The 142945-nt window shown below is 37.3% G+C and overlaps 2 protein-coding genes across 10 annotated transcripts in view; both read right to left on the bottom strand.

The window, feature by feature from the left end:
• Positions 1-39835: 39835 nt before the first annotated feature.
• KIF14 (kinesin family member 14) lies at positions 39836-104296 on the bottom strand. Of its 6 annotated transcripts, none has more exons than XM_072648272.1 (31): positions 104079-104296; positions 101153-101409; positions 99481-100672; positions 95773-96027; positions 95375-95462; positions 90349-90447; positions 89045-89097; positions 87909-87939; positions 87202-87309; positions 86669-86785; positions 86202-86317; positions 82481-82653; positions 81025-81172; positions 80699-80762; positions 78663-78847; positions 77135-77237; positions 76750-76910; positions 75723-75870; positions 74964-75116; positions 72793-72919; positions 72116-72233; positions 70632-70770; positions 69983-70083; positions 66170-66264; positions 64029-64253; positions 63671-63849; positions 61080-61238; positions 59662-59790; positions 46016-46090; positions 44294-44432; positions 39836-42374 (listed from the first exon to the last, which is right to left on the bottom strand). In XM_072648272.1, exons 3-31 carry the CDS (start codon positions 100566-100568, stop codon positions 41983-41985), a joined length of 4968 nt encoding a protein of 1655 aa, XP_072504373.1. In that variant the 5' UTR covers positions 100569-100672; positions 101153-101409; positions 104079-104296; the 3' UTR covers positions 39836-41982. The 6 variants fall into 6 exon arrangements, with proteins under 6 accessions (XP_072504373.1, XP_072504371.1, XP_072504372.1 ...); XM_072648270.1 differs by having other exon boundaries at positions 101305-101409; XM_072648271.1 differs by lacking the exon at positions 104079-104296 and adding an exon at positions 103722-104032.
• A 28081-nt stretch (positions 104297-132377) lies between these two features.
• Positions 132378-142945, bottom strand: part of DDX59 (DEAD-box helicase 59) — a 20217-nt gene continuing 9649 nt past the window's right edge. For all 4 annotated transcript variants that reach the window (XM_072648268.1, XM_072648266.1, XM_072648265.1 and 1 more), the window contains 4 exons: positions 140010-140261; positions 138407-138559; positions 135849-135977; positions 132378-132751 (listed from right to left, as the gene is read on the bottom strand). In XM_072648268.1, the coding sequence (XP_072504369.1) occupies positions 132488-132751; positions 135849-135977; positions 138407-138559; positions 140010-140261 (798 nt within the window). In that variant the 3' untranslated portion in view covers positions 132378-132487. The remainder of the gene's footprint in view (positions 132752-135848; positions 135978-138406; positions 138560-140009; positions 140262-142945) is intronic.

The following is a 142945-nucleotide window of genomic DNA, read 5'->3' as shown; positions in this document are numbered from 1 at the left end:
CCTTTTAACAAAAAAAAAGGAATTTAGAATCAGAAATCTTGAGGCAGAAAGAAAAAGGAAGGCAAATAAACAGCTTAAAATAAACCTTACTCAGTGGACTCCCTTAAAAATAGAATGGAGTAAATGGAAATCAGGGAGCACATGAGACAATACACTCATCAAGCAATTATAATTTTAGAAAAGTTACATATGCTAGATCTCTGGTGATTACTGAATGGAAATCAAAAGGAATATACCTACTCATAGCTTGACAGAATAGTTTTATAACTATTGACTATATTCTAGGACATAAAGCCTTGTAAACTAATGAAAAATATGAACACACAGAGGAAAAAATACCTTTCATAGAGTAGACTTTATTTTTTAATATATTGTTACATATTTTATTAAACATTTCCAAAATTTTAACATTCATTTTTTAAATTTAAAGTTTCAAATTCTGTCCCTCTCTCCTGTCCCTCCCCATACATTGAGGAGGGAAGTAATATGATATCAATCATACATGTGAAGTTATGCAAAACATATTTCCATATTAGCCATGTTGCAAAAGAAAATACATACACATAAACAAGAAACATAAAGTTTTTCAAAGTATGTTTTGATCTTCATTAGTTCACTCTCTCTGGAGGCGAATAGTGTTTTGTCAACAGTGGTGTATAAATGATAAAAGAATGAGTTCAATCATTGCATCTCAAAGGTCAAAGATGCTATACTATCCAAGAGATACGAACCTGGAACCTGTATGTTTTGGCTTATTCTTCAATTACTTCAATGGATCTAAGATTCCATAGACAAGAATACCCTCTCCATACATTCTTAGCCCCTGTAATTCTTGTCAATACCTTTCCAAAAATTCTCCATAAAGGACTTACCCAACATATCGTAGACCTTCTATATTTTTTTTTTTACTATATCATGGGTACCAGTGTCATAATGGGACTGTTCATCTCTTATCTGTCATTCAATACCTGAACAACCTATCTCCATTTCTAATCAAAAATATCCCTATTGATATCTTATATGCTATTTCTCTTGAGTAAGCAATCACTGATAATATGTTGCATAAATGTTGCACTTTTACTCACTAGGCATCTTTTCATTGCTCTTTGGATAGTCTGCAATTGTGAATCTTCTGAGATTGTGATATTCCTTGATTCCAGTCATGTAGCATCATTATAAAAATATCGGTGTCAAACAAGATAGACTTTGTGTCAGCAATCAGCTTGGATTTGTTAGAAACTTTGTGGAGTTTCTCAATGCAACCTAATCTATTCTCCTACCTTATTCAAGAAACACACACGTCTTGTGTATGTAAAATATATATACAGCATATATGTGTATAAATATGCATATGTGTACAGGAAACATACACATATGTGTGCATATATACACATACCAATGGACTAAATGATTTGTCTATCCAATCACATGTTATAAACTGAGCAAGATGTGTTATTCATCTATTTAGCTATTTGCTATGGATGGCTTGGTCCAATATTTTGAATGACTATGGATTTCATTGAGAGTGTCCTGTAGTGACCCAAAATGTCACTATGGAATAAAGATTAAGGTTATCTCTATAAAAGCAACCACACAAAAGTGGCTGAGTTATGTGATGGGGTTGTTTAAGAAAGAAAATTCCACTAAGCCCTCAAAGGAAATATTTTCTCTTTATGTCTTTTCACTTTTCTTTTACTTTATGGTTTCTTCTTGGACTTTTCCCAGTTTTTATTCCTTTGGTAGGAATAAATACTTGAAATTCAACAATAGAGAGGTAGTACCTCTATCACAGATGAAAGCTCATTGATTTTGTTGGAAAGGAGTAAGCAGGCATAATGTTGTTAATAAAGATTGTCACTTAAAAATAATGAGTTCCTCCCTTTTTCTTTTTTGATGGTCTGGAGTTAAGGAAAGAAGAAATGAAAACATAGACATTGGCTTATAATGAGACTATAACATGATAAACAGAAAAAAATGAGTAATGTCCGTCATCTCAATCTACACACATATATGCATACAGATAAATAGATGGTAGAAAGATCTGTATTATGGCCTACTCTAGGACAGGAGCATCTATCGTGGGATAAAATCTAGCAAAACTTTATTACAGACACGTTCACCACTAATAATGAATTCCTAAAACTTAAGGATCATAGATTTAGAACTAGAAGAGACCTTAGAGTGAAGGCACTTTGCATACACTATGAAGAGATGAATCTGTTTGTTTGTGTGTTTTTTAATTGTAGGCTGCCTTTTGCCCAGGCACTTATATTCTAAGATAGGAAAATACTGATGTGGATGGGTAAAGTTGGAAAAAAATAAATCCTAGATATCCCTTACAACATCTTTCAGTAATTCTGAAAATTAATGACTGTCCCTCTATATTTTACCAGGAAAAACCTTCAAGTACAGGCAGCCATTCCCATCAATAACCAAGCCCCTGCTAAGATGGCTCCCAAATGCTCAAAGAGAGTACATGACAAAAATCAGGTCCCCAGAGCAAGCAGAGAATTGCTCATAAAGACCCAAGAGACTTAAACTCCTGCAATCATGCATAAACTACCTGCATAATTTTGGTCAATATATATCTATAATATCACATGAGTTAGAGACTTTTGGAGAGTCTTTAAAATGGGAAGTTCTTTCTTTTCTATACAAATAATATACAAATTGGGAATTTTTTATGACATTTCCTTTTCATTAGGGTATTTAGGAGTGATAAATTTCATTTTCATGACTAAAATAGAGATGTCACTCAAAAGACTTACAATCTATAGCCTATATGGTATTCTTGTAAGACACTTCCATCTAGTGGCCAATGTGAGGACAAGGAAGCAAAGATGATTTTCTTTAATGTCATCACCTCATTAATTTAGTCTCATTTTTAAACAAAAGAGTGCTATTTAAAGAGTTTTTCTCCCACCAAACAGTATCAAATATAGTCTGATCAAACGCAGTTTGAAGACAGTTCTTTAAGGTTTTTTAATGGGGGAAAAACTAGACAGATTGTTCGGAAGCATGGAATCTGGCACAGTTTTGTATAGACCTGGAATTCCATTGGTATGAGAAACTTTAAGGAAGTAAATTCCCCCTACCAATACAGATCTGCCATTGTTCTGTATCACAGCTTCTTAGAGAGATGTTTGGAGCACTGGGGATAAGTGAATTTGATCAGAGTCACAGCCAGCATGTGTCAAAGGTAGGATCTGAACCTAGGTTTTCCTGTTTTTAAGGTTGGCTCTCAATTCACTATGCCTGGCTGCCTGACACATAATGGTTACTTAATAAATTATTGTTAAATTAATTGAACTGGAGTCTGAAAAGTAATTATATTAAAAGCTATGAAAATCCCCATGAGCCAACATACCAAAATTTCTAGGATACAGCTAAAGCAATACTCGGGAAAAATTATGGCACTGAAGAGATAATTAACAAAATAGAAGAAGAACATTCGTAACTTGAGTATACAATTTGAAAAACTATGAAATCAAGAAGTAAAACTTAAAATAAGTAAAAAGAGGAAATATTGAAAATTAGAAGAGAAATAAATAAAATGAAAAAACAAAAAGACTTTGGTCTGATGAGACCAAAAATTGGTTCTTTGAAAAGACTAATAAAATAAAGAAACCTTTAGATAGCCTAATAAAAAAGAAGAGAAAGGGAAATCAAAATTAAAAGGCAAAAGCAAAAAAGGAAAAAATGACCAGAATCTCCCATACGTAAACACTAGAAAAACTGAGTGACAAAAGAAATTGAGGATTATCTATCTAAATGTAAAACATTCAAATTAACAGAACAAGAAACAGAGGTGGGTTTTTTTAAGTTATATAAATGGAGATCTCCTTTGGGGAAGGGGTGGTGAATATCTTGCATTTATAAAATCGCTTCACATTGGACCTTGTAGCAAGGAGGTTGAATTCACCTAATTTCATGAGACCACACACAACTGACCAGAAGTTTGAAAGTTCCGTGGTCTTGTTATTTTTTGTAAGCAGTAAATACAAAAGAAAGTCCATTTTGATATTAGGAAGGTCCTTACTCTCATATGCTTGAGAAAGGAGACCTTCTAATGTGATTATTATTCAGGTGGCTCAAGGTGTGGGGAAAGAAACCTCAGTCAACTTAACTGAGAAATACTATGCATGAGGATGTAAACTCACTCTCTTGCATTTGGGGAAAATAGACTTTCTATGTCTAGCTCATCTAAGGCTGCACAGTCTCAGCCTTCCTGCTTTCATCACTGTCAGCAGAAGGTACAGCAGCACAGAATAAGTATCATCCCATTTTTATCTTCCTCTGAAGTTTTAGCCTAATGAATGAGTCATTATCAATTGTGCTTTCCACTCAGTTCACAATGGCACTTGAAAACCTTAGTAAAAAGGAGATAGGCTTTAATGAATTTATTCACTTTTAAATTTTTATTGATGCCTCTTGTTTTTTATATCATAGTTAATTTCTCCATCTGTACCATCATCACTACCACCACCACTCCCATTGAATCTCAGTTTGTAACAAAGAAAAAAAGTTAAGCAAAGCTAACAGAGAGTTTATGCAGCATTCCACACCCACCACCCCGTACTCTTTTCTGAAAAGACAGGATTATAGCAGTAGAAGGGAGCATCTAGTCCAACATCCTCTTTTTACAGATGATGAAACTGAGGCCCAGAGAATCTAAGCAACGTACCCAAGATCACAGAAATGAGAAGCTGCATCCATCATTTGTTCTCCTAGACCAAGATTATTCATTGTAATTGATTTTAGTTCAATTACCATTAAGTATTATTTTCATGTACGTTATTAAAGTCATTGTATACATTGTAAAAAAATCATTTTTTTAGGGCATAGGACTTTAGACCAACAACAATAAGATAGGGTCCTTTAATTCTTAGTAATACTGTGGAGACAATTAGGTCAAGGGCTTGTGAAGTTAGCAACATAAATATTATTTGTGTCTCAGTTGGTTAATGTTTAAAAAAAAAAATTTTCTTCTGTGGTCCATATTGTAAATGCTTCAAAAAGAAGTATCACCTGACCAAAAGTTTGAATTGTTTTATCTGTTATAAACTGTGTTAAAAATGAAAAATAAAATTTAAAAAAATCATTTTTAAAGCTAATTTATTAATCTTTTAGGTTTTAACTGGAATTTAGGTTAGCCCTGAAATATAATTTGTCTAAAGATGGCTGGTTTCTAAGACCTAAAGCTTCCATTCATGACCAGTATATTCTAAGTAGCAGGTTATTTGAGGGGGGAAAGCCTCCTACCTGACAGTAAATATATCCAAAAAGGAAACTGAGTTAACTGACCCTGATCTTGCTAAGTGAATGATATCTGACCATTCCAGTGGGTAATGCACAGACAAAACATAATAGGGCTCAACAATCTGAAACATACAAACTGAAATAGTTTAGTTTTTTTAATAATGAGGCCTATTTTCCAATACTTTCCACAGAGAGTGCTTTGCATTATCCCACAAACTTGTAAACATGCAGTTTAGTTCAAGTTGTCATTAGCGCAGATGATAAACTGCAGCTGAAGTTACACAGTAAATATTTTAAGACCTATGCATACAGCATCCATTTCTTAAACAGCCTGTTTAACTACCCCAGTGCTTTCCAAAGCAACTCTTACCTTCCTTCTAAGTGTTCTGACAAGGGAAGTTACTAGGTTCAATACTAGCCACCCAAGAGAGCTATTATCTTCTTGTAATTTTCTGTCTCTGTCTAGTGCCAGCAACTCTTAGAGGTGCTTCTCATGCTGTGTGAATTTGAATCAAGGAAATGCCACAATGAGGAGACATGTGAACCTCTGTAAGGGTATCTGGTGTCTGTGTGGAGATGGTTCCTTTGACAGTCCATTGACAGAAATGGCCAGCAGTTTATTAGAGGAGTGGGCATTAATCCTATAATTATGTCTTATTCTTTAGACAGAATTTATTTTTTTTTAAATTTGGCTATACTCCAGTTGCCCATGGAATGGCATCTACTATCAACACTATTTTACTGTAATGAGACATTATTTGAAGAATTTTTATAAAAAGATTTTTTTTGAGAAATTTAGTAAATGAAGGTACAAAGCAATTTCTATAAAAGTCGGTTTTCATCCTACCAGGGAACATTGCATTTACCTATAGCAGTCAAATATTTTCTGATAAACTACTATTCCATAAACAGGTTTCTCCTGTAGAGGAGATATCCTCAGAGTCCCCAGAGAAGGTTTTATCCTTTAAACTTGTGAAGGTACCCAGGCTTAGAAAATCAAGGTTCTAGTACAATTTCACCAAAAATATATCTGATGAGCTGGGGCAAATCACATATTGTAGTTTCTTTCCATCATAAGTTGTTGTGGGCGAAGCACTTAGACAAATGTGAACAAGTATTAATACATCATTAGTATCACCCCAGGGAGTGAGCTTGGTGTAGTGGATGGAGACGTGACCTCAGAGACAGGAAGCCCAGGGTTGAAATCCAGCCTCTGATACATATGGGCTATGTGAACCAAGACAAGTCACTCCATCTCCAAGTGCTTTGGGCAACTCTTTACAATTTTAGGTTGCAGAGAAGGTGCCCAGTTATGCTGGCAAGAGGGGGTTTTTCATCTGGAAATTCCCTGTACCAATGAAATCTCAGGTGCAGTACCAATCTCTATTGTTACCATTTTAATTATTAGTCAACAAAATATTTGTTAAGTGCTTTCTATGTGTCCGTTTCCAAAATCAGTCTATGTGTCCATGTGCAAAGCAAAGCCAAGTCAAAAGTAGTCCTTGTCCTCAAGGAGCTTTCAGTCTAATGAAGGAGATATGGAGAAATAACTGGGTCTATCAGTAAAAGCAGGGTGAGGTGGCCTACCCATCCCAGCATCTCAAGAATGTTAAGTATAAAATAAATCATGATGGGAAAGGAGAATGACTGTGGTATGAGGACTGATATTTGGAGGGAAAACCCATAAGTAAAAATTATAATATAGTAAGAGAGGGAGAAAGGGAGTGGGAAAGGGAGATGAAGATAGAGACAGTGAGAGACAGAGATAAAGAGAGAGGGAGAGAGAGAAGGGGAGGAGGAGGAAGAGGAGGGAAAGAGGGAGTGTGAGGGAGGGGGAGAGAGACAGAGACAGAGAGAGATAGAGATAGAGACAGACAGACAGAGACACAAAAAGAGACAGAAAGATATAGAGACAGATAAAGAGAGACAGAGAGAGAGAGAGATTGAGGATAATGACAGGAAACAAAGTGCTTTTTTTCTTCTCTGCAAACAATTCAATGTCATACATAACTAGAGATATCACTAAAAGAAATTTCATTTAATAAAATACAAATGCCCAAACCCAGTCTGTCCCAAACCCACTCCCACATCTTTTACTGCCTACCTAAAATCATCTCTAGATACCCCAGTGATCAAATCTAATAAGTTCCAAAGTGGTTAATTGTTTGTTCTTCATACTCAAAGAGGATCAGAATGACTCATATGTCAGAGTTCCAGTACAATGTGCCTGACTGTGACTAATCTGCCCAACAGAAACTCAGAAGGCTCTGGCACAGGTCAGGCACAATCCATGTGAACACGACGCTCTCACCATCACCCACAACAAAACTTCACCATGGCTCCTTTCCTGTCCTATGGAGTAACATGGAAAAAGACTGGACATAAGTATGTCTGACACATGCTTCTCTTGCTACCATTTAGTAATTGTCCAAGGTCAACTCTTCCTTGTTACAAGTGATCAAATGGCAGAAATTTCTGGCCATTCTAATAATGTCTCCAGATGCAGAAATAAACTCACTATAACTGCTTTATACTCACTACAACGTGGCTCCATTTTGCCTTTACACAAACTTCTAACTTTGGCTTTTCAGATCATCTTCACTGTTATCAAAAATATATATTAAGTTCTGTTTGCAAGTAGTTCTCTATTGTGATCTAAGAAGGTATAATTCCTGGCTTCTAGGAGTTTACAATCTGTCCCCATCTTAAAAATAATAGCTCACATTTATGTATTGTTTTAAGGTTTGCCAATCACTTTACACACATGATTTCATTTGAATTGCATAGCAGCCCTGTAAAGGAGATACTCAGGTATTTATTATTCCCATTTTACAGAAGAGGAAACTGAGACATTTACAGCTTGCCTATGACCACACAGCGCCCTCCTGACACTCATCTACTGCAACACACTGACTCCCGTAAATGTGAAGGGTTTTTTTTTAAATACAGATCCCAATCAGGCTAATCCACAACAGACCATCAATAATATAGTCAGTGCTATACCTACAAGGTAACAAATGGGTATTTGCCACACAGTATGATGAAGCTCTGAATTTCTCCACTGGTCCTTGTTCTCTTATTTGTATCATTATTCATTCAATATTGAATACAAATGAGGACGTACGTATCAGGATTGTGAAGACAAATGCAGCTGGAACACATCGTGAATAATGAAACCGTAGCACCCCTATGATGGAGATGAAGGTTTTGGAACTGCTCATATAATATGATCATTCATTCATTCATTCAACAGGTATTCATTAAGTGCATTCTAAGGGCAGAACACTGTGCTAGGTGCAGGGAAGGGGATCAATGGGAAGACAATACACTGTTACTATCCACCTGGAACTTAGACTCAAAAATACAGACAAGACAAAGGCAATGATAATTACAATCCAGGATACACGTATTAGATAGTTACACAACAAAGTACTTTGTGAAGTCTGAGGGGAAGAGAGTCATGGTGGTGAGGGAGAATCAGAGGTCGTCTCATGACACAAGGAAAGTTTTCAAGGATTTTGATGGGCAAACAAAAAAGAAGTAGGCTTTCCAAGTGCAGGGAACACTGTGAGCCAAGAAATTGAGGCAAAATGTTCACAGGGCAAAGAAGAGAGCAGAGGAGACCAGTCTGGCAAGAGTGGGGTATGCATGAAGGAGAGAGATAGGTGGGGCCACACTGAGGAAAGCCTTGAATGTCAGACAAAGGAAGTGAACTTTCCTCAGCAGGCAATAGAAGATACCTGTGTGGATGACACCTACAAGGTTTGCGTGTGAGAAAGATTATGGTAACTTTTTGTGGTAGCAAGCAATCTGGAAACAGAGTGGGAGCCTATCCTTTGGGAAAGGCTGAGCAAGTTGTTATATATGAATATAACAGTATTATTACACCATATATAATTATAAATATGAAAAATTCAAAGTTACATAGTAAACTGTGTACAAAGTGGTGCAGAATAAAGAGGAACCAAGAGTGAATAGTTATTCACAAAATGAAAACAATAATGTAAAGGAAAACACTAAAAGATAACAGATTTTATATCAATATGATGACCTGCCTTTACTATGATCAATCAATCAATCAATAGACACTTATTAAGTGCTTACTATGTGCCAGGCACTGTGCTTAAAAGTGCAATATTGTTCCATCCTTTGAGTAGAGAGGTGGTGGACTAGAGATGTGGAACGAGACATACAGAAGCTATCAGACATTCCATATTTACTACATACAGCTTGTTTGTAAATAGTTGTTTTTCATATTTTTGAGTCCCTTTGTCAAGCTGAATTGTAAAGCATTCAAACTCAACTACAGAGAGCAAAACTCTCATGGGCTGACCACTTTGTTCACATGTCAAATGAATGTTGTCTAAAACACTATTTTGTGGAGAACTCACACAAGGCAGGCACTCACATGGTAGTTAGAAGAAACAATACAAGGACACTCTCAAGGGCCCTCTGAAGAACTCTGGAATCAATTGTGAGAGACATGGGAGACATTGACAAAGGACCATCCAGTATCGTGTTCCTTCATCAGAGAAGGCTCTTTAAGTGAAGTAGAATTTCAGTAGCTCAAAAGAAACATGAGATGAGCAAATTTAGAGACACCTCCACTTCAGATGTTCATATGAACTATTTGTGCCTGACCTGAGGTGGAAGATTCCAAGCTTCTATTGTTCTGATCAACCACGGACACAGTGTACCTTGATTCCAACATACCAATGTCATTTTGGAGCTCTTTGAGGACAAAGGACAACAACCAACCAATCTTCCCCCATTATATTGTAAGTTCTTTGAGGGCAAGAATTGTCTTTCTTTTTTATATTTGGATCCCTGGTACTTAGCATGGTACCTGGCATGCACACACACACACACACACACACACACACACACACACACATATAAAATAGGTGCTGAATAACTGTTTATTGACTGACTTCCTGCTTAATTGATTTTTAGAGGCAATAAGAACTGTTCCATATTAGCTTCTATAAAGCTAAGCCACTTCCTAGGGGAAATTCTTATGACAATCATGGTAAGAAATGCAAATGAAGTCATAATAAATAATATTAACCTATGTTATGACCCTATTATGTGTAATATATTCCAGCTTCTCTTGCCTTCACTATCTCCACCAACCAATCAGTAAGCATTTATTCAGTTTTTACTCTCTGCCAGGCTCCAGGCTAAGCACTGGAGATTTAAAAAACAAAAGTGAAACAGTCTCTGACCTCAGGGAACTTACATTCTAATGGGTGATGTATACATATAAAAGTATATTCAGAACATATGCAAAATGAATACATGGTAGTTTTTGTGGGGGAGGGTACTATTAGTTGGGGGACTGAAAGCTTCATACAGAAAGTGGGAGAATCGAACCTTGAAGGAAATCACACGTTCCAGCTGGTGGAGGCCAGGAGTAAGTCCATTCCAGGCATGGTAAACAGAGCTTAAGCACTCCTATGCTTTTGAGGCTTCTGGAGTATGTGTATGAAATAGCAAATAAGCCAATATAGCTAGATTGTAGAGTGTGCAGGAGGGTAGTAATGTCTAAAAAAAATGAAAAAGATAAGAAAGATTGAAGAGAGGAAAAACTTTAAATATGAAATGGAGGAGTTGATATTTGATACTCATGGTAATAGGGAACCACCGGAGACAATTGAGTGGGAGAAGGTACATCTGACATGGTCAGATCTGTGCTTTAAGAAAATCACTTTGATAGTTGAATGGAGGATGTGCTGGAGTGAGAAGGCAATTGAGGGAAGGTGACCAATTTGAAGGTACCAGCAATGGTCCAGACCTGACTAAGGTCCAGATTGTGTTAGTGAAGAGAGGCCAACACATGGGAGAGATGTTGTGGAGGGAAAAAATGATAAGATTTGGAAACTGATTAGGTATGTGGGGTGAGGAAGATTGAAAAGTCAAAGATAATCATGTTTAACAAGACAATTCAACTTTCCAGAAAATTCCATTACCAAACATTGTTTTAATTGAGGTTCTAATATATTTTGGAAAAACATTATCCATATTTTTGATAGAAGATTTCATGTGCATTTCATTTAAGCCTTTTGCTCCCAAGTCTCTTTTGAAGTTCTACGTACTACTTTGTGGTAATAATAGTAAAATTGTTATTTAGTATTTTTAGTGTTTAGTATTTTAGTACAATTTTAATTAGCAATTCTGCTGATCAGCTGCTGTTGCCAAGCCCATTCACTCCAAGGAAGTCACATGGCACTTCTTACACCCAGTCCTCTTCTCAATTTACTCTGCATAGTCAGGAGGGACCATTAAGAGGATAAAGTTGATAAATAATAAATAACATATTTACTCAGCATCTGCCATCCCAAAGGATTCTAAAGTGATTTACAAACTGATATAAAAATATGCCTTGGGACTGCATTCTCTGCTTCTGTAATGGAGCTGGTCCCACAGTGGAAAGTGACAATCCTTTAATGGTGTACAATCCAAATGGACAGAAAGCTAAGCCTACTTCATTTAATCAAATGCTGCTAGAGAAATAGAAATGAGCATAAAATAACCACTAGAGATGGTATTTGGCCATGATGTTTAGGAAAAGTGGCATGGGACTCAACATTTCAGAGGTAGGGATGACTTAGATTGAAGGGAGAGAACTCTCATCATTCTCTTTCTTCTGCTCCTCCATGCCCTCTCCCTTCCCCAAACCTTATCAGTTTAACCTGCATCCATTTCTACCCATTAGAGTCTCATAATTTCTTGCTAGGAGGTGGTCAAGCAGAAATTGGTATTTTTAAATTCTATTACTCTAAAAAGGCCAGAAAACAAAAAGTGAGTCCCTATAAGCTGAGTGAGAAAGACTATCCATATTTGGGCTACATTTTAGTGTATATGGAGTTTCCTAGAAAAGTTGTGTCTTCTGGGTAGCCAGTGTTGGACTTGCCCAGTGGGAAAGAAGAGAAAGAGAAGGAAAATCAAAATATTTTCTATCCAATAGGATTCTACCATTTTGAGAATATGCCCATCAAGGGATTTCTAAGGACCTAGGCCCTTTTCAGCAGCTTTTAGGAAAGATTTTTAAAGACACAAACTATTTGGAGATGTTGGTTTATCAGTATGACATTCAGTTTAACACTTTGGAAGCTCTTAAGGAGAGAAGACTTAGGTCTTAGATTGGCTAGAAGCCTCTGGTTAAAGCAGTGATCTGACTCATGACAGTTCTGTAGAAACTCCTTGAATTATGTTGGTCACAGTATCTCTCAGCAGAGAGTGATTTCTGACCCTGAGAAGATAGATGGGCTCTTTCGCTCCCAAAGATGAAGAATTTTTGTGAACTGAAGAAGTTTCTGGAGTTTGATTACTATTAGACATTTCTAAGGACCAGGCCATTATTATTAAACCTCTAGAGGAGCTCACACTTTTACACAGGACTTAGAGGAGCCATCACTAGAGGGACAGAAACAGGCACTCTGGTTTGGAACCCCTGGAACTTTTAGAGATTGTTGGGCATAATAATGGAGTCAGACCTGTAAAAGGACCATATGTACACATCAGTGCTGACTTTCATAAATCCAAACAAGCTTTTTTTGTTACACATCAATATTAAATTAGTCTATGTGGCTTGGTACTCATTTTGTAGAAGACTGAAGGGTAATGACCACAAGAAATTTACTGAATTTAGAGGAAGCCTGGCTCAGTAGAAAGAGTACTTGAATTGGGGTTGGAGGACCTGCCTTCAAAGTCCAGATCTACCATATACTTCTTGTCACTTCAGGAAGTCAGTGAGCAGTAAGGTATTAGGATACAAGGGTCCCAGTTCTCACTCTACCGTTGATTAGTTGTATGACCACAAGCAAGTCACTTCCACTTTGGGCCTCAGTTCTAGAAAAGAAGGAAACTAGAGGGGCAGAGCCAAGATGGCGGAGTAGAAAGACGCACATACACATAGCTCCAAACCCACAGCCCATAGAACATCTGTAAAAAAGAACTCCCGGCGAATTCTAGAGCAGCAGAGGCCACAGAATGGTGGAGTGGAGGAGATTTCTGTTCCAGAGAGCCCTGCAAACCTCTCGCAAAAGGTCCGTCGCTGTGGACTGGCGCCCAGCCCAGCCCTGCCTTGGCCGTGAGGCACCGAGAGGAGCAGATCCAAGTGGGCTTCAGGGATGGAATCTCCAGCAGCTGCGCGTGTCCCTCCACCCACAAGCGCCAAAGGTCAGTGAGAGAGTCTTTTTGGCTTGCCGAGAGGGGAGTGGGGTGTCTCCATAACCCAGGCCCTCTAGGGAGGCAGCAGCAGAGGCAGCAGCTGACAAGGGCTCCCAAAGCAGGCAGGAGCTCAGATCCATTGTTGAAGGTCGCTGCATAAACCCCCTGAGGGAACTGAGCCTGAGAGGCGGCCCCGCCCCCACCTGAGCACCTGAACTTGATCTCACACTGAATAGCAGCCCTGCCCCCGCCCAAAGCCCTGAGGCTGGGAAGCAGCATTTGAATCTCAGACCCCAAGAGCTGGCTGAGAGGATCCAGAGGCGAAGTGGGTGTGAAGAGAATATTCAGAAGTCAAGTCACTGGCTGGGAAAATGCCCAGAAAAGGGAAAAGAAATAAGACTATAGAAGGTTACTTTCTTGGTGAACAGGCATTTCCTCCCTTCCTTTCTGATGAGGAAGAACAATGCTTACCATCAGGGAAAGACACAGAAGTCAAGGCTTCTGTATCCCAGCCCACTCAATGGGCTCAGGCCATGGAAGAGCTCAAAAAGAATTTTGAAAATCAAGTTAGAGAGGTGGAGGAAAAGCTGGGAAGAGAAATGAGAGACATGCAGGTAAAGCATGAACAGCAGGTCAGTACCCTGCTAAAGGAGACCCAAAAAAATGCTGAAGAAAATAACACCTTGAAAAATAGGCTAACTCAATTGTCAAAAGAGGTTCAAAAAGCCAATGAGGAGAAGAATGCTTTCAAAAGCAGAATTAGCCAAATGGAAAAGGAGGTTCAAAAGCTCACTGAAGAAAATAGTTCTTTCAAAATTAGAATGGAACAGATGGAGGCTAATGACTTTATGAGAAACCAAGAAATCACAAAACAAAACCAAAAGAATGAAAAAATGGAAGACAATGTGAAAAGGAGGAAACTAGAGAAGCTTTAAGACCTTTTTCCCAGCTCTAATCAGATTCTATGAACCTCTACTGAATATAAATAAGCCAATATCTAAACTAAACATGTTAGCTGTGTAGGTCTAGAGACCTATGCTTGGAAACATAAGCAACATGATCGAGTAGACAGAATACTAGATATGTATAAAAAGACCCAAGCTCAAAGAATCTCAGAGGTGGAAGGGACCTTCAAGTCCAACTAGTCTAAACCATACCTGAACATGAATACTTTCTACAACATTCACACCACATAGTTATCCTGCCTTTATTTGAAGAATACCACCCACTAATGAAGGAAGCCAAAAGCTTCCCCTCCGATTCCAATTTTGGTCAGAGATTTTAGGTAGTTTTCCCTATTACTCCTCAATTTGCTTCTTTTCCATACCAATTATTCCAAGTTCCATCCTCTGGGGCCTGGTAAAAAAGGTATAATCGGTTTCTGATGGATTTTCATATAGTCAAGTTCACTGCTGAGTGCTGTGGTCACAAAGGAATTCAAAAAAGCAACTCGGACTTGGACATATCAGGAGACCAGAGAGGTCATTTATTGGGTGTGTGACCTTTTACATGCCCTCTCTAATAAGGTAATTGAATATTACCCCTCTAACGCTCATTTCTAAAATGGAAATAATACAACAATTTATGCAACAATAGGAGTGTTATAGTCCTAAAGGAAGCACTTTGCTAACCTTAGAATGTCACCTTCATGTCAGCCTACATTCTTATTGACCACAACAACTCTGAACTTGAGAAGCTTGAGCCTTTCTTGAGGTACATATTTAGGGACAGAGAAGGGAATCTTGTCAAACAGTACATAACCCTGCAACAGGGAAGAAGATCCAACTTCTCTTCCCCTCCCTAGGAAGGGAACTCATGACCTCGAGTGAATGCCAAAATCAGATCAGCTGCCCTGCCTTTTCTCCATACAAATCGATTCTGAAGACAGCTTCAAGGCAAAGCAGAAAAGGAAAACCCTCTGACTTCTCCTATTTCTCTGGTGCTATTTCAAATAAAGTGCCCGGCCACACCAGGCTGCCAAAGACCCCATCCAGACGCTCTAGTGGGGCTTCTTTCTCAAATGCTTTTTTAATGCCCTGTACTTATTGCTCCAGAAACATCCAAGAGTCAGGTCTCTTTACATAAATCACTGGAAACTTTAAAGGAGACCCATTCCTGCCCCGTGGATTTAGCAAATACCAAGTGAGGCAAAACCATGACATCACCACGCTTGGATTTCCCAGCAATTATTTTGAGGATTATGTTTTTGTGGTGGTAGATTAAAGAGTGTCAACTTCAATATTTCAACATCTCCTAAAGAAAATGATCAGGGGCCCAAGTCACCGACTCGTCAGCATCCTATCTGCTGAGTCAAACTCATTTATGTCAGCCAGCACTAAGTCCTTCTGTGTCTCTTGGGGTGAGAATGGGGAAGGAGCAGGACACAATAGAATACTTTTTATTGTTTAAAAAACCATTGAACTTTCCAATAATTGTATGAATGGTTAAGAGGCAATAAGGGCGAACCAGAAAATTCTTAGCATATGGAAAATGGACTTTGCTAGGAGCCGCTTTTAACCCTGAAGATGTGCTCATGTGTTTCTCATTAGACCAATCTGTTGCCTATATGGCCATGATGGTGCAATAACTGATCCGGTGTAGCTTCTTATTCTCCTGAAAGCATTATAACTTTAGCCAATGATTATGGTCCCCTAGCATGCTATACCTTGGAAATATCAACATTAGCCATCACATAATTCTACAGTTTGTATTTTGTGTCTTCAAACATTTTCTGAAGATGTGTGTTATGGGTATAATCAGAAAAACATCAACAATTTCATTGCCAAAAGAATAGTGCATTTCCCAGTGTGTCAAAAGAGAGAGGAAGGTTTGATCCTGCCCCTTTTGGCTCTAACAGAACTCAGTCATCCCTTTGTGGATCTATTCATGAGTACAACGAAAGCTTAGAAAGGCAAATTCAGTCACTGAAGAATTCCTTTCAGGAAGTTATATCTCTCAACTGAGGCAGTTGCTTGGCTGGCTACTATCCAACTCTTCCATATAGGATGTAACCTGGAACATTTGCAGGGAGGGGTGATCAGCCCCAAATGTACTTTGTGACTCTACGTATCAGTTACATATGTTTTCCAAGCCAGGGCACATAACTGAGGTGGTATAACCGGTAAAGTTGCCCTGGAATATGGATCTGCTTAGGGGCATGTATTGGCATGGGGAGTTCCCATCAATCCAACTTCTTGCACCCTCATAAAATTTCACTGCAACCTAGAAGACCATACAGGATCTCTATTGCCTTTGTTTGTATTGTTACCCAATCCCCCCTGCTCCTTTCATCCTAGCTCTGGGAAGAAATGAAAGTCGTTACAGACAGTAAGAGGACTCTCTTCTCCATACCAGCTGGCATTTCTCTCACCTAGACAAGACACACATATAGCCCTTGTATTAGTTTCCCTTTCTCAGACTACTGACTCATCTGCAGACATTTTTAAAAAAATTAGAGCCGGGAGGAACTTTAGGAATCATGAGTCTAAGCTCTCTCCCTTTACAGATGAGGAAACTGAGACCCCGAAAAATGAAATGACTTGTCCAAGGGTCAAATAGCCACTTGATGGCAGATTTGATCATTAAATAGCAGTGCTCTCCTGTTTTGACTACATCTGTAGGATCTGACAAATAGCCAGTTCTAGCTGTTAGGATGTACAAGTACACAGACATAGTCCAGAAGGAAACCATCAATCTATCCATGTTGCTGCTCTTATTCAGTCCTGTCAGTCATATCCAACTCTTTGTGATCCCATTTGGGGCTTTCTTGGCAAGGATACCAGAACAGTTTGCTAGTTCCTTTTCCAGATCATTTTACAGATGAGAAACTGAGGCAAACAGGGTTAAGTGACTTGTCCAGGGTCACACAACTAGAAAGTGCCTGAGGCCAGATTTGAACTCAATAAAATGAGTTTTCAGGCTCAGTAATCTGTCCACTGTGCCATCGAGCTGCCTTCAAACTTCTCATTTCTCCTATCTAACATGTGGATTCCGTTCACTGGACTTGGATTTAGAAGGGTCTGGGTTCAAATACCACTTTGGATATTTACGTACTAGGTGATTCTAGGCAAGCACTTCCCTATCCGTTCCTCCTCTATAATATGAGATAGCTGGATTAGATGATTTCTGATGTTCTTCCAGCTTTAAAACTATGATCCCGTGAGCTATGACTGCACATCCCAGTTCCTGAATCAGTCATCATGAGTCAGCAAAGACAAATTCTTTATTTTTGGTATTTGACATTTTCTGATCTTATAAATGACTAGTGCTTTGCCTCTACATTCTTCTGGAAGAGAACTACCTGGTGGAATGTTTAGGAGAGCCTTATCCTTGTTTCCTCTAGATTGTGACCCTGGGAGATACAAAAGTAAACCACTGATGTGTACTGTCATAGCAGTTGGAGGCTCTCAGGAATTTTATAAGCACAAGACTCCCCAGGGATCATTGCTTCTTCTCGAGTTACCCACATATTTCCAACAAGTGAGCGACATAAACTCTTTTGAATCGAGCAGATGCCATTGCAAGAATCCTAATGCCTATACAAAAACCATCCATTATCTACCATTATCTTGTTATATCAAAATAATGAATTCTTTAATGGGAGAATTTTAAAGACAATTATTCTGGTACAAAAGGCCTTTTGAACTCACAATATCATACGACTGAGCTAAAAAAAAAATCAGCAAAAAAAACCAACCCAAAAATCCTCACTCACTTTGTGTCCAAATAGGTAAAGTCAACTTGGTCTATTTATGTGGCCACTACTGAGAGATAGACAAAGACAATAAATAGGGTGACCGGCAGTACATCTTTAGCTCAGAGAATGTGAAATACAGATGAGAGTCCTAAACTTGACAAACCGACTTCTCTTAGCTCTCCTGACACGCCATTATTGGGCTCTAAGAGAAATTAGTCTCTATAGAATCTCACACTTGCAGTTCCTTAGGAGCCAGTTATTTCTGTATTTCCGCACAGAAGACATCACAGGTATTGACCATTTACCTGATGGCAGCCATGCCTTATAGATGCTGATTGCATGAGGACGAGTCCATATAATGATAATAATTACTTACATTTGTATAGCACTTTTGAGTTTCCCAAAGTATTTTCACATCTGGGATCTCATTTTTATCATCCCCAGGAGACAAAACATGTCATAAAAAAAAAATCTCTATATGGGGCAATTTGTTTCTCATTAGTTCTGGGTATTAACGAGAGCACTAACATAGCAACCAACTCTACTATGGGAACATGGAGAAAACCACCACATAATTTGTATTTTAAAATGTTCTGTTCTCTTCAAAATATGCTTTTAAATGCTAAAGAAGAAAAAGAGGGTCTGGTCCCGTTTAGAAAGTTTCCAACAACAGAAAGGTGATAAAAGTTTTAGAATTTTAAGAATTTAAAGTGTTTCTATCCTACTAGCCCAGAGTCTCAAAGCAGATTAGAATGAGAGACTTTAGCAACTTGGTTGCTAAGTATTCTAACAATAACAAATAATTCCATGTGAGCTGATTACAGTTATTACTTAGCCTGGTTTTGGGAATGGGAGAGGAAGAGAAGAGAGGGTCAGGGTATGCATGCTAAGCAGAGATTAAGAGCAGTTGAAATTAGTCAAGGAATTTGTACTTGAAGTAGTATTTCTTTTAAATCTTATTACATATTTCATCTCTTGGATTATGCCTTGCAAACATGACAATTATATATACTGCTATTTTCCTTTTTAAATTATTTTGATAACTTTTGCTTTGATTTCACCTCCATTTCAAATATATTTCTCTCCTCTGATCATTGCAACAAAGAATAAAAAGGAAAAAGAGGAGGGGAAGAAGCTCATTAAAACCAACATATTGACAGAGCCTGAAAGAATATGTGGTATTTTGTCTCTGTACCAATCAATAAACATTTATTAAGTACCTACTATGTGCCAGGCACTGTGTTGGAAAGAAGAGAAATGCATTTACTCTTTCTTTCATGAATCCAAACTTGGATGTCTTGTTTTATTTGAGTTCATGTCTATAGAAAAAAAAGTATTGGGTGGACCACATGCTTTGGTTCACTTTTCTCAGTAATCTACAACTAGAGTGGTCCACAGAGGAATGAAAAGAACACTGGACACTGTGGAAAGGAGGCAGCGTGTGAGGATCTAGAGGAGCCTCAAATCCTCCCAAACAACCCAGAAAATCTCTGAAGATGGACCAGATATAGCAATGATAAAGAAAACCAAAGAGATTCCCTATAAAGTCCTTCGTAAAGACCAGGGCTACACACAAAGACTTCCAGAATTCAGAATGGACATGAGCCAGGCCAGGCAGAGGGGAAAACAGATTCACACCTGCCAACAGTGACAACAGAGAACAAGGCTCCAGTGTAGCACCTAGACAGCCTTACCAGGGGCTTAGGAAGAGACAAGCCAAGACCAATGCCCAGGCAGTCCCATGAGAGACACAACAGGAGAAGGGGCAGATCAGCACCCAGGCAGTCAGGACAGGAGGTAGAGGAGAAAAGTGGGGTAGGGTAACGCATAAGAAATCAATTTTCTGAGACCTTGGTCTTCCAGGCTCACAGAAAGGGATAGTGAATTCTGGGTTTAGGACTGTGGAGGAGACAGAGAAAGGAGCAAGGCCAAAACCTACATTAAGACACCAGGGGACTGAGTCAAAACCCAGAATTCCTACACAAATCAGGACCTAGTCTTTACCCACCAGCTTCAGGACCAAGCAGGGCTTGTCCATATTATACAAGAATATGGGAAAAAGCAGATTCTTACCCAACCATAAAGCCTCAATCTAGAAACCAAGAGTAGATTTATTTACAAAGAAGAAAATACCAAACACAATGAAGAAATACTATGGACTGAAAAAAGCATAAGAGGAAAGTCAAGACAGGTCAAGTTAACAAACTTGCATTAAATGCCTCCTCTGTACCAGGAACTGTACTAAGTACTAGGCATGTAAAGAAAGGTAAAAACAGTCCCTGACTTTAAGGAACTCACATGTTAATGGGGCCTACAATATGCAAACAACCATATATACAGGGCAGATGGGGAGTAATTTCCAAGGCAAGGCACTGCTAGCATTGAAAACGACCAAAAAAAAGCTTGAAGAAGGTCGGATTTGAGCTGAGATCTGAAGGAGCACAGGGAAAGCAGAAGGTAGAGATTCGAAGGGGTGGGAAAGGGGTACTTTAGGCCTGAGGAAGATGAAGTGTCCTGTACAAGGAACAGCAAGGCTAGCGTCACTGGGACAACATAGTACATGGAGGGGAATAAGGTATAAGACCAGAAAGGTGTGAAGGAGCCAGGTTCTGAAGGATTTTGAAAACCAACAGAAGATTTTATATTTGGTCCTGGAGGTAACAGGGAGACAAATTATTGGGTAAAGGAATGAGCCATGTCAAGCTCTGTACTTTAGAAAGATCAGTCTGTAGACTGAGCAGAGAATGAACTTGCGTAGGGACAGACTTGATTTAGAAGGCCAACCAGTCAGCTTCTGCAATAGCACAAGCATTAGGTGATGAAGGCCTGTACCTGTGTGGGGGCAGTGTTAGAGGAGAGTGGGCATTTACATGAGATATTTTAAAGGTAGAATTGATAGGACTTGGCAACAGATTGTATATGGGTGGGAGAGAAGAAGGAGTAGAGTGTGAAACCTAGGCTGCAAATCAGGGCAACCAGGAGGATGGTGGAACACTTGACAGTACAATAATAAGAAAGTTAGAAGAGGGAAGAGTTTAGGAGGAAAAAAAAATTCATTCAGCTTTGGACATGTTGAGTTTAAAATCCAGTCTGAGATGTCCAATAGTCACTTGGATACAGGAGATCAAGAGAGTAATATGGGTTGGTAAAAAAGATCTGAGAATCATTTTCACTGAGATGATCAGTGTATCCATGGGAGCTGATGAGATCACCAAGTGAAATAGTACAGAGAGAAAAAAGCCTTGGGGGACATCTCTGGTAAGTGGGCACAATCCGGATGAAGACCCTGCCAAGGAGACTGAGGAGTAGTCAGATGGGTAGGGAGAGGAGCAGAAGGTTGAGTTTCCCAAAAATCTAGAGAGAAGAGAGTAGTGTCAAGGAGAAAAGGGCATCTGACGGTGTCAAAGGCTGCAGAGAGGTCCAGAAGGATGAGGATGAATATTCAGTTTGGTGATAGAGAGACTACTGGTAACTTTGCAGAGAACAGTTTCCACTGAATTATGAGGCAGAAGCCAGACTGAAGAGAATTTAAAAAAGAGCGAGAAGAAAGGAAGTGGAGGCATCTCATCTTATTAACCAATGACAAATATTCTGGGAAAAAAAAACTTTCTATCTCCCCAGGATCTAGTACAACATTACATATGCATGAAGCCCCTAATAAGCATTGACTAATTAAATTAATATGACGGCAAGGGTTCTGGTCTTACTCTGATATTTATTAGAGTATGAACTTAAGCAAATCAAGCGAACTTGAGCCTTAATTTTCTCATCTGAAAAATAGTAGTAATAAGTGCGTGGCCTATTTCCTAAGATTACTTATTGACCTTGGACAAGTCACTTCATCTGTTTCAGTTTCCTCATGCATAAAATAGGGATAGTAATAGCATCTACTTCCCAGAAGCTGAGGATCAGATTAGATAATATGTATAAAGTGCATGGCAAAACTTAGGATGCTATTTACTGCCATTGTTATCTTTAGAAAACTCTGGTGTAAACCACAAGGAACTATATTAATAGGCACTCGTTTTTTGTTGAACATATACATGGATTAACAGGTATCTGGTGGTACCAGAGATGCAGGAATAGAGTTTCAAAAGGAAAAAAAAACAGTCTCTAGCCTTGAAAATCCAGCTTTATTAATCAGTGACAAATTCCATAGGGAAAAAACAAATTTCAGTGTTTATCTTGCTTGTGACTTGAAAGATCATCGCTCTGCTACCACCAGACCATGTTTTATTTAACTGAAGACTAAAACTGCTTTCTGAGACTTCTCCTATTTCCTCCTGGGACTCCCCTTCATTTATACATAAGCAACCCAGTTCTCCTGTAGCCCCTGATGTCTCCTCTCAGTCAGTCAGCCAGTCAGTCAGTCAGTTAACCTTCTGGGCACACAAACAGAGACAAGAATCAGTCCCTGCCCTCAAGGAGCTCACAAACAAATAGTGGACACCAAGGAAACAAATGTGTACAAATAAGTTGCATACAGGATAATTAGGGAATTATTGAGAGGGAAAGCACTGAAATTACAAGGAAAGACTTCCTGTAGAAGATGGGATTTTAGTTGAGACTTAAAGGCAGGGAAACAGGCAGAGATGAGGAGAGAGAGCATTCCAGGCAACAGGAAAATGTCTGAAACCTAGAGAAGAAATGTGTCTTGTTCATGGAAAAGTCAGGAGACCAGTATCACTGGATTGAAGAGTACCTGCCATCAGCAACAACCAGACATGGAGTAAAATTTAACAGCACTGGAAAGGTAGGAGGGGATTGGGTTATAAAGGGATTTGAACACCAGAAAAAGGATTTTGTACCAGATCCTGGAGGTGTTAGGAAGCCAATGACTTTACTGAGTAGAGGAGTAATTTGGTCAGATCTGAGCTTTAGGAAAATCACTTTGGTGGCTAAATGGAGGATGAACTGGAGGAAGGACTTAAGGTAGACCCACCATCAGGCTATTGCAATAGTCCAGGCATCGGGTGTGGAGGTCTTGCATTAGAGTGGTGGCAGTGTCCAAGGACAGAAAGGGGTGTATATGAGAGATGTTCCAAAGATGAAATCGATAGGCCTTGGCAATACATTGGATGAGAGTGGAAGTGATGAGAGATGCTGAGGAGTTGAGGATTACGCTGAAGCTGGGAACTCAGGACACTAGGAAGATGGTGTTGCCTTCTACAGTAATAGGGAAGGTTGGACATGGGGGAAAGATGAGTTTAGTTTTGGACATGAGTTTAAGATGTCCACTGGACAACCAGTCCTTGAAGTACTTTGTTAGTTCTTTAAAGGTTAAGCAAAAAATATGTAATGCCATGTTCCATGATCCCTTACAGGTAAATTAGAATGAAATCAACATGGGTAGCTCAGTGTTTGAGAAAAGGAAATCTGGCAATTGCCATGTTTTTAGATGCACCTCCCCAGGGGCACCCTTCATTACCAATCATCCCAGGAGATTGGGGGAAGGAGTGACCTAACAATTTTTAGGATTTGGGTCTAGAGGTCTCCTCAACATGTAGGCCACAATCAAGTTGTCACTTATTATACACTTTACACGGTGTCTGGAATATAGTAGATACTTAAGGCTAGCTGATTGCCTGATTCTCCATCACTGGATGATACCCACCACTACCATATGAGAAAAGAGCCATATTTAGCACATTATCATCAGCAAGACAGGTAGGAGCCAATATGTAGAGGACAAAATGTTTATTACTATCACAGCTGCCAACATCACTTCCCTAGGTTTTGGCTGTGGCCTGGCCTCTCACTAAAAGGGAATGGTGGAGTGATGTGTCCACATGCTACCTAGAGACAAAAGGCCTTGTTGACGATATACCCTCTTGAAACTTTTTATCTCTCATTAAACTTAACCTTTATCCCAGGTCTCTTCCTCTCACCTTCTTTCTACCTTCTTGCACTCAAGAAAACCTTTCTCTGGATGACACCTTATCACTGGTCACCCCCTCCAGGGAGTGTCATACCTTATCACCTACCTCCCACACCCACACACTGGGCCAAGATGAAGAATGCTCCTCACTATGACTTCCAGAGCCTCCCTCCACCACCAGAGCCCAGCTCCCCTCCTTTGACCTTCAATCCATTGCTGATATCACCTTGTCTACATCCCTTGTTGCTGTAATCTACTTGGCCTCCATATTTCTTTCCTTCACTTGTAGAAGAGTTCAGTCCCTTTACACCCTGATTCTTGTCCTTATGTGTGGGTAAATCAATATTTACTTTGATGTCCCCCTCCAACAGCCCAGTCTACCAGTTCATCAGCTTCCTCAAATCCTATGACCTCTATCTCCTCTCTACCTCAGTTATAATAGGAATAGTCATAGATTTAAATAGATATGAGTAGAAATATATATTTAGATTTAGAGCTGAAAGAGATTTTAAAGATCAGCCAGTCCAACCTCCTTATTTTACAACTGAAGTAATTGAGACCTGGAAAGGTTAAGTAATTTGCTTATTCTCATTTAGTGGGTAACATAGGTAAGTTCTGAACCTATGTCTTCTGACGAAGTGAATACTCCTCTGTTACACCACCTTATCCACCATACCCTTAACCTGTTCTACCTTCAAGATCTTGAACTTTGAATGTAAGCTCCTTGAGGATAGGGATTGTTTCATTTTTTTTCTATTTCCTCAGCCTGGACACATAATTGGTGCTTAATAAATGCTTACTGATTGATTGATTTTAATTTATCTACTGATTATATTCTCCTTTTCTTTTATTTCTTCCTTTGCCTCACTCCTAAACGTGTCCTCAATCCCAGGCTGAATCCGTAATTCTTATGTTTTAAGCCATGGTCCAGAAATCCAAATCCCCTTCCTAGCCAGGTATTTACTACCCAGATCTTCTCTCTTTGGAATCACCTTCCTTCTACTGGAAGTAGTGGTAAATACCTGATGGGCCCCTAAAGTCTTCAGTTTTTGGCCAACACTTCACAATCTTTAGTAATGCATTCCGGATTCCTTTGGGTGTTTATTATTTGTTCTCTCAGGAATAATCACTGATTGTCAGATTTAATATGTATCAGGAAACTCCTTGTTAAATCATTCATCTATATACCTACATATATGTAAGCATATGTATGTATGTATGCACAAATATGCATACATACGTATATACGTGTATGTACCTGTGTAGATATTTATATGGGCGCACGCACACATACTAGTAAAATGGCAGAATGAGGAAACTTCCTTTACTAAGTTGATGCTGTCCAGTAATTCATACTATTAGAGAGCTGCTCAAGACATTACAGGGTTGAGTGAGATGACTAAGGTCCCACAGCTAGTCTGCATCACAGGCTGGACTTGGACTCAAGTGGTTCTGACTTTGAAGCTATCTTCTCTAATCACTATGCCACGACACAAACACATTTATGTCATATAAATATTGTATCACTTTAATTACATAATGATAGTTACATATAGAAATATGAAAATTCCTCTCACAAGAAGAAAGATTTTACTATATTAAAGAACAGAAACTTGTGCCGGACAAAGCTTTGGATCAATCGATCAACAAACATTTATCAAGCAATGGCTACGTGCCAGGCTCTGTGCTAAAAGCGTGGGGTTACAAAAAAAGGCCAAAGAGAAAATCAGAAAGGAAAGGAAATAGCAAGGTATGGAACACTCAATTTAGAATTTAGGGTTTGGGTGCAAACTCTTGGCCTGCTACCTGGATGACATGCTAAAAATCAGTTAATTTTTTTTGAGCTTCTCTTCTCTTGTCTGTAAAATGAGGGGGTTGGATGAAATGACCTTGGAGCTTCCTTCCAGCTTTAGATCCTGCAAAACTAGAAAATTGGAATCCTGCAAAATGACTCAGTTCATAACCTCTGCATTGCTTTATATTGTGCAAGAAAAATTCAGAGGCACAAATCTGCCAGAAAGAAATTTACTAATTAAATTATTCTAAGTATTACTACTTGGAGAGAGAGGAACTCAAAGGGACAGAGATCCATTCTGCCTTTGAAAATCTCTCAAAAACAAACCATTTCTTCTCACAATTTATGGACTTCCCAAGCAAAATACAATATTACATAATTGAGATTAAACAAAAAAGACAAATTTTAGGTCACAATTTTGCTTGGTCAAGAAGAACAATAGCCACTTAACTTTCTCTGTATCCTGGAGAATGAATGGTTTTAGCCACACAATTCCTCTTTAAATACTTCCTCTAGGAATTCTCCTTTCAATTCGGTCAAAGGTGAACTCAAGAAAGACTTCTAATATTTGCTTGAATCAAATATTTTCTTCCCTCTTAATCTGATCATTACCCGAATCAATTTCAGGCAGTATCCTTGCTGAGCTGTTCAGGCCTTTCATTTTAGAAACTGGTTAGGCCAAGCAAAAATCAGTCAGGATTCCAAAATAGTGGTTCACAGCATGTTAGACCTGAAAAGGACCATAAGTGTCATCATCTAATCTCCTCCATTCTCTCTCTCTCCCTCTCTCTCTCTCTCTCTCTGTCCCCAGGTATATATGCATGCAGATATAGAAATACATATATGAGTTACATATCATACATTTGTACTATATTAGTCTATAAGTTATATAATTATGTAGTGTAGAAGAACACTTCATTTAGAGCTTAGGGCTTAGGTACAAATCCTCACTCTGCTACCTGTGTGACATTCTACAAAAATCAGTTAATTTCTTTGAGCCCCTGTTCTCTTGTCTGTAAAATGAGAGGGTTGGATAAAATGACCTTAAAGTTCCCTTCCAGCTTTAAAACCTGAAAAATTAAAACCATTCATCAACTCAATTCACAACTTTTGCATTGCTCTGCATTGTGCAAGAAAAATTAACTCCTCTTCATTTGAGGCACATATATGTATATATACATATATATGTGCGTGTATATATATACATAGGTGCGTTTATGTGTATATATACACATGTACATGTACACACATACATGTTCTTATATCTTCCTCAAGCTGTCATTTTAAGGAAGTAGCCTAGATCCTATATCCTAGATGAATAGGGGAGCTGGATGACCTGGGGATTCACTTTACCCCGGGTCTTAATTTCTTCATCTGTAAATATACATCTAGCATAGAGACTAGACTTAGATGAGCCCGGAAGGACAAGGGCACTGGCCTTTCTTTGTCCTGTACTTGGTGTCTGGAAGCCTGGTGAGAGGGATTTTCTGAGATTCATGGGTTCATTAGGTTCCTTGTCCTTACCAACCACGGAGGCAGTCCAAGGATTGCCAGATGGTTTTTTTCCATTGCCCAATGAAGACACAATGTTCCAACAAGCTCTCCCTTTCCCGAAATGTTCTCTCCCTTCTGGGGCCGGCTCAAGTGTAACTCCATGAACGTGCCTTGTGCTGCTGTCCTGGATGACGCTGATTCGCTCTCCTCTGACCTCTCTCAGGACTCATGCTCAGTGTTATACAGCTTGACCCTCACCCTCATGATGCTTTGCCATTCGTTTATTTTTTTCTTTTGCCCGAGTTTTGTCCTCCCAATTAAAAAGTAAGCAATTAGAAAGAAAGGACAACATCTTATGTTTCACTTGCATAACCACTAACGTGCTACTCACTCTGTGGGTACAAAATCACTTATTGCTTGGTGGCTGGGCTGATTCACAGTTTCTACTGCTAACAGCATTTACACTTTTATTCTTTAAGTATTGTTTGCTTTTATCTTCAGCTAAAAGAATCATTAACGTGGGAGGCAGTGTGGTACAATGGAAAGAGTGTGTGTCTTACTAGCTCCATGGCCTCTGGCAAAGGGAGAAGGGTAAGGAAGAATGTATACAGTGCCTAATATGGGTCAAGCTTTGTGCTAAGAGCTTTTTACAGATTAATTTGTTTAATTCTCACAACAACCTTGCAAGGTAGACAATATTTATCATCCCCATTTTCCAGCTGAGGAAACTGAGGGAAATAGATTAAGTGACTTACCCAAGGCCACATAGCTAGTAAGTATTTTAGACCACATTTGAACTCGAGTTTTCCCAACTCCAGGTGCAACAGTCTAATCACTGCATCACCTGGCAGCTGACAACTCATTTCACTTATTTGGGTCTTAGTTTCATCATCAGTAGAATAAAGGGGTGAGACTAGACAATTTCTGAGGTTTCCTCTAGTCTTAAATCTATGACAGAAATGTCAAATGAACATATCTGAATTTAGTAAATATATTCATATTTTAAATATTTGATATGTTAGAGAAGGAAAAGTTATTAGGCAGCATAGTAAGGGGCATCATGCAGCCTGTAGACTAGGCAACACTCCTGAGTGATAGTGGAACCAAATAAAAATATAATTGGGAAATATTTAGCAGAATAAATAAAAATATAACAGAATATAGACATTACATTCTAAAACTAAGTCACTATGCACCCACAAGGATCCTCATGTATTGATGAGAGGCTGCCATTTCTATTGAACTTGATTCCACTGGTAAGGTGACCAGAAGCCAGCACTGGAGTATGGAAAACCTAGTTTGAAGGTCTATTTTTTGATCCAGTATTGTGTGATCCTTGGGCAATTCACTTAACCCCTCAATGGTCTAGGCAATGCCTTAGAAATATAATTTGCAAAACAGTTGCTAATCTGCATTGGCAGAAATAGTTTTCATATTTGGTTTGTTACTGCAGTGAAATAAAATGAATGTGTCTGTTTTCATGCAGCTTGTTCAATTGAAAAATACAATTAAATAGAAATAATAAAAAGAAATTACAAGTCCAGGTTAAAGAAAAAAATAATCAAGTATTTTTGACATTCACCGCTTGGCTGCTGTGGGGTAAACTACGTAACCAGAAAAGGGGTTGTGGATCGAAGGGCAAGGAGGTTTTCAGGCTCTACTGGACATGGAGGTGCAAATAGGGCAGAAAAGGACGTCTCGACTTTGAAGGTCTTTCTATGGACATGCATATTTGCAAAGCATGAGGGTCACTATGTATATAGATTATTTACGAAACTATTGAATAGCTATGCTTTTTTTAGCAAGTCTGATTTTATACTATATGTATATGTATGTAAATAGATACACATATGTGTATATTCATATCTAAGTTTTCTTCTGTTTAAGGGAGGCAACTGTGATTTGCCCAAATATTTTAATCAATTAATCAATAAGTCATTCTCCAAGCACCTTCCATGGACTAGGCACCATGCTAGCCGCTGAGGATATAAAGGAGAGGCAAAAATAGTCTCTGTCCTCAAGAAGTTTCTATTCTAGGGGCAGCTAGGTGATGCAGTGAATAAAGCACTGGCCCTGAAGTCAGGAAGACCTGAGTTTCAATCTGGTCTGAGATTCTTGACATTTACTAGTTGCACGATCTTGGGCAAGTCACTTAACACCAATTGTCTTGCCCTCCCCTCTCCAAAAAACCCAAAACATTCCATACATTCTATATGGGAAGACAGCGGTGAGAAGAGTGGGAATTGCAGGCATGAGAGGTACATAGTTTGTATTAGCACAGACTTATTTCATAATTAAAGATCATCTAGATCAAATTTCTCATTTTATAGATAAGGAAACTGAGGTTCAGAGGTGTAATTTACTCAGAGTTGCAAGGTATATAGTAGATGCAAGATCTGACTCCAAAGTTAATGTTATACCACATGAAAAAAGAGATTAATGTTCTATCAAGGGGATTGCCAGTATTATGATATTAAGATATAGATTAGCTTTTAACTGTATGGCATTCTGCCCTCATTAAAGATCAAACCTTGAACAAAATGGTTGTATTTTTTTTAAAGAAGTTTGCTTGCTTTCATCCTCATGCTGCATGCATTGGTTTTGTGCCATGTTCCACTCTAGTATGGAATGCTGCCCTGAGAATGTGTCTAATGAGGAGAACAGAACAGTCCTTAAGACAGCTGGCACAAGGGCCGGGTTCATGGGGGACTCACGGCAGCCACTCTTGCACAATAGGGCCATAGTTCTCAACAGCCTGGAATGACAGAAATAGAACACAGGCCCTTTCTGTCCTATCTGGCCCCAACTGGGAAAGGCCTCTCTTTGGGAACAAAATATTCCTCTTCCTTTGGCGTTAGGAGCCCTTCCTGGGGATGTCTTTGACAAAGATGAATTGTCTCTTCTCCCTGTCGTTGTTTAAAGTTTAAAAGCAAGGGAGTCTTCTTGCTTCGAAAGAAGTCCAGGAACTCCAGACCATGACTAAGGCCTATGCTGCTATTTAGCAGATGTTAATGATGTAGAAGGTTTTCTGGTTCTCTTGGAGGTACCGTTAGTGAGCTAGTTGTCACTTTCTTTACTCTCGTGCAACACTCTGAATTTCCAAGTACTTTGCTTTTCTACGGCTGATTGAAAAGAATTCTTTGTCTTCAATTTGCTCCTCGCTGAATTTATAGCACAGAAAGATGCTGATAAATGTTTAATGACCCTTGAAAACAGGCCTTAAAAAGTAGCCCTTCAAAAGGAAATGAGCAATTATTAAGCACTTACTATGAGCCTGGTGCTTTGCAAATATATTTTCTTATTTGGTCCTCACAACAATTCTGGGAAGAAGCTGATGTTATCTTCATTTTACATTTAAGGAAACTGAGGAAGGCCCCTTAAAAGTGACTTAAGCCCAGTAGTTTTTTGAAGTCATATTTAAACTCAGGTCTTTTCTGACTTAAGGCCCAGTGCTCTATACCCCATGCTACCCAGCAGCCCAAAGTTACACAGATTCTTCTGAAACCTCCCAGGGCCCCAAAAGCAAAGTACCTGGGCCTGAGACTGAGTAGGAACCTCCAAGAGAATAGCACACCATAGGTTTAGAGTTGGAAAGGGCCTTAGAGATAGTTTAATCTAATTAACTCATGCATTTGAGTAATGCAGGTCCTCCTGCCTCCAAAACTAGCCCACATTCAGTCATCCAATGAATAACAGTACCAGGTACAAATCCATAGGTGGTAGGGTTTGTGGGAAGCAACACAAGAAGTCCCTGTTCTTGGATACTGTCCTTGCTACTCAATCAATCATTTATTAAGTACCTCCTCTAGGCCAGTACTGCTATCCTATGATAAGTTCTCCTCCTGTCATCCATGGAGTGGTAGGTAAGGATGGTAGGAGATGATCAAGCGCAAAGCCAGCACCTAAAACTCTATAATGATTCCTCATATTCATAGAATATTTTACAGTTTACAAAGCCCTTTATTACATGATCCCTACAAAGTTGTCCATCTGGACTTGTAGATAGGTAACTTTGGACAGCTAGATGTCTTCATGGAGAGAAAGCTGGGCCCACTGTCAAGAAGGTGTGAGTTCAGATCTAGGTTCAGATGCTCATTAGCTATGTGACCTTAGGCAAATCACTTAACCTACATTTGCCTCAGTTTTCTCAACTGTAAAATGGGGATAATTGCAGCATCTATTTCTCAAGGTTGTTGTGAGGATCAAATGAGATATTTGTAAAGCACTTAGTAAAATTCCTGGAGCATTTTTCTTGTTCAGTCATTCAGTCATGTCAGTTCAGTCATTTGTTGTTTTCTTGGCAAAGACACTGGAGTGGTTTGCCATTTCCTTCTCCAGCTCATTTTATAGATGAGGAAACTGAGGCAAATAGAGTGAAGTGACTTGCCCAAGGCCACAGAGCTAGTAAATATCTTAAGATGGATTTGACCTTGGTTCTTCCTGACTCTGGGCCCACTGCTCTATCCACTGCACCATGTAGGTGCCCTGCCTGGCATAGAGTAGATACTTATTCTCCCTTCTCCTGCTATGGAAAATACCTCCTCTGGAAATTGGCAGTTTGTCTGTAACTTATATCATAGAATTGAACTGGGCACTGTGAGGTGGTGATCTGGCCGCAGTCTCAAAGCCAGCAGGTACCACCTTGTCTACTCTAAAAGGTTTGACTCTGTGGGAGAGTGTGAGGCTGCCGACTCTGTGCAGATTCACACCCAAGTCAAGATATGACCCTCTAGAATGAAGGGCCAATAACAACAACCATGACATCTGCACAAATGAGGAAGTTGAAGATCAGAGAACTGATGTGTGACTTGCTGAAAATCACACGGTTATAACTAAATGTCAGAGATCAGGACTTGAACTCAATCTTCTGACTTCAAATTCTGCATTCTCTCCACCATATCCATCTCACAAGAAATATAAACTGTGCTATTGAGTATAAAAGTTAATTTAAAAAATTAGAATGATTATTTTCCAATTTGGCACCTAGGCTTGATTTTCTATGGTACTGGGCTCTCATGTGGAGGCTAATTAGCAAGCCTCGCTTGCCTGGTACTTTGTTGGATGTCGAACAAAGATTACACATGAGGAAGAGAATCACTTCCCATCTGGCCCAGAAAGAAGTGGACTAATTCTGAGCAGATTCACTGCTGCACATACAGCATGGATATGTTCAGAGCACATATTAACTCCATCTTCTCTATTACCCAGGGCCAGTTTTCTATGCCTTTGCATATATTTTGTCCAACTCCCTTATGCAACAGCCCTTCGGGAGGCAGTCAACAATACGTTCTCTTTGTCTGAACACTAGCACAAATAACATTTCCTTTGTCCTTCTGGCAAGAAGGGTAAGGGGAACAGTTTTGCTTTATGTGCAAAACTTTCATCTTCCCCCCTCCCCTTTATCCCCTGCCCATTTTCTGATATGCCCTCTGACACATCCAGAATGAAATAAAAGTATCCAGATTTGTAATTTATTCCTGAAATACATCTTTCAAGATCTACAGATATCTCACCATGTCAACCTCTCTTAACCTGAACCTGACCTGTCACCCACATTAAATTACTTTCTAAACCAGAGGCAAACTTTATATCATAAAACACCATTCATAGCCACATCAATCCAACCTGAAATCTGCATTACTCTCTTGACCTGAACTTTCTAGATATCCACAATTCATAGATCGACCAGCTTTCCTCTATCAATATGCCTCCCCCTGATAGTGTATTACACTAATATATTATGAGAGGCCCAGCTCGCTTTGTTGATGTATAAGGGCAATGCATTAGGAAAGCGGTAGCTCACTTCCATGATGTATAGCTGTAATACATCGTCAGAGGGAAGCACTTGGGTGATGAATAGCCACCACAAGGGCACCAACGGAGAGAGAACAAGTTCAAAGTGGATTCGGTTTTGCTTGTGGAGTCCAGATGAAGCACATCTAGGATCGACCAAGCCCACCTCCTCACCCACCACAAACAATGCCAGGGCTGTGTGTAAGGAACTACTGTCACACAAATTCAAAGACCTAATTTTTCAGCCCGTGTCTTCCCTGGTTTTCACAATGACAACTCATACAGAAGTGGAGCTGGAAACTGAAGGAAATTCGTAAAAACATTCTATTACATTGCACCAAGCTAAGAGCCCACATTTCAGATCAGGCAGATCTTCACTTCATCCCTTCCATCCTCTGTCATCATGTCACTTGCTCAAATCGAGAAAATTGTCTGATGCTAAGTCAACTGACAGAACAATGTCGTAGCTTCTTGCTGCATTGCTGTCCTGGACAGCCATTCCCCGCCCCCCCCAACAAAAATGCAAATCATCCAATGTTATTATTTGGGGCCAGTCTAGCTATATTTGGACTTAGGAGGTCAAAGTTGAAAAGGCAGTGCATTACACACCTTTAATTTGATGAGGTCTGGACCCATCATAAAGCAGTTCAGACTGTCAATGCAGAGTGCTACTGGGAAATCAAACCAGAGTTGAACCAATATTTCTTTGGAGTTTGAAATGAGATGGAGAAGTCATATTTCTTCTGATTGGAAATATGAAAAAGATTGTGATAAGCACATGCATTATCTTACAATGGCATTTTTGCAAACAATAGGATACATGTTTATTATGGGAAAAAGAGAGCCAGTTGTTTTACAGAAAGGCTTGTTATATTACTGTAGGACTTTACATGCCCCAAGAGCTTAAAAAATGTTTATTGAATGAAATCAAGCTGAAATATTTGCATTTGGGGGTGGCATCTATATTACCAGAGTGCCATGCTTTCTTTCATTCAACAAATCTTCATGTTGGCTCACAGATTACAGCAGTCTTTGGACAAACTCTTGCGTACTCTGAAGGATCAGTAACTTGTAATAGCAAGTTATGGATCTGAGGGTTAGTTAGTGTGAGCTCTTTTTCCATGGATAGAGATGGCAACCTATCATCCCTTATCTGGAGCAATTCTCCATTTTTCCCATAAATCTTACAGAAAATCTCAACTTAACAACAGGTAGAAGAAGCTTGCGGGAAGGGAAAATGCTCTCATTTAGACCTGAGACAACTTTGAATGGGCAGCCTTTGGTGGTAGCTGGTTTCTCCTCAATGGAGGTCTTCAAATAGTGGCTAGAGGGCCAGTTGTCAGGTCTTTTTTTTTTAAGTCAATTCATTTTCAAGAATGGGTTAGATTAGATAAACTCTGAGATCACTTTTTAACCCTAAAATTCTGCAAACCTGTGAACAAAGAGATTTTCCTCCATTTTTTAAAAGTCTCTTTGGAACAGTTCTTAGGCTGTTCATTTGTTCTCACTCTACACAGTTAGCCTGTCTCTTTTTTCTGTCATGTCTTAGCCATATATGCTAGGTCATCATTGGTTAACACATGGTTGCAATGTAACACAGTACCAGAAATGTTACCAATACCAATAAAACAAGAGAAAAAACTTAAAGGCATAAACATTGGCAAAGAGGTTATCCAGTTATCTCTATTTGCAGATGAAATAAAACTTACTTAGGAAACCTCAGAGAATCAGTAAAAAAAAAAAAAGAAAAAAGAAAAAGAAAAATTGAGATAATTAACTGAGGCAGCTAGGTGGGAGTTAGGAAAACCTGAATTCAAATCCAGCCCCCAACATTTACTAGCTGTGTGACACTGGGTTAATCATTTAATCTACCTGCCTCAGCTTTCTTAAATATAAAATGAGGATAATAATAGCATCCATTTCCCTGGAGTGTTGTGAGGATCAAATTTAGCACAGTGCTAAGTAGGCATTTATTTCTTCCCTTCCCTTCTCCTAATAGTTTCAATAAAGTATTGAGATACAAAATATATCTACAAAATCATCAGCATTTGTATATAGCAGTAAAAAAAAAGTCCAAGAGTAAATAATAGAAAAGTAAATTTTATTTTAAAAAAACACACAAAATATCTTGAGACTTAGTCTATTAAAACACACTCAAAGTTTTCACAAGTACAATTAAGAGAACATTTTTAAGAATTAAAGATTGATTTAATAATTAGATAAACTCACTTCTCCACTCTGAAATTCTGCAATCCTGTGAACTCAGAGATTTTGGTTGGGCTGTGCTAATATAATAAAAATACTATCTAAATTAATTTAGAGATTTAGTACTATACTAAAGTAGCAAGCAGAATATTTTATTAAATAGTTATCACATCCAAGATACATAGGTAACTAACAAAAAAGACAAAAAGCCAAAGATCCAATGAATACATGGTCAAAGGATATAAACCGTCCTTAGCTTTGCAAACTATTTTAAGTCATATGAAAAATTGTCCCAAATTACTAAAAATAAGAAAAATGAAAACCAAAACATCTGAGGTTTTATCTCATACCTGGCAAGCGGGAAAAGATGATAAAATATGGGAATAGTCAGTGTTGGAATGTTTCACACATAAACACTTGGTGGAACTGTGATATGGTCTAACAATTTTGGAAAACAACATGGTGCTGTTGTTACTGTTTTTAAGTACCTAAGTTCCTAGTTTACTGCTACACATATGCTTCAAACAGGTCAGAGAGAGAAATGAAGGTCCCCAAATTTTCAGAGCAACTTTTTTTATAGTAGCAAAGTATCAGAAACAAAGTAGGTTCAATGAACTGCTAAACAAATTGTTCCATAAGACTATGACAGGATATAACTGTTCCGTAAGAAATGGCAACTATAATGAATTTAGAGATAGAGGGGAAGACATTTATGAACAGATGCAATGTTAAATAAGCCAAGACAGGAAAACTAATGTACAGTGAGTACAACAATGTAAATGGAAAGAAAAACCAAAACTTAAATGTGATTATTAATGACCAGCTTTGGTCCAGAGAAAAGTTGAGAAAATATTACCTTCTTTCCTTCATTGCCAGATGTGAAGGGACTCTGGAGATCAACTCCTGAACAGACATTCAGACCAGGAATAGGTTGGTCAGTTTTGTTGAACTGCTTTTTCCCCCCTTATTCTTTTAACATCTTTGTTACTAGAAAGAGCTTGCTAAATTAAAGGAAGACATATTTGGAAGTGAATGTGTTGTAAAAATAAAGGGCATCAAGGAAATAAGATTTTAAGACAATTAAGAGAAGTAATATGAGTGTAGCCAAAAATATGCAGCAACCTGAGTTTGAATCCAACCTCCAAAAATTATTAGCTATGGAATCAAACAGAAGTGACTCTGGACCCCTCTCAGTTACTACAGTCATAGTAACTATATCACATGTGAAGATCAAAATGTATATAAAGCAGTCCTTGAAGTGCTGTATAACACCACCTATTCCCATTTTTATCATTCTTCTGTTCAAAACCCAGCATAACTGGCTCTCTGTTGAATCTAGAAGAAAATTCAGACTTCTTAGCCTGGCACTGAATACCCTCTACAATCTGGTTCCAAATTCCCTTTCCAGGGTTATTTCATATTTCCCTTCATACACTCTACAATCTAGCCAAACTGGCCCACAAGCTGTTCCCTTGATATACCATCTCCTGTCCTCAAGTATTTCCAAAGGTCTCTAGAATGGTCTACCATTGCCTTTCAGTATCTTTCTTTGAAGCTCAGCTCAGGCACTATCTCCTCCTCCATGAACCCTTCTCTGATTCCTCATCTCATCCCCAACTGAAATTTTCTCCTCCCTTCTGAACTTTACACTGGTTACTCTCCATTGGGACCTCACCGCAGCAAGACTCTTCTTCATTCTCCTCCCTAACTGATTTCCCAACCTAGCAATTCTCTGTTTGGTTCCCCATCATGTTCACAGCATCTGTTGCAAACTTCTCTTTTCTCCTCAGGTTTCTCACACTGTACCTTCTCTTAACCCTCTCAAGCTTAACCCTCAAGATTTGCCTCTTGTTTCATAGAAAAAATTGAGGTTCTTCACTGAGAGCTCTCTCCTCTCCCTTCCATACCATCTCACACTTTCTGACATCTTCCCCAATTGTCCTTATTCACTACAAGCTCTGAGGATGACATGGCTCTTCTGCTTTCCAAAGTCAACCTCACTATATGTTATTTTGATATCATCCTTTCCCAGTTTCTCCAGTAGATTGCTCCCATTATCAGTCTCCATTCTCTATTTACACATTACTTCCCTTCTACCTGCAAACATGACCAAGTCTCACTCATTCTTAAAACAAACAAAAAACGCTCACTAGATCCTACCGTGCCCACCAATTATATCCTTTATCTCTCCTCCCCTTCTTGGCTAAACTTGAAAAAGCCACATATACTCAGTATATCCTCTCACTTTCTCCCAAACCCTTCTGCAACCTGGCTTCCAACCTCATTCTTCAACCAAAATGGCTTTCTCCAAATTTATCATTAATCTTTAAATTATCGTTAATTTGCCAAACTGCCAACTCTAATGACATTTTCTTGATCTCAATCCTGTCTGACTTCAGCATTTGACATTAGTGACCCTTCCCCTGCCCACCATTCTTTCCTCCATACCACTTCACATCCTTCTTTTTCAAAATTTATTTTTAACATCCATTTCAAAAACTTTGAGTTCTGATTTTTTATGTTCCCATTCCTCTCCCACCCATTATCAAAGCAAGGAATATGATATCAGTTATACATGTGAAATCATGTAAAACCTATTTCTATATTAGCCATGTTGCAAAAAGGAAAAAAAACTAAACCAATACAAGAAAAAGAAGGTGAAAAAATTATTCTTCAATCTGCATTCAGATTCTACCAGTTCTTTCTCTGGAGGTGGATAGCATTTTTCATTATAAGTCTTTCAGAATTTTCTTGGATCATTGTATTGATCAGAATAGCTAAACCATTCACAGCTGATCATATAATACTGCCATTACTGTATACAGTGTTTTTCTAGTTCTGTTCACTTCACTTTGCATCAATTTATATACGTCCTCCCAGGTTTTTCTGAAGCCATCTTTCTAGTAGTTTCTTACTGCACTATAGTATTCCATTACAATCATATACTACTTCACATCGTTCTGATATCATCCTGATGTGGCCCTTTTAAAGTTCTTTTGCTACATTTTCTTTCATGCCCACTTCCACTTCTCTGGCTGCAGTCACTTTGGATTTCTTTGACTTCTTTTCCTTTCCCCCATAAACTCACCACTGGGAAACCTCACCATCTTATAAGATTACATCAGCCTTGGTACTCACACCTCATTGGTACCCTCTGCCTCTGATTGGAGGGTGGAATTATGAATTCCTGATTCTCCATTTAAGGAGGGGAGATAAATGTGATGTCTCATTTCCTACCCAGGTGCACTTATTTTGGACTTTGACTTCCAACTCCCAGGTACTTTTTCCATCCCATCTCCTACCTCCCCCCCTTTAAGTTTTCTTTGAGGTAATAGATTATAAACTCTTTGAGGTCAGGGACGTTTTTGTATTACCCCCAAAGCCTAGCACAATACATATTTGACACTTAATAAATGTTTATTGATATGATGCCACGGCCACTAAACGTGGGTGTGTCCCAAGGCTTTGTCCTAGGCCCTCTTCTCTTTTTGTCTCTATATTCTCATGGGAAGATATCAGCTCTCATAGGTTCAGTTATTATCTCTATGCAGATGATTCCAAGATTTATTGATTTAATTGTAGTCTCTTTCCTCAGCTCCTGACTCACCTTACCAACTAGATGATCTATAGGAATCTAAAACTAAGTATGTCTAAAAGAGATTTCATTATCTTTCCCTCCAAACCAACCCTTCTCTTGGACTTCCCTATCACTATCAAGGGCACTACCATCCTTCTAGTGACCCAAGTTTATAACCTCAATGTTATCTTAGATTCCCCTCTCTCACTCCACCTATTCAATCAATTACCAAATCTTATCATTTTTTCTCAATATTTCTCACAAATATTCTACTGTCTTCGTTCACACACTAGTTCAGACCTTCATCTCTTCTCATATGGACAACTGCAATAGATTTCTAACTGGATTCCCTGCCTCAAGGCTCTTCCCCATTCCAATGTATTTTTCACACAACTGCCCAACTGATTTTCCTACAGCTCAGGGCTATGCCATGCTGTCCTCAAATCTCCAAATCAGCTTTAATGGCTTCATTTTACATCTGGGATCAAATATAAACTCCTTTGTTTGGCACTTAAAGCTCTTCAAAAGCTGGTTCCCCTTCAAATTTTTCCCCTCTACACAATCAATGGTCTAGCCTTACTTGGTCACCTTCCTGCCTCATTCCTAGCCTACAATGCTCCATCTCGTTGCACCGGCCACCTCCCATGCCTAGATTGTTCTTCCTTCTAACTTTTACCTTGTGGATCCCTGGCTTCTGTTGAGACTCAGCTCAAGTGTCACCTCCTCCAGGAGGTCTTTCTCATCCCTCCAGCTAATAGTGCCTTCCCCTTTAAGGTTTCCTTCTGTCTGCTCTCTATATTGTATATACCCATTTATGCATATGTTGTCTCTCCCATTAGAGTTTATATGCATAATTAAGAGAGTCAATTGTTATTACGGTGAAGTAATGAAAATGATTTTCAATCATGAATTGGGGAAATGGCTAAATGGACATTAATAAAATAGAAAAATTGAGTATTGTGACACTTCTGATCCAGAAAAAATTTATTAATAGAATTTTTGTTACTGTATTTTACAGTTACACACATGATTCTGAATAACAAAATATACGCTTCAAAGCACATTCAAATATAAGGACAATTACTTGAGAATATAAATACATACAAAAGATTTACAAAGTCTTTAAAAAGTTTTGACTGACATAGTCCCAGGTTTAGATAGGATGAGGTAAAGACTAAAATAATGAACATGAAGACAAAACCTGCCTTAGAGAGGTTATATGAAATAGTAAATTTCTATGCTAATATTGTAAAGGGCACACTAAATGCTTGCTACTTCTAAGCAAAAAAATAAAGCATGCATAAATATCCAAACTTCTGAAAAACTTGGGAGGTGAAATTACAATACAAAGCACATAAAAAATATCATGTGGAGGTTTAGAAAAAAAATACAGCTCAAATACAACAAAAGCCAATCCAATTTGGCACATACTGAAAATAACATTCAGATCATATGACTAAGGTATGACGGCAGAAGCTCATTGGAAGTTTCCTATTAATAAAGCAATCATCAGATAGATGCATTATACCAAACAACCAGTTTCTTCAAGACAAGTAATGTGCTATACCATTACTTAAAGGGAAAAAAAGGCAAAGTGCTTGTGTTGTTTAAAAGAATTACTTTCCAGGAACTGTTCAAGGTTATGAAAATGGTATTTTTCAGTCCAACCACACAGAAACACAAATTGTCCACATTTCTCAAGTTCAAAGACACTTAATTTCATCTTTTACATAAGATCCTACAAGTTAAATGACCTTCTTGCTCCCATGACCAAGTGTCTCAAGGGTTTCAGTTTCCATCCAACTACAAATTCTTCTTTTAATCTATAATGAAACAACTGTGCCAACAGTGAAAAGTTCTACCTCTGATTCCTTAGGTTCTTTCAGTAGCAGGTTTTTTTTTTCAGTTAACTAAAGCACTGCTTAAGGAAACTAAGATTCATTTGTCATCATTTTCTATGACAAAATGAGACCCAATACTAATTGTAAACACTGATGATATAAAGAACTGGACATAACCTCTCAGTTTTTCAGAAAATGGTATCTAAAGTTTTACTTCTGACCCTATAGCTACTTTAAAGTCATCAAGAGAAAATGTAAGATAATGATTAACCAAGATAAGGGGTCCTACAAATGTAGGCACAAACACATTCTATCTTTTCTTACTTGGATTGAAAGTCAGACATTACCTTCATTCATAAATATCATTCATCCTATAAACACTGTATAGGCATGCACACCTTTTAAAAAGCAAATATGACAGAAAATTTGTTCCTACTGCTTGCCTAAACACTGACACTTAGTAAGGGCTAGGAGGAAATCATTAGAGTCTAATGAAGTGAGAACATTAAGTACATATATTTTGATAATTGTCTTTACAGCTAGGGAGAATTAGGAAAACCCCTGAGTATTCTATTTAAAAAATTATGCAAGCCCTTAAGAAGAAGAATAACTACAAGGCAATTTAAATTACCAGAGCTAAGTTCCCATTAGCAACCCCCTTAAAAGGCATATTCCCGTTATTTTCAGGTTTTCACAAACCCTTCTTAGCTGAAAAGATATACATACGCATTTCACCAGTTGTTCAGATTTTCCCACGTTGAGGGAACCAGTAAATATTGCTAATGAATCAGTGACTGGGTATTCCAGTTAATAGCTAGTATCAAAACCTCAAACTCCTAGCACCTCAAAGCAATATAATTCCATCAAAGGCTAAAGACACGACCACACAGTTGGTCTTGGATTCCTTATTTCATTTTGTCATAAATATTTGGGGATTTTGTTTATGATATTGCAAGAACCCACAATTAACTAAGTGCTTGTTAAATAGGTCATTTTTGATGTACCTGATGATTTATCAGGGGGAAAATTGTCAAGTGGCTTTGTGGGTATCACAAACATACATTTATTTCTTTTAAAATAAGTATTCCATAATACTTTAATATGATAAAGGTGTTCTGCAGGCCCAATATAATGTTAACTGATATGTTATAAACTTCTATGAGGTACTAAGCTTTTTTTCTTAATGCAAAACTTCCTCCTATATTAACAAAGTGGTTTATCAAGTTCTTTTTCATTCTTGTGTAGTTGCAAAATATATACACATATATGAGTTTATACCCACTGAATATTACTGGGTGAAAGTTCCCCTGTGCAAAGAGTAGAAGATGGAGCCTGGAGTTTATAGACACGTTTTGGTACACCTTTACTTGTAGTAGATTCAGTTCCTGTTAGTTTATGTTTTTCTTCATCTTTACTATTCTGTTCAGATACTTCCTCAGGTTTTAACAAGTCAAATATTTCTCCAGATTCAAAATCCAAAAGGAGTGATTTGGCCAGAGACTGTAATTCCCTGGAGGCAGCATCAGATATTCTATCATCATAAGTGTTTGTTAAATCAGAAAGTGTTGCAAACAGACTGAAGTTACCAATAAAATGCCTGGACAAATTGCAAATGTCTTTAACACAATTCTTGAGCAGAATAACATCACTGGAGGATCCTAATCCTATACAGGGGGGAAAAAAAGCAAACTAATCAATCCTTAATTTTTCTAGGTATTTCTAAACTTTTATGATAGCAATTTTCTTTTAGGTCAAATATAAGGTGAGTATATCAAAAGCATTTCAAACTGAGGGAGAGAATATTCCTTGTTATTAGTTTTATTGGTTAACCAGGATTTATTAAATATTATTTATTTGTTAGCAAGGACTATTCCTTCCTAACTAGTAATTTCTGTCTTTGAAGTACAAGTCATTCCATAGCCACCTTTAACTATGTGAACTTTTACAATCTGAGTAGAAATCATTAAGTGTCCTAATTAATACCCAGACTTAGTTCACATCATCCCTATACTTCAAAGTGTAGGTAATACTTAAGCTGAACACCTAAGGAAGAAAAAGATTCTGAAAGGCAGAAAAGAGGACTGAGTATACTCTAGACATTGAAGGACAGCCTGGATGAATGCACTGAGGTGAGAGGTGTCAGGTGGAGGCTAGACTAGCAGTCTAGTTTTACTGGAATGCTGATATGTGAAGGGGCATAATGGCAAATAAAGCTGAGAATGTAGACCAAAGTCATGTCATGGAGGGTTTTAACTACCAGGAAGAGGAGTTTGTATTTTATCCTATAGGCCAGTGGTGTCAAACTCAAACAAAAATGAGGCCACTAAACTACATATGGAACACTGCAGGTGCATATTGACTTAGAAAGCTATATATTAAACATTATCTACAGTTTACTGTATTTTTATTTATTTTGCTAAATATTTCTTGATTGTAATCTGGTTTTAGTGGCATTTGGCAATATTATGGGCTGCATAAGGCCCGGCACTGTGTGTATGGGGAACACCTCTGCTCCAGATTAGTAAACCACTGAAGATTTCTAAGCAGGGGAGTGCATTAGGGAAGATTACCAAACAAAATGGAGGCAGGAAGACCAATGAGAACATGATGATAGACCAAGTGAGAGGTGAAAGTCTAACCTAGTACTGACAACATGAGTGAAAACACGGAGGCACAACTGAGAAATGTTACAGTGGAACTGGCAACTGAACGGAAAGAGAAGATGAGGGGAAAGAAGAACCAAAGAGAATACTGAGGTCAGGAGCTTGGGTGACTGGAAGGATGTCAGTGCCACCAACAGAAACAGGGAAGTGAAGAGGAGGGACAGGTTCAAGAGGAGAGAAACTTAGTAGTTTTGGACATTTGGAATTTGAGGCATTGGTAGGACACCCAGGGAGATATGCCTGGTTAGTAGCTGTACGACTACATGCATACATTTGGGATTCATCCGCAAGGACTGAGCTCTGGGGGAAGTCCACGACTTATAAACCAGAAGAGGCAAAAAGGAAACAGTCAGATAGGCAGGAGAAAACCAAGAGAGCACTATCACAGATGTCAATTGATGAGAAAAGATGCAGGAAAATGAGTTGTCAACAGCATTAAATGCTGCCAAAGTCAAGCAGGATGAAGGTTGGAAAAAAAAAAACACCCAAAACTAACATATTTAACATTTTAAGAATTTACTAGTGACTTTTAGAAATAATTTTAGTAAAACGGTAGAATAAAAAGCCAAAGTACAGTAAATTGAAGAAAACATGCATAGTAAGGAAGCAGAGGCCACAATTTCCCCTATTTTTTCAGGAGTGAAGTGTAGAGCAAAAGCTTGAAGATGTTGCAGAGTTAAAGCCAGGGTTTTTGAAGATAAGAGAGATAAGTAGCAGGTGATAAATAAATTAAATGTTGAAGTGGAAATGGCTATCAATTACTATTATGTCAATTATGTCAGTTACTACAGTTGAACTTAAGTTGATGAAGATGATAAGCCAGAGTCAGCTACAACTGAAAGTGCTAATGAAAGTGGAAGACCTGTGTGCCTACAATAAGTGGTTTTGATAAAACAATGAATCTCACTTGGGGTAAATACCTTTCATTGCAGAAATAACAATCTGACTCATTTGCTCTAGGCAATGCTTCAACTTCAAGAATTCTGTAGCAAGATTAATTAGTGTCTCCGCATCTTGACATACTGACTCCTCTTCTTTAACTTGAACTCTAAAATCCTTCTGTATTTATAAAGCAAAGTTTATTTAAAATATGCAGTAGAATCACAAAGCAGTAAAACTTTATCAGAATGACTTTCAATGGCTGTAATCTTATCACTATGTTAAGAGGTTTTGAAATCAAATTTTGCAACAATACTTTTAATGTTATGAAATATCAAGATATAATTATAAAGCTATGCTTCAAATGAAATGAGAAGTCCCTCTTAAAATTTAAACTAAGCTCTTTTATGTTATTATGTAACAAAAAAGTTGTCTTGAACGAAAAAATGGAGAAGGATTAGTGGCAGAATGCAGAGATAATGAAAAGATAACTTTGCTACTGACCTGGCAAGGAAGTCTTTATTATTACAAGATGACACTTGTTAGACACCTACTAAACCAATCTGAATCAACTGAGGTCTTATGATCTTTATAAAAATTTAATATGAGACAGATCAATTTAACATAAACTTCCCATGTGCATTTACAGAGAAACACAATATTGGAGCTGGTAGAGACCTTAAAGATGGACTAATCCAATCCCATCATTTGACAGAGAAGAAGTAGAGGCCCAGAGAAGATTAAGTATTGAGAGGTAGGTGCTATTATTATCTCTATTTTATAGACAAGGAAATTGAGGCAGACTGAAATGAAGTGACTTGCCCAGGGCCATACAGCTAGTAGGTATCTGAGTTTATATGTGAAGTCAGGTCTTCCTGACATTAGGGCCACTGCTCAGGCACTGGGTCACCTGCTGTCTGGCAGGAAGTGAAATCACAAATTCCTGAAGAACCATTATAGGGGTAGCTACTTATTCTTATCCTCAGGGATAGTTCCAAGAAATGAGTCCAAATGTTCAATAAGTTTAGCTAACTACATGACTGGAGTCAGATTTACATTTTCTAGGTCATATAGTGAGGGCTCTTGGTTCCAGATCAAGAAGGACTTTCATCTGTGTCCATGCTCAAGCCCTGAACTCTTAGTACCCAAGGTAGATAACGTTTCCATCCTAACTGCTAAGAATCCTATTTTTACCACTGCTTTTCTGTTCTATGGCTTTATAGAATAGTCATTTCTATTAAATCTTTTATTTTCCCAGAGTACTTTCAACAGATTAAATAGCATATATAACAATACATATATGTGTTTAGTATCGAGTTTTTTCTTAAACACATATTTTGATGGAATCTGTAAGTCCTATTGCTAACATGTATGTGTTCTTTAAAAAAACCAAGTGTCAATCTATAATCTCCTTATTAATACATCATTCCACAATCAATTTATGCTTTTCCATCTTTGTTTATGACGTGGGAAAGAATTTAATGCTTTTCCTAACTCACTTATGCTCTCTTTAGACACATATATTATTCACAATTCCCTTTTTTATCCAATTATTTCTTTGCAGAAAAAAGCTGACTGAAATACTATACATAGGTAGGAAATTATTATCCTTGACTGATATTCCTTCTAGATTCATGCTATGTATTTAAAACTGTTGAGCAGAAGCAATTCAGGAAGGTTAAAAAAATTATGCTTCAATTAAATAAAAAAGAAAATCAATTGAAATAAATTATTTGATGAGAGAAATGTAAAGTTTCTCTTACCTTTTTCCAGTCAGCAATGGTATTTCCAAAAGATCTGATCAATGCCACAGCATTACTTTTCATCTTTTCTATAACCTATAAAAGAACTGTAGTATTTAGATATAGAAATCATAAGAACTACATGATCATGGATTCTTTACCTGGAAGGAGATGATGTTGGTGGAATAAAACTAAAACAAAACCCATCAGCCAGGAAATCAGGCCCTATCAGGTCTAGTCTAGGTTTTCAAATGTTGCGTGACTTTGCATAAAGCACCTTACTTTTCCTAGGCTCAGTTACCTCAATCCGTAATAATAGAGGGTTAGGCTAAACCAGAGGTGTCTAGCTCCAACATATTGCATACTGACTTAGAAAACCACAAAATAACATCATTTGTTTTGTATTATATTTTTTATTTATTTTGGTAAACATTTGTCAATTTTATTTTATCATTCTATGCTAGATCATCTAGTTCAGACATGACACTTAAACTAGGAAAGAAAAAATAGATGATTGAACAGGACCAATACTGTTACAACTATTGCTGCAACCCAAATCACTACATAATGAAGACTTCCAATTCCCAATACACGGACCACTCATTCTGAATCATATTCAATGTGATGTTGATACTTTGATGATTTAATAGATCTACAATCTCAGTATGGGACGCTTGCTCCTTTAACGCAGACCACAACTCCTCCATCCATCCTTTCTCTCCATCCATGCAATTCCTTTCTATATTCTTCACTAAATCTTCTATAAAGAATTCACTAAAAAAAACCCAAAAACTGGAGACCGTCTTCTGGTTCTTTAATATCTTGGGAGAATCAATATAAGTAGTAGTTTTAAATATCTACTCAACTTTTAATCTAGTACATGAATTTGTGTCCTTTATTAATTGCCCTAATTAATTTGACCATGTCTTGGTCAAAACTAGAAATCCTAATGCAAAGAGGCAAATTTGAACTCCCAGCCGTCAGTGGGAGTTGATGAAATGGTACCCATGCCTCGACCATGGCTCGTGAAGGGTATCCCCTATTCAAAAGGAAAAAAGAGATAAAGAAGAAGAAGGCTGAAGAAATAATATACAGTAAGCAATTATATTCTTATGAGAAAACTCACTACAAGGAGAAGAAAATATGCTAAAAATAGGTAGAAATTAATAGAGGGAGAAATGAAAGTGATATAATTGTGGGAGTATACTACAGAATACGTGAAGAACTGGGTGTTCCAAAAGTTTTAGTTCAGTCCATGACTATGACTTTTAGGACACCCTACGGAACAGTAAGTGAAGATTTCAGTTAAACAAAGATTTGTTGAAGTCCTTTCTCTGCAAAAGCTGAGTAGTTAATTAATTCTTAGTTATCCTTAAGAAGGTAGTGGAAGTGACAAAGTAAATGGCTATTTTGAAGCTGATTCTGACCATCAAGGAAGAGTGTTAGGTGTTGAAAGTGACTACACCATCTTAGAATTCGTGATACAGAAGGAGAGAGAAGCCATTATCTTCTTCCCTAAATGCTCCCCTTTTCCAAATATCCCTGTTGAGAGTACCACCATTCTTCTATCACCCAAGCTCACAACCAAGATGTCCTCCCCAGCTCCTCACTCTCTCACTTCCCATATTCCATCTGTTGCCAATGCCTATCAATTCTACCTTCGGAATATCTCTCATATATGCTCACTTCCCTTCTCTGACTCTGTCACCACAATGCCTGGCACATAGTAAGCATTAAATGCTTCTTGACCTGACTACCTATATGAAAGACAGAGTCTAGATGTTTTGGGGAGACTCCAGAAAATTCAGGAAAACAGATCAGTCTGACTTTATGGTAAAAAATCTGCAGGGGAAATCAACCCAAGAGAGATGACAAATTCTTAAGAATGAAATCTGGAAAATAAAACAAAAAGCAATCTTAGTGAGGAAAAAACGGGAATCTGTTTAAAGAAAATGAAGTATGTGCACAGGAAATTCACTGACCAACTTGAATTCTAAAAAGAAATGAATAGATGAGAAGAAGGGCAGGTAAAAAAGATGAAAGATGGCACAATCCTGCCAGGACAGGGCCAGAAGCCCTAAAGCTCAGAAATAGCTTGGGCTGGTCATCACAAAAAAAACAATCAAAAAGAGCTTCACAGAGAAAGAGGAAAATCAAACCTATGTGAGGTGACTAAGATGGTGACATTGACTGATGGAGAGAATGCAGAACCTTATTTCCTCTTTTCCCTTCCAAGAAGAAAGATCTTTAAACTGGAAAGGACAAAATTTAAAAAGTTAATAGGAGATGAAGCCCAAAGCAGGTAAGGAACGGTCAGCTGCCCTTGAGGAGTTTTAGTAACCTAACTCAGATGAATTATGTCCCAGGGCACTGAAAGAATCTGCAGCTGTGATTGCTGAGTCACTGTCAGCAATATCTGAAAGCACAGAAGAACAGAAGGGAGAGAGGTCACCTGACTGGAGAAAAACAAGTTATGACCCGATGCTCAAAAAGGGAAAAAGAGTAAAATCTGCAAACTATAAATAAATCCAGGAGCTTAATTTTGAGCCTAGGCAAAATTTTGGAAGATACATTGTTATTAGTTCATACCTATGATAGCACCAATACATGCAGAGGCAGTTAGTGGCACGGTAGAAAAAGTTCTGGGCTTGGAGAGTCAGGTAGACCTGAGTTCAAATCTGACCTCAGACACATACCAGCTGTGTGACCTTTAGCAAGTCACTTAACTTCTGTCTGCCTTAGTTTCCTTATTTGTAAAATGAAGTTAATAATAGCACCTACCTCTCAGGGTCACTGTGAAGACGGAATAAGATAATAATTGCAAAGGGCTTAGTATAGTGCTTGATACTAGATGAATGTTAGCTATTGTTTATTATTAGCAATTCCTAGAGGGAAGCTTCATATACTAATACAAATCAACAACTGTTCTGCAACTTACAGTGTTAAATCATTGTCCTGGGCACTGAGAAGTTAGATAACTTGCCTCGGGTCATGTAGCCAATTAAACTGGGGGCTAAGGGGGAAGCAGGGACTCAGGGAAAGAAGGAATGACTTGAATCCAGGTCTTTCTCATTCTGAATCTGACAAGACACTACTTCTCTAGAACATATTATTAAAAGGATAGTTTGTTACCTAGAAAGGAGAATGATGATTAAGAATTTACATGTTTTCATCTAGAATAGGGCACATCAGACTAATCTTACCTCTCCTTTCAATGGGGTTACTGGAGTGATAGATGAGGGAAATGCTAGACATTACCTCAGCCTCAAAGAAAAGTGAATAGATTTAAAAAATGTGTAAACAGAATTGTCTATATGCTGTCTGTCATCTATTTATCAGGTACAAATTTCCCTTTAATTGAGTCAAGGTAACAGAGCGACTAACCAAACAAGCAAACCACACCCCTGGGGGCTTAAATAATGGGAGAAATATCAACAGTTGTTCAGGCCAGGTCAGCAGTGTAGGACTCCAGGCTCAGGCAGACCCTTAAACTATACTAGAGAGAAGAAAAAGTAAAGGTGAAACGAACCCAGAGGATGTGCTACACACCCCTCCCTCCACACTCAAGTCACTAGAAAGCTGAGACTAATGGGAAAAAAAGGTATTTAGCTAAGAGGAGAGAGTCCAAGAAGCTATACATATGAAAAGAGAGACACACTAAAGAAAGATACCTGAGAAACAGTCTTCAAGCAGCATGACATGACCTCTTGTACAGGAAAATATGCTTGCTAGAGACTAAGTAAGGCTTTCCAGTAATCAAAAATCAAGAATTTATCCTTAGGTCATACATTTTCAACATGTGTGCTTCTCTACCTTTATATTAGTAGCATACGTAGCTTAAGGGGAAGGCAGACTCTAGTACAAAAATTTAAGGCTGGGGAAACCTAGGCATGTTTGTAGGCAATAGGTAAGGTGCCATTAGATAAGGAAAAAGAAGACAAGAAACAGGGATGATCCAAAGGACTGGCTCCTCCAGGAACCAGAAAAGATGTTACCAAGCACTCAAGGAGAGGAACTAACCTTGATAAGGAGAAGGGTTAGTTCCTCACAGGTGACTATAATAAAGGAGGAGAGAATGGAGAATGATGTAGAAGGGTTTGGAGGTATAAAATTGGGAGGTAAGAGACTTGTCCTGCTTGGGCCCACGCGAAAGAACTAGGAGCGTACAAGCTAGAGAAGCAGAGTTGGGGCTAATTCAAGGAAACATTTCCTAACAATTATACTCATCCAAAAGTGAAACAGGCTGCCTTGAGAGGGAATGGATTTTCTGTCAGTACATTGAAGCACAGGGTGTTTGACCACTTGGTTTGAAGAAAACTAGGAAAGAAATGGAGGTGAAGAGGGAGCATAGAGCATAGCCCACACAAAAGCAAGACAAAGTGTCAGGTGTGAGGAACACACTGGACCAAATTGTCAAGAGTGTGTAAAGCATAAAAAGGCTAAAAAGTTGGACTAGAAACAGTTTGTAAAGGGCCTTAAATGGCAAAAATAGAATTTGTATAGGATTCTAGAATTAGAGGGAGACATTAAAGGAGCGTTATGTTCAGGCCCAAGCTTTAGGAATCACTTTGGCAGTTCTGCGGAAGATAGACTGGAGAGAGAGATTTAAGGCAAAAAAACTCCTTAAGACACTATTGCAATAACATAGGCAAGAGATGAGAGCCTGAACTAGGGTGGTGGCTATGAGAATGGAAAGAAGGGAACATGCAAGAGATGTGGAAACAGAATCAAAAAGACTTGGCAACTGACTGGCTATGTGGGGTCAAGGAGAAAGAAGACACTAAGACACTGAGATAGAAAGCCTGAATAACTGGGACAATGGGAGTGTTTTTGACCATGACAGGCAAGGTCAGAAGAGGATTGGGGGAGGGGAGAGAGAAATAGCACTTTGGGGAGTGGAAGCCTGAAATGCCTACAGGACATTCAGTTACAAATATCCAATAGGGAGTTGATTTAGTTCTGGACTAAGACTAAGAAAACCCCAAACAGAGCCACAAAGAACTAGACACAACTGAAAAATGTCTGAACGACAAAACGACTATAGAGAGGACTGGGGATCATATGCATAGAGATGGGAGTAGATAAGGTGAGGAGAGGGAGGGAATAGGAGAGAGAAGTGGATTGAGAGGGGGAAAGCAAAGCTGATAAAAAAAAATACACTAAAATTAGAGTGTGTGATATACATGATGATACAGCAGAGAGAAAGAGGAGTTATTAGACAAGTAGGAAAAGAACCCAAGGGACAACAGTGTCATAGAAATTCAAAAAGGAAGACAGCACTCAGAAGGAAAAGGTAATCCAATGATATCAAATGATACAGAAAAATCAAGAAGGATGAGAATTGAGAAAAGGCTAACTGATGTGGCAATTAAGAGATCACTGGTAACATTTGGAGAGAAGATTCAGCTCACTGGTAAGGTGAGAGGACAGAATTCAAAGTGACTGAAAGGAAAGTGAAGACAATGGAAGACAATGGTCTTTTCTAAGAATTTAGATATGAAATGGAGATTTGTAGGCTATCAGTTTGAATATTTTGTAGGGGAGAGTTAAGGGTTTTTTTTAAGGATGAGGGTATGATGCAAGCAAAGTAGGATCTTTTGCTATTTTTATGTTAGTATAATCAAGTACTTCTGATTGAATTAATCAAGTCTTTAAATAGAAACAGTATATGTATTTGTATTGTTAATTATTTTAATATGATTAAAGATCTTCCCCACCCATTAATGGGCCTGCCTATTAAGGGGAGTTTGATTTAGGAAGATTTGTAGGAAGGCCCATGCATTTTGTTAATGAGGCAATAGTTCTCAAGGGCTGTGATGCCCTCAGGCTCTGAAAAGTGTATAAAGACTAGGAGGCGTGTTTGTCACTCGGAGGCTTAGTTTTTGGAACGTTTGTGTGGCACATGACACTCCCAGGAAGCCGCTAAGCAGACCCCAGCTTTGAAAACCCAGATGTTGAGATACAGTCCTAGAAGTGATATGGCTGGGTCAAAGGGTGTGCACATTTTTGTAGCTCTTTGGCCATAGTTTCAAATTGCTCTCCAGAATGGCTGGATCAGCCCACAGCTCCACCAACAAGGAATTAGTGTTCCAACTCTCCCACATCTTCTCCAACATTTATCATCTTCCTTTTTGTCATCTTCCTGTTTTGTCATGTTAGCCAATCTGATAGGTGTGGTGTGGTACCTCAGAGTTGTTTTGATTTGCATCTCTCTAATCAATAGTGATTTAGAGCATTTTTTATGTGACTTTAGATAGCTTTAATTTCTAACTCTGAAAACTCCCTTTTCATATCCTTTGACCATTTAACCAATTAGGGAATGACTTGTATTCTTGTACATTTGACTCAGTTCTCTATGTTTTAGAAATGAGGCCTTTATCACAGACACTAGCTGCCAAAATTCTTTCCCAGTTTTCTGCTTCTCTCCTAATCTTGGCTGCATTGGGTTTGTTTGTGCAAAACCTTTTCAATTTCATTACCCATTTTGCACTTCATAATGTTCTCTATCTCTTGTTTGGTCAAAAATTTCCCCATTCTCCATAAATCTGACAAATACACTATTTCTTGCTCCCCTAATTTGTTTATTGTGTCAGCCTTTATACCTAGATCATGTATCCATTTGGACTTTATTTTTGTGTACAGTGTCAGGCATTGGTCTATTCCCACTTTCTGCCACACATCCAGTCTTCCCAGCAGTTTTTGTCAAACAGTGAGTTCTCATCCCAGAAGCTGGGGTCCTTGGGTTTATCAAACAGTAGAGTGCTGTATTCATTGACTACTGTGTCTAATTTATTCCATTGATCTACCTCTCTATTTCTTAGCCAGTACCAAGTGGTTTTGATGACTGCTGCTTTATAATACAATTTGAGATCTGGTAGGGCTAGGCCACCTTCCCTAGCATTTCTTTTCATTAATTCCCTTGATATTCTGGATCTTTTGCTCTTTCAGATGAATTTTGATATTTTTCTAGCTTTATAAAATAATTTTCTGGTAGTTTGATTGGTATGGTACTGAATAAGTAAATTAATTTAGGTAGAATTGTCATTTTTATTATATTAGCTTGGCCTACCCACAAGCAACTGATGTTTTTCCAATTACTTAGATCTGACTTTATTTGTGCAAAAAGTATTTTATAATTGTGTTCATACAGTTCCTGGGTTTGTTTTGGCAAGTAGACTCCCAAATATTTTGTAGTGTCGACTGTAGCTTTAAATGGGATTTCTATCTCATGCTCTTGGGTTTTGTTAGTAATATAAAGAAATACTGATGATTTATGTGGGTTTATTTTGTAACCTGCAACTCTGCCAAAGTTGTTTATTATTTCAAGTAGTTTTTAACTTGATTCTCTAAGTATATCATCATGTCATCTGCAAGGTCCCACATGTACAAAAATATTTACAGCAGCTCTCTTTGTGGTGGCCAAGAACTGGAAATCAAGGGGATGTTGAACAAGTTATGGTATATGAATGTAATGGAATACTATTATGCTATAAGAAAGGATCAACAGGAGGACTTCAGAGAGGCCTAGAAGGCCTTATATGAACTGATGCTGAGTGAAATGGGCAGAACCAAGAGAACATTGTACACAGTAACAACCACAGTGTGTGAGGACTGTTTCTGACAGACTTAGCCATTCCACAGTAATGCAAGGGCCTAAAACATTCCTAAAGGATTCTTGAGGCAAAATACCATCCACATCCAGTAAAAGAACTATGGAACTGGAACGCAGAATGAAGCAGACTCTTTTCTCTTGTGTTATGTTTTGTTTTTTCTCATAGTTTCTCCCATTCATTTTAATTCTTCTATGCAACATGACTAATGTGAAAATGTGTTTAATAAGAATGTATGTGTAGAACCCATATAAGATTGTAAGCCATCTCGAGGAGGGAGGAGGAAGAGAGAGAAAGAAAATTTAAGACTTATGGAAGTGATTGTTGAAAACTGAAAACAAACTAATTAATTTTAAAAAATAAAACTAAAAAAATTTAAAAAAAAAGAAAACTCAGATGTTAGTTTTTCTCCCTCTGCTAACTGTATGTATGGTCAGACAATTATTTGTCTGTTGATTTGCAATGTATGTATTGCTTACTGTCAGGCAGTTGGAAGCACTGTCTGTTGAGCTTCATTTCTCTATATTTTCTCTGAAGTTCAGGGTGCTGACTTTTTCCCCTGAACTAAATGAATGATCCATGTGTTTGATTAAAGTAATTGTTGACCCCTCAAAAGCTGCCCTTCCATTTAGAAAAGGAGATCAAAGAACCTGTGTTAGCAGGCCCTCCTGTGTATGTTGGGGTGCTTGTGTTTACAGAGGGACACCTGGACACATTTAAGGCAGCAGGGAATGAACCAATACAAAGAGAGAGATGGAAGATCAGAAAGAGAAGAGAAGACAGATAACTGTCCTTCTGTACAAGACAGGATGAAAATGGAGTCAAAGCTCAGGTAGAAGGGCTGGCTTTGTTGAAGAGAAGGGCTATGTCTTTATCAAAGACTACAATCTTTCCCCTACTCAATAAACTCTAGGGGCTTCCAGTTGCTTCTAGGATTATATACAAAATGCTCTGCTTGGTATTCAAAACTTCATTCCCTAGCTCCTTCCTATCTTTCCTATCTTCTTACCTTACTCCCCGACATATAGTTTTCAATCTAATGAGCTGATCTTCTGGCTATTCCAAAAACAAGACACTACATCTCTTAGCTCCAGGTATTTCTCTGGCTATTCCCCCTGCCTGGAACACTCTCTCTCCTCTACTCCAACTACTGATCTCAATGGCTTCCTTTAAGTGTCAGCTAAAATCTCACTTTCTACAAGATTCTGCTTCACCCATTCTTAATTCTACTGCCTTCCTTACATTAACTATTTCCTATTTATTCTGCATAAAGCTTGCTTTCCACATTTTATATACTTATTTGCATGTTGACTAGATCAGTAGACTGTAAGCCCCTTGAGGGCAGAGACTATCCTTTGCTTCTTTTTGTATCCCTGGAGCTTAGTACAGTGCCTGACACATAGTAGGCACTTAATAAATACTAATTGATTAAGCAATGAAGAAGAGAATGGGGGATAATGTCAACAGGTTTTGAAAGATGAAGAAAGGAAAAAGAGAGAGCCTGAAATATAGAGGAAGGTCTCCAACCTGTCAGGCAGATCCTCTATGGAGATCTATGGAAACATAAAGATAATAATCACACAGGATAAAGTGTAGACTGGTTGTGATCTCTATCGATGGAAGGAGTACAAACACTGATGAGCACACATATCTGATGAAGTATAAGTAGCTTGTTATAGTTATCACAGAACATAATCAAGTAACAACTAAATGAATTTACCAATACTGCTGGGTAACATTTAAAATACAGAAAGGTCATTTTTGCTAAAAATGTGAAAATAAAACATTTATGTCATTTAATTAATTTGAATATATTTTGTCTGTACCTAATATATGAAAGGCACCTTCTACTAAAGTCCTATTCTAATATTTCCTCACAGTGTAAATATGACCTTGTGTTCTCAAAGACTATACAGCAGAAGAATACAAGTTCTGAAAGGTATTTACCAAGCTAGACAGATTTTCAGTATGGCCATGGCCCATGTGACTTTGTCTAAGGTCTAACTTAGTTTAAAGATAACTTTTGTCTTATCTAAGAAAGTTTCAGGATAGGACTTTATTTGGAGAATCTATTGTGACATAAAAAAAATGCCAGAGGGGGGGCGGAGCCAAGATGGCGAAGTAGAAAGACGCACATACACATAGCTCCGAACCCACAAACCACAGAACGGCAGAGGGGACTAACCCAGGGCGAATTCTGCACCCAGAGACCACGGAATATTGGAGCGAGGGAGATTTCTGTTCCGGAGAGACCTGCAAACCTCTCGCGGGGGGTCCGTCTCGCTGCAGACACGGTGCCCAGCCCGGACCTGCGGCGGCGACAGCGGCCGCGGCTCCGACAGACACAGTTCTGAGAGGGCTCCGGAGGCGGGATCTTCAGCAGCTGCATGGGCCCCCCACCAACAGGTGACTGACGGGGGTAGGTGAGAGAGTCTCTTTGGCGGGTTGAGAGAGGAGTGAGGTGCCCCCATGGCTCGGGCCCCCCCCGGGAGGTGGGGGCTGAGAGGCGGCTGCAGACGGGGGCTCCCTAAGCAAGCGGGAGCCTGGATCCATTGTGGAAGGTCTGTGCATAAACCCCCTAAGGGAATTGAGCCAGAGAGGCGGCCCTGCCCCTGACCTCAGCACCTGAACTTAATTCTCACACTGAATAGCAGCCCTGCCCCCGCCAAAAATCCTAAGGCGGGAAGCAGCATTGTGAATCTCAGTCCCCAAACGCTGGCTGGGAGGACCAGGAGGCGAGGTGGGTGTGAGGAGAACATTCAGAGGTCAGGCCACTAGGTGGAGAAAATGCCAAGAAAAGGGAAAAGAAATAAAACTATTGAAGGGTACTTTATCGGAGACAAAACACTTCCTCCCTTCCTTTCTGATGGGGAGGAACAATGCTTGCCATCAGGCAAAGACACAGAAATCGAGGATTCTGTGTCCCAGACCACCCAATGGGCTCAGGCCATGGAAGAGCTCAAGAGGAATTTTGAAAATCAAGTTAGAGAGGTGGAGGAAAGACTGGGAAGGGAAATGAGAGGGATAAGGGAGAAGCATGAAAAACAGATCAGCTCCCTGCTAAAGGAGACCCAAAAAAATCCTGAAGAAATTGGCACCTTGAGAACTAGCCTAACTCAGCTGGCAAGGGAAGTGCAAGGGGCCAATGAGGAGAAGAATGCTTTCAAAAGCAGAATTAACCAAATGGAAAAGGAGATTCAAAAGCTTACTGAAGAAAATAGATCTCTCAAATCTGGAATGGTACAGATGGACGCTTTGGACTTTTCGAGAAAGACAGATATCTCAGAACATACCGCGCAGATTCGAAAAATGGAAGATAATGTGAAATATCTTATTGGAAAAACAACTGACCTGGAAAATAGAATCAGGAGAGACAATGTAAAAATTCTGGGACTATCTGAAAACCATGATCAAAAGAAGAGCCTAGACATCATCCTCCACGAAATTATCAAGGAAAACTGCCCTGAGATTCTAGAACCAGAAGGCAAAATAAATATTCAAGGAATCCGCAGAACACCGCATGAAAGAGATCCAAAAAGAGAAACTCCTAGGAGCATTGTGGCCAAATTCCAGAATTCCCAGGTGAAAGAGAAAATATTGCAAGCAGCTAGAAAGAAACAATTCAAGTATTGTGGAAATACAATCAGGATAGTACAAGATTTGGCACCTTCTACATTGAGGGATAGAAGGGAATGGAATAGGATATTCCAGAAGTCAAAGGAACTAGGACTGAAGCCAAGAATCACCTACCCAGCAAAACTGAGTATAATACTTCAGGAGAAAAAATGGTCTTTCAATGAAATAGAAGACTTTCAAATTTTCCTGATGAAAAGACCAGAGCTGGAAAGAAAATTTGACTTTCTAACACAAGAATGAAGAGAACCATGAAAAGGTGAACAGCAAAGAGAAATCATAAGGGACTTACTAAAGTTGAACTGTTTACATTCCTACATGGAAAGACAATATTTATAACTCTTGAAACATTTCAGTATCTGAGCACTGGATGGGAGTACACACACACACACACACACACACACATGCACACACGCACACATACATAGAGACAGAGTGCACAGAGTGAATTGAAGAGGATGGGATCATATACTAAAAAAAAAAAATGAAATCAAGCAGTGAGAGAGAAATATTGGGAGGAGAAAGGGAGAAGTTATATGGGGCAAATTATCTCTCATAAAAGAGGCAAGCAAAAGACTTATTAGTGGTGGGATAAAGAGGGGAGGCAAGAGAAAAACATGAGATCTACTCTCATCACATTCCACTGAAGGAAAGAATATAATGCACACTCATTCTGATAGGAAAACCTATCTCATAATACAGGAGAGTGGGGGACAGGGGCACAAGCAGGATGGGGGGGAGGATAGAGGGGAGGGCATGGGGAGGAGAATGCAATATGAGGTCGACACTCATGGGGAGGGAAAGGACCATAAGAAAATAGAAGTAATGGGGGACAGGACAGGATGGAGGGAAATATAGTTAGTCCTATACAACACAACTAGTATGGAAATCATTTGCAAAACTAAACAGATATGGCCTATATTGAACTGCCTGTCTTCCAAGGGGAAGGGGTAGAGAGGGAGGGAGCTAAAGAAGTTGGAACTCAAAGTGTTAGGACCAAATGTAATGTTCTTACCACTGGGTAACAAGAAATACAGGTTAAGGGGTCAAGAAAGCTATCCGGCCCTACAGGACAAAAGAGAAGACGGAGACAAGGGCAGGGAGGGAGGATAGAGGAGAGAGCAGATAGGTCACAGGGGCAATTAGAAAACTTGGGTCTGGGGGGGGGGGAGGGGGAAAAAAGGGGAGAAAATTTGTAACCCAAAATTGTGTGAAAATGAATGTTAAAAGTTTAAAAAAAAAAAATGCCAATTGAAGGCACTCATTAAATACCTGTTGATTAATTCCTTTATTAGTTGAAATACTATAGCCAATTTTTAAAAATGGAGTTTCCAGAAAAATGGAAATGTTATTTTACTAATGACATTTATTTATATTCTCAGAGTTCAATCAATTATCCATATTAAAAAGTATTCATATAAACTTGTCACCAAGACCGAAGGCCCAGTAAATGCATGTCCCCACTGTGTCAGGTGAAGAGTTAACAATGTAGGATATATCTGAATACCATGAGTTTTAACAGGTCTGAGAAGGGATGCTTTTAAATAGATTCACTCATTACAAGAAAAATGAAAGCAATAGGATGCTGCACCGAAATTTGTCATCACCACATCTGACCTATATTTTCCTAACTCTGCTACTGCCTACACTATCAGTCCATAACTTATTGCTAGGATATTATTACTATTATGTTACAGTATTAACATAAAAGCCTTTCATTTTCATCCATTTGACATTAGTAACTTGTGGTAGATTTTAGATCAAAGTAAAAAAACAAACAAACAAACAAAGAGCAGTCACAAAATGGGCACTAGGTGGCACTGCTACATTTCAATTCCAGAGGTTGTTTCCACATTACTAAGAAAAGATATAACAAAATCCAGCAGAATAGATGAATGGAAGGAAGAGAGAGAGCTACAACTGAAGTTGTAGGACAAAATGCTACTGTGACAGCAGTAATATCGGTCTTCTAAAATCACATCATAAAATCACAAATTTGTAGCAAACCATTCATTGTAGCAACCATTAATCAGTCTCTTCTTCAAGAAAATAATTCAACTATCCACATTTCTAAAGGACTAAAATCATTCTCAAAGTCAACTATCCAATTTGTGACTATAGCTAGTTCTTGCTTAACCTTTCTGCAGACTTCCCACCGCCCTTGCCTCTGCTGTCCTTCTTGGGGCTCTGCTGAGGCAGCCAAAGTGGCTTCAGAGCTTGGAGCAGAGGACTCCTGGTAAGGGGCTGCATCAGCACAAGGCCTGCTGCCACCAACAGAGCCTCTGCTGGTCTGCAGCCTGCCAGGAAGTTGAATTTTCCTAATGCAAATTTACATAAATCAAGAACTGTGTATACAGGATACTCACTCTATTTGGATTTTTTTTTTTCAATTTTATAATCAGTAAAGATTTTCTTTCATCTTACCTTATTTTGTGGGCATTGTCCTAAGAATTCAAAGTCGTGCTGAAGCTGCCTCATTTTTTCTAGTCCAGAATCCAAAAGAATGTTCACACCAAACCTCATTCCATCAGAAATGGCATTTATGAAATCCTCCTGAAGTTTTGTGCATTAAAAATCAGATACTACTTTATTTTATATTTTTAAAGAAATTATCAAGGAATGGTTTCACTGGAATTTACAGATGCTTTGCAGGACCATAATATATTTTATAAGCATTAGAGAAGTAAAGCTAAAGGAATAAGGCAGTCATTAAGCTAAAGAAAGACAAGTGACCAATGTCCTACAATATTTGTAATTAGCAAATACTTGATTTTGAGTTTAAACGTACTTCTACTGAGAATTGTTAGTTTAAATAGTTTTATGTTTTGGTGACAAATAGAAAAAAAGCCCATTAAATCCACATTCCAGCTCACAGATAGCCTATATGAATTCAAATATAATTGCAAAAATTCAAACTTAGTCTATTTTTAACAAGGGAAAGGGGGAAGAACCTGTGATTCAATTGATATGGGGCAATCCAAATATAGAAATTCCTCCCACCGATGCTGATCACCAACTCATCAGAAATTTAGAGTTGGATGAAAATTGCCTGTTGCCCTAAGAGGTTAAGTGACTTGACTATGATCACACATGTATCAGAGAAACTCTTTCTGACTACAAAGTTCACTACGACACAATGACTCTTACTATTATTTACTAAAGTCTAATGATTTTAATTAAAATAGAAGGTAGATTATCTTCTTCAAAACAAATGACTAATTTTTATGAGAGTAAAAAGGGCCTAATTTATTATCAGTCTTCTAGTTGTTTCTAATACGAAACCTACTAATTAAGTCCTCAAAAAGGCAACAGTATCTGCATGCCTAAAAAAGAGATAAAATCACACTAAAACCCAAAAATAATAAACAACAGGTTTATAGGTTACAAAAAGAAAAAAATAGGACTACTCAAAACAGTTTAGATTTCAATTGTTTTGAATTTACATAATATTAACAAGGTCAATCTTCCAATATAATGCTACATTTTGAATAAAATGAGTAACTAAAATAAATGAATACTATACAAATACTGACACCTCAATACTGTAAATGATTTTTCATTCATTAATTGGCTATTCTTGACTACATTCCTGATGGTAGATCATTAAAGCTAACCCATGAATCATTCAGAGAATTAATAGGGCTAACATCCTAAAGAGCAAATTACACATAAAGATTTCAAAATATTTTAAAGTCTTACAGCTAAATTTTGAAAATTTATGCACCGTATCTTTTCTAGAAAGATAAAAAGAACTTGTTATCAACTAACAAAACTCATTACAGTAGTTACCCTCTTACACTCCCCCACATATATGTCTTAAAAAATAGTGTAATCTACTTTACCTGAAGATTCACCACTTCATCCCAATTGTTTTTTGAAAAATGCAATTTGGCTCCTTTAAGAACTGCTAATTGCCCCACATATTTTAATGCCTGTAGTATGGTTTCAATAATTTTCTTTTGAATCTCATTCACCATTGAGGAAATATCTGAACAGCACCCCTAAAACATGAAAACAGGTCAGCTTTTTAGATTCTGAATACTAGAAATGAGAAAGCAGTGACAAGAAAATCTCAGAAAATTGATTTGACAGAAAATGGTAAAATGACCATTTGTTGTTGTTCCGTTGTTTCAGTCATGTCTAACTCTCTGTGACCGCATTTGGGGTTTTCTTAACAAAGATACTGGAGTGCTGCTTTGTTATTTCTTTCTCCAGCTCATTTTACAAGTGAGGAAACAGAGGGTTAAGTGACTTGCCCAGGGTCACACAGCTAGTAAGGATCTGAGGTCACATCTGAAATCAGGTCTCCCTGAAATCAGGCCTGATATTCTAGTCACTGTGCCACCTAGCTACCCCTATGGTTCACAGAACTTAGAACAACTTTCAGATCTAAAAACCTACAAGTATGCATAGAATTTTACAAATGTTTATTCTATTACATTCATTCAACCTATCAAGACTCCAGACAACTCTCTAAAATTATAATTTGCAAAAGACTTGCCAATCTGCATCACAGCATGAAGGTGAGATTGGGTTCTTGAAGCTACATTCTCAAAGGAAACACCAGTAAAAAAGAAGTTCTGAAAAGTCTTACCAGATTGCACAGGATTCAGTGAAGAGTCTAGTAACTAACTATATCATTAATACTTAAGGATAAACCTAGTTGAGTTTAGAGAGGCTCATCAATAGGTAGACAGAAGGAACCTAAAATTTTCAACCACTGCGATTCTCAGTCTGTCCATTTCATAGAATGGTGACTGCTAGTATCCAAACTAAAAATTTTTTTTTGTTTTGCTTTAGACCTGATTTCATTAGTATAGGCAATTGCCCAACCACCCCATCCAGACCTGCTTTGCAACCTATAACGTCATCTAGTTGATGGTGGCTTGTCCAGTCTCATAGACAGTATGGGTCAAAGTGAGACCAGCTCCCTATCCACAACATCAAGATGCTTCTCTCCATATACACTAGTAAAGTTACAGCTTCCCTAAATATGAATAAATGCATAGAGATTTATATATACATAAACAAATATACAAACGTATTCACATACGTGTTCTGTTGACGCTGTCAGGGCATTCTAAAAACAATAACAAGAAAAGCTCTTCATATTTGCCACTGATTTCATCTGCTCACACTCCCCAGGGGTTTAATGCAAACTCTTACTTTAGAATGCTGCTTCGGAATGCCAGCCATGACCTCTTTTGTGGCAAATCAGCAGAATACGAACCATAAGGCAGCGAGGTGGAGTATACTAACTACTTTACCATTGTGAGCATCCTAAAGGATAAAAACTGTCTTGCACAATGTAGTAGCTGAAAGGCATTTGTATTTGAGGGCACTGGAATGCTTTCTGGAAGCTCCTCAACTCTGTGCCCATTCCACATGGGAAGGGTGAGGCTGCAAAGGAGTTGCTCCTGCACACAGGCAAGACAGAGTGGTCAGAGCACAGGTTTGTTCAGCTTGTCCCCTGTCCTTTTTCCTTCCTGTGCCACATGTCTCCTCATCCTACTTCATGTTCCTTCCTTTACCCATACTGTATCTCATACACACGTCACAAGTAAAATTGTTGGTTATGTAACTTGTCTTCTTACTACCAAATGCTTTAACTAGTCAAAGCACAAATACATAACACTTGTACTACATCTGAAGAGAGCCTAAGGACATATATGCTAATTATGGTAATTACCTTATTATGTAGAATTTAACTCAATATTAGACTTCAGAGAAAGCCTCTTCCAATAAAGCAAGGCTATATGTAGTAATTTTTCATAAAATTTTAAGGACTATGAAATCTTAGTTGTAAGTAAATAAATCACAAAAACAAAAATACAAATAAATATTAAGTATAACTATTTGAACTTTTTACATGGCACATATATCAAACAAGGTAAAATATACAAATTAAATTCTAATCTATATCTAACATAATGATTTCCAAGCTATAGGTAGTGGTCCACTTATTTCAAGAAATCTTCACTACAACAAAATTTAAGTATAATAAGAATTTGAATCATCCCACAGAGTTGGATACAATGGAATCTGACCAGTAATAAATGTTTGTTCAATGCTGAAGAAGGAATCTAGGATTTGTCCTGCTGTTTTAGAACTTCTTATCATGAAGTTTACCTATCACCGTCTATAAATCTGCACCAAGTTACTCTTTCCATAATCCCCATCACTACTTCTTTAAGGGAATTCTGCAGAGTGCTAGAAGGGAACAGAACAAAGCAATCTTCTTTGATGCCACTTTAACCATTTCAAATACTAACACAGAGAAAAATCCACCGATTAGAACAAGTTTGCCTTTTCACTTTAAAGTCTTTTTTGAGATCAAATAGTTTTGGTTCCTCAAGAAGAGAATTTCTAAAGTACCTATAAGTCAAAATTTCAAAGATAGTTTGATGTCAGGGAGCAAATTAGATGAACTTACCTGCAAAAACAATTGTAAGTACCCTCCCAGTTTTTTAACCTCCTGTGTCAAGTCGTCATCAGGTCCTGAAGTAGATTGTGGAAAATCATCAAGACAATGTTTGGTTAGAATAACAAGGTGTTCAAAAGCAGATGTCATCTGAATACAAAATGACTGGATTGCTCGATCAGTAGAAAAAACTGCAAAAAAGTAGAACATTGATCAGAAACAATCTTCCAATAAAAGAAAATTTAATTCTGAACAACATAAGTACATTTTAATATAGTCAAAAAGAATTCATAATCAATATGACAAACAATCATTCGAATCAGTGCAAAAAATGTACAGAGTAATTGTTAAAACGCTGAGTGGCACTCACAGTTATCCTGACTTTCTTCATCCTGCTGTTCATAAGCTTTGGAAATGGCAGTCATGCAAGAATGAATTTTAAGAAAACTGGCAATTAAGCTATCTGCCATAGTCTTTTCTTCATCATCACTTTGACTAAGGAAATCTAATGCTGAACCAATCAACTCCTTGCAAATTCCAGGCAAGAAAGATTCTGCTGAGTTTGAATAAATGTTGTCTGATTTCTCCATTAAACCTGTATAAATAGAAAATAATGAACAAAAAAGACAGCTATTATACCCAGTACTCAATCTTTGAAACAAATCTATCCTTTGAAGGAATAATTGAAGTATATTACAAAACCAACCCAACATATATATTTTTTATCATTACTATCTAACTTCCTTATGTTCTTTTTCTACAAGCTGAAGCTAGAATGACTAATATTATACATTGGAACAAAAACTACAATACAATTATATTTACTTGTAATGATAGATTAAATTCTTCTCAAGCAATAAGAATAATTCCCAATAAATGAAATCCATAAATGAACAGCAAACCTCATTTTAACCAAATTGAATTAGCTTCATCTCCTTCCTATTCAGAAATTTTAACATAATCTACCATTCCCTACATGCCTAATAATGTACTAATACACAAGAAAGAAAGCAGAAAACAAGGCAAGAATAAAATACAGACCATAAAATCAGCTATTAATGGAGCTGACTATAATATGACTAGACATATTTTATACTGGTTCCTTCCATAGTTATGACAAGAACAGAGTGATAATAACTAAGCCTATATAGTACCAGCCCATTTATCAAGAGGTCAGATTTTTAGCAACCTCAATGCTGTACTATGGTAATTGAAAGTAAAATAAAAACACCTTGAAGTAGCAGCTATATAACACATTAACTAATACTACTGAACTTTTCTTCTAATCTCTCTTACTGAGCCTTATTTCACATAAAATTCTTAATAACAACTTGAAGTTATCTGATGTCCCAATTTACAGGACTAGAAGTTACAAATCAGAAAGGCAGGCAGAGGGGGAACTAACTACAAGAGTTAAACACAATGACAGCAAAAGTGACACGTGCCTAATGCAAAGGGAGAAGAAAGAAAAGCTGAGAAGCACAGAACTGTATTATTGCAAAGCATAATAATAGACGTTCCTAGTGATGAAAACAGGTCATCAAGAAAAGGTTAAATTATGCTCATTATCCTGCCTAAGGTCCTACTTCAATGCTTCATTCCAGTGTGGAAGTGACAATGTATTCTCAAAGATCATACAAGTGAGCTCAGGGGAAGATGATAAAAAATATTTGATAACATGGCTTAAGTTTTTCAGATGCCTCATGTCATACCCTCAAGAGGCAGCTAAGGGGCACAGTGGGTAGAACATTGGTCCTAGAGTCAGTCAGAAAGACTTGAGTTCAAACCCAGCCTCAGACTCTTACTAGCTGAGTAACCCTGGACAAGTCACTTAAATTCTGCCTGTTTTCTCAATTGAAAAATGGGGATAACAGCACTTACCTCACAGGGTAGTTGTGAGGATAAAATTAGGTAATATTTGTAAAGCACTTAGTACAGTGCCTGGAACATAGTAGGCACTAAATGAAAGCATGTTCTCTTCCCCATTGCATATTTATTATAGCATTTTGTGTCAAGCTAAAAAAGCTTTGGGTACAATCTCAGGAATAGACTAAATGTATTATCTGGATGCCAGCTTAGCTGAGTTCATCACCAAGAGGCTACAAAAATCAGTGAATCAAGGAAAAATTTAAAACAGCCCTCAGTTTCAGTGGCCTTCTGCTCCCACAGTGATGGAGGTAGAAAAGGCATGGATGGTGCTAAGACTCAAACAGTTTTTAGATCAACTATAAACATTAACTGTAGATAGTGTAAATGTGAACTCTTTGTTCAATGACCAAAAAAAACCCATATTATTAGAAGAATTAAACCATATAATAATTTCAGAACAAATGAAATCAGAAGATAAAAGGAAATTGTAAAGGATCATTCATGGATTCTCCTTACAGAAGCAAACTAAGGAGTTGATTTCATTACACAATGCACAGCATTTACAAATTTTTCCCCACATAATTTAACCATCTTACTAAAATGCTCTGGAATGCACACTAATAAATCTGGTAGGAAAAATACCTGATGAATGTGAAGAATTCAGATTCGGAACTGGATGGACTTTTATATCTTGTAAACATCCAGAAATTCTCCTATTCTTCATCAAACTCCTGCTCCTGCAAAAAAGAAAGGTACCAAGGGGAGGAGCTATATTACATCTTATATTCTTATAAAGCACCACTTCTTCCAAATGAATTTGCACAAATATTTCATCAAAGGAAAGAAGAGGAAGAAGAAAATTTCAACAGTTAATTCTAGATTTTATATGTACTAATGATGGGTGAGAAATAGGTTAAAATATCAAGTAATCCCCTAAATCATTTATGTTGGCTCTGCAAGAGATGATTTGTTAAATTCTTGAAAGAAGTATTTTAAAGTGAGTACACCTCCACTTCCACACTACCTGTCTCTTGTAATCTGGCTTCTGACCCCTTCAGTCTAAAATTACTATGAAAAGTAATGAATGAACTCTTAGATGATCTGGAACCATTTTCCCTTAGGCTGCCCTGCTCTTGATAAGAGACAATGATATAAGGTCATATGACCTTGAGCAATGGGCCTGGTCCTTGCCCTTTTCAGTTTTCTTCTATTTTAGGTGAAGAGTTTAGAGCCTCTAATCTTAAGCCTGTATCAGTAGAGACAGTAACTTGTAACTGATGTCTATGTCTTATTTTATATGTTTATGAATCAGAAAACAAGCTTAAAGTCTTATTAGAAGAATCAAATATATTGTTGTCCTAGGACTTCCAAGTTGGGTGTTTTTGTTTGGTAGAACACCTTTGAACACTTGAATAATTTAAAAGTATCGCATTTGTAAAATAGTAATAACAAATTGACTTGACACCCTAGCCTTACCTATGAAAAGAAACCTCATCTATGAAGGTATAGCCTTGTGCCAATGTTTATAACTGAACTGCAAACTTGAGGAATGCTGGCATATAACGGAAACACTGACAGACTCTTAATGATGACATTGCTACCTGGGGGTGAGATACAGTTGTTTTGCAATAAAGCAGTCTGGTTCAGCTGACTGTAAATTTGATATATATTGTTGACAGTTAAATGTAAATTCTATCTTGTCGTTAGGCAAAAAAAAAAAAAATTGAAAGCAACTTGACATGGAGCTTCTTTATTTTCAGTGTAAATATAATTTTAATAGATTGCCATTGGAATAAAAATCATTTTCCTGTTTTAAAGGTATAATATTGTTATACTACATGTTAAAACTAGCCCTTAATGAATTTGATTTTTCCTATTTCTCCTAATACAGGATATGGTAAGATGTGGAAAGAACTGGAAAGATAACGTTTTTAGACCTCTATGTTCTTTAACACTTGATAAGAAAGATTTAAATTTAGCTACCTTACATTTGGGCAAGTCAGTTTTTCTCTTTGGGTCTCTGTTTCCATATTTGTCAAATATATGGGTTAGGCTCTTTGATTTCTAAAATTCCATTTGTGACTTTGAGTTTTTATTTAGATAGGAAGTGAACAATGGTCCTATCAACTCACTGAAGGAGAAAGGAACAGAGACATGGATAGTCCAAAGCAACAGGCAAAGGAAAATAGTCTTTTCCCTTTCTTCCAATATATTGCTTAGAATATAATAATTAATTTTAACATTGAATGCGCTCTAACTGCTAACAAGTAATTACAAAACAGTAAAAACAATATTAAAAAAACTCAACTAACAGTAAGAGAAATGTAAATCAAATCATAGCAGATTGGCAAAAATAACAAAAGATGAGAATCATCAACTTTGGAGGGGTTGTGGAAAGACAGGGACACCAACACATTCACACACAATTTAGAACTATGCTAAGAAAGAATCTTAAATGTCCATTAGCTTTCACTCAGAGATTTCACTGCTGGTCATCTGATCCAAAAGTCAAAGATATGATTCTAATACGATGCAAAATAGGAGCATGTTTTTGACATAGTGAAGAATTGGAAATAAAGCAGATGTCTATCAACTGAGGACTGAATACACAAACAGTGATACACGAATGGAATGGAATGTTATTGCCCCCTAAGATATAATGAGATCGAGTAAGCCTTAATACTCAAACCTCATCAGTGCCCTCTGTCCCTTTAACTGGAGGGTGGAGCCCTGAGCCCCAAAGCCTCTGGTTAAAGAGGGGATCCAGCCATAACTCCCACTCCTTTCTAGCATCTGTTTGTATGTTGTCTTCTCTCATTAAACTGTAAACTCCCTAAGGTCAGGGACTGTCTTTTTTTTCTCTATTTGTATCACCAAAGTTTAGCCCAGTGCCTGGAACACAGCAGGCACTTAATAAATGCTTGTTGATTGACTGATTGAACTGACAAAAAATAAAATCAGCAGAATCAGACAAACAACAGACATAATGACGACAATATGAACAGAAAGAACAATAACAAAACTGAAACAAAAGGGGGTGTGATGAGGACAAAATCCGGCGGGCCTCTGCTCTGCTTCACAGAGGCGGGGGACTATGGATGCAGAACTCCATATACACTGAGGACCTGAGTGCTGTACTGACTAACTCTGCTGAATTGCTTCCCCCTCTTTCCTTTTTATTCATTCTTATAAGAAATTGCTCTCTGGATAGAGGAGGGATATCATAAGAAATGAAACCAATGTGCAAACAAAAGATCAATGAAAATGAAAATAAAAATAAATATTTTCTTAAAAAATAGCTGAGGCTGCAAAGTGTTTAGAGACACCAAAAAGAACTGTCAAGTTAGAATTTCAGATGATGCCAGAAAAAAAATTAACTTGAATAAACCTACCTGTTTGTATCAAAGCAGAGACTGTTATCCTCTCTTCTGTGAGAGGCCCTTTTCCAGGGGCCATGAGGGGTCCCCAAACTTCCTTTCATGATCATTCTTATGATAACAACATTTGTTTAGAAGGTAATTAGCTCATTTCACAGGTGTAGTCTGTAGTCATGAAATAGAAGCTGATGCTGGATAACTGACCAGTGCAGGGTTTGCATTTACTGAATCTCAGAATTCAAAAGGCCCTCAGAGATAAGACCTCATCTAAGAGTATCGCGGGCATTTGGTCATCCAGCCTCTGCCTCAAGACCTCTAGCAATGGGAAATCTACTACCTCCAGAGGCAGACTTGGATTTTTTTAGAGAGTTCTAATTGTTAAGATGCCTTCCCTACCAAATCTGATAGGGAACCAAATCTGCATATCTGCAACTCCCACTGAATGTTTCTAGCTCTATCCTCTTGGGTCCAGAGGAATAAATTTAATCTCTCTTCCACATGACAGATTGAATTATACCAGAACTTATTAGATTTTTTTCTGTATAATCTCAGCAGAGAATTGTATTTTATAAAATGGTACCCAGTTGATAGAAATAATTTTTCTTTGAAATCTTTCACATTGCTTTTAAATTCTCCTATGGTTTAGTTACCAAGAACCATTTATATTTATTTGGAACCCTTTTCCTTGTTTTAGGATGTGTCTATTTGTCACCCAGATTTATAGTTTTGAGGGTATTCGTATTATAATTGGTAATATTTAAGATTCTACAACTTAATAATGCAGTATCAAAGACATGCCAAGTTCTGGGGGAAACTGGACTTAAAATAATAAGCATGGTTAATCTTTTATACTAACACTAGATTTATGCTAGACCATAAAACTTCATAAAAGCAATGAAATGCTATATTTTTGTGTTCCCCTTCAACCTAAATGGCAACCAATTTAATACTTAAAATTAACTACTGCAATTTGATTAGTTTTATAAATCTTCATGAAATATAACCAAATAGCACACAAAAAAAGTTCCTTTGAAACAAAGGAATGATCTGTGTATAGCGGGAAAAATACAGTATTTACCTCCTTCTAGAAAATGAAGAGACTGTTGTATTTGCTAAATCAGGTTCCCATTCATCTTCTGGATCATAAAAGATATCTTCACCTTTAATACTACTATTACTCTAAGAAAAAAAAGAATTTATTCTGGTTAGTTTTCCTCCCGGTCTTTTCCATAGCACATTCCCTGTTTTCTGGTCATCATCTTCATTCTCCTACCATTGGAACCCTAGATTCTGCCCCTGAGACACTAAGTTTTTGCCTTCTCTCATCTGGACCAGACCTCCACATAACTTCCTGACCATCTCCACATGGTGACACTACTCCTCCTCACCTCCCTTTTTGGCTCCCCTTTATCTGTCATCTTCCCTCATTAGAATGCGAGCTCCTTGAAGGCAAGGCCTTAATTGCTTGTATTCCCAATGATTAGCACAGTGCCTGACACACAGTAAATGCTTAATAAATGTTTTTTATATCTAATTCCATCCATCCCTTAACCAAAATCCTAATACTAGAAAATATGCTACTAGCAGCTTTGGCATTTTTACGAGTTATAAAAGGTTTTAGAATAAGAAAAATTGGACTATTTTCTTCCCTTTCCAAGTAAATTAATTTATTAACTAAATTGATATTAAACTTTTCTCAAAAACAATTTTTTATTAAAATTTCATACCTCATAGAGTTCTTTCATTGCTGCAAGTTTAGATTCAAACTTTTCTAGGCTCCAGAAAGTTGAGATTCCCAGTTGAACATTACGAACCTGGACTTGAACAAAAGGCTCAGGACTATTTCCTTGGCTTGATATATCATGCCTGAATGGGGAAAAATAGTAATAAAATACCCTTAAAAAACACAATATTTTAGGGAACATTTTCTTAACTAGGACAATAAAAATTCTGACAAAAATTCTTCTGTAATTAAACATTTGTATAACAGCAAAAAAAAAATACTTAACATGAAATTATGTAAAGAAAAATCTGCAATACTGCATGAACTGCTGATTGAAAAAACATCTCAATAAAAACAACATTGTATTTCAATTATGAGAAGATATGAATTAACCTTTTAGATTCATACTTGATTACTCTAATGGATCTATAATCCTGCCAATTTGGAAGTTTCCTCCAACACTGGAGAGTGCAACCCACCAATGCACCTCTTGTCCACGTGCAACCCATAATTTCCCCTAAAAGATCCCCTTTCTTCACTTTCATTCAACATCATGATGGAACCAGTGGAACCCTGTCTACCTGTCCACACTGATCTTCATCCCTGTCCACACTGATCTTCATCCTTGTGACCTGCCTGTCTTTTCTTCCTATTGTACTTTTCCTTGTGGATGTCCTTTCCTCCTGTTCCATCTCAGAGCCCCTCATGGCTTATATTTTGCAGTTTGTTGATACCCCCACAGGACTTCACTTCTTTTATGAATGAATGAAATAATATGCTATTTCTAGGTCTTCCTATGAATAATTAAAAAGTGAAATAAAAATAATTGTTTTTAGAGATATTTTTATCAATGCCTAATATTTTTATATTACATTGATTTCTGGATATATCCCTCCTTTCTCCTCTCTCTAGTAAACCATTGTCTATAATAGAAATTTAAAAAGCAGTTCAGCAAAATTAATACACACGTCAACAGTGCCTCACAGTATATGCAGTATTCGACACCTGAAGTCCCCACACCAGCCCTTGTAATGAAGATAAGGAAAAACACTTTTTCAATTCTTTTCTAGGGCCAAAATTGCTTATTATAATTACACAGTAATCAGTTGTATTTAGAACAATTATTCTTAACACAAACCTTGGGAACAAAATGCCTGCAAAGATATTTCAGGGATTTCAGGAACTTGGTACTGGTACCTTCTCTTGCCTGACCAACAGTACAAAGCTAGTTCACCAACCAAATCTCCTCTAGATCACCAGGGATGGCTTCTCTGCTGTTCCTCATTAAACACGAAAATACTTTGACAACTATCAATGCATAGTAGCATTTGGGGTCATAGTCTTCACAAATTTCTGGTGTAGTTCCTATACATTAAAATGTTCGGAATCTCCAGATAATTGTAGAAAACATGATTAAAGTTGAAAGTTGGAAGGAGGAGGGATGACAAGGATAGAAGGTATTTTGTAGTCAAAAAATATATCACTCACCTACAAAAAACATAACACTTTCTTAATTTGTTGCTAATGGTGTTGGCTTCTTGGATCATCACTGAGAGCTTCATGAAATTCCAATTAGGCTGAACTAATGCAAAACATAAATAATAAACTAAGAAAGAATAAGTAAATATGTTTCTCTAAAAACAGCTGAATTTCCAAAAAGTTACTAGAATTTTGAGATACTTACTAGTAATAACTGACATTTATATAACATTGCACATTAAAGTGCTTTATATGCATTATTTCATTTGAGTCTCACAACCCACTGAGTACAAGTATTATTATCCCCATTTTAAAGATGAGGAAACTGAGGCTAAGAGCAGTTGAGCAATCTGCTTATAATCACACAGCTAGTATGTTTCAGAAGCTGGACTAAATTCCAAATCTTCCCTCTTCTGAGTTCAGTACTCTATTCACTATGCACACTGCTTCTCTTTTTAACTTTATAGTGTAGAAGATGAGATGAATGGGTGAAGGACAGATGTATTTAGATCCCAAACATTACTTATCTATGTAAAGGGCACAGTTTCCCCAGCAGAACATGAGCAGCTTGTAGGCAAGAAGTCTGTCCCAGGTATTTACACACTGCCTTACACATATACTGATTTTTATGAGGTAATACATGTAGTTTTACATTAAAATGTATACCAACATTCTCCATCACTCACTTGTTAACATTTTATCCTTGTTATTCAGATTCTGTTGTAGAATCTGTACTTCTTTAACAATTTTCTGCTTCTCAGCCTCCAAAGCTTCAAGAATCTTTGCATGCCGAATAGTGTGATCTTCTAAGGCCTAAATAATATCCATTTGTATAGATCCATCCAAGAGATAAAGCAAAAAACAAAACACAATATACAAACATACTGTAACACTTACATTTATGACTAAATTTTGCTTTGTAGCATATTAATTTAACTTATAAAATTGTGCCAAGTTGCCTGTATTTTTGTTTTATAACAAATGCATTAAAATTGTTTTTATGTCACAAGTTTAACTTTTTCCATCTAAAAATTTTGATGGAAAGCAAAAAGTCTGCTCATGAACACATATGATCAAGAAAAAGGTATCATTTCAGAGATTATTTTAAGATTGTTATACTCATCCTTCATTGCTGAAGAAGACCATGCCATCAGAGAAATAATGACATGACTTGCACTTGACTTTGTTTTGAGTGAGGGAGGGGTGTGCAAGGTCATCAGCCTCAATTTCTCCTCCTGAGCCATCTGAATCCAGTGACCAGATATTCATCAGGATGACTGCAGATGGCCCAGGATGCAATGGGAGACCTTGACCCCTTTAGGCCAAGGCCTGTTTAGATACTTACTTAGGGTGAGGTAATACCCATTCAGTGAATAGACCTGTTTAAGAAGTCGTCAGGGGATAGCCCCTTTAATGAGTCAAAGAAAAATAACTAAATCAAGCTGGGAGGGAAATAGTAACAATTTTAAGAACACCTCCTGCATATGTCCATTTCTCTTCACTCACATTGCCACCACTCTAGTTCTGACCAGGCCCTAATCACCTGTCACATGGATTATGAATTAGACTCCCAGGCTCAAGTCTATCCCATTCAATCCATCCTCCTCCTAGCCACCAAAGTGATCTTCCTAAGGCAAATGTCTAATCATGTCACCTCCCTCCTTCCCTGATACAAATTCCAATGGCTCCTTATTTCCTCTGAAATAAAACATAAACTTTTCTATTTGGCATTTAAAGCTCTTTACAACCTGGTCCCTTCCTATTTTCCAAGTTTTAAATATATGACTTTACTCCCCTCCACACATTATCAGGTCCATTCATACAGGCCTCTGTTGTTCTTTACACACAAAACTTCCTTCTCTGCTTTAACACTTTTATAATGGCTCTGGAAAGCTCTCCCTTCAAAACTCTATCTCATGGAATCCTCAGCTTCCTTTAAGACTCATCTCAAGCACTATCTCCACCAGAAGGCCTTTCCCAGTCCACCCAGCTGTTACTTTACAGCTCTATTCCATCTACTCTGAATATATTTTGTGGATGTATATGGTATCTTCACATAAGAATACAAGCTCTTTGAGGGCAAGAACTGTTTTTACTTTTTCTTTGTTTCTCCGATGCTTAGCACCATGCTTTGTATATAGTAACTACTTAAATGCTTGTTGATTGACAGATACGAAAAAATTCTAATCTGTCACAAAATAAATTTTGAAGACAGATAAATATGATTCCATCCTTCTCCATTAGAAGGTATTCTAGTATTATTAAGGTTTTCACCAAATGATTAGTATTTTAGAGACTGGTAGCAAAGGAAGGCACTATCTGTGAAAGACACACTATTCCTTAGTTATTTAGATTATCTGGAATCTTTGTCAAGTAGTTCAACTATGCTTAGTATTAGGAAGCAACCTTTGCTGCTTTCTACTTTGATGAGGGGAAGAACAAAAAAAAGAAAAAAAGGGATGAATTGCACAGTATGTCTGGCTATCCAGCTAAACCTTACCTACTGATCTATACCTTAAACATTCCAACGAGAAATGAAGGGGAGAGGGAAAGGGAAGGAAGAGACCTACTGAAGCTAGATGAGAAATGAGAAATGGTATGAGGAAGTATGAAATCATGTAGGTGTAGAGCTATCCCTAATGGCTCTATCCTTCTGGTTCTGAAATTTATGAGAGAAAGAAGGTACCTACCAGAAAAACTTTGGCCTGACAAGAAGGCACTTTCTCACTTGCATGCCTGTATTTTTAATACCTCTTTACAAACTGTTCAAAAACCACGTTCTTTCAAGAACCCAAAAGCAGGAAGAAAAGGGGCTAGTGTTTTCCTTATGACTGATCAATTACGGATGGAAGATTACCTGTTTTGTAGCCAAAGTTTCCATTTCTAATCGCTTCTTATTAACATGGACTTTCTGTTCAAGATGCTGTTTTGCTTTTTCTAATTCCTGTATTTTGTCATTAGCCTTCTGGTTATTTATTTCCTGCATTTTCTTCCTTTCAGATTCTTCTTTCTTATAAACAACAACACAACCAGAACATACAATAAATACCATCTTCAAAGCAAGGATCCAGGTCCAGCAAAGGGATTTAGATGAGGAAGGTGGATGACATGAGTCCAAATCCTTGCTCAGAGACTTTAGGAAAAGCATTTAACCTCAGTGGCTTCAGTTTCAAACTAGATCAAAGCTTCCAACTAAAATCAAAACTTGAGTCAATGTATAAAAGATTAATGTTTACTAATGGGAAAGTTACCATACCAATACAACTTAGAATAAAAATTGAATAAATGACTAGAAATACATATCAGTGCTTGTAGTTTTTAGGACCTTCCCCTACAAAATGGGTCTTTGGGAATTTCAGAGAATTGCAGTGTCAGATTATGTCTACTAACATAATTCTAGCTACAAATCTCAGAGTACACGTATTTTCTTTGCATTTTTTCTTCCGCCTATAGTAATGACCTTCTCTACTGCCATTCTTCAGGCACAGGGAATATAGGTGTAAAATCCCTTCCCCCACAGACCCATCATTTGCCCAGGGTGCCCTGCACCCACATTCACACCTTCAGCATGAGGTTCTGGTAAACACTAAAAGTAAACTAATGCTGCTTTTTTTACCAGTTCTGTTTCCAAGGCTTTTATTTTACTTTCATAGGCAGCTCTTTGAGAAGACAGCTCTTGCTGAGCCATTTCTTTTGCAATCTGGATTCCTCGCATCATTTCTTCCTTAGCTTTTAACCGTGCTTCTTCTATTTCTGCTTCAAGTCTATGAAGTAGCCAAAAATTTATAATATTAATTTTCTAACGTTTCTGTTTACAATGAAATAGTTCCAAACCAATGTTGAATATTTCCTATTGAAGAATGATTTTTATCTAAAAATTTTAATTATGACAACCTTGTATTTATTATATAAAAATGCAATTTTATGCCATGAGGAAATTTGCTTACATTCTCTAATAAGGATATTTTACAAAAACAAAAACAAAAACTGATGATGGATGTAAAAAATTTCCACATGAAAATCCATAACATCAAAGTCAAATTTTGGTTATAACTTAAGAAAATTAAAACTCTAAAATGAAATGAAAGTTAAATGATGATGGGGCTATTATAACCCTCTAATTCATTATATTTCAAGTTACCTATTATAATTTGGCTTCATAGATGAAACTGTAATACAAAACAATTTTAAAGAATTTAGAATTTGCTTTCCTGGCTCTGTGTGAAAAAATAGGCTTTCTTCTTTCTTCTTCAGGTTTTAGGCAGAGCAAAGAAATTAAAGAATAAGGAGGCCAATGGACAGAGCCAAAAACAGTGTCAGACTTTCTTAAAGAGATGCAACAGAGTGTATAGATAGTCACTATAGTATCTTATTTATCTATCTGAAATATCCTAATCAAATCAAAGGACTAATTCTTTTTGATAGCTGCTATTTCTACTACTATAAGAAGGGACAAGCAAGAAACCTGAGTAACGTACATGCAGAGGTAAAGCTGTTTTTACGTCTAGGGAAAAACTATGCCCTTACCAACTAGCAGAAAAAAACTGAAGACTAGATGGTTGCAGGATGCATCACCATATAGCTAATGTTTACTTGTGTACATAAAGAATTTGACACCTAATACTATCAACAGTAATACTTACTGTGATCTCTGAGCCATAAGCAATTCATTTTTTGCAAACTCAAAGTCTTTGGGACCATCATTTGTAAGAACAGACCCACAAAATGATATTTTTCCTTTCTGTACTTCTACTGGATGATTAAATCTAAAATAATGATCTCCACCAAGAATGACACGATCACCCTTTGAAAAAGAAAGGCACATATTTACTAAATGAGATTACTCGAATGTTGGGGTAATGAAGACGAGGGAAAGTATCAACTTGGAAAATGAGGGAGGGAAATCATGTTCAACAATTTTAAAGTTTCTTAAAAATTTAACAGCAATGTTAACTTTTTCAGACACAACATTGATTTCAAACATTTTTTTAAATATACAGAAACTAATTTTTATATCAGCTAACTTACATGATGAAGAATTGTGGATTCTGAAATAAGTTTTCCATTTACATATGTTTTTGCATCTCCCAATGGAATAATACCAACTGTTCCACCACAATTTTCAATAATACTATTAAAATAAAAAACAAAATTAATCCAAGTTTAAGACACACAAAAGAGAAAATAAAATTGACTATTGTAATTAGCCTTCTCCTTGTGGAATTGAAGTTTATGTTTAAAACTTTAAACTTTCAAGTAACGTCATAATATACATTTGCATGAAGAAACTCTTTAAACATCATCTTTTCATATTAGAAATATTTTTAATCATGATAAGCAAGAAAAAATTAGATTCAGTTAAGAAGACTACACATAAGAAACAATTCTGTCATCAGCAAATTAGAAAACTGTAGGGCTTATGGCAGGACTCATTACTGATATTCCAAAACATTTTCACTAGGACCAAAATCTAGATCATTTTCAACATAAACATAAAAATTCAACAGAGAACTATACTTTCTTTTAGTTAATGCCTCTGCTATATATATTTTCAAAATAAACTAAGCTGCACAGTGCTGGCATGGAAGAGGAAAGGGTTGTGGTGATGGGAGAAGTTGAGATCGGTCAGGCCTAGAGACCCCTACCCTCACATGCACTGAGGAGATATGTACAAAAAGCAGATGAGGATGAAAATGACCCTGATGAAGATCAAAGAGAGATGAATGAGCAGGAAGATGAACTTGAAGATGACCCAAATGTGGTAAAAGACTATAAGAATCTGGAGAAAGTCATTCCATCTTTTCAGCATGACATTATCTTAAAAACAGGTCTGGATATTGCAAGAAATAAGTTTATTTTATTTAAAGGATATCTTTTCCTAGAATATCAAAGCAATATCCTTTGCAAAATATGCATGTATTAGCACTATTCATGTGTGTATGTTCGTCCTTCGTTGCCAAAGAAGACCATGCCATCAGAGAAATAATGACATGACTTGCACTTGACTTTGTCTGGAGTGAGGGAGGGCTGTGCAGGTCACCAGCCTCACTTCTCCTCCAGAGCCATTTGAATCCAGTGACCAGATATTCATCAGGATGACTACAGATGACTCAGGATGAGGCAACTGGGGTTAAGTGACTTGCCCAAGGTCACACAGCTAGTGAGTGTCAGGTGTCTGAGGTGAGATTTGAACTCAGGTCCTGACTCTTGCACTGGTACTCTATCCACTGCACTACCTAGCTGCCCCTACTATCCATGTATATGGAATAGTACTCTATAGCATGCGTAATAATACTGGGTAAAAAAAGAACAGTTGAAAACTGTCTCTGATGGAATAGCTCTCCTATCATATATCCTCAAAAGTCAGGTAGGCATTCCCAAGATAATAAAAGATGAAAAACAGGATAGCACGTATGTGTGCGTGTGTATGTATGCATGTGTGTGCGTGTGCAAACATATTAAACTATAACCATTTCACAGATTTTTAAAATTAAAACGAAAGTCTCAACAGTTAAAATAATTTTTTTAAAGATATTGTTTTTGTGAAATAACATACCAGTGATCATCAGCAATTAGCACCCCTGATAACTGAATATCATGACCTGAATTTGGTTTGTACTTCCCAACCGTAGTTTTTCCTTCTTTTAGCATATAGAGTAGCATCTCTGATAGCTGTGGATCTTCATTGAGATTGACAAGGTTTGGTAAACGGTTATCCATTTTGAATGTAATTCCTGCTTTCTAGGTAAATTCATTAAAAATGAATTTAATTAGATGAACAATGTTTCCACTTTTTTAAAATGAAAATTTTATCTTTTGAGCTGCAATCACATGTCCCCAACTGCCTATAAGACATCTCAAACTCCACAAGTTCAAGGTGGAACTCATCATCTTTCCCCCAAAACCCACCTTTACCCCAAACTTCTCTATTTGTATCAGAGGCACCATTACATTTCCCTGACCAATAGCCAATCACTTGCCATTTTATTTTTCATTCCTTCCTCCATAGCATCTCTCAAATACATGCCCTTTTCTTCATCACACAACCACCATCTTAGTTCAGGCCTTCATAATCCCTTGCCTGTACTATTTCACTGATCTCCGAACTGGCCTTTCTGCTTCTAGTCTCTCTGCACTCTAGTCCACCCTCCACACAGCTGCCAAAATGATTTCCTAAAGTAATGCCTGGTCCATGTCACTACTCTACTCAATATTCTCCATTAGCTCCCCGTTGCCACTCCTATTTTGTTTTTAAAGCCCTAATCTTGGCATATATTACTCCCCTTTCCATACTCTATGGCTTAACCAGACTGACCTTCTTGCTGTTCCTCATACATGATTCTCTGTCTCCAATCTCAGCACCTCTGCACCCATACCTGCAATATACTCCCATTTTGTCTTTGCCTTTCAGAATCTCATTTCCTTCAAAAGTCTATTCAAGAATCTACCTCTACAGGAAGCAGCTGCTGGTGCCCCGGCCCCTATGTTTACTTTGTGTATACTTATTTATATACATGTTATCTCTCCTGATAGTCCTTGCCCTCAAAGCAAGGGTCATTTCATTTTTAAACTTTGCATTCCATGCACAGTTTCTGGTATACTGTATGCACTTTAAAATGTTTGTTAATTAAGAAACATGAGTACTAACATTCTGCATGAAACTTCAAAATAGAATAAAAGCACAATCTATACACTTCTCCCCTTTACTTCTCCATTACACTCTCCCCCATTACTCTTAAAGGCATCGTCATTACCCTAGTTACCCATTTTAAAGAACCTTAAGTGATTTTTGACTCCTTTTTCTCCTACCACTACACTAACCCCTAACTCCTATGCTCGACACACCAAGACTTGTCAGTTCTTCCTTTCTAACATCTCTTACATACATTCCTCCTCTCTTATTCCCACTGCCACTACCCTAGTTCACATGGTCATTTCATGCCTAGACAATACTAATAGCCACCTGACTGGCTGGCCTTCCAGCTTTCAATCTCTCACCCCTCTAAAACCATCTTGTAAACTTCTGACTGGTTAATTTTCCTAATCCACAGCTCTCAGATAGTCTTGATCCCCTTGCAACTCACAAACCTTCAATGTCTACAGAGTAAGTCCAAAATCTTTAGCTCACTATTTAAAGTGGGATTTAATGTTTAAGTGTTTAAATAGTTTGGCTCCCATCTCTACCTTTCCAATTTTATCTCCTACTACTGCCCAACATGAACCCCCAGCCAAAGTATCTACCAACCAAAAGGCTATATACCTTTTTCCCCTTTTCAAGTATTCTCAGTCTCTTACCAAAATTTGGTTAGGATTTTAAGGCCCAGCTCAAATCCCACTTCCTCCATGATTCTTTCTGGGGGCAAGGGGGAGATAACATTAAATAGAATTGATCTCTCCCTCCTCAAAACTCATGAAGTATTTGTTTGAGCTACTTATTTTATAGCTAGATTTGTTACCTTTTATTAGTTATTTTTATGTGACTGTGCCTTGTTCTGACAACTAATTTATATACTCTTGGAGAGCACTGGCTAGAGGCTTATCATCCTTTCTATCTCCATAGCAACTATTTCTTGTCTTAGAATAAAGTAATACCTGCAGTTCCTTCGTTTCTTGAAGCTTTCTTTTTTCTGCTTGTTCAAGTTTTTCTCTCCATGCCCTTTTCAGAAAGAAACTAATTAACTGAGTTCCATATTACAACACATAACAAAGAACATCCTGACAATAAGGGGTGCTAAACACTTGAATAAACTACCAGGAAACTTGGGGCATTTTTTATTCTGTAAGTATTTCAAAGTAGAACAGATTAAGCCCAATTTTTTTTGAAAACAGGGGAAGGTACTTGGTGCCAGGGAAAACTCTCTACTAGTCCTAAGATTCCTAACAGTAAATAGGCTTAAAGTTTAAGATGATTACTCCACCTTTGCATTTCTGCTATTTCCTTTTCTTGCTGATGAAGTTTCATTCTTAAGGAAGTTATTTCTTGCTGACAGCGTCTGTATCGTTCAGGATCAATATTCCGAGTGTTTCGCTGAGTGGCTTTCAGCTTTTCAATTTCTGCTTTTAGTTCTAAATATTTTTCCCAAAAGAAACATGCAAACATGATTAATATATGGCATACATGAAGGTGTAATTCTTCATTTGTACTTTTAAATCATTTTTATACTTAGAGCACTCTTGACTTAGAAAAAAAATTTCATCTTATTTTATCTTAATTTTTAATGACATAAATATATATATAGAATGAACTTTTAAGTGTTTCAATATTAACAAAAAGAAGTCTGTCCCTTCCCTAGGTGACAAATCAAAGAAACAAGATAGTATACGATGGCTGTAAAAAAGAAAGTGAATTACAAATATTTTAAACATCTATGTACAAAGAATGTATTTTACAAAATACCTCCAGGCAAGTATCTCACTTACTCCACAGAAATGTTTTCTTAAACATTTGCTGAGAAATCCAAATAATTATGAATATTCAAGTTCTTAACTCATCTCTGATAATTGTTTCTAAAATGGCAATTCAAGAAAATAATTTATGATAATTACCTTTTTGTCTAGAAATATTTCTCTAGAGATTTTCAAGATCTAAAAGATTTATTTTAATGAGGACAAACATTTGTCCTCATTTCATAAAGCACAGAGGTACTTAGGTAGGGAAGGTCTGTGTTGTGGAATAAGAAGTCTATGATTCTTTGCTTTTCCCTAGACCAACTTGGGCATGAAACTGCAGGCAGTGAGAGCAGGAGACTGGGACATGGGGAAGATGATGGATCTATGTACAACATAAATAATGATCCCATTTCCAAAAAGGATTATTCAACAAGTAAAGGCTTTGTTATTTGTAGAATACATGGCAATAAATGAACAAGAATTAGTAAGTTATTAGAAGAAACTAGTCAATTAGTCAATGATAAAAATGCAAATCTAAGTTGTCTCTAAACCATTTACCTAAGCAAGGTAAAGTTGAAACGAAGAACCCAGGGATAGCAATAGTGAAAAGGAGTCCAAGAAGGACTGCCAAGGTGTGGCAGTGGGCAAGAATGGGAATTTTTGTAGTCTGGAACACAGAAGAAAGTTGGGAGTTCCTTGAAAATGACAGGTAAATGGATTAAAAGTCCCAGTATTTTCTTACTGGACAACTCTTGAACTCCTTTTCACTACTGCCATCCTTGGATTTTTCATTCCTACATTGCCTTGCTTAGATTCCTTATTCTTTCTCTGTCTCCCTACCTTCACCATTCTCCCTCTATCCCAATGGAATAATATTAAACCAGGAACTAATAAAAAAGTCATGGACATTTTGATAATATACCAACTCTAGTTTTTAAGTCATAAACAACTAGGTAAATACGTTGATAGAAAAATGTTATTCACCTCTAATTAACTTGGCATTCACATCTTCATTTACTTTGGCAATGTTGATTATCAGACCAGCTTGCTTAGCATACCGAAGTGTGCTTAATGTTTCTTCTATATTACTATCAGCAGGGCTAATTGTAGCAATCATTGCAGTTTTTGAATTTCCACCTAAGCTTTCTTTTAAAAGCCTTTAAGAAAAAAAATCATCATCTTTACTCTAACAAGAACTTAGTAGAAGCTAATTTTCTAATATCACAAAATTAAACTAATACAGCATATACTTTATCACAGATTAAATGCCATTTTAAGGGATTTGAGAATACGTAATTTATGTAAGTTATTTTCTCAGCCAATTTTTAATTTTTGCCACAAAGAAGTATTTTAAGGAAAATTTTTAAAAGAAGATTAATTAGCATCTACTTGATTATTATATGTCCTGGTGAGAGGAAGACTAAAGCCATGTAATAAGCAAGTCATCCTGATTCATTCCAGCTCTTACTTATCAGTTTATAAATGATATCCCCATTAGCTAAAAGTGCCTGACTTCTGCTGGGCAAGAATTTATGTATTGCCTCCTATTTTTTGACCCCTTACATAGATGAAAGGTTTTTTCCTTTTTTGAATTGTACTTTTAAGAAATATAAGGAAAAGACAGTTTCCTATAGATTTAAACATTGTACATGTTTAAATTTCACATTATTAATTCCTTTTAAGATATCAATCATATGACAGATGTAAAATAATCACTCATATGATCTGATTGAATAAAATGATATTACAATGCATTAAATTATATATTCTTAGATTAAACATGTTAACTAACCTAATTAGCAATGTGAAGCTGACTCCCACTTGAGGGACTCTGTAAGGTTAAAAAATGTGAATTTCTTATACAACAGCTGATAAAAAACAAATTTTTGAAAAAATTATATTAAATGAACTAACCAATTGAAACTTCATTTACATTCCAGGAAAGAAGTCAGCTTTGCAAGAAAAAATTGTTAGAATTAACAATGAAAGGGCCTGAGATTCCCTAGCAGTATAGATGACATTAAATTTGCTTTTACTGAAAATTTTCTAAGCCAAAAAATTTCAACATATCTAACAAATGAAACATCTTACAAATCAGAGACTTTCAGAGTGGAAAGGGATCTCAGAGGCCACCTAGTATCCAACATGTACCTACCAAGAATTCCCTCTACAATATAATCAACAAATAGTCATCTAGCCTTTGCTGAGAGACTTCCAGTGAGAGGGAACCTGTTACTCTGGAAGTAGGTCTTTTCCCCTTTGTGTAGATCTTATCAGAAAGATTTTCTTTACATCAATTCTAGAATGGCCTCTACCTAAAATTTCCTTTCAACGATCTTAATTTTGCCCTCTGGCACCAAACTCAACACATTTACTCTCCTCCCTGTGAAAGCCCTTCAAACACTTAAAGGCAGCTTTCATGAGCTACCTAAGTTATCTCTTCTCCAGGAAAATAGTCCCACTTTCTCCAGTTTCCTATGGCACAATCTTTCAGCTCTACACCATGCTCTATCGTTTATCTAAAATGTAGTACCTAGAACCAAACGTAAAACTCTACATATGGTCTGAACATAACAATATAAAAGTATTATCATATCTCTAATACAGGATTCAAAATACTCAAATGGATCAATGATCATAATGACTCAGACATTCCCTCCTATGATAAACATCACAACCTACCCATTCCTGACCATCCTGTATAACTCTTGTCCACCGGTTCCTATAAAGTCATCATTAAAAAAACAACCACCTAACATGCTGAAGGCCCTTCCCCATTTTTCTAGACATTGCAGGGGCACTAACAGAATACTCCAGCTGTACCAGTCAGCCCTCACTTTCACCATGGCCCTCTTCTCTTCCTATAAAAAAATTCCTTGATAACATATTTTACTTCTATTCTTTTTTCAAAATTCCTCATTAGTTAACATATTACAGCCTGCTCATGCCCACCATGTATTTTCCCGTTGCCCTTGGGGAGACATTTATTTTTAATTCTTCAAAGACTGTTGAATTCCACCATCTTCCTTCTATATAACAAGAATGATTGAACTTTTAATAGAAATCTTAAAAGATGGGCCTTTGTTTTCATGAAAAGCATGGCATTGGAAGTCCTAGTCACTATGCTTGGTTTTTTTTTAAATGCATTCTAAGACTGCCTGAGCTGTCATACTACAACAGAACACATATTAAAATTACAGTCCACCAAAAGCCCCAGATAATTTTCAAATGGACTTATTCCTCACTATACTTCCTCCATCCTAAATCAGTGAAGTTGATTTATCAAATCCAAGCACTTATCCCTATTATTCAATTGAATCCATTGATCTAGACCAGTTATGTTGTGCACGTCTGATCTGGATGGTCAGGATCTTTTAAAAATAAATTCTAACTCTGTTATCTAATGTTATATCCTCCCAGCTTTGCGTGATCTTTGAGCAAGCCATCTATTCAGGTGTCTGATAAAAGTGCTAAAAGGCAGAGACCAAGGTCAAACACAGATCCCTAGGGTTCTCCACTAGAGACTTCTTAACATGATGACACCTAACCATTAACAATTACTTTCTGGTTCCAGGCAACCAGTTGAAATTATGTACCTACACTATTATCTAGCCAACATTACTCCATCTTTTCATCATTTTGCTCTATTCTTTTCCAGTCTAAAGTTCATTTCTCTTGTTTGAGAAAACAAAAGGAAAATGAGATCTCAGGGGCTCTGCCTTCTATCTATAAGTTACCATCCCACTCACCCTGAATATGAATGTCATCCTTTCTTTGAGTCTCCTTTTACCATAATACAGTAAAAACCACATCAATGAAATCCCACATTTTTGTGGTTATAGCTTTCATCCCCAGCTTCATCTCATTCTAGCATTCCTGATGCTATTCTAATAGGAACCGGCCACATTTATGTATTCATCCTTGTTACTTGTCTTTGCTTCTAGATTCCACACATGTCTTTCTAAAAATTAAGTTAGTTGATAAATTCTCTGTATATCTACCCAGTATCTTTAGATATTTCTCCCTTATTCTCCCTACTAGGATTGCTTATCTTTGTATATGTAGAATATCATCTCATTCCTCCTGGACCAATTTCCCCATAAAGTTTTAGCCCATGGGACACTGTGCTTTGTCTGAACACTTTGAAATCTGTTCTCCTAAAAGCTAGAATCCATTTCAGACTATACACCTTGCTTTTTCTCTCTCACTATCACAAATTCTAAGGTGGACTAATCCCCCTCTCACTTCCCCCAAGGTTCTCATCATTTCTATCCTGGCAACAAGTTGATGAGAATCAGACCTGGGATAGCAGAACATTTTTTTCTTTCATTGATGTGTAATGAATATTATCTCTTTCAGTATGCTTCAAAATCCATGAAAGTCAGGTTATTCCCCATAGGCTTCCAGGCTCCACTATAAAGCATCAATTGCAAAGCCACATCTCTGTAAAGCAGATAAACAGCCCTGCTTCCAAGTGCTTAGGGAATAGTCTAAATACTGTATATCTGAACTAAGAGATAGACATATATTAATAATCACTGTGACAGCACATGTACTGCATAAAATCTTACAGGTGAAGAAAATAAGATTTTAAAAGGTAATTTACAGAATATGAAGAGCTATCATGAGAATATACACATTATTTCCCCCCTCAGTCAATGAGTTATTTTATATAATAAGAATTTGTACTTCAAAATATACTCACCAAGTAAGAACAGATTCACGATAAGGAATAAAAACTCTTTTTCGGTTTGTTTGCTCAGAGAGAGCAGAAATAACTTTTCCCAAAGTCAAGAGTGACTTGTTAATACTCACACCTTCCTGAATTAAAAAAGAGCAGAAAAAAGTAACTGACATGTCACCTCATCTGGGTCCTTAAAATAAAAATAAATTTTCTAAATTGGTTAACTAAATAAAAAAAATAAAATAAAATTCTCTTCTACTATATAACTATCACCTCAGCTATGCTTCAAAAGTTTACAAGGACATTACTTTGAAAAAGCAATTATTTAATTAAAAACAACTTAAGACCACAGCCCACATCATACCATAGGAGTATATTCCCATAAACTGCAAATTAAAATGATTGCCATTTGAAAATCTTGTGGTCTCCTCCAAATGCAACATTCTTTAACATAAGTTTCATCAAAATGTAACATGGAGAACACTTACCTTTAGCCGCTCCCCACTAGTCTGAGTTGCCGAGCAGCGCTCACTGCCCGCCAGATCAATTAGATTTATGCGACTAATGATCCTGTGATCGTGTTCTTCCTCTTCCACAAATTCTGTCTGTAGTAAAAAGATAGTAAAAAGCAGTGCTCTAAAATCAGATTCAGTTATCCTAAGGCATAAAAATCTTCAAAAGGAAAACAATTATACAACATTGCTAAATTTTTATTTTCAAAATTATTCATTCCTATTTTTTGTGATGTGGCACTTTTATCATGTAATAAAACATTCACACTCTCTTCATAAAACAAAATATAGAATTGAGTTTTATAGGTGAAAGAAAAAACAATGGAAGAAGAAGAATGCATTCATTGTTTTCAAAAGTATTACAAACTGTTAGCTATATTGACAGAATGACCCTCTTGATCATATCCTACTAACTCTACCTTCTTTATGTTATTCACTGTGTTATATGGAGAAAAACATAAGCTTCAATTTCACCGTAGATACATATGCAAACCAACACCAAAAAGTACCTTTGTTTGGGTCATCACCAATGTAAAAACTGAATGTGAACGGGAACTTTTGTCATTCATACCAGTCGCAGCAGTTGCTCTTTGCTTATTTCCCAATTCAAGCCAGCTCTAATTAAAAAATTAAATTTAAATTACATTTATAAAGGAAGAAGGAAAGCAAAATGACAGACTAAAGGTAAGGTCAGTCTCATGGCACAGTGGAGAGACTACAACTTTCAAAATTAGAAGACCTAGGTTTGAATCCCTCTACTACCCAGATATGTGACCATAGGCCAGTCTCATAATCTCTCAGAGCCTGTTTCCTTCTCTTTAAGTGGAAATAATACTTGTACTACCTTTCTCTGAGAGCTGTTGTAAAGACAGTCTTTTACAACCTTTAAAGAGCTTTCAAGTAAGTGAGTTATTAGCAGAATTAAGATATTTTAATCAGTTTTTAATCTCTTTTTCCTCTCAAATTTCAACTGGATAATATGCCTTAAAAAAATTCTAGTTTTCTAGTTTGATATAAAAGTTGTATTTTTTAATATGAGGAGTAAGATAATTCTATCTACAAAACAAAGATAATCTACCAAAAAATAATCACAAAATTGGCCTGTTCTACATGCCAGTTGTAGTTAAGGAAAAAAAGTACATAGCAACAACATTTTTATAAGCAATAATCATCTTTGCAAATGAAAGTTTTTAATAAAACAGACATTAGATCTTACCTGGACATCAGAGTAAGAACTCACAACATTCCTATTTTTTTTAAAAAACATAAAGGAAAAACAGATCTCACTAAAGATTAATTCAAATTATTCTTTTCATAAAACATGAAAACATATTTCAAATATATTATAGCTATCTTCAAACATATGACTACAATAATTCAGATTCTTTATTTGATGTCATTTCCTATTTGGCAGGAACACATCATTTGTATATGACAGGAAATAAAGTGATAATGCAATGTGAGAGAAAATGAATATTCACTTAGTATAATGAAGAAACAACACTATACTATCCAATTCTATAACTGTAAAGCTAAAATTCTGTGTATATGCTTATCTTATTTCAGAACAATTCTAAATTTGTCAGTTGTTCTAATTTCTTAAAAGGTAATTTTGCTTTCCTCAAAGAAGCACAGGGTCAAAGGGTCAAAGATCATTTAATTTAGCTCAGACCCTTTTCCCCACATCTCCTGGCCATAGTGACACAAGATCCTCAGAAGAAGTAATAAGAGTTTGGAAGGGGGAAAAGAAGCTAGGAAAATTGATTAATCAGAAGAAATTTAATGAGTGCTAACTGTAAGAATCTCTATGCTAGGTACTATGAAGGATACAAAAAGACAGAATTACATGGTCATTACCCTTGAGAATTTTTATGATATAGCTTACAAGGGAAGGAAGTACTATAAGGATAAGCATAGGTGGTGTGCAAAAGGAATGGTGGGCCAGGGTTTCTGAGCTGGGTAAGTAGTTAGGAACTTAGAGCTTAGTGTCCTTAGGATAAGCATTTCAAATTCCACATGAGTAAAACCCGCTTCTTCTGTACCATTTCTGCCAAAAGTGCACATTTACCCAATCTTTCATGTTAGGAACCTTGGTGTTATCTTTAATTCTTCCTTCCTATATTAATCCTACATTAAATTGTATGTTTCATGACAGCAGAGACTCCCATCATCTAATTTTCTGAATATATTCTTCCAGCACAAAGTTCAATGCTATTCACAGTGAAGATGTTAAACAAATATCTACTGAATTAAGGTGGACAACATTTTCTCCAAAAAACTGCATCTACAGACATAGGACACTATTAAAAATATATTCAGTCCCATTTTTCCCTAATCCCATTCAAAACTTACACTGACAGAGCTTCTACGAAGGGTCCAGAAATTGGGTGCTCTCTTACTCTGAGCTGGTAAAAATTGTTAGCATTAGTTAAGTCACATAAATTATGTAAAACACAACTTAAAAGCATCATTTTTCACCTACTGAATTTAGAGCAAAAAAAAAAATCAGCCTTTTTTTTACTCAGGAATAAATAATAAAATGTTCTCAAAATTAACAATTTGCAAAGCAGAAGGACGACTGTCGAAATTCTAACAGATTTTTTTAGAATATGTGAAATTCAGTAAATATGTAAGACTTAATTTTTATTTTAAGCAAAAGTATTTGTGCATTTCCAAAAAACAGTAAATTGATAAGTTTAGAAGTAGCTACTACACAACTTTGCACAGGAACATAAAAACTAGTAAGAACTCTGGAATAAAAGAATTTAGGCAATTTCACTATACTACTACATATTATGCCCCCCTAACTCCAGAGTTTGAATGTGATGCATTCTAAAGTCGGTCCACAATCAATATAAGAAAACAGAAAAGTAAAACCATATTAATGATGTTTAGAAATGAAATACTGAAGAGAAAAAGGAGTATGCATTTTGCATTCATTGTCAGAAACAGCATATCAGTTGGTTTTGCTAAATTTTGTTTTCTTTTCTTTATCTTTATTAGAGGGTAAAAGGAAATGAATTTGGAAATACTGTGATAGGTCAACAAAAAGTATCAATTAAAAGACAAAGAAAACAGAAAATTAACTGCTTAACGAAAAACTATTACATATGTGTACACACACACACAAACACATTTATTTATATACCCACATACATTCAATGTGTTTTTATGCCACAGCATAAGTGGACAAATATATTAACTTCTGAGGAATTCAATTTCTTCATCTGTGAAATAAGGATCTTCTGTGGTCCCTTCCAGCTTTTAGATTATATCATTTTTATGTAAGAGAGAATATGCACTTATATTAAAAGAGAATTTTAAATGAAAAGCATATCCACAAGACAAATAGTGGACCACCTTAAAAATATACCAGCAATATTTTTAGTGTTTTTTAAGTTGTGCATTAGTTATATATCAGTTAAAAGCTCAGCAGTTTTTTTTTAACCTAGCACTGGATTAAAGTTAAAATGAACAAGTGATTTAATTTTTATTGTTAATCAATGCCATTATTGCTTAATAACTGTTCAAAGAACAAGATAGTAACTGTAGCTCACATACATTGCTCCACTGATAGCATCTTCAAAAACTGAAACTATGTATTCACATATCATAAATTTAAAACAAGCAAGCAAAATAGAATTTTGAAATCTTACAGGTTGCTTCTTCTGTCCATTTTCAGCTTTACAAACAAGGAGATCATGAATTTTTTCATTGTAGATTTCAAAGAAACTCATTTCAAGGTGATAGGAGACCTAGTACAAATAGAAACAAGTAAAACGCAAATACAACCTTAAAGATAGATCCTTAAATTCCATTTATGGGCTAGCATGTATTAATATGTATCTATTGCATCCAGAGTACTATAGAGAATACAAAGTATAATATATAGCCCTTTTCCTGGAGAAGCACCAGCAATGTGCAGGGCATTATGCAAGATGCTAGAAGAGTCAACTGGAAAGCGGAGATAAGAGACGTAAAGCACTGGTAACAAGAAAAAGCAGTATATGATTAAGGGGAAAAATAAGTTGTCGAGTCAACAAGGGAAATAGGATAGTCACAAAAGGAAAAGATCATTGTAGTCCAGAGTATTCTGAGAAAGCCTTGGAGGAGGAACCTGAGCCCTGGGTCAGTGAGTAGCAAGAAAGGTAGTTCAAGGGACCGGTGGCAGCAGCACAAAGGAAATCCCAGGGACAATAGTAAGCATGATATGCTTGTGAGATACCAAGATGATCAGCCTTGTCAAGGGAGAGGGAACAATGGAAGAGAAGGGCATTTGATAAAGAAGATATAGGGCTACAGCAGGGATGACTGTGAATTCCAGGCAAAGGACTTCAAGCAGAGCTTTGTTAGTATAGCACAGGAGTTAGTATAGTCTCAAGGCCACATGTAGCCCTCTAGGTCCTCAAGTGTGGCTCTTTGATGAAATCCAAACCACAGAACAAATCTGGAATAGGATTAGTCCTCCCAGGTGTACAAGGGGTTAATATTAAGAAAGCTTTAGGATAAGATAGGTGGGAAGAAGTATGGTTAGTGGGAAGCACATCAGACCAAGATAATAAGTAGTCACAGCATACATTAAATGAATGAAGACAAACCTTTGCAGAGAAAATTAAATTCTAAAACAATCCAAAAGGTTTTCATGTCAGTTAAGCAATGTTCACTAATTTATCAAAAGTCCAACTTTTGAAAAGAAGCTGGAACTTGAAGTCATAATACTAGGAATTTGGTTTGAACAAATACTGACTGAGATAAAGGAGAAAAGTGGAAGAGAAGACAAAATGCCCTGTAAATAAAGTATGGGGTGAGGGATGGAGGGGTGGTAAAGGAAGGTGTGTAAGAAAGGGTTCGAGGGCTTCCCTGAAGGAGTGATTTCCATGTCCAAAGATGGATAGTTATTAATGGTTAATAATGCAAACACAGAAGAAAAAAGATCATTAAAAACAACTGGAAGGCAAGACATAAGAAGAATGGGAGATAGAGCTTATTGGTGTTTGTGGTGAATATCTAATAGTATATGAAATTCCTAGCAATATTCATCCACCAAGTGGGATTGTATTTTAGAAAGATTAACTGGCTGTGAAATGCAGGATGGCTTAGAAAAAAAATGGTGGCAGAGAGACAGGAGGCTACTACAGCAATAAAGATAAGAGATAGTGAAGGCTTTGTCTTCGTTGGCAGCAACAGAACTGGATGGGAAGGAAATAACTCAAAAGACATTTCAAGGGAAAACTACCAGAGGATGGTAACTCTTAAAATTAAAAAGTCAAAGATGAATTTGACTACCTGGAAGAACTTTGAGATCAATGATAGTAAGAGAGAAGTTAGGACAGGGAATTGTTTATTTGGTTTTTTTGGAGAGGGGATGGGAATACCAAATTTAGGATCTTCTGGTGATGATAGGACATTCAAGTAGAACAGAAATGGCCAATCAACAGGTGACAATATGGTTTAGGGGGGAGGTTATAAGTAAAGGCACAGATTTGTCCGCTATCCACATACATGTGATGGTTAAAATTTTAAGAATACATTAGTTAGTTTTTTTTTTTTAACACAGTAATTATAATAGTGTAAATGTAAAGAATGATGACATATCAAAAAATCAGAAGTAAATGTAACAAAATTATAAAGCTCAAGTAAGACTTGAATAGAGAAATATGAAAAGACCACCCCTGTTGGATGGCAGTGGGAGGTTCACAGGTTTTGCACATTACATGTTTTTGGACTTTTTAAAATATATAAATCTGTTGCACTGACTTTTTTCCTCTCCTAAAAATACTATTTGTCATATAAGATGACTTTGGGGCAGGGAGGCGAGGGGGAGGAGGGAAAGGCCAGGAGGAATACATGGAATACTATGGTGATGTAAGAAACAGGAGACATTAGTGAAACTTATTTTTAAAAATAATATATTAGTTTTTCAAGGGAGAGGCTATAATGTGAAAAGAGTCAAAGACTGAGCCTTGGAAAATCACTAGAGCTAGGAGCAGGAGAAAGAATGTGTACCAAGTCAGGAAAAATTTGGAAAACATCATAAGATACTAGAAAGTGACCAAAGTGGTAAGAGAAGAATCAGAATAGTTTAGAACACTCGGGGAAGAAAAGGAGAATAGGCAAGTGAAATTAAAATTGAGAAAAGACAACTGGATTTGGTTATTAGGCTAAAGATAGAAATAGACCTGAAGCATAATATATCTATATGGAACCTGGGAAGAAAACAACCCTACTGTAATTGTTTAAAAACTAATTGGATTATTTTTTATCTACTTATCAGTCTAGTTAAATCAGCCTTCTTCCTGTCTTCATACATGATACTTCCTGTCCCATTTTTTTTTATCATTGCACAGGCCCTTCAATGCCTCTAGAATATGCTACCCTTCTCATTCTTGCCTCGTAGAATTCCTAGTTTCCATCAAAACTCAGCTCCAAATCCCCCTCCTACAGGAGGCCTTCTGTGATCCTCTACCTCAGCGGCTAGTGACTCCCCAGCAAATGACACTGTATTCATTTTGTATACACTTATGTGTGTGCTGTTTCTTCCTGGCATTTTTCATTGTCATCTTTTTATCTTCAGGAGTCAGCACAATGCCTGCCACGTGGAAGCAGCTGAGAAATGCTTCACCTTGCTTTTGTTGTTCAGTCTTTTCAGTTATATCCTACTCTTCATGACCCTATTTGTGATTTCCTTGGCAAAGATACTAGAGTAGTTTGCCATTTCCTTCTCCAGCTCATTTATACATGAGGCAAACAGGGTTAAGTGACTTGCCCAGGGTCACACGGCTAGTAAGTGTCTAAGGCCATAATCTGAACTCCAGTTCTCCTGATTCCAGGTCCTGTGCTCTATCCACTATACCATCTAGCTGCCCAAATGTTTCACTCATCTGGTCCAATATGTTATACACTATATGTACCTCTCTGTGTGCGTGTATGCATGGATATGTGTACGTACATATATACATATATATACACATATAATATAAAAGAGACATATGTGTGCATGCATCTATATCCCTATTTGAAAAACAGATGAATAGATACATTTCAGTAAGAAGTTAATTTGATTTCTAAGCAGCAAACTTCCTAACAGTTTTTTAGTAAAAAAAAAAAAAAATGACACTAACACCACACATATAGGCAGCAAAAGGAAAGCTGGAGTTCTCAGGTAAATATTTCTGAGTTACAAAAAACTAGGTCATACAAAATATAAGTGATCCTTGAACAAAATCATACTTCTATTTAGTGGTTACTTTCTTTTGACCAGAAAAAAAAGCAATCACTTGCTGATAAGTAAGGTCTATATAAATGCCATTTCCTCCCTGTTTGATTCGAGTTAAGTTCCCTGAATGTACAGGCAAACGAGTTCTACCCTATCATCATATTTATGGGGTAACGTATATTAACAGCTGAGGCAATTAAGCTGAGTCCCATCACTAAAGAGATGACTCTTGCCTCGAAAATTAGAAGACAGGCAACAAGTGACTATCATGAGCAGTCCTGCATGGATAAATGCTGCTGGAAGATATATAAATTTCCAGACATCTTGGTAGTTTATGTGGAAGATCCTAATTTAATTATGGTATAGGAGGTACTGGGAGATCGTATATTTTTTCTGCTTTTGTACTTTCCCTACAAAATAGGATTTTCCTTATAAAGTTAAGATTAATTGTGCATTATATAGTTATATATTGAAAATAAAGAATACTCATATGTAATACCATTGGCTAAGAATTAATTTTAATTCTCAAGACATTATATTTGAAAGGTCATACATGTAAGTCAAAAGTATCGAACTCAGCCTCAAAAATCTTGAGTGTAGTCCAAGCCTGATCAAAATGCAAGTGGAAAATGTTTCACAAATTAAATACAATAAAAATAGGTGTTAATTTGCGACTTTCTTAGCCAGTATGCAGCACACAGGGATTCCATTTCTATTTGAGTTTGACACCACTGATCTAGGTAACTACCAAAATGAACACTAATATCATTTTTTAGTAGCTTATTCAAATTGCAGACATGGTCCTAGGGGCTTAGAGAGCATGCAGGGTAATGTATCTTACTTTATGTAGGTTTAGCTAAAAATAGATGTCACAAAAATATTTTTATTTTTTCATACAGAAGAAAGAGAATATGATCTTTAGTCACTTCTCTAGGTCTCTACTTGTCTATGAGGCAGTAGGTGGTTCAGTGGATACACCCCTAGGCCTGCAGTAAGGAAGACATCAATACCAGTCTGACAGACATATTTAGTAGCTATGTGACCCTGAGCAAGTTTTGTTTACTCAACTGTAAAATAGGGCTAATAACAGCACCTACTTCACAGAATTGTTGTGAAAATTAGATAATATTTGTAAAAGGCGCTTAGAACACTGTCTGGTACATAGGAGGCATTTATATAAATACTTATTCCCTTTTCCCTTTTCTTTCTCTTCCCAGCTATGGAGACCAAACACAGTGGCTCAGAGTAACTACAGGTCTTAATCATCATATATGTCCACAAATACCAGAAAAGCTGGAAAGAGAAGATAGATAAAAGATGACTTTATCATGTAAGTTAAGATTTTGAAATAAAATCTGTCTCCTTATAACATTTTAATTTACTACCTCAATTTCTTTTAATTGATAAACTTTCTAGTCCACTTTTCCAGAATAAGCATACAGTACACAAATACTCCAAGGTCATACCTCTTGTGTTTCTTTTTTGGCTACTTGAGAAAAGAGATCTTCACAAAATCTGGGAATTATCCCCTGTTCTTCACCAAATCCCATCATACTAGAAAGAAAACATTATAATAAGGAAAGACTATAACTTAAAAAGAAAACACTTTCTAGTTTCTTTGGCCATGGTAAATTAAAGTCACACATTATATTATCCTGACTATATCCTTAAAACGTTAAAAGCCATTAAAGGAAAAATGATGTCCAACAGGAATTTATTCTAGTATGAGTGTTAAGAATTCTATAGTAAGATATAGAGTACTCCCCATCCCCAACATGTGCCCTAACTCTGTGGCAATTCTGCCACAAGTTCTCTTACTTGCTTGCAATTTAAAGTTTAATAAATATATGACAATAAAACTCACGTATATGATTTCCCAGAGCCAGTCTGTCCATATGCAAAGAGACAAGTGTTGTATCCTTCGAAGGCACTTTCCAGGAGTGGAACTGCTAATGTCTCATAGACTGTCATCTGGCTTGCATAGTTAGAATGACATTTGTCAAAAGACCAGAATGAAAAGTCATAAACAAAATTATAAATTTGTTTCATGTCAGGATGTTGCACAGTTGTCTCCTGGCCATTCATGAAGACTACCTGGGACGCTTTTTCAGTTTTCTCTCTTTAAAAAAAAAAAAAAAAAAAGAGGCAAAAATGACAATTAATTAATTAATTAATGACAATTAATTCTTTTTGTCTGGTATAAAATCAAAACCTTATAATTATATGAAATATGACTTTCATAGGATAGCTTCTACTTTTGAAAATATAACTAAAAAAAGAATATAACTGAGTTTTACATGGGGAAAAAGACATGAAAATGTTTACCTATTATTTCCTTATGAGCCTAACATATACTGAATTCCTATCTATGGCAACTATTATATAGCAAAATGACAGTATTCTGTGTATATCTGTAAATCTCAATTTTTTCCAAAAAAATTCATGGATAATCTAGCAAACATAGTCTATTTAAATATGTATTGTCTTCTACTTTCAACGACGAACACTTAAATATTATCAAGAATATTATCAATTATCTATTATCAATATCTACTCCAAGGCCTTAAATTCCTTCACTGCTTTGTCAGCAATTTTTTCTACTGTCCTAATAAAATGCATTTTAATCAATATTTTAATTTGAAAAATGACCTTGTATAAATTATTGATCTATTCTATCTATTTGAGTTTATAAGTTTGTTGTTCTTGGTTTAATTAGTTTGCACCTTGAGCGTAACAGTTATCTGTTTCTTGGAAACAAAGAATAAAGGCAAAACTTGCTGTGATCTTTTTTTTTTTTTTAAAATAGATTTGTGATATCGTTAGCATAGGGAGTTGTCAATGAAGAGCCTTCCTTTACCAACGCAAATCAACACCTGAGCAATTTATAGTCTCAGTCCAGGGCACTGAGATTTGAGTGAATTGTCCAGCATTACACAGCTAGTAAGTGTTTGAAGTCAAATTTGAACTCCAATCTTCCTGACTACAGGCCTGGCACTCTAGTTACTATGCTACTTAGTTTTCCCTTTATAGTAATAGCGAAGTTTAAAAGAGGGGAGAGTTTGGGGAGAAAGTTAATGAGTTATTACAGGGATGGGGAACAAGGCCATGTGTGGCCTTCTAGGTTCTCAAGTGTAGTCCTTTGACTGAATCCAAACTATGTGAAATATTGGATTTGGATTCAGTGAAGGAGGCTGTAGGCTCCCCACCCCTAGTTTAAGACATGCTGGGCTTTGAGATGTCTACAGGACAGCCAGTTCAAGATGTTCAATAGGCAACTGGAGATTTAAGGACTCGAGTTCTTATCTGTAAAATGAGATGGGAGTGGCGCTAGATGGCATCTAAGATATCTTCTAAATATATGTTTATACTTACACATAGTAAACCTGAATTTAGCATTAGACTAGGTTCTACACTAGGTTAGTCTAGGTTCTAGACTCCCTTCCAAATCTGATAATCTATGATTCTAAGATATCAAACTTTAATTATCCTATTTCCAGCGTAATAAAGAGATAATCAGCAAGTTAGCCAATACTGCTGCAACAATTTTGAAAATTTTCTGGTACTTTCATTGCTGATGTTAACTTCATTAAATTACAAATATATATAATTTAAATCATTTGAATAAATTTTTTTACAAATGTTAAAAGTCTGATACATATCTGGGTATATTAAACTGAGAGTTCAAAAATATTAAATATATTGAATTCCAGGTAACTTCTGACCTTATTAACAAGCTCCTATAGACAAAGAATTTAAAGCAGGGGTAGAGAACCAGTGGCCTTTTAGGTCCTTAAGTATGGCCTTTTGACTGAACCTAAATCTAACACAACAAATCCTTTTATTTTTATTAATACATCTTTGTTCTTTGATATTTAAAATGCCAAAGAATAAAATAAGTTTCAACAAAATAATCCTCCCAGATTGTCCAGCACAATTAGAATATCAGTAAGCTATAAAGGCTAAATTGACAGCTGCTCTCATTTTACATATATATACATATAATTATTTTATTAGTATTATATATTATATATCATATATAATATTATATGTGTATATATATAAACGCTCATTACTTAGTTCTAACTTCCCCTGCCTGGCTAGTGCCACTATTGTATGAGGCTGGTTGACAAGTTCATGAGGGCTGAGCATGCCAGTCTGTTATCAGCTTTTGACAATGATGCACTGTGTTTCTGTTTCAAGTTAAATTTGTGAATAGTTGTACAACAGTATTTTTTAATTCTGTCTTCTTACCAGCCCATCATATCAAAGAAGACCAAGAGAAGACTGAAGGAAGAAAACAAGACTTTTTAATGAGGATTGGGAGTTGCAATATTACCTTGTTTCTGTTAAAGATAAAATGATTTGCTTGCTTTGTGATACTGCAATATCAACATTAAAGAACCTTAATACTCATCAGCATTATAACACTCATAATGATCAAATATTCTAAATTATCAGGAGAGACATGAAAGGTTGTACTGCAGAAATTAAAAAATGAAAACAAAAGCAAAGACAATTCTTTCAAGCAGCAATAAGACCTAGAAATAATGTCACTGAAGCAACTTATAAAGTAGCTTATATACTCAGGAAAAAAGGAAAGCCATTCAGTGATGTGGACGTTGTGAAAGAATGCAATGTCAAAGTTGTAGGAATTCAGTAGACAAAGAGGAGTCCTATAGTCATAGGGTACTATATAAACACAAGCATGGAGGTTGAAAAGAGAAGGGAATAACAGTCATGTAACAATTTGATTCCTTATTTGCCTGCCAAGTAAATTTCATTCCTGGCTTTCAAGGCCTCTAGAGTCTAGTTATATCCTGGGTTTGAATCCTGCCTCACACATTTACTAGCTGAACGACCCTGAGCAAGTCAATCTCAGTTTTCTTGTACGTAAAATGAGGTATATCTGAGGTCCCTTCCTCCAGCTCTAGATCTAAGATCTTGTGGTTCTACTCTCCTCCAAGAATGCTACATTGCAGTCGAATTGGATTATAAATACACCCTACCCTTTTCTACTTCTATGTCTTTGTTCATACAGTCCTGTCTATGCATGAAAGAGCCCTTAGTCCAAGGGAGAGGAACCTATAGCCTCAAGTCCACATGTAGCCCTCTAAGTCTTCAAGTGCAGTTCTTTGACTAAAGATTTGTTCTGTGATGTTTACATTCAGTCAAAGGGCTGCACTTGAGGATCTAGAGGGCCCCATGTGGTCTCAAGGTCACAGGTTCCCCACACCTGCCTTAGTCCCTTTCTTTGCCTGCCAGAAATACTTTAGTATCCAAGACAAACTTAAATTGGTCTTAGAACCAGAAGGATCTTGAGTTGCAGTGTCTGCTACAACACTAACTAGTTGGGTAAGCCAGAGGCAAGTCACTCAGTCAAGTGCCTCAATTTCCATATATGTAAAATAGGCACAATCCGTTCATTTCCACCCCAAAAACCTGTTGTAAAAGTACTTTGTTAAACTTAAAATGCTTTTAAAATGGGATTTATTTTTACTTATTAAAAGTAAATGAACTATAAACGCATTTGTTATAATTATTTTGGATTTTGATGTCAAGAGTATGTACATACCTGCTGCTGAAGGGTCTTACTCGTACAGCCACTGTCACTTGACTATTCTCTACCTTCAAAAGATTTGATTGTCTATATGTGTTCTGAATTATAGTTTCTTCTCTCAATAAGGTATTTTCTTGTGATCTTTCCCTTTTATTCTCAAGAAACGAACTAGGTGTACTTTTTTGTTTTTGCATAATTTGAAGGCACGTCCTATTTTTTGGAATCGACAAAGCTGTGATTTTCTCCTGAGGAGTATTACTTTTTGGTGTAAATTTGTTTTCTTCCATAACCCATTGTCTGGGTGTTTTTGGCTTTTCCACACTTCCAAACTTATTATTTAAATTTTTCATTGTTTCCTTTCCAACACTTTTATTACTTAAATTTCCTGTTGTAATTATCTTTATATCTGAAATGTTCCTAATAGGCTTTGTTACTGCTGAGTGTCCTAATCTACTAACTTCATTTTGACTTTGTGACTCAACTGATTGAAAAACAGAACACCTATCACGTAAAAGGTTTCCATCTTCTGCACTGAGAGCTGAACATTTTTCTTTGTTCTTTTCATCAATAGTTATTTTTCTTTGTTTTATATCTTCAACTACAGGTGAAACAGATTTAGCAAGAGAATGTTTATCAGTGTTTGCTGTCTTTACATTTTTATTACTCTGTTCCAAAGCAGACTTCTTACTGTAGACTCCATCTGGCACATTTTTATTTGTCTTACACTTTTCCAGAGAGTCCATTGTTATACGACACTGCAACGTATGTTGTCTAGTTGTTTCTTCCTGTAGCTGACTACTAAGCAAAGGGGGCTCTTGAATTTTTCTAGTTCTTCTTTGAAGCGTCAACTTGCCTTCCGAGTTAGGTGCGAAGGGTGCATCTTGTACTTTTTTACAGGCTGAAATAACATATGTTCTATTTACTTCTTTGATTTTACTTAGAGATTTTAATAATGGATCATTTTCACACTCTGGCATCTCTAATTTCATAGGTTGCTTAAGTCTGCTGCTTTGGGTAAGGGCAATAAGTGATGAGTTATTTTGTGAAGATAAACCAAGGGTATCATTGCGATTTTGAATAAAAGTTGTATTGTACATTGACATTTTAATAACAAGAAGTCTTTAAAAAAGGACTCAAGCTGTAGAATTTAAACTCTTTGAGTATGCATTTAATTTCTGATCTTTTCTTTATGACATCTTTTTAAAATCTGTCAAAAACAAAGAAAAAAAATTAGATTTCAGACAAACTTAAAAGAAACATTTATAACTTAGAAAACATGTTAGGGTATTAAGAATCCCACCACTTATGGAAATCATACTACATACATTAGTAGGATGCTACTTATATGAGAAAGTAATAGGTGGGCTTTAGCAAATAATATCCGACAGAAGATCACATCTTTACAGTAACACAAATGACTGAAAGTATTAAAAAATACAAGCTCCCATTGTGGCTATTGTTTGTTGATTTTGAACAAGCTCCTGATTTGGCAGGACAAAATACAAACTTAAAGATTCCTCTCAACAAGGCATCACTCTTGAATATTTAAAACACACAAGATATCTTAAAAGACACAACAGAGAAAACTTTGACAATCCTTTTATCGTATCAATAGAGGCATAAACAAAGACATCTACTTGCTAAAGGTAGAATGTTCAGAGAAAAGTCCAAAGGGAACAGGGTTTACCTATAGATTGTGATGTACTACAGATGTTCCTATTTGTAAATAACATTATGCTGATATTATTGAGCCCAAGAACACTGCAGAGCCTTCTAAATGAGATTCATAATCACTTTCAGTCTATTTACACAGAAAAAAACCAAGTGAATGAAGGACACCTGTTGATCAGATGATGACATACAGATGGATGGACAGCCCATATAACCATTCCATTAATCTATACATCTTCAATAAGCAGAACATATAGACAACGAACTCCGAGTCTGAAATTAAACAGATGAAGAAAACAAAAGAGATCATTTTGGGAAAGTTGTGCAGTGATTATAATGACACCAAGCTTCTCCCTAAAACAAAAGCTTATCTTTTAACACCATAATTCTTTCAGTGCTGCTATATAGCTATGAATCATGGAATAACACAATCTTCAAAGAATCAGAATCCAAAAGGCAATAGAGATATGCATAATGGAAATAAACTGCAATATATTACCAAAGATGAATTACATACAAGAAATAGCATAAAAGAGCATCAGAGGAATGTTTGACTAGAAAAGGTGAGCTGGTAAGTAGCACCATCAAGGGAAAACAGATTGAAAGTCTATGAAAGACAGTCGTACTTAAGTAATATTACAAGACTTAGAGAAAAGCCCTCAGCACATTGAAAAGATCTTCTATACAAAATTTATGGTTAGATATGTAATGAGAATCACACAGAATGAAGTATAGAGAGTTACAGTACAAAAATAATAAACTCACAGATCCAATGAAGTATTTTATTTAAGATGTAGCATCAAGATAACTAAATTAAATGTCTTTGTGTCCCTAAGCACATATATAATGCTTAAAATCTTTATCCAATTGAGAATCAATTGAGTTCTCTTTGTGACCAGTTCCTGTCATTAAAGGGTAATAGGTTAATATATGTGGATGTTAGAGACTTCTGTCCTTCACCTTCTTTTCTCCCCCAAGTTCTGAAAAGCAATGAGAAGGGTAAGCTTTGTGAAAGAAGTTTTAGGGAAAGTGAAGGAAGGAAGTACAAATGGGACATTTAAAAACAACTGTATTCTATATTCTTATGAGATCACAAAGGAATAGAGTTGAACTAAAGGCAGGAGGGGCAGCTTTATTGAAAAAAATTAAAGAATTAGTCCAATGTTCATGTGGTTTATGTTTACTTATTAGAAAATTTTATGGATTTATCATCTTCACTAAACATTTCCATTAAATACAGGTCTACAAAGATTATGCTCGAAACTGCTACTATATTAATGTGGTTTTTTCCTATTTTTTGTTGGATTTTTGGTATAATTAAGGGGAGAAAATAATGTATTTAAGCATTAGAAATTATATATTAGTTTGGTCACCAGGTAAACTGGTTCTTTGGAAGAAAAACAGACTTCTAACTTGGTCTTCCTTAAAAGTTACTTCTTTATCAATGCCATTTATATCACAAGTATTGAACATTTTCAATAGGCACTGTACTTTGGAAGACACAAAGAGCATAATAAACCTTGCATCACTTCAAAGAATTTATAACCTAAATGAGATAAGATATAAATAGAAGAAAATTAAACGTGATGTCACATTATAGCAAAAGACACATGACAAATGGCACAGTCAAAAAGTATGTAGAGTTCACTGCCTGCAGTTTTTGCAATGCTAAATAAATGAAAAATAGCAATCTTCCCTCTAGGAATTTACAGTTTAAATTACACAAAAGGAAGATCATCTAGACAAACAACCAACAAAGTCAAAGTAAGAAAACCTTTATGGCAACCAGGTGTTGTGAAAAATGCCATTATGCTGGGAGGTGAAGAAACCTGCATTCAGCTCCAGCTCTGCTATAAGGTCATTAGGTTGACCTAAAAAGTTATTTTAACATCTCCTCGCTTTAGTTTTCTGATCTCTAAAATGCTGACACCTGTCCCACTTACTTCATGGGACGGTTGTTGAGGATAAAATGAAAGATATAAAAGTTCTATGAAAGAGTTAAGCACTATATGAACGCGCTTTTACAAGCTCTTGTATGTATAAACATTATAAAAATGGGTTTATCCTGTAATCAAATCAACCTATGAAATAGACTACAAGTTACAGGAAAAACTGCAGAAATTTTTAAAAAATAATCTTTTAAAAAAATATGTGGAATAATTCAAGAAATCCTCCTAACTCTAAAGACTCAGACTAAATGATCTTCTAGGTCCCTTTCGGCTCCAACTATAACCCTATTTTCCAATAATTCTTTTGAGGGACGTGAACACTGATGAGGACTCCCCATAAGAAAACTTCCTCTACCAATGCAAATCCCCACCTGCTCTGCAACTCGGTCTTAAAAGAGGCGTGAGCCGACCTTTACCTAATGCATTAAGGTTTTCAAAGCATTTGTAAGCATCCTTTTAATCCTGACAGCTCTGCGAAGTAAGGGCTACAAGAGTTATTATTCCCATTTTACAGATGGGGAAACTGAGGCGAGGCCTGACTCCCCAAGGCTTCTGTAGTGACTCGCGGTTTCTGTGGCAGGTCAGTAAGGTAAAGGCCGCAAAGAAGATTCTTGGTGAATGGAGGGCAAACCCTACCTCGCGGAGCAGGAAGACAGAAACCACACCCCGGCCCTGCTCCATCCCTCCTCTATTCCCCACAGGAGACCAGGCGCCGCAGGGCCTCATGGGTAAATTATCAACGCCCACCCGGTCTGACAGCTGGCACTTTCCTCCCCTCCCCCCCCCCGCCTTTTTCTCGCGCTCGCGCAAGCGTCGCAGGCCGCGGAGGGGGGGCGGTGGCTGAAGTAAGCGATGAAGCTGGAAGGCCTCCACCCTCCGGCCCTTGCCCGGCTGGTCTCATCAGTGCCTCCCGCCTCTCTCTTCCACCCGCCTGTCCCAGTCCCCTCATCCCGAACCCGGACCGCCGAACTCATCACGGCCACAAGCACTCACCTCCACCCCCAATCTGCTCCCGGCGCCGGGACAGATTTGAATGAGCGCCCAGCCTGCTGATTGGCTGCCAGAAGCGCGAGTCAGATGCTGCGCCTCGCTTCGTCCCGCCCCCTGCCGGAAGAAACCGTAGTTTGTTTGGGTTTGTTGTTGTGCTGTCGGTGCGTCCGCTCCATCCACCCGCGCTTCCGGAATAGAGGCTTCTGGACGCGAGAGGGCAGGCTAGAGCGCAGAATGGAAGTTTCCCCTCCGGGTTTCCTGGCAACTCTGGGTTCCGCCCACCTCTTCCCTCCGGGGCAGCCTGAGGCCTTCTACGTCAGCCTCCCTCCCTGGGGAGGAAGGAGGGAGACGGGGAGTTACTACCCAGCTCCGAGGATCTCTTCTTGGACGTTCGCTGAGCTGGGCGCCCCGTAGCCGCGGGGTCATCCTGTGGGGGACTTTGTTGAGAATAAGAGCTTGCTCAAAAGTAAATAAATAAATAAGAAAACAAATGAATGAAGCCCGAATCCCGCAGCGCAGGAAGGCTGCCCCATGGCCATGCCCACCCCTAGCCCTATCCCCCCACCCCCAAAGTAACAATACCCTGGAAAAGCTCCGTTTCAGGAGATCAGGCTATACCTGGTCATTGTTATTGCTGGCACACAGCAAGAGCTTAATAAATGCGTGTTAACTGACAGTCGTATTTATACCCAAAATAAACCGAATCTCTCAACCGGTGAGTTCCTTGCCTTTCCACAGGTCTGAGTCTTTACTTAGCCCACCTCACCAGAATGCCCTTTCTCCATCACTTACTTATTTTACACTAAATCTTCTAACCTGAGAGTACAGAGATTCCTAAAATAGTTCCTTTGACTTTGAGACAACCTGTTTATGTAATCGGAATTTGAGAACGGACTGGTGTTATACATAAATATCAAAAAGTACCATAAAAACCCTGTGGAACAATGATAATGCTTTTATTGGGCTCTCTGTGAGACTAGCCTATTATGGTATTAAACAAGCCCTTGGGATAAAGAGTCACTTCTCATGATTATAGCAAACTTTTATTCCCCTTGCCTTCTATGCTTCCAGCAGGGAAGAATTCCCCTACTACCTCTTAAATCGGTTGTAGTATACAGCAGCCCAGCCAGTTAACTGACCGCGATACTGGAGACAATAAAGGAAAAATTGTGGTACTTGTCAAAGTCCTGGACTTGAGGGGAGTACAGGAAATAGACATCCCTGTGCTGATGGAGAAGAGGATATTAGGCTTTTCAGCAACCATGTTTGAACCTGGTATAGGTGACTTATTAGGAGATGAAAAGAACAATGTATTCCTGATTCCTGGGAAAATTTCTGTGAGGTCAGAGCTCAAGAGGAAACATATAGCAGGAAGGAGTAACTTCAGAGTGAAGATCCCTTGGGTATAGAAGTGCTGGGATAGGCACAATTTATGTTTCCTGTCAAGATCAGGATATCCTGGTGTGTGTCCTCTAGTCCAACTCTAGACCTCAACAGGGTCCACAGAAGAACTAGGATACTAAGTATCTTTGAGCCTTTTGCTAAATGCTACTAAGTATCACAAGAGGAGTCACCCACCAAATGAGGAAATGCAGAAGGCAAACCTTACTGGGAGTCTAATAATGGAAGAGACTGAGGTTCTGTATAGGTCTCTGGGGGAGATGGTTGCTCATTCTGCTCTAAGTTTCATTTTTTTTAAAACTGTCAATAAGATTTATTTGAGGGTTTATGGTTTTTTTTAAGTTGTGTGTTTACAAGAGGAGTTGGTAACAGCACACTGGGTGGTGTTCTACAATGAATTTCCCAGATTTTCTGAGTGGGGCAAAGGAAACAGAAAAATGGGAAATCCCCCTAAATAGAACAGGCTCTGGAGGTTGTAAGAAAGATTTTGACACGAGCATTAATTTAAAAAGTTGTGTTTTTTTTTTTACTGTGCTTTATGAGGAGGTAACATGACATAGAGGAAAGAATACCAGAATTGGAATCAGAAGAATGGGGTTTCACTGAAGCTCAGAACTGGAAGGTGCATCAAATACCTTTACCTACTCGCCACTACAATGCTTCCAACAGGTAGTCATCTGGTCTTCGATGAAGCCCTGTAAAATTGAAAATCGATATTAATTCCATTTATAAGACATAGTCAAGCTGGCACAGGTTTAAGACTCTTTTCAATAGTCACTAGCTTAAGAAATATATGTGTGTATGCATATATATTATATGTGTGTGTTTATGTACACACACACACACATATATATGACTCCATGTGTCAGTTCTTGGTATTTTTCATGTTTACCCTCATTTTCCTTTGCATTTTGGTGAGAATGACCCCATTTCATAGTGGGCTTGAAGGATCTTGAAATGCTTTATTCCCTTGTTGTCATGCTGCAAATGTTACTTCCACAATTGTCTCCATTTTATGGATAAGGTAACTGAGGCTCAGAAGAGAAAAATAACTAGGGTCTTCAACCAATAACTAGGTTTCACACCAACAGTCTCTCAAATATCTCTAATAGTCATTGGAATGTGTTCCTTAAGAGCTGTAACTTTTGTACCTTTCCTTAGAGTAATAACCATAGGATTAAAAACATCACAGAGATTAGGGTCACATGTCTGTGGCATGAAATCCAGCACTCAACTATAGAGATCTAAATAAAGGCAGGGAAACCAGTTCAGTCCCTTTGTCTATTTACAGTCGGATGTTATGAGTCAACCTAGTGTCGGTAGCATCACACACACATGATCACTGCTGTCACAAACTGAAACTATGAAAATTATTGCTGGTCCCACGCCATTTCCATGTCACTATGTGCTATGCCCATGAAATTTTTTGCTATGATTGTAGCTTCCATTGAATCATCCATATTCTCTTTCCCTCTTAGTGTAACTAGCAGAATAAAAAGCCTTCATTTAAGGTGAGAATGAGTTGAAGATATTTCCCAGTCACTATTGTTTCCCTGGAGATACATTTTTTAGGCAGTTGGGTGGCTCAGTGGATAGAGACTGGCCTGGAGTCAAAAAGATCTGAATTTAAATCTAGCTTCAAGTATCTGTGTGACACTGGCAATCACTTAACTTCTGTCTGTCTCAGTTTCCTCAATTGTAAAAAAGGGTATAATAACAGCACCTACCTTGCAGGGTTATGAAGATCAAACGAGATAATATTTGTAGTGTGCTAAGCCCAGTACCAGGTACATATTTGGTCAAAGCTTGATAAGTGTTTGGTTTTTTCCTTCCTAAAGCTACGCTACCAATTTATAGAAAATGAATACTTTTTTAAACCACTTGGCTCCCCCTCTTCTTTATCTTTTTCTATCTTCTTCTTTCACTCCCTCACTTTAACTTCTGAAATAGAGCTCATGGGGCTTTCCTGAAAAGGCAACTATGAGGACCATGGGGCAGCAGCAGCAAAATCAAATTCATTTGGTGCAGAGATGCTGCCCAGGGAATCACAGTATGATGGACACAGGATTGATTTGGAGGTAGATGGTCCTAGGTTCAAACTGAGGCTCTGCTTCTGACTAGCTAGATGATAACCATGGGTAAATCACATTGCCTCTATGGGCTTCATTAAAAGGCTGTTGGACTAAATGCCGTGTACTTTTAAATATAAACTATTTAAACATAAACCATGAACTAGCAACATCACCCCCACTCCTTTCAGCTGGTGCATTTATGCTGTTTTGTATGGCATGAGGGTTTACCCACCTCCTATTATCTGAACTGGCTGCTAGGACATCTTCCCCCAATTCCTAGAGGCAGTTAAGTCAGCTAGGTTGCATAGTAGATAACCTATCAAACTTAAGAGTCAAGAAGGTCCAAGTTCAAAACCTGACTCAGACACTTATTATATCTCTGACTCTGAGCAAATCACCTAACATCTCCCAGCATCAGTTTCCTCATCTATAAAATGGGAATAATAATACCTACCTCACCGAATTATTGTAAGCAACAAGGCTTATATGTTGGAGAGTATTGTCTAAACAAGTATGCCATGCAACTTTCAACATATTGCTAAGCAGTGAACACACTGACTTCAAATCTCAGGGCTCTGTACCACCTGACTAGCTGAGTGACCCTGGATAAATCACCTAACATCACTCAGCTTCAGTTTCTTAATCTGTAAAATGGGGGTAATAATAGCATCAGTTTCACTAGGTTGTTGCAAGGATCAAGTTACATAACAAACAAAAGGCACTGTGTAAACCTTAAAGTGCCACATTAATGTTGGCTATTACCTATTATTATTGATAGCTGTGTAACATGGGGATAGCAGCTTGTTACTCAAGTACTCAGTTACCCTGCTGTCAAGGCTTGTATCTGAAAAGAGCATCACAACTGGTATGCCTTGGGCAACATGTCTGCTAAACACTGAACACATGGAGTTCCCCTCTTGGGGCTCTACCGCTTAATAGCTGGGTGACCTTGGAGAATTCATCTCAACCTTTATGGGCCTCAGTTTCCTCCTCTGTAACATGAGGGACTGAACTAATCTCTGAAATACAACTTAAATATCTAAGATTCTAAAACATGCCCCAAATGCATGACTATAATTCAAGCTATAAAACAAGTGTTAAAAAAATATCCAGTAGAGGGAGACAAATTGAAAGAAAATAAAGTGAAAGCTCACATGTAAAAAGCCTCTTAGAACTTGCTGTTTATTTCATCATTTTTTTGATAGCAAAATAATGGATCCTGAAAACTTTAAATACAGCATTGTCAAGAAGTAGTCTATTCCTCATTTTAAAAATCTATTGTCATTTACTTCCTCTTCGTAGAAAAAATCTATGATGGGCTTAATGCTTTTTTTTCTTAGGAAAATCAACATCACAAGATTATTTTAATAACTCATGAATACTTCACATTTTTGAGAAGTAATAAATAAAAGAGTTAAACAAAATGTATAGTTGTCCCGCAAAGATTGTTTGGCGGTAGATTGTCTGTCTAAGTGTAGGAGGTATAGGATGGATTACCTATCCATATACATGTTGTTTGAAATGGAAAGAGGCACAGATTCAGAGGAAGCAAGAAAGAGGGTTGTATCCCAGATCTACTACCTACTATAGGAAGACTTCTTAAGACTAGTACCTTCCCTCTGTTGATTGTTTCCTATTTATCCTGTATCTAGTTTGCTTATGCATAGTTGTTTACATGCTGTCTCCCTTTTTAAACTGGGAGCTAGGCACAGGGACTGTCTTTTGTCCTTCTTTGTATCTTTACCTCTTAGCCTAGTGCCTGGCACATAGTAGCCACTTAATAAATGCTCATTGACTAACTGGGTGACCTTGGGGAAGTGACAATCTCTTCAGGTCCAAGTTTCCTCATCTATTAGGTAAGGAGGATGTTCTAGTGACTTCTGAGGTTTCTTCACTAAATCTTTCGCTCTAAATCTATGTTCCCAATAGGTTAGAGAGTGTTTTTAAACCCACACCCACACTTATTAGTCACTCTTTTTCACCACTATGGTAGCAACTGCTGACCAACTGTCACGAATGGGCAGATAGGCACTAGAACCCTGGGAGTGGCAGCACCTCCTGGGCCTTTGGTCCTGTTTCCAGTCTGGCTATCACCACCATCATCAAGGGAAGTAACTCCTGTGGAGAAGGGGCCAGCAATCATACCAAATTCCACCCAGCGGGTGGCAAGCAAGCTGGCCTAGCAGAAGCAGTAATTTACTCTCTTGAGGGAGAGACAGGAGGCAGAATGCTCCAGACAAATTGAGCTACCACCACCATGCATCTCTTCCCAGACCTGGTGGAAACAGCTTACAATTGTGAGTCCAAGAACCTTAAGAATATAGAACAATTACTTCCAGCCCACAGCCTGTAGCCATCCTACTGGGGAAGTATGCATCCTGACAACTAACTCAGAGTTAACGAAGACCCTAAAAGGAAAATTCTTGGCACTAAAGTTCTTGAGGCTGTCAAATAGTTCAGCATCAGAAACTGATGTGATTTTATCAGGTGAAATTTCATTAAAGAAGAAATATTATCATCTGCTTTGCTGGTACATCTCAGGGACCTTGGGACCCTTCCATCTGACTTGTAGCTGAAACCTTCTGTGTGTATTGTTTCCCTCATTAGAATGTAAGCTCCTTCTTTGAGTGCAGGAACTATCTCTTTCTATATGCATAACTATATTCTTCCTGGGACTGTCTATCTATTTATCTCTCTATCTATCTACCTTGAAGACTAATCTGAGCCTTTCTGAAGATTGTCAGACTCTATCTCTCCTCTCATAGTTCTTTATGTGACCCACTGCCACAACATTCTCCTAACACTTTGCCAACAGCTAGAGACATTTCTGACCATTAGAAGAAGTCAACTATGTATGACCCCCTTCTCAGTGCTATTCTGAATTCTTGTTCAGTCATTTCAGTCATGTCCAATTCTTTGTGACACCATTTAATGTTTTCTTGGCAAAGATACTGGAGTGGTTTGCCATTTCCTTTTCTAATTCATTTTACAGATGAGGAATTGAGACAAAGAAGATTAAGTGACTGACCCAGAGTCTCACAGCTAGTGCCTGAGGCCAGATTTGATGCATTCCTGACTTCCAGACCAACTCTCTATCCACTGCACCATCTGCCTCCCTTGCTATTCTGACTACCCTACACCAAAGGCCTCTTGTGACCCAGTGGATTGGTGTTGGAGAGATTTAAGGTAGGAAGAGCATTTAGGAGGTTTTTGCAAGAGTCTAGGCAAGAGGTGATAACAATACAAACTAAGGAGGTGGCTGTATGAGTAATGAAAAGGGATGGGCGACATGTTATGGAAATGGAAATGGCAATATTTGGCAATTATTAGCCATTTGGGGTGAAGAGTAAGAATTCAAGAATAATACCAAGATTTTGAGCCTGAAAAACTAAGGGTCAAGGTGCTTTTGACAGAAATAATCAAGTGTGGAAGAAGAGTGGATTTGGAGTGAAAGATAATGAATACCCTTTCAGACATATTACATTTGAGGTATTTTGGGGACATTCAGCTAGAAATGTCTAGGAAGCCATTGTTGATGCAGGCCTGGAGTTCAGGAGAAAGCCTGAGGGGAGCTATACTGACCTGACAATTATTAAATCCATGATGATCATTAAATTCACGGGAGCTGATAAGGTCACCAAGCATGAGAATGCAAAGAGTGAAAAGAAGAGGGCCCAAGACAGAAACTTGGAGCATGCCCACCATTGGGGGCAAGGATTAGAAAAACAAGGGAAATCATATAAATGATGCAAAGAAGAATATGAAATTGAGGAGAACTAGGAAATTGTAGTATCACAAAAATCCAGAGAGGAGAGTCTCCAAGAAGAGAAGAGGTCAACATGTCAAGTTCACATGCTTACAGAAGTTTCAGTTTAGAACTGAGTGAAAGGAAGTGGAGAGTGTTCACAGTGAGTGTATATAACTTTTTCTATGATCACATGTGGAGAATCACACATCATAATATGGAGCTTCACAGATGCATTGTAGTATGGGAAACACAAATCTGCTTTATTTTACATTATTTTATAAATTGTTTTATAATTACAGAATCTCAAAGCTATAACAGAGCACAACTCCATCCCTGAAGCAAGAATTCCCTCGAATACATCTTGATAAGAGGTCATCCAGCCTCCAAGACAGTAAATCCATTACCTCCGGAGTCAATCAATTCTACTTTTGGAGAGTTCTAATGGTTAAGTTTTTTTTTATCTTTTATGAAACCAAAATTTGCCTCTCAGAAACCCAATCAGGAACTCAGGAATTCCCAATGTTCCTAGATTTATCTCTGGGGCCAAGAAAAACAATCTATCTTGTACATGATAGAGTCCTTCAGACATTTGAAGACAGTTGTTATATGCCTTTTAAGTTGGTATTCACTGAAAATTCATAATTTTTCATGGAATCATAAAATGTCAGAAAAAGATAGAACTTCATAAATCATCTAATATAAGCCCCTTAGTTTATAGATGAGGAAATATCAATCTAGAAATATTAAATTACTTCCCTATATTCATATAGGCAACTAGGGGAAGTGGTGGGCCTACAACCTAGTTTTCTTGGTTGTTAGTTCAGTGATCTTTCCACCACAGTGCATTGTCTCCTAGTCTGGTGAATTACATAATTTTAAACAAGTATAGAAAAAGTACCTGCAAGTTTTATCTAAGTAATATTTAGAGAGGATATGGATCAGACCCTCTTGACCACATGATAATTTTTTCATCACTTTATATTAGCAAAAATTGCACCTATACTGAGCTTACTCTCCCAAAATCCACTCACGTTGGCAGGTTGTACCCCCAGAGAGCAAATGACTACTTCTTCCTTTAAAGTCCATAGGAGATGGGGTTTCTAATACAATTACTTATGAGCTCCCACTCAGAGTACTCCCCAATATCAATTAAGTAGTTACAAAGGCATATTTGTTGAGAAAGTGTAACAAAGAGAAAAATATAAAAAACACCCCACAAACTGGGAATGCTCTGTCCCCCCTTCACACACTCCGTCCTTTTATGTGGGATCAAGAAAGAATAAATGCAAAGAGACAAAGGAAACAGACACCACATGTTCTAAGGTGGCCTACTGCCCTTCCTCAGTCTAGCAGCTCACAGGACGCAACCTACTCCAAAGTACCAAGAGACATACATAAAGGACTCAATTCCAGCTCTATTATTAGTTCTTCTGTTCCAAACCCAATCAGAAAAGTATAAGCATCAACCACTCAGTCAATCATAGTCAGAAAAAGGTTTACCAACCCTCTATATATTGGACTGAAATCAGGCAAAGAATATTCCACATTCTTGATATGCTTTCCAGGAAGGGTGAATTTATGTATATCCTAAAGACAGAATCATCATTGGCCAATCTTCTATCACACAAATATTTATATGTAGCTGTCCTATGATAAATTCCAATATTTTTACAAGACAATGAGTCAAATTTTGTATATTTTAATTGCAAATTTCTCAGCTGACAAATTTTAGGTGTCTATATATTGAATTTACAGTTTCTGCATTCATTCTAAACAACATTTTTGAAGGACCAAGTTTTCATAAAAAGACTAGATGTTCTTGTCTTTATTCAATAATGCCTAGGGCTGTAGAAATGCAGCTGCCAAATAAAAAGCTCCTTAGATTACAAAAAACCAACCATAGACTCAGTCTTTCCAGAGAGAAAAAGAAGTGTTTCTCTAACCTTATAAGATTCATGAATAATTCCACACCCATACACATGTCCAAACCAGTTTACATAAGCCTTTTTTTTCTTTTTTTGCAAATTAGCCCACAATCTGTACTCTGACTCACTAAGGAGAAAAAAAATTCACCACTAGAAAGAGTTCTGTATTTTTCACTCAGATCCTAAGAGTAAGAACAGTCTAGTATACAACAAACTAGCTATTGTTCTATTTGGATTAACATTTCACATTCAATTAGTATAAAAAGATAGATAAATGACACCCTTCTTTCTGTTTTCTGTGTTGAACTTTGTTTTCACAAGATATGGATTGTGGGCTTCTGTAGAACTCATGAGTTTAATTCAATTAATCAGATCCCATTGCCCAAAGGAATTGTTAGTCACAGATAAAGCCGATCCAGGTGGGACATGACTACACAGTTATTCCTCACATCTGTCTTTTTTCATTTCTCCTGTAAAAAGTCTTCATTGTGCCAAAATCTCTAGCTGACTGGCGTCAATTAAATTTGTAAAGTTTGATCAGCAAAGACACTGCTGGGAAAGTTGAGGTGAACTACCAGGCTATCAACCTTGAAGGGATGCATTGTAGGGGATATTGCTTTTTTTTGTTGTTTAACATAGTGATCCAAGAGTGAGATCCAGGAACTTGGGCCTGGAAAGTAATTGAGCCAGTCATATGAGAGTTTACAGGATATCAGAGTTATAAGGGATTGCAGAGGCCTATTGTAGAACCTCTATCTAAACTAGAATGTCCTACAATATGCCTGACAGGGGTTCATCCAATCTTTGTTTAAAGATACCCAGGATGAGGAAGTCTGTTAGTGCCTAAAAGAGTTTATTCCATTTTTGGATAGGCCTAATTAGAAGGGTATCTTCCCTCCTGTGTGGAAACATTCAGCTGATGCAGAACAGGAGTTAATAAGTAAAATAGTCTTAGAGATGCATAAGGCATTAACATTTTAAGTGACTTGCCTCTGTTCACACAGATCCTTTGAAAGAAAGACTGTAACTCAGGTGTTCCTGACACACTACTCTGTCTCTTAGGCAAAGAAAGCCTAAGTTGGCCTGTTTGTAACTCCTACCCATTGCTCCCAGTTCTGCTTTGCAAGGTCAAGCAGAATAAATTTAATCCTTTTTCTATAAGATAACCCTTAAAAGATATACAAGTATTTTTGGAGTTTGATTAGGGGAACAAGATCAAACTATTCCGGGTTATAGAATGCTTCAGGTTTCAGAGACAATGAGTGGTTGCATTCAGAAATTGTAAAGAGTTTCAAACCACTAAAAGGCTCATAGATAAATGACCTATTTGGAGATTCTCAAAGGTATGAAACTGGGAGCGGCCCATTCATAACTTGTAAATGAAGTAGGTATGAAGAAATCCCTCCATCAAACTGGAATTATAGTGTGGCTAGCCACTGGATGCCTAAAGGATCAGCCATGATAAACTTGTCAGCTCTACAATTGGTGGAGATAGAAGGAGTTTTGTCAGGTGGTGGTCTAAGAGAGTCAGCTATGGAGAAAGAACCTAGCTCTCTAGGGAGAATTACTTTTTACTTTTTATCTCAAGCTTCTTCCTGAACAAAGTGGTGGAACTGGGAAGGGGATTATCTTGCCCACTTCCATCTGCAATGCAGGTGGTGTAATGTTAATTAGAGTTAAAGATCTTCCCTGCCCATTAATAGGCCTCACCTGGAGCCCATTAAGGGGAGCTTGATTAGGGGAGGTTGTTATGTAGGAAGGCCCACACCTTTTGTTAATTGATGAGGCACTGGATCCCAAGGATCATGCCCTTCTGCTCTGAAAAGTGAATATATACTCTGAGGTGAGGTACTGCTTTGGAGGTTTGGAAGAAGGTTTGGGTGCCAGGTTAGACTCTGGATAGCCTTCCCTTCTTTAGCTTTGAAAACCCAGATGTTGGTGCTTCTCTCTCTGGTAATTATGTATGTATGTATGTATGTATGTAATGGTCAGACAGTTGGATCTGTCTGCTGATCTGTGACATATGTATTGCTTATGGTCAGACAAAATCCCTGTCTGTTGGCCTTTATTTCTCTGCTTGTATTCTCTCTTTTGGTGAATGTAATTAAAGAAGATTGTTGACCCCTCAAAAGTTGCTTTCCTTTTAGAAAAGCAAATCTAAGGAACTGTGCAGCAGGCCCTCCTGTATATGCCAGGGTGCTTGCTGCTACCGGTGGATGAGATAAATTAGTGGAGGAACTCACTAAGTTGGAGATATAACAATGAGGAGACAGGAGGCCAAGACAGTAAAAAATGTGGAGTTGAGTTGAGCTATGGAGGAGATCAGACCTAGGAAGCTTAGCCAGAGTAATATAAAGATACTACATGGGGAAAAAAAAGAAGACATCAGGGGCTCTGTGGGGACTAGAGGTGTAAGTCATCTTGTTCACATGTGTTTCCTATATATGTGCCTCCCTATTAGTACATTCTATACATGTTCCCTGTCTTCCAACTAATGTTGCTTATATATGTGGAAAAGTGTGTTCCAGGTTTGTGGGAGGAATCTTGTGTGGCTTCAATGCTTACTATGCTATTTCAGTAAATTCTTTTGCTTTGAGCCAATTCTGTCAACTGGTTGACTACTAAAGGGGAGTGTGCTGGTGGGGGTTCATGAGGTATAGTTTAGGTGTGAGTACCTAGAACACAAAATTATCATCCCCAGAGGTATGCTGGTAAATGTTTAGCAACCAGCTTCCTGAAAAAGTATCTGTGACATTTTAAAGTTTAATTTTGCGTTATTAACTTTCATTAAACATTATCAAATAATTAATAATGTATTGGTGGTCATTAATATTGCATTATTATATATTAATTTTTCTCCATAAATTTCTTAAATCCAGACAATCAACACAACAATAAATCAAGTCCTGATCATTGCATTTGCCAATTTCTGATATGTAAATGCTCATGCTGAAAATTTAACAATTGGCTCTCAACTTGCAGTCTGAGCTAACTCAAGCACATCTCCGGCATGCAAGGATGGGTCCTAGGAGGAAGCATTACATATTGTTCCCATTGTCTTCCCTTCTCTAGCTTAAAAATCTCCACGTCCTTCAACTAATCCTCATGTGCATGCTCTAAAGGCCGTTCACCATCCTGATTGTATTACTCTGAACACTCTAGAGCTTATCAATGTCCTTCACAAGATGCAGTGCCCAGAACTGAACTCAGTACTCTAGATGTAGTCTGTCTAAGGCAGGGAAGAACAGGACTATCACCTTCCTCGATTTGGACCCTATGCTTCTCTTAACAAAACTCACATTTCCATTAGTTCTTTTGGCTACCACATCACCTTGTTGGCTCACATTGAATTTATAGTCCACTAAAATCCCCAGTCCCATTTCAGACAAGTTATTATCTAGCCATGCCTTTCTATCTTGTACTTGTGAAGTTGATTTTTAATTATTTAATTAAATTTATTTTAATTAAATTTCATTTTACTAGTTAATTTAATTAGTTAGGACAATTAGGAAATGCAGAATCTTATCTCAGTCTAAGACAGAGGAGCTCCTGCTTTCTTTTGTCATGATACTTAACACCCTGCTGTCTCCACCTACTCATAGCTTCAAGAAGTCTTGGCCTTCTCCTAATGTTTCTCCTCTTCTGGAAATTATAGACTCTTGGTCTTGGGGTGCTGGACCCCATTCTACCCTTCCATCTTTAGCATGGGTATAAACTTCTGGTCTTTTGGCAAGCGTATATTTTGCATTGGAACAACATGGCCAGCCCATCACAGTTGCGTTCTCTGAAGCATAGTTTGAATGCTTGGCAGTTCAGCTCTAGCAAGGACTTCCGTGTCTTATACCTTATCCTGCCAGATGATCATCAGAATCTTCCTAAGACAGTTCAAATGGAAGTGATTCAGTTTCCTGGCATGGCACTAGTAGACTGTCCATGTTTCAGAGGCATACAACAATGAGGTCAGCACAACAGCTCTGTAGACCTTCAATTTGGTAGTCAGTCTAACACCTCTCCCAAACTTTTCTTCAGAGCCTCTCAAACACTGAGCTAGCTCTGGCAATATGTGCATCAACTTCATTGTCAATGTGTACATCCCTGGAAAGTACACTACCAAGGTAAGTGAACTCATCCACAGAATTCAAAACTGCTCCATTTATGGCTGATGGAGCACCTGTGTTTTCTTGGTGTTAATTATTAGGCCAAAATTAGCACAGGCATCAGGGAACTGATCCGTACTTTGTTGGAGAACTCACATATGGTGGTCAGAAGAAGTGATACAAGGATACTCTCAAGGTCTCTCTCAAGAACTTTGGAATGGACTGCACAACATGGGAGACACTGGCACAGAACTGCTCAGTATGGCGTGCCCACATCAGAAAGGGTGCTGTGCTCTATAAGTAAAGCAGAATTGAGATAGCACAAAGTAAACATAGGATATGCAAATTTGGAGTATCCACCCCAAAAATTCATACAAACCATCTATGCCCAATCTGTGGTGGAGCATTCCAAGCTCATATTGGTCTGATCAATCACAGTAGGACATACTGAAGCTTCACTTTATCATGGTGATGTCATTTTTGAAAACAAAGGCCAACAACCAAATTCCTGGTGCAATGAACTTCCACTTGCCTGACCTCACTTCTGCCTGACTGCTATAGGCTCTCAATCAAGTTTCAGACAGATACTTTTTATTTAATGATCTTATTAGCAATGTAATTAACAATTAACAAACGGTCAAATTATTTGACTTTTCTTTGCTCCATTTCGTCACACTCACTTTCTGTCTTTGATTCAATAGCCAAAGAATATAACAAGGGGAAGACAAATACGTGGCCTAAAGATGGGAGGCATGGTATAGGACTCCAGAATACCTTAACAGGTATTAGCATTTTTTGAGCCAAGATTTGGAGGATACTGCTTTCAGTATTTAGTTCATGAAGATCATGTAAGAATCCAAGGTCTAAAATAACTTTCATTCTCATTCTATCCCCTAAATAACTCTGTTCTCCCCTCCTCCTATCTCCTTTTCTAACATAGGACTTATTTTCAAAGTGAACACCTAGAGTTGCGGGCAAGACTCCAAATGAGATATGAGAAGCCAATTTGCAGAGTTCAGTCATTATCTTCTTTACTTTATAATGAATTCCCCTGTTTATAGCTAAACCCTTTATGCCATTGTTAACTAGCCCTAGGTCTCTTTCCTCATTAGTTTCTACAGCTCTATTCTCTAAAGGCTGCATTTAAATTTATTATGGGTTCTCCTTAGATGCATAACCTTCTGCTTCATGGCACTGAATTTCATTAGCCTCTTTTCTACCCATTTCCCTAAGCTGCTTGAATCTTTAGTAATCTGGTACATTCCTGGAATGTAGCAATTGATACTCCTCTACTGTGTTGTCTGTAAACTAACCTTCTTATCCAAGTACACTGTGTGCCCAATTCTCCCTTTTTATAAAAGGTTCAGGGGTTGTGATTAAGGTGGTATAGTTGTACCATGTCCCAGACAGAGTGGGTAGGGAGCCCAGATCAAGGGTAAAGGGCACAAGTCAGGAATGCTGAAATCAATCAACAAACATTTATTAAATGGTTACTTTGGACTTGGCACTAGGCTGGACACTGGAGAGAGAGAGAGACAATAATGGAACTGTCTCTCTTACCAGAGGAAAAAGTATGGGGGTATGTATGAGGAGCTCACCATCTGATTCTTGGTCTTTCACCCCTGACACCTAACCAGCCAAGAGCTTCCACAGGGTGGGGTATCCTGTAGTTGAGAATGTAAATATTTTATGATATAGTTTTGATTGATAAATATTGGACAAAGTCATCTTTAAGTATCTCCCAGCTATAACATTCTGTTCTGTTACTTCTCTGAATTAATATCTCTGTCAAGTAGTTTACATATGTAGCAAGATTCATTGCTTATACTGATAAATCAGTTAAGACCAGGTTTATTCTTAAGTTGAGTGGGTAGCCATTTATATGTCATGATCTAAGGTCTGCCAGGAAACACCAATCCACTCCCTCCAAATTCTCATACTTTTCCATCAATGATACCTAAAATTCCATCTTTAGCAAATCATTTCTTTAAGCAAATGATATAATCCTCTACTAAAAAGCAAATATCCCTAGGAGGAGCAAAATACTCATCATTATGCACCAACAATACCTTAGTGGGAATTATTTTTGTCAGATCTTGTAGGGGGAGACCGTTAAATCAGCAGATTTTGGTTGTGGGGAAGTAAGAAGTCAAGTCAACAAGAATTTATTAAGCACCTATTATATGCCATGCCCTGTACTGAATTGGAACACTTCTCTAGAAAAACAGGTCTGGGAGGAGAGGTAAGTAGTTAAACAATAGACTGAGGACATTGAACCTCTGGGAATGGAACTTAGAGCTGCACAAGGGGAGAAGAAGGAGGTTGAAAGAGGAAGTGGGTGACTGCTAAAGGAAAAGCACTTGGTTCACAATTTGGAGTTACATGATACCTAGAACTGCTTCATTTGACTTTTGATCCCTCTTGATCCCTTTTGATTCCCTAGGGGAAGAGATAGTCAAAGAAATTTTCGTAGTTCCTGCTGGAGCAATTGTACCAGGCACTTTCCATACTTTTCCTGTCTTTATTGTCCATATATGAATGGGTATGAACAGCTAATAGATTATAGAGTTTGTCCATCAGAGAGACAAGCATCTTCATTAACCAAACAACAAATGAAAGAAAATCAACAAATGTCACCTACAGGGAATCAAAGGATCTAATTGTCAATCAGAATTGATATTACTGTTATCTTTTGGCATCTTTTCCTCTCCCTATCACTCCCAACCTTTTCATGGAAAATAATACTAAATTCTATATATGCAAATACTCACAGCAATACTTTTTTTTTGGTAGCAGTAAATAAATGGATCTGTGATCTCATCATTTTAGGAGTTTCCTCTAAAATTGGCAATCCATTCATTCCTGCCTATTGTGTTTGACTTTTGTCTATGTTCTTCCAGAAGTTCACAGCAAAGGATCCACCCAACATCCTTAAAGGTCTTCTTCTACCTTTCCCAATGTGATGAGGGTGCTAGTTCTTTGGAGGCAATGACATTGCACATCTTGTTGCCAAAGGGCAATGCCAGTAGAATGTTATTGAAAAGAGCTGTCTTTACTCTCATGTGAAACCCAGGATCGATAAAGTGCTTTACATTTCCCCAAAAGCAATCCAGGATGCACTCATCTTTTCCAACTATAGGTTCGCCTCATTGTTCATATGTATTATCTGTCTCAGATAAACAATTGAACAAATTCTATAAGCTGTTTTAGGCTGATGCAAAGCAAGGTAACAGAAATTCTTTATCCACTTGGTCTTTCCTATGTGGATGAACAGGCCAAACTCCTCGGAGTGGTTACAGATCTCTTCCAGGAGACTCTATGTCTTGGGCCTTGAAACAAGCCATACAATCACATAATATCATCTGTAAAGCAGGAACAACTGCCAGACATCATCACCCCCAAGGAATCCTTCCTTAACTTGGTGGTCTTCCATCATAGTCCTGAATACTTCTGTTGAGCATATGGCACCCTGTTTTTTTGCCTCACCTCACATTTATTATCATAGTCATTGAAGAGGATTATTTCAGTTGTTATATCTTCCAAGGAATCCCAATTGAACTTGATATATGGATGGGAGACATCTTATTCTAAAAGAGCCTGTAAGATCATATTTTTGTTTAAGAATCAATTTTTTATAATAAAAATTTAGCACAATGAGATCTTATATCCTCTACATCTTTCACTGAGATGGTGAAGATGTGGCCCTTTGTTGATTATCACTTTCTTTTAATGTCAAGACTGCATGTTTCTTTGTTTTTTGTTTTTTGGGTTTTTTTAGTATTTTTCCCCAATTATATTGAAAACAACTTTCAATGTTCATTTGTCAAATTTTGAATTCCAAATTTGATTATCAAGTTCAAAAGTCTGCTGGTTCTCTGCTCATACCCTTGTTAAGAATGCCCTCAATTTGTATACAGATGACCCTCATCAACGACATCTTCAATTCATGAAAAGATTTTGTATAGATGAGAGACTAGGCATATAGGTCAGTAGTTACTGACATTCTCCTGGTCACTTTTTTTGTTATTAATGTAAGGGTGTGGTTGAAATCACCCACTTCTATTTTAGTTTTTATACTTAAAATAGCTAAGACCATGTCTTAATCAGTCATGAATAGTGCTAAAAAGCCTTTGACATGTGAAGCTTTGCACAAGAATCATACAATTGTTTTCTCCACCAAGCAAATTTGATCACAATTTATCTGTCCATAAATTATCAAAGGAGTTGAAAAGGAATGGACCTCTATATATATATATATATATATATGTCTGGAGTTCTAGCTGGATTCCCAAAAAAGAACTGCTTAGGGACAAAGAGAGGTCTTGACCAGGTTTCCTTCCCTCTCTCCCCCACTGACTGGAGAAGGATCTTGCCAGCTTCAAAAGGGTTAGTGGATGTTGGACCTCTAATCCCATCAACATCATAGCATCTTTCCTTAGGGACAATAACCAACTCCCATATTCCCAGTGGTGTCCAAAATGAATCATCTGGATCTGATAGCCATCCCCTGGATCAGCTGACAAAAGTGTCTGCATTGTTGGGACCAAGGATATACTAGACTCGGGAATCTACAAGGAATCTAGTAGACTACTGACTGCACTATTCCTAACCATTCCAAGGATGGAAGTAAAAGACTCCTAGCAATGAAGAATGATGAGTTACAAATAGTGACTCCTACTGGCCCTATCTGTTCTATAACCTTGAGCCCACTTTCCCCTGGTCTATGGATGCCTGTATCAACAAGGTAATATTCACAGCACTGGTGGTGACAATGAATATGCCAGTGTAGTTCTAAATTGCAAAATATAACAGACTCTCTATATAGAAAGGAAAGATCTCTCCATTTAAATTACTATTACAATATCCTTATGGGAGAGTATATCATAGGCTTCTGGGGATGTTTTATACCAATTATTCTTAATATTATTATCTTAGTAAATATCTTTTTCTAAAAATATAAAAATTAAAAGTATGATTTAAGGTTGCCTCATTAAATGATTCACAATTGATAATCTTTGGAAGAAGCACAAAGGTAGGCATTCAAGCCCATGGCATTAGAACATCATCCCTGACTCTTCAGGACTCCTCCTGAAGGAGGAGACATAGGCAGACTGGCTCTGGAAACAGGACTTGGCCAAGGTGGTAGATAAGCCTCAGAGGTTAAATGGGCTAGACTAAGGTCCAAATTTGTCCATGATTTTGGTATCTTCCTGTCCTTCAGAAACAGCGTCCCCTTCACAATAGAGAGTGGAAGATGGTTGTAGATAAGGCATGCATTCTCAAATATGGTCAATGTGTCCATTTATTTTCTTAACTGTACTTCACTGTTACAAACAGAAGTTCTATTGGGGTGGGGAAGACAGTTGGGAAGTCGCAGTGATATTTTTAAAAAAGCATCAAGAAAACATTTAAAATACATATATGAAATAAAAATGTACAAAGCACATTAAATTAAGTACACTATAGTAAAGATTACTCAGGGAGGGAAAAGAAAATGAAAGAATACAAACAATATCAGCCCCAAAACGTCTTGTCTTCTCATCTAAAAATCTAAGTTTCCTGAGAGCAGGATCCATAGAGTACATACATGTCACTTTATATTCCCCACATCCCTTAGCATAATGCTATAGACCTAGTTAGTATTAAACAAATATTTGAATGAATGAAGACCAGAGAACAAATGGTTATGGAATTTATCCCTATCATCACAGATCAGAACAAATTCAGCTTTTAATTCATAAAATCTTTGCACCCTGAGAACTTGGAAACTCTTTTTTTACAGACTTTTTCCTAGAGTGTCCGAGTATAAACCTGGGATTCTACAAGATGTGCAATTAAAAAAAAAAAATAGAAGGCATTCCTACTATCATTGGTGGTTATTCCAACTGTAAACTTCTTTTTAAATTTTTTTATTCCTAGCAGATGTTAGCTGAATTCTAACAATTTGTTCCACAATGTTGTAAGCTTCTTTTCTACAAGACTGTCATTAACTCTAATATAAATATTAAGCACTAGAAGTTAATTCCCATCCTACACATAGCATGAGAGAACCTGGTAGGAAGCCTGAGAAATTACTGCTTTTCAAGGTTCCAAATCGTTTCCCAACATTCCCCTGAACAGATGCTAAGACATGAATAGTAATGCCATTTAAGAAAATAAGGAAACATATACATGCCAAAAGGCTCCTTAATTTTCCTAAAGCTGTATATAAAAAAAAAATCAAAACAGAATACAAATTAGAGCGTCCTTGACTGTAGCATCTTGTTAGTTGGAATCAGCCAGGCAAGGATTTCCCCTCACGTTAGACAACTGATAGAAGGGATTCTGGAAGATAGTCCTGAAGTAAAGAGAAGCAAGCAATGATTCATATAGGAAAATAAATTCAACAACAACAAAGAATCAGCAGGGAAAAATCATCTTGCCAATGGAAAAAGTAGACTAGATTTGATAAACAAGCATATCAAAAGAGGCCAAAGGAACTGAAGATATCATAGCCTCATGAAAGCCGAAGAATTCCAAAAAGCACCAGGGGTAGCAGATTACTGATTAAGAGTCTGACATGAATAAATTTATAGTGATATTGAGTGTTCTGGCCGTGGCCCCTTAAAGACTTGGCCACACAATCAGATGCAAGTGTCTCTTCTTTGGCATCCATTCAAGAACCCTTTACTGTGTACCTAGCATTGTATTAGGCTCTATGGTAAGTTAAAAAGAAACACATAATGTAGTCCTTGCCTTCAGAGGGGAACCAACTAGCAAAGGCACTGAAATGAGGCATATGTATTCAGGACAAGTATATCTACCTTTTTTTGTCTTTTTTGGTGCACAGTTATAATTTCATTGATGTTAGTTACTCCTATTGGCTCTGTCCTAGATCAGAAAACTCTTACATCAGTAAACTGGTAACTATGCTGAGGGAATTAAGAGATTAAGTAACTGGCCAATAGCCACATAGCTAATGTATATTAGAGAAAAGACTTAACCCCAGGTCCTCCTGACTCCAAGGTCTGAATATGCTCTCCAATGTCATGTTGCATTTTATAGATCTACCAATAGGGGCTAAAATTGAACTTAACTGTCCTTGTTAAATTTCACCCTGCAGCTACCAGACTATTTTAAGGTGATTATGTTCCTATTTTATAAATCACAGACTCACAAAAGTAATTTTTTAATGTCTTTTTTGTGAGGTGATCACCATCATCACAAGGGCCTGGTAACCAGGTCTCCTCTCTTACAAGAAATTAATAGTTAACAATGACCTTCTAAGTGCCAAATCCAACGATCTTTTCTCAACCCCTTTCTTTCTTTCTTGGCTTCTCCATAGCAGAGGACAGCATCAACTACTTTTCTTTGTTGGGATACTCTTTGCTCTCTGGGTTTTTTTGTGACCCTGTTTTTTCTCTCTTTCTCTCTCTCCTCCTACTTTTCTGACCACTCTTTGTCTCCTTTGCTGAATGACTGATTATCCATGTCTCATCTAATTTTCGGTATAACCTAAGGACCTATCCTGGATCCTATTGTCTTCTCTTCCTATATACTCTTCATTACCAACCCCCCAACCAATCCCCAACCCTCCACCCAATCCCCAAACCCAACTCCCTATTGTGCATTTTGAATTATGTATCCTGTAGGCATCTCTTTGCCATCTTCCCTGCTGCTGAATCCTCCAGGCCACCATATCTCCAGAGACCATGCCCTAGAGAATCACTGGGTTTAGAATTACTCACAAAGAACACTATTTCCAGGCCAGACCAAGCTTCACTTTGGAAACATCCTGCAACCTATTTGTAACTTCCCTTCCCCTCTTCATATTTCTCTCTGTTACCTTTCAGATTCTCTGAAGCTTTGAATCTTCACACATTACGATGTTTTTGGTTTCATAACCAAACCTCAACAGAGAGAAAAATTTGTGTTTAAAAAAAAAAAAGATGGATCTCTGCACAAGGAAGCAGCTTGGGAACATTAAAAGCACTGCATAATTTCTCTGATGTGATCCAGCCTGATTTTTTTCCCTACTAAATCCTGGACCCCAATCATGTTCCATCTACAGTACCTGTCCAGATATATATATATATATATATATATATATATACATATTGATAGATAGATATAGATAGATAGATAGATAGGTAGGTAGATAGATAGATAGATACAATGACTTTATAGACTAGTCATCCAAATCCATTAAAGTTAGTATCATTGGCATTCGTATTTTTTTCTTTATGGATTATTAGGCTGATCTCTTTTCAGTAATAAGGAATTTAATGGAGGAAACATTAATTTCTGTAATAATCCGGGGCTTGATGTAGTCAGCACAATTTCATACATAACCAGTAACATCTGAAAGACTACACCATCTATAGGGGATCCATCTGCCATTTGGACTTCATGTAGGATATCCTCTGAGATAGTGGCAAACATTTTGACAAATGTACATGCCCCTGAGTATAGCTCTAGTATGCTGAAAAGACTGAGTACAGTCCTGGTACAAACTGAGTTTTAACTAAATAAAACAAAATAACCGGACTTGGAATGCAGGGAAACCCATTTTACAAATTTAAAAATTTATCCAATTTTAATCAGGTGTAATACAATTTCCAGTTTATATATGATGATGGGAGAAAATAGTATGTATTCAAGCTATTATTGATGGGAAAGAGAAGAAAGAACAAATAGTGTCAAGAAAGCAACTTTGCCACAAAGTGTCAAGAGAAATAAAACTTTCAGCAAGAGTTTAGAGTTTTGCATATTATTGAAACCACAGATTATTTATAAAACCCCTCTTTGGTATAACCTGTCTATTAACCCTGATATTTTTGTTTTAAAATATGTAATGAATTTGTTGTACTTTGTCCAAGAAGAAGTCAGTTCTGGGTTACTGCAAATTTCTCAGAAGACGGAATATTCTCCTTAAATTTATGTATACTAAAGGCTTTTTAAAACCAGGACCAGAAGTTTTTTAAACTCGTTATTAATTCTAGATATTACAATAATAATACACAAATACCAAAACTGCTAATTGTCCAAATTTAAAACATAAATTTATAGAAATTCTACCTTGAAATTACAAAAACAAGTTATTGGGAAATGTTATTTCCCCCCTCCATCCCTTTTTTCCAGAATTAAAAAAAAATAGAAAGTTAATGTATTACTTGAAAGTGGGACGATTAAGAATGAGGAGGTTAGATATGTAGAAATATTTCCATCTTCTAAAGTACTAAACAATTACTGCTTAAAATCTTTTTCTGTCGTAATATTTCAGAAACTACAAGTGTAAGCAGCATTAACATTGTTAAATGGAAAACCTAACAGTTAGAATATACCATTTTCCTACTCTGTCAACTAAGAGTAATTTTTGTCTTAATGAATATTCCAGGATGGGTTTCCTGGATAAGCAAAATTTTTACCAGTCAACTCCTTAAGAACTAATTTTTAAAAAATCCTGCAATTTCTTTACTGTTAAAGAGGCAGATGGGAGAGCTGATTCAAAATTTGAATGAATTCACTTAGACCTTCACTGTAGCCAAAAGGGAGCTTTATGGATGCAAAAGCCCACAGACCTGAGGTTTAGCAAGAACCCAAACAAAAGGCAGTGATATAGGAAAAGGATCAGACTTACATAGGATAATTTTAGGGTTTCCTTATGGGGGTTGGAGATCTAGGTTAAGTCCTGCAAGATAAAGGTACTGAGTGAGGACTATGAATGACCCAAGATAAGGAAATCCCATGGAGGGGCGGGGACAGGGAATTTTATGGTCCAGGATAAGGGGAAGTTTTTGTGATAAGGGAAGACTTTAGGGCACGAAGGGCTTCACAAATTCAATCAATATTATTTTAACTCTTAGGGCATTGTTTCTATCCACATCATTTCTATTCCTCTTTATGACACTCTATCTCCTGATTCTGCATTTTCACTAACCGTGACTTACCTGGTTTCCTTAAGTCTCAGCTAAAATTTTACCTTTTGCAAGAATCTTTTTCCCAATTTCCTTCAATGACAATGCCTCCCCCATGAGACTATCTTTAATTTAGCCTTTTTATGGTTTCTTTTTTCATAGTTGCCACTGGTTGACTCTTTAATTATATTGTGATCTCCTTTGAGAGGAGGGACTTTCTTTTCTTGCATTTCTTTGTATTCCTAACAGCACAGTACTTGGTACATAGTTGGGATGTAATACATATTTGTTTACTTGATATAATTTGACTTGTTGAACTGTTGATATATTTGAACAATTTTTGATGGAAATCTTTCTGCATACGAGTAAGCCTTATACTATGTGGATATGTATTATGCAATTCCTTGACTTAAGTGAGGAACATATATAAATTTAACTATAGCTATTATTGATATAAGCTCATAGGATGCAGACACCTTAGAGATTATCTGATCCAACCATCTCATTTTACAGATGAGGAAACAATCCTGAAGAGGTGAGGTGACTTTTCCAGTGTCACACAAGTAGTATCAGAGTTGTGTTTTGAATGTAGGTCTGACTCTAAATCTAAATGCTCCTTGATACTAACGTAATGAAACAGCATAAGCCATTACTGTTTTGTATTAAGTTACTCAGAATGGAGTCCATTCTGAATAACCTAATTAAATTTTATTGTATTGTAATAGAGCGAGTCCTTCAGCAGCCACTGAGCTACACAGAGCCGCTTGTCTCTCCACAGAATGCTTCCAGTGTGTTCTGGTGTCTGGCTAATGTTCTCTTTTTCTTCCCTTGTGTCTGTCTCTCTCTTGTCCTCTGCTATCACTTCCCACCACTTTGCCAAGATCAGCTTCTAAGCAATCCAGTTACTCCTTCTAATCACGTTGTTAAATATTCTTTGTTTCTTCCACTTGCTCTCTTCCCCTCCTTCTCTCCCCCGCTCCCCCATAACTCTTTGTTCTTCTACAGACTCAAGAAAGTAGCTTTGGTGCTAACAGTTCTTGTCTTTGACATTCGTCATGAGACACTGAGAAAACTCCTCAGTCAGTGAGTTGGCCAATTACCATTGCATCTTTTGCAATATGTGTATTTCAGTTCTATTTGTTGAAATGTTGAACTAAGAAATATTGGTGGAGTATTAAACGCCTTCAGTGTTTGATTGCTATTTTGTTTTTTACTTCTAGGCTGAATGTGTTCCAGTGGGTTAAGGTGCCAGCTATATCTGATAGCCAGATAACTGCAGTGTACTGTAGTTATATTACTCTTCTGGATTTCAGGTCTCTCCTAAATACTGGCTGTTTACAATGTAATTTAGTTCTTCATTCCATCAGGGCACAAAAGCCCTTTTTGGAATCCATGGTAACATTGCTATTTACTAGCTCCCACTGTGACTACTGTCATCAGAAACAGTGGGAAATGGGTGTGAGGTACTGCCCTTTCTGGGCATTTTATTTGCTGAAATGACACATTTTGTGTGAAATTCAGAAAAACAGCTTAAAGAGAAACACAAACAGTTCTAAGAATATGAGAAAAAACTGTTCTTGTAAAGCTGCTAAGAAGATCTGAATGAAAGCAGCTCAGAGGCCAAAGTAGTGACTGATGTTAAAGATGGCTACAGTGCATTGTTTTCCATTAGCTCATTTGAATATGTTTTCAATACTTTGGAGTTCATGTCTGGGGTACTTTGAATCAAAGAATTATTCTGAGCCTATGGGACTATTGTATATGGACTATTTGTGTTGTATGTGTTGGTAAGGTTAATGGTGGGTGGAGGGAGGAGTTAAAGATCTTCCCCACCCATTAATAGGCCTCAATCACCTTTTGTTAATTTCTAATGAGGTCATGAAGATCCGGCCCTCTAGTCCTGAAAAGAATATACATATTCTGAGGTGAGGTTTTGTTTTGGGCCTTATTTGTTGGAAGAAGGTTCATGTGCCAGATGATACTCTGGAAAGTTGTTTTGAGAGGCCCATCCCCCCTTTGAAAACCCAGATGCTGGTCATGCTGGTCCTTCTTCTCTCTGGTAATGATGGATGTCTATTGTCAGACAGTTGGAAGCCCTGTCTGTTGGTCTTTCCATCTGTAATTTCTGCTTGTAATTTTTGTTTGTATTTTCTCTGAAGTTCAGGGTAAGTGAATGATATATGTACTTGATTAAAGTAGATTGTTGACTCCTTAAAAGTTGCTTTCCTCTTAGAAAAGTAGATCTAAGAACCTGTACAGCAGGCCCTCCTGTGTATGTGCTGGGTTCCTGGCCAATGTAATATTGATTTTTCATTTCTTAATTCAGAATGGTCTGCTGTTTCAACGAGTTGGTTGGAAAAAAAGAGAATCTTCTGTTTTCAATGAAGAGCTGGCTGGGGAAAGGGCTGCCTTGCTTTTTAGTGTCATCCACAGAAAGAGGGGAAACCCCTCAAAGTCTATAAGAAAGAAAGATGCAAAAAGCTTTGCAGATCCTAGTATTAAAGAGAGCTGCTTTTTGGGATAGAGCCTCGCCAAAGGAGCAGACCTTGGAAGCTATGCATACCCAAGACTTAATGCTGCTGTTGGCTAGAAGAGCTTCATACTGTTTCATCCGCCCAAGGATAGCAGAAAAACAGGTTTGTCCATCAGGAGAGTGGATAAGATCATAGGAGGAAAAAGCAATATATGTTTCAGACTATTCTCTAAAGAGACTAGGGCATTCCAATCTGGAGTCTGGAGTTATAAGTATGTCTGGGCATGAGTTTCCACCCTTATGTACATCACTGATAGGATTCTATATATTTGTGTTCAACTCTCTCCTTCTGCACTCCTGACACTGTGTGCATCAATGGAAGAATGTGACGGGTTTATAAGTAGATCATTAAGTGTTTATTGTTCCTTCTTTTGACTTCTATTTGTTACGTTATAATTATTCTTGCTTTTGCCTTCTCATTTAATATTTCATGTTTAAGAACAAATGGTGTCATTGTGACTAATTTGTGTAATGGAAAGCACAATGGTGGGGTCTTAGGTGCTAAAGAGTAAGTAGTAACTCTGTAGCTTTCTTTATACCAGGACTACCCCTAGCACCGCTGGAGTGAGTTGTAGCAGCATATGTCTATGGCCAACCTTCCTTATGAGAAAACCTAATCAGTTTTGCGAGCATGCGAACATGTAGATTAGTATAAGCCAGCTGAGAGAAAGAGAATAGTAGTGTGGATGATTTAGCATTATCCCATCCACGCCAAATACTCTGTATTTGCTTTTGGGTCATGCTGGGAACCAATACTGTTATGGATTTTATTCAATAGCCTTGTTCCTTTTAACCTCCAAGCAATGAGTTTGATGAAATTTTTTATCTTATTATTTTATTTCTGATATTGCTTGAAATGAAAAGTTAAAGATATAGTTTCTAATAAACGTAAGGATAGGGAGACTAGAGTTGTTATTTCATCAATACAGGGAATTACAACATGAGAAAACATGCTTTACTAATGCAGACTGACACCTGGTTACTGTCTTGGAGAGGAGCCCAGAACACTGAAAGTTAACCGACTTGCCTAGAGGCACAAGGTAGAATGTGTTAAAGAACTGTATCCAGGTCTACCTGCCTGTTAGGCCAGTTCGCTATGCTGTACTGTCTCTCTAATAAACTTTACCACTGACAAATTTTGTCATTGCTTTTAAGCAAAAGAGGGATAAGAATCTCAGAATAGCTATAGTTTGAAGAACCCAATTCTCACTCTTTAATGTAAATGTTCATATCGTTCTCTTTTTCCCCTTATGGCAAAATATCAGTTCCCCAAAATAATATCTAGATTTGAAAATATATTTAGAAAGGAGAGATCACTATGTAAGAAGGTTTAGATATGTTGATTCTTATTGGACCTGGGCCCAATTAACATTTTTGAGGCTTTGGTTGTACTGCTTTCACATTGTTTTCTTCTGAGTTTATATGTTGGTCTTCCCTGCCACTATAGAAACTTTTAATGGTCAAGTTCTTTTTTTTTTTGTTTTGCTCATTTTTCCAGCTTATTTCTTGACTTTGAGTTTTATGTTAAAGTTGGGCTCTGCTCACCTCAGGTGGGAAGAAAATGTCCCAAGCTTCAAGCTTTCTCATGTTGTTTTAAGAGACGGTTCTGGGGGACTGCAAGTTTTCAGGTGTTTTCAAGGTGGTGTGATATGGGTGAAGGTGTGGTCCCTGCTCTCCTGGTCTGTACTCTGATCTTTACTTGGAAAGAGCCTCTGCTCCACTGAAGCCACCCTGGAAGTAGGACCAGGTCCTCTTGTTTCCCTGCTGCTGTAAGCACTAGTGTTCTTCTCGGCCCTGAACTGTGACCAAGGCCTCTGCCATCGGGACTGATGAGAAGCACACCTCTCTTCCCTGGAACTGTGACCCAGAACTGTGTATGGACAACAGAATTACCAATCAGTGCCAAGTATACTCAGTGCCTACAACAGGTCGCCTGTAATCTCTTTCTGGCCAGTTGTCTGACCTCCTTACTGTCTCTGGGCTAAGAGCTCTCAAAGCTGCTGCTGATGCTTAAGCTGTGTGTGTGACCTCCAGATAGACTTCCAGTCTAGGGCCACAGACCTCTCCTGTGGATCTCTTAAGTCTGGAAAATTTTCTCATCCTGACCTTGTTGGCTCTACCATGCCAAAATCTGATTTGAGGCATTATTTTAAAGTTATTTGAAGAAGAATATTGAGAGTTCAACTGGGTTCCTGCCTCTAATCTACCATCTTGGCTCCCCCACCCAGAACTCATAAAAGTATTTTAAAAATTTTTTTAAATTATATTTTAAAAAACAAAGTATAGAAGCATTAAAATATTTTTCTACATGTGTATGTAAAGTTGTCAACTGGTAAAGCAATATGTGGCATACATATAAAATATTCCCTGAACATGTCTTCTTAGAAATAGTAAACAAAGCATGTTTACTGGACTGAAGTGGAAAGAAAACAACTAGGATCTTTTGCAATGCAAAAAGATTGTTAATCTTCTCGAAATAGTTCTGCACAGAGGACACAGATCCTTTGTTTTCAATCTCACTCATTTTAGACAGAATAGCAATCTTCAGCAATCATAGTAAGGAAAAGAAGTTGTGCACAATGTCTGCTGTCCAAGCTTGACATAGCCAACAAAAACAGAAATCATCCCTGTTTCTCACCTTACAAATATGCTGTTTATTCAGATACTATACAATAGTAACTTGCAGAATTTTCACTGACATTACACAGTGACAAGATCATCGAACCCGTGGCACAATTAGTTACTTTTGAGAATGGCTTTTATCATGCCTTTTAATAATGTCCATAAGATTATCACCAGTTACTAGGGCGCTCTGCGCCTGGTTCACTCTTTGCTGGTCTTTTCTCTTCTGTTCATGGAGATAAGGGGAGTTTAACAGCTGGGGAGGAAGAATGGAGCCTGTTGGCTTCACTCTCTTCACAATGTCCAAAAAAAGCTTCTTTGTGTTGTTGTTGATGAAAGTAATCGCAGTTCCATCATGACCTAATCTTCCTGCTCTTCCAACCTGTCAGTGAAATCCAAAGGATCATTTACAATCTTAGCCTCTATTCAAGTGGAAAGAAAAGGGAAGACATATAACTTTAGTAAGCTTTACTAATATTAGCTTCCTTGTTATCAAACCTTAAGAACAGAAATTACTTTTCAAAGAACCTAGGCTTCTTTGGTTAAATGGGGGATTATTTACCACCTTTAGAATACTAGTCCCGCCTGAAATGTGACACTAAAGTTATTTCATCGATGGCGTCTGAAAGCAATCAACTCTCATGGTATAGCATGATGAATTCCCAGGCAAAGAAATGAACTTATGAATTCCATAGGAACTTCTCTAACAGCTGAGTGGATTTCATTATTCAAAGTCCCCAACACCAGTGAAATAACAAGTTTGGTCTCCTCCTTCCCCAAAAGTGGACCTTGAGAGACTACGCAGACTTGACTGATTTCTATTCTAATTATTCAGAGATACATTTTATAGTCTGTTTCCAGAAATTTGTTAAAGTTGAGACTGGTTTTCCAAGTTTGGGTAGAGCCTTTTAAAGTTATTTAAAATTAACTTCAGTGTCACTGTACTTTGAAAAACTGTTGATGTTAATGCAAACATCAAATTATCTCTAACTTAAGCTAAGCAAAATAAACCCAAACTATTCTCAAGTGGGAAATAACTGCTACTTGCCTCAACCAATTCATCAACATTCTTGAAGCCAGGATGTCTGTCTGCCAGTACAACTAAAGCTCGTCAGCTACAAATAGGCATGTTTCCACATGTGGTCCATGATATATTCACACCAGTTGACAAACAGCATCCTCTACTTAAATACTGCTCTGTTTCTTTTTCATGGCATTGAAGGGACCCCGGGGTTTTTAAGCTCTGAGTTAGTCAAAAGCAAGCTTCGACAGGTCCTACCAACATGAAGTAAGATTTCAAGTTTAAGCCTGAAAATGGACAATGCATCTGTCCCCCAAGCAGTCTAGCCAGTTTCAAGGACAAAGACTACTAAGGTTCATTTTTTTTATTTCAGCAAACAGAACTGCCTACCAAGGTATGGGGAAGCTGCAATCTACCTTAGCACATTGATGAAAATCAAGGACCTTTTTTTTTTTTTAAAGTATAACCCTTAGATAGATTCACAATACTTATCAGTCTGACAAAAGTATTTTACCACACATTTCATACTTACTGTCATAGCACCCTATATTTATAAGTGATAACATTTTAAAGAATTACACTAATGCACAAATGATGCTAGAGAACTAAATGGTTCCTTTTGGATCATTTCTAACCCAGCCCCTTCAAGTGAAGTGACTTGTAGAAAGTCACAGAGCAAGTTACTGGAAGAGTAACAACTAGAATGTAGGACTCCCAATTTCTAACCCAATGCTCCTCCTACATAAAATATTCCTTCTTGTAAACATATTTTTAAAAATTTAATTATAACCTAGTTTCTTTAGGATTAAATCCATTTGTTTCAGGCAGGCCTCATACTAATTTGAGTTGTTGACTGACACATAGTAATATGCCTCACTTATTCAAGTCAAACTTCCAGGGCTCTCACCCGTAACCATCTGGAAATACATCTACAAATCTGGAAATTAAAAAACACATCACTCTGCTCAATGTTCCCCCCACCTCCAAAGCAACCAAAATAACTTGCAAAATCCATACAGTTTCATAGAAGAGACTTTCATCTTCACACAATAATAACCAGCACCATGTTCTACCCCCTAGCAAAATCTGAATGGCAGCAATAGTGGGTTACAAAAGTCAGGCATACTGACTGCAACCAGAAAAGGCAGCTGGCAACGAGGAAAGAAAAAAGAAAATTAAAACACACACACAAAACTAACAGTCTGAAGTCCTTTAGTGGTGAGCTAGCAGTTCCATATTCCTCAACAACACTGATACATTACAACCCAGCCTGACAATTAATGCCAATAAAGTTGACCCGGATTTGTCAGTACAATATAGTATGCAGGGCACTGGGCTAAGAGTCAGAAGATCTGAGTTCTTGTCCCACTTTTGCTGTGTAAGTCCTGTATAAATCATTAATATTTCTGGACTTTAGTTTCCTATCTACAGAATGAACATATTGGATCAAATAATCAAATTGATCTACACCTGTACACTCAGTGTACACTGATTGAAGCAGCAGGAAAGTATCAACTCCTTTTAGAAAGATTTCCCTCAAAATGGTTAAATTAAAAGAATGTTTCATTGGCAAAGTGAGCAAGTTTTGGTTATCTGAAAAATTCACCTCCATGGATCATCTCAAAAAAAAAAAAAGGTTTTATCATATAAATACACAGTCATAATAACTGTGCTTCCAATTCCCATAGGGTACCTAAAAATAGCTTCCAAGCAACTGGTGAGATAACTAGGCCAAACCCAGAGTTTAAAATCCAGGGCTGCTATCCTTAGCTCTGGAAACCAAACTAACTTGGAAGTTACTGCTCAGCCTGGGGTGTACACTGGTGCAACTCTCATTTCTCAGGTGATTTCTAGAGTTGCACATGTAAAAGCCAGATAAACCCTTCTCTCCAGAAGAGACAGAAGGCAGGACGGGAATATCTGACAGTGTCTCATTTCAGCAAACCAGTAACAAGGAATAGGCTCTGAAAGCCGTAAGCAGCTGCCAAATTGAACATATCTGCAGATGCAGAGTAGATGGCCTTGGCACAGAGCACAGATCCCAAAGTGTCCCATGTTACTACCCCACTTTTGGAGGCCCATCCTCTATCTCAGCAGGTGAAGACAACAGGCAAGAAGAGTCATTCATAATTAATTCTATTCTAATTCCAGCACACACTGGGCAAGGAAGTGTGCAGAAGGCTTTTGTGAGAGGGGAAAAGTTCTCTTTATGTTAGAACTCATGGTTGAGTATAAAATGGATGAAGAGCAGACTTAGACCAAACAGAAAGATTCTAAAGTGTTCTGCTTTGCTGGACATAATTGTAGTAATTTAAATAACAATCTCTAATGGAGATTAGAGGGAAGACTTGTATCAGTGGGCTTACAGAACCATTAGAGTGGCATATTTTAAAAGAGACCCTAAAAATAACTCCCAAAGAGAGGTTTAGGATATCATAGAGAATCTTTTTTTTTTTACCTGATGTACATATTCATCCATACTGGAAGGCATATCAAAATTGACAACCAATTTGACATTGATCAAGTCTAGCCCTCGGCCCAGGACTCCAGTGCTTACTACGACTTCATATTCTCCTTGAAATAATCCCTGTCAAAAAAGCAATACACATTGTTTTGCTGCAGTAATTAAAATATAAGCTTCTATATGAAGAATTAGAGTCTCAAGTATTTTACCTATATTTGAAGAATTAGCTCATATATCATCTCCTCCATGAAGCCTTCCAAGACATTTCCCAACCAGAACTTGTTTCATAACATTACAGAAAGAGCTTAAAGTGACCTTAAAAACCCTCTAGTCTGTATAAATTGTTTCTCACAGCTCTGAGATTCTGTAATGACCCCCTCATTTTACAAAGCTGAGGACAAGAGAGAATAAATGGCTTGCCCACTGTCATATAAGTAATGAGAATCAGTCAGATTTTGAACGTGAGTCCTCAGACTCCAAATGCAGTGCTTTCCCCACTCTAGCACGATGCTTCTTCCTCAGTGCCTGATTTCTTCTAGCATTTGTCCAAACCTTTCCAGATACTTATTTGATTCTATTTTGTGTTGTAATTACATGTGGACAGCTAGATGATGAAGATGGAGTGCTGGACCTGGAGCTTACACATCCAGCCTCAGATACTTATTAGCAGTATGAACCTGGACAAGTCACTTCACCCTGTTTGCCTCAGCTTCTTCATCTGCAAAATGAACTGGAGAAGGAAATGACAAACCACTCCAGTATCTTTGCCCATACTTATGTAAGCTCATTCCTGCATGAATGACAAGCCTATAAATGAAATCTTTCAAACTCAGAAAGACTTGCCAGACCCCATAATGGTTTCATAAAGATTTGAGAAATTGGGATCACTTTTATGGTACAATAAAGCATCAAAGAAAGATAACCCCCTTACACATACATACAAACATACATACAAGTTTAGCCAAATTCGTCTTGTCATTATTCATCGCACATAGTTCATCTCCTATTTCCAAAACTTTACACAGGCTATTATCCATGCCTGTAATGTCCTCCCCTATCACCTCTAATTCTTAGAAACCTTAATTAAACTTAAATCATGACCCTAAGTGGGGTCATGAAGAGTAAGGTACAACTGAAAAGACTGGACAACCACAAAAGTTCTGTGTGTACCTATCTTTTCTCCCCAAACTTACAGCAAATTTCTTGAGGGCAAGGTTCATAATGTTGATCACTCAGTACCAAGGCTAGTACCCTACATGTTATAAACTTCTTTGCTTCAGAGGAAACAGGCTCACATGTTTGCACTACATGTTTGTAGAGATGAGCCTCTTTATGATTCAAAGCAAGAATAACATACAAAATACAGGTCACAGAACTCTACAATTTGGTCTTACCCCCTCATTTCTAAAAGATAAGAACAAGAAGGTCGAAGGAAATGATTTGCTTCCATATTATAAGAAGGAAGTACCTTCCTCATGAGAAAAGAGCTTAATAAAGAGGATTTCTGTATAATGTGACTCAGGGATCCCTGCAATGATTTGCTAATGTTAATTTTGGTAACATTGTAAACAAAGAGTGGGGAGAAAGTCAGGAGATTCCCACACAGTGTTATACTAAAAAAAAAAAAGGAACCATCCTTTCAAATATACATGTTCTTCATGGGTAAGACTTACCTATATTTCTTCAAATACTACATCTATTTCAGTAACTAGTCAATCCAAATCCATCTTCCTTTCTAGAAAACCAACATTTTGGGGTGAGGAGCAGAAACTAACCTTGGAGAGGGGAAGGATTACAAAGTGATGGAACCAGCAGAATTTAAATTCCTTGATGCAAGACTCTCATTTTTGTTTTAGTACCAAGCACAATGCCATGCATTTAATAAATGTTTGCTGAATTAAATATAGATTAGGATTATATATATATATATAGAGAGAGAGAGAGAGAGAAAAACAGAGAGAGAGAGAGAGGAGATTAAATCGGTACAAACTGGTTAGTTCTTCTTAATCCATGTATCAGTGGTTTTATAGCTTTAAACCCAAGACGCTGTCATTTTTTTTGCAACTTTTTCATATATTCCCAAATATAAAGTGCTATACCTTGCTCTAAGTAAAAATAAAACTAGATTCTGAGCAGCCATGAAGACCTATAGATAACAGTGTGCAGCAGTCAGAATTAAAAGAATATGACAACTTAGAGCAAGGGTTGGCAAACTATGGGAACTGGGATTTGTTTGAATGAACAGATAATTCTAAATTCTTAAAAAATCTGTTCTTTCAAGTAACTTAAAAATTCCCATAATTCCTAGTAATCTTGCCAGTATGATTAACTAATTTAGTACAGCTCTTGTGCAAATGATGACAATTTCAAAATGAATGGAATTTAAACTCATGAGGATTTGTCATCTACCTCAAAGATGAACAATAAACTTCATTTAAAGCCTTAGGGTAACACTAAAATCAGTAAGAATTGGGTAGCAATGCATAAGTGAAAATGGGAGACAGTGTGTTTGGTTTTGTTTGGAAGTAACACACATAACAGGAGAGTCAAACCTGCAATATCCTTGTTCTTTCTACTTGTGTCTTATCTGAATGCATAGAAATGCTTTGCAACCCAGTGATCTTATGAACTGCATCACTCAAAAGGTCAGCTCCTAGTTTGCAGTCCACGAACACTAGCACTGGAGGCTTAAAGAGTTTCTCATCCTGAAAGAAAAAATGGTTTTAAAAAACTATTTTAGGTTATTCATATTACACAGCCTAAGGTAGAAAATGCTTCTGAGTATGTTACATTTAGCAAACTGATTAAACAGCTATTACAACTGATATGACATAAAAAGAGGTTTTTTCCAACAAACATCTTGCTTAAAATATTCTCCCAAGTGTCCACAACCTAGTTTTTTCCTTTTCTCAGAAGACAGAACTAGGGATAGACCCATATACTTCTTACCCCCTTAAGGATAATAGAATATTAAAATTTTACAAGACACTTCTAAAGGACTTATGATGAAAAATGCTAATCACCTCCAGAGAAAGAACTGATGGAGTCTGAATGCAGATTGAAGCATACTTTTTTTTAATTTCACTTTTCTTGATTTTTTTTGGTCTGCGTTTTCTTTTGCAATATGGCTAATATGGAAATACGTTTTGCATGACTATATGTGTAAAAGTGCATCTTCTCAAGGAAGGGGCAGGGTAGGAAAGAAGGGAAGGAATTTAGAATTCAAAAATTATTAAAAAAATGAATGTTAAAAATAGGTTTTTACATGTAATTGAGAAAAAAATCAAAACATTCTTTTAAAAGGATTATAAAACGTTCACCCTTGATTTAAATTCTAAAAATAAAAATAAGTGTGGTGCTAAATAAAAAGAAATTTTTTTCTTTTCACTTAAAATTAGTTTATAACCCCAGACAAGTGAGTTAAATATCCTTGGGAGGTTATTGTAGAGAAGATACTTGTTTCAATAAGGTAAACCTCTTTCTTGGGTGGGAGGGTCCCATTCATTAAAACAAGTCACACTTAATCATTAAGAAAAAAATGCAAAAATCTCTCTCTCTCCCCCTCTCCCCTGCACTTTTCTGCCCCAGCATCAATGTACTGACAAGAATCATAAGCACACTTTAATGACCACACTTTAAATACTTCCTGCAGAGGGATAAGTATCACATATAACTGAAGTACTCTAGTTATTCAGAACTTATATGGCACAGAAGAGAGTGCTGACCTTGGAGTCAGAAAGAACTGACTTGGAATCTTCCTCATGTACACACTAGCTCTGAGACCCAGGGCAAATAACTGAACCAGTCTCAGCCTCAGTTTCCTCATCAGTAAATGAAGGGGTTGACTCAGTGGCCTTTTAAGGTCTTTTTAAGTTCTCTGAGATCTCAGCTCTAAATACATGGATCCTAAGTGTTAAGATGTTTCTATATGCAAATTCTAGAAAATTAAGGGAAAAAGAATGTCAATTTTAAACTTCAGCTCTAAAAATGTAATTTTCTTATGACTTTCAGGAAAAGCTAGGAAAAAAGTACAGGTTCAATCAAATGTGATTTTCATACCAATTCTACCTAAAGTCATTATTGTAAAAATTAAAAGGAAAAATTGTTCCCATTATCTGCCAGACTTTAAATGTAAAAATACATTTCTCTACTCACATTTAAGATCTCAAATAACTTTTTCTTTTTGGAGGGTTCTTCCACCCACAAAATAATCTGGCGGACACTGGGACAGGGCAGGTTTTTTTCTCCAATGATAATTCTCACAGGATCATGCAGAAGTTGGCTTGCCAGACGTTCTATGCTTGCTGGAATTGTGGCAGAAACCAAAAGAGTCTGACGATCAAGAGGAGTATTTTCCAAAATGTCAAGGACTTGCTGTTGAAAGCCCATCTTTAACATGGTATCAGCCTAAAATGAAATCATCATAAAGTTACAAAATACTACACTTATAAAAACAGTGTGTGACACTTCAGCATTGTGAACATCCATCACTGTTTCTTAAGAGATACACACACACACACACACACACACACACACACACACACATACACACACACACACACACACACACACACACACACACACACACACACACGTGTCCTTCCCTCCCCCTCTCCACTCCCCTGCCCTAGCAATTTCTTTAGGCCTTTCTTTGCTGTTGGAGAGTTTCCAGGGCCAGGAGCAAAAGCTGCACCTAATTCTCTGCAGAAAGTCATCCTTCCTAACTCTTCATTCAAATATTTCCTGGCACTCAAATATTTAAAATATTTGGCAGTTGTTCTCTAGATGTAGCTTGCAAATGTATCTTAATATTATCACTTCATTCCACTTTTTTTAGAGTCACTCACATGTGGAAAACTGACTGCCACAAACAAATATCACCTCTAAAGCAGACATGTATGCGCACAGAAAACTGAGCCTAGTGGGAAGTGTATTCTATCCCTCACCGAATGACTACCATAGGACTTAGGCATTCTCTCTGAATTTTTGTTTCTTGTGTATAAATTTAGGTAATAATACTCCCTATCCAATTACAAAGAAAATGGAAAAGATAAGTCATCATTCCCTTCAGAAGTAAAAGGGGCATGAGAGAGTGGATGCTAAAATGGAAAGCTCCCTGGACAAGAAGTCAACAACTGACTTCTGGTCTTGCTCCTGAGACTTCCTAGGAGAGGGCAAATTATGACCTTTCCGAGTCTCAGTTTCTTCATCTTTAGGTAAAATGGGGGAATAATTCTGGTACCACCTATCTCACAAGGTTGCTGGGAAGAAAGTATTTTATAACAAAGATAATAGGTGACACTGATGTAGCATTTTAGTGCTTACAAAACACTTCACATAAATTAATTCACTAATAACTATATAAATTCAAAATATTATTAAAGATAATAACTTCATATACTTTGGTATTGCATTATCTTATTTAAATGGGTGATGGCTATTAAATAGTTTAAATATACATTGCAATATAAACGTGAGTTATTGCTCTTACCCTGAAGATAAAAGAGCCCAGAGTGAAGAAGACAACAGATTCAGTGGACAAGAGAACACAAGCTTAAGTCTCCCTAGGCTTCACTGCCAAAATTCTTAGACAGCACAGCCCTGGCTGCTTCCATTTCATCCTCCTTCATTACACCCTTAATGTCTTGTTATCTGGCTTCCAATATCAATATTTTGCCAAAACCACTTTCAAATGTCAACAATTCCAAAAATATTATCCTTCCAGGAAGATCCAAAACTCTTTCCCCAGTCCTCACCCCTTGTCACCTGTCTGTAGCACTGAACACTGCCCCTGTAACTCTGACTTCTGCGATACTACATAATCAAAGCTTTTATTTCTCTGTCTCATTCACTGGCTCCTTCTCAAATTCCTTATGCGAGCCAATCCCTCAACCTCCAATCAGTTACTGGCCCCTGCTTTTTTTCATTTAAAAAATGTTTTAATGATGATTTCCATTTCTTTTTATACAACAGTCATTTTCTAGCATACCTCCATACCCATAGAACTCTTATCTTGTAACGAAGAACCTCTGCTTTTCTTCATACATTCTCTCCCTCAGATAAATTTTCCTATCTCATGACTGCAATCACTACCTCAATCAATCAGTCATCTATTAAGCACCTATTATATGCCAGAAATCATGCTAGACCCTGGGGATACAAGTACAAAGAATGACATGATCTCTACTCTAAATGGACACATTCTAATGAGGGAGACAAATACATTAAAAAAATACAGCATAAATAAAAGTTAATTTGTATTGTACATAAATTTACACACAAACATATATACACATATATCAAACAGAGTTAAATACAGAGCACTACTTGGAAGAGGACACTATACTTGGTGAGGAATCAAGAAAGGCTTCTCTGATGATGATTCCAAATCTATTCCAGGCTCCCTATTTTCAGCTACCTACATGATATCTGAAGGTCCTTTGTCATCTCAAATTTGACATATGTAGACTACAGTCATTCTCTTATCCCTACCTGACCTGCTATTTAAAAAGAAGATGACACTACTATTTCCCAACCCCTCCTTTCATATCTCATCAGTCGCTAAATCCTGTTGATTCTTTTTTACATTCACTCCTTTCTCCAGATTGCTCCTTATACTGCTCTAGTTTTAGCTCCCAACTCATCACACCTGCAAGCATTCCTACCACAGCTTCTGCTGGTCTTCCTGAAACCTGGTCCAACTCCTCTTCATTCACCTTGTATACTGTTGTGCGTGTGTGTTCGTCCTTCGTTTCCAAAGAAGACCATGCCATCAGAGACATGACTTGCACTTCACTTTATTTCGAATGAGGGAGAGCTGTGCAAGTCACCAGCCTCACTTCTCCTCCAGAGCCATCTGAATCCAGTGACCAGATATTCATCAGGATGACTGGAGATGACCCAGGATGAGGCAATTGTGGTTAAGTGACTTGCCCAAGGTCACACAGTTAGTGAGTGTCAGTGTCTGAGGTGAGATTTGAACTCAGGTCCTCCTGACTCCTGCATTGGTGCTTCATCCACTGCACCACCTAGCTGCCCCCTGTATACTGTTACAGCCAAACTCAAGTCCCTAAACAATACTTTGCTCAATT

The sequence above is a fragment of the Notamacropus eugenii genome, chromosome 2, assembly GCF_028372415.1.
Source record: "Notamacropus eugenii isolate mMacEug1 chromosome 2, mMacEug1.pri_v2, whole genome shotgun sequence".
In the NCBI taxonomy this organism is placed as follows: Eukaryota; Metazoa; Chordata; class Mammalia; order Diprotodontia; family Macropodidae; genus Notamacropus; species Notamacropus eugenii.
This window is presented reverse-complemented; position numbering and strand designations above follow the sequence as displayed.

Coding starts and splice junctions, on each gene's coding strand:
- KIF14 (XM_072648272.1), bottom strand. CDS start 100,568: ATGTCAATGTACAATACAACTTTTATTCAAAATCGCAATGATACCCTT. Junction 86,318..86,668: donor CTAGTGGGGAGCGGCTAAAG/GTAAGTGTTCTC, acceptor TTTTTAATTCAG/GAAGGTGTGAGTATTAACAA. Junction 82,654..86,201: donor CGTGAATCTGTTCTTACTTG/GTGAGTATATTT, acceptor TTTTTCTTAAAG/GCTTTTAAAAGAAAGCTTAG.